The sequence below is a fragment of the Cyprinus carpio genome, chromosome A21, assembly GCF_018340385.1.
Source record: "Cyprinus carpio isolate SPL01 chromosome A21, ASM1834038v1, whole genome shotgun sequence".
In the NCBI taxonomy this organism is placed as follows: domain Eukaryota; kingdom Metazoa; phylum Chordata; class Actinopteri; order Cypriniformes; family Cyprinidae; genus Cyprinus; species Cyprinus carpio.
The window spans coordinates 11,806,899-11,937,340 of NC_056592.1; the positions used below are offsets into that span (position 1 = coordinate 11,806,899).

General features: G+C 37.8%; 1 protein-coding gene across 5 annotated transcripts; it reads right to left on the reverse strand.

Annotated features, from left to right (window-relative positions):
• Window positions 1–946: 946 nt before the first annotated feature.
• On the reverse strand, window positions 947–113,924 carry zbtb16a (zinc finger and BTB domain containing 16a). 5 transcript variants are annotated; one of them, XM_042710880.1, is made up of 7 exons: window positions 113,774–113,924; window positions 110,285–111,623; window positions 58,302–58,399; window positions 38,381–38,467; window positions 10,202–10,372; window positions 5,229–5,396; window positions 947–3,000 (listed from the first exon to the last, which is right to left on the reverse strand). In XM_042710880.1, the coding sequence occupies exons 2-7, from the start codon at window positions 111,532–111,534 to the stop codon at window positions 2,771–2,773; spliced, it is 2,004 nt and encodes a 667-aa protein (XP_042566814.1). In that variant the 5' UTR covers window positions 111,535–111,623; window positions 113,774–113,924; the 3' UTR covers window positions 947–2,770. The 5 variants fall into 5 exon arrangements, with proteins under 5 accessions (XP_042566814.1, XP_042566813.1, XP_042566810.1 ...); XM_042710879.1 differs by having other exon boundaries at window positions 5,229–5,399; XM_042710876.1 differs by having other exon boundaries at window positions 5,229–5,411.
• Between the last annotated feature and the right edge of the window lie 16,518 nt (window positions 113,925–130,442).

Sequence of the window (130,442 nt, forward strand, 5' to 3'; positions counted from 1 at the left end):
TTTAATCATGGTGAGAGAAAAGTGGCATAGAATATGACTTTTAGATTAGTGCATTCGACACTAACGTGCTCTCTCATGCGCGCGCACACTCGCTTTCAGCCTCAAACACACACTATGTGAAAACACTCAAAGCAAAGTACAAAATCAAAAAAAGTTACACTAACATGTGACTTAATATCTCGTATAGTTGCCACATATTGCAAAACTCTGTTTTACCCATTTAACATCAGTCAACATTATCCATTTACAGAACAAAATATATATTTCAGCCTTTTTTTTTTCATGGAGCTACTAGTTTTTAAATTCTCACAGGAGGCAAATATGCCTAAACTCACAGTGTTTTCCAGAAAACAACGGCAAGACAAACGACAATTACGCTTCATTTGACGCATCCTCCCATCCCTTCTTTTTTAGTCACTTCAAGTAAAAAACAAAACGTTGGCAACATTGATTGTTTTGTTTGAGATATAGTGTGCAATGGAATTGATCATTGGCATCACATCTTTTTTGTTTGTTTGTTTATTTTCACAAAGGAGAATGTGGCTGATTTAGTCCTTCACCTGCAATGTATTGACATCCAGAAAGCAACATTTACCACTATAGGATCACGCACTGTCCAACATTACCGAAGAGGAGCAAGGCAAACGATTCAAACAAGAGAACAATGATATAAAAAAATAACTACAAAGTTTTGCCCCGCTGCAACCTCAACAAATGGAAAAAAGGGACTGACACTTAATACAAAAATATCACAATTTTATATATCAAATGGCCTCTGTTGGCTCTTGCGCAGGACTACACTCATACAAAGAAAAAAAACAACTTAAACTAACATCATTTTTTTTTTTTTTTTTTTTTCTTCCTTTCATCTTTGATTACCACTTGCAGTCCCAATTGTCCAACGCACAATGCACTGCTGCATATGACCTGTTCTTGGTGGCTCACACTCCGTGAACCTTCTTTTTTTCACATTACAAAACTACAATTCTATTCACATATTGTCAAGTTTAACTTTTTATTTTATTTTATTTTTTTAGACTTTAAAGTACTACACTTCACTTGTTCCATACGCACCTCCCAGATCAACTCCAACCCCGAACTTAAGGCTTCAGAAATCTCTTTTCTGCTCTTAAGGTAACATTTACAGGGGTGGGGGTACTGATAGGGAAACTTATGACTATTTTTTTTAAAATCCACTTTTCCTATAAGCAAACCTTACCCTTTCATATTCGTCGCTTCCGACATACAACACTTGAAAGCGTGAGATGAAGTTGCGATAACGCAAAACACAACAATGTGCATTCGCAAACGAAAAACACAACAAAAAGAAACAAAACTTAGAGGTAGCTTACAAAAAAAAAATTACCAAACCCACAAGCTCTTCAACAAGCAGGGTTAGTAAAACAAAACAGACAAAACAAAAACATAATACCAAGTTTGGTAAGATTAATGCAAAGAAAAACTAAACAAACGTTGAACGAAAGACAAATAATCTCTCTTCACCATGGCACTTAATTTCTTAAGTACTTAAAAGCACGCGCTGCTTCAGATCTCCCCTGCTTCAAAGACAAACGCAAAGCAAACAATCAAATATACAAAGAAACAAAGGAAAAATTAAAACACTAGCACATGAGGTCACAAAAAAACGAGGTAATTCAAGTACAATGTGCTGAAGTAAATCAAGGTATAATAGGAAACACAAACAAAGCGAAAGGAACCAAACCAAAAGAGTTGATCTGCTCTGTTCATTCATCCCAGCGTTCCCGGCTGGACAGGCCAAGCCTCGTGACCACCTACGAAAACACGGATATGTGCGGACGAGCCCTGTACGTCACAGTGCCGCTCAGCCTGCAAGCCACTGACAAAAGCAGCTTTAGTCATCATTTTGGTCTCTATAACAACAGCATAAACAGTTGATTAGATGTCTAGTGTGTAATGGATGTTCTCTATGTATTTCAAAGCGATTTTCAGAACTGATAAGCGAAGGAGGAGATAACGCGAACATGTACAGTGTTCGCATAATACAGCTTAAAATAAACTCGAAATGTTGCACTTGAGAAATCAACATCAAACAAAAACTGTCGTCGTGAAGTCAGCTTGTAATACGTGCTACGAAGCTATGCTGAGAGAGAAAAAAAGTGAAATGACACTGATGAGCAGAGTACTGAGAGCTTAGCTGATTTGTACACTGGTTAAACCAATAAGCCCTTAATGAACGTGAATCATATGGGAGGGATCTACATGCTGACTGTCAACCGGGCATCGTGAGCATGTTTTGTAGGAAGCTTACGTTCCAGTTTGCAGTAATGACCCTGATGAACATGACTGTTTATATTTGCTGTGGAGTACCTGACTGGTACGTTACCACTGACGGATCTAAGTGCTTCTTGCACCGACATCTCTGCTGCCATCGAGCTGACACTCGTTCACACTACTATTTTTGTACCAGAAGAGGGCATCCTTATGAAGAGAAGGGATCATTGCTGATTGACTGATAAGACATATTTAACGTTTGGGACGTAAGCTGACATGTAGAAAGTGGACTTCCCATATGATCCATGCTGCGAAAGGATACACGGCTATAACATTATGCTTTTTTTTTTATGTTTTGCAATACTGACGGGGTAAGATTTCTGCCTTTTAAGTTCCTGTCCATTCCCATTCTGCCTTGCCCAGCCCCTCTGACAAATCTGTCCATTTCCTGACCGTGTTTCCAGGCGCTTTAACCCCTCGCCCTCCCGCTCCCCTCCCTCCCCACCGTCACCCTCCTTCAGACGTAGCAGAGGTACAGGTAAGTCTTCTCTATCCTCCAGTCCGGGGGGATGTCTTCAGGCTTGTGGCCCTTCATGTGCTTCTGCATGGCGGAGAGGCTGGGGCAGTATTCCAGGCAGATGGTGCACTGGTACGGTGAGGCTCCGTTGTGGGTACGCAGGTGTTTGATCATGGCTGAGTAGTCCCTGGAGCGCTGGTGGCAGAGCTTGCACTCAAAGGGCTTCTCACCTGCATGGAGAACAGAAGATGTCAAGATTTTGCACGACATGTCAGGAGATTTTGTACTCTGAATGTTCAATGCCTCCCCGCTTATAAAGTGCATTTGAAAATGCATCCCTAGTGAACACACAATAACACATCCATATGGAAAGCAGGAAAAAAACAAAAAAAATAACAAGTTAATTACTCTCCCATAAAAGCAAAAAAAAAAAAAAAATAAAAAAAAGTAAATATATACATAATAAAATAATAATAATATAATTCTAAACTTACAAAATAAAAATCACAAAAATTACATAAAAGTATAAAGAAATGTGTTCTAGGATTGAGTAACTGGTTACCATTTTTAATTTTTTTTTTGCATTAATTCAAATGTTGTGTGTGTGTGTTTGTGTCTGTGTGTGTGTATGAGAGAGAGAAAGATGGATTTACAAATCATCTAATTATATATCCAATATGAGTCCATACATATTTCAAGAAATAAATTAAATGAATTAAATCGTGACAGAAAAGACATTTACATTGTTACAAAAAATATTTAAAAAAATGCTGTTAAAAATAAATAATAATAATATAAAAAAAGAAAGAAAAGAAAAATCCTGAAAAACAAATCACAGCTCCCACAAAAATATTAAGCTGTTTTTAAAAACATTGATGATGATAAAAAATGTTTCTTGAGCATCAATCAACAATAATTTCTAATGAATCATGTGACACTGAATACTGGAGTAATGGCTGCCAATTACATCATTAAAAAAATAAAATAAATTAAAAACATTGTCAAATTTAATGATATTTCACAATATTACTGTTTTCACTTATATATATATATATATATATAAAACATTGTCAAATTTAATGATATTTAACAATATTACTGTTTTCACTGTATTTTGTTAAAATAAATGTAGGCTTGATGAGCATAATAGAAAAATCCCTAAGGAATTATGTGGCAAATGCTGGGAAAGTCGTCTATACAACTAGTTTTTCCTCTGTTGTCTCTTAACAGACAAATGTACAATTCTGCAGCATAGTGTAACTAAAAAAAACCATCATGATGGAACAGCAGTGTTGCATTTGTCAAGCTAGCTACATAGTTAAATAACACATTTGTTTCTTAGTTCAGAATGTTGTCAGAAACCTCTTAAAGAGACATTAAGGCAAAGCACAGCACATTTGTTCTGACGGTGAAAATAAGTCATCTAAATGTTGACCTTTAAAAATGTCTCAAGGGAAAGCATTGATAAGTTTAGGATTGAAGAACGCTCGTGTTGGGTAAAGGCATCCTGGGAATTCAAAGTCTCTGCATTGTTTGCTCAGGTCTTCTGTTTGTCTAACAGAGGGATTGAGGAACCTTGACCTCGGCGGTTCGAGCAATGTCACGTCCATCTGCGTTTGTGTATGCAAAGGCCCTAATGAGACAGTCATTAAACCGTCGAGATTCCAGTGATACATGCACGTGTGGTCAGTGTACTTTAACTGCACTGTAAACAGGGCAGCCTCAGATAACCAGGCAATAATGAATTGCAAATGGAGCCGAGTTATTGATTGGTCATCGACAGGAGCAGGGCTGCCAATGTCGATGCTTCATCAAGCAGCTCCATTTTTGCACTCTGCTCCCCTCCACTGCTATACTCCATCCCCACCCCACACAATGAGCGTTCTCTGCTCGCCGCCGGGGCTTTACTCCATCCCCACCCCACCCAAAGAAGCCAATTATTCGACAGGCTTTCTTGATAGTTTGGCTTAACAGCATCGCTTTTTGAGTGGCAGAGAGGAGGGGAATGTCTGGTGTCCGTCATGTGCGTCCGAGAGATCTGGTCTCTACAGTACCGCACTAATCCCCTTGTCAAAGAGCAAGCTGAAAGCACTGGAAATGGCTTGCACTTTGGTGTAGGCTTTACAGAGTACCAAGATGTAGGAATCAATCAGATATCACCTTAACAAGAGGAAATGGTCCCCTTCTCACAAGTAAAAAACAAAGCTGCTACATGCGACCCTAGCACCTAACTTAAAACCTAATATAATCCCCCCCTCCTACACAAATACAAAAAAAAAGCTACAAAATACCACCGTAGTGCTTAACATGATTTAAGTAGGGCATGTTACTGGATCAAAATCCTCACTGATGCTGGGAAAGTAGTACAATAAACCAATGAGGACTATAATACCAAAAAAAAAGCTATCTGTATTCCCATTCATCATGACTTGATAAAACAGGAAGAAGTGTACAGTACCTGTATGGACACGGTAGTGGGTCTCTAGCTGGTGTTTGAGGCTGAACTTCTTGCCGCAGCCGTTACATTCATAGGGTTTCTCTCCTGTGTGGATGCGCTTGTGTCCCTTCAGCGTGCTCTCGTCTCGGAAGCAGCTGCCGCAGAACTCACACTCAAATGGATGGTCACCTGCTGGACAGAAGTCCGGTCAGTACATGTAGTATATGCAAGTTAATGTTAATCATAAACATGATTATGTTATTAAATTACACTTAAAGGGATAGTTCACCCAAAAATGAAAATTCTAAAGTCATTATTTTTGTTTTATTTGCACACAGAAGTAATCTTGTAGATTCAAAAAATTATGGCATCACTGATGTCACATGGACTATTTTAACGAAGTCCTTACTACCTTTCTGGGCCTTGAATGTGGTAGTTCCCTTGCTGTCTATGCAGGGTCAGAAAGTTCTACTCATTTAAAGGTGTAATTTCTGTACCTTTAGTGACAGAAAATTACACTGTTGCAGTGTTGTGATAGTCAAACAAATAGAACTGTTTATAGTTGATAAGCATAGTTGACAGAGCCATGAAACAGTGACTTTATACACTGTTTTACACTGATACACATTGGAAAGCAATCTTCTAATGAATCATTTGCACAGAAATGACAATAAATAATTAAATGAAAAGTTGGTTTTCAAAGTGCATCACTGCAAAAAAAAAAAAAAAAACCTTTAATTTCAATAAACTGAATATACAAAGGCTGTAAAATGAAAAGATTTAAAAAAAAAATGTTACAAAAAACAAAGATAATAGGAGAAAAAATCATGAGGGAAGAAAAAAAAATGTGGACAATAACCCAAGTATTTCTTTTCACAAAGCATTAAACAGCTGGCCTATTTGAAATCAAGCCATTATAAGCTCTCAGTACAATATCATCAGTTATAGTCTGTTATAGGTCATTGTCATCTATATCTTCCTGTCTTCTTGCTCTGTAATGGATATTCAGAGGTCAGTAATCAGTGATATTATGATATGCGGGGGTGTTTCTTTTTCTGCTCTCTGCTCTAATTGCGTTTCTGTGTCTCACTATCAGCTAACCATATATCACTCTCTCTCTGTACAGATGCACGACTCCGCCAGGCGTGTAATGTTCCCCACATTTAATGCATTTCACTTCTGTGCGGAGGGTTTAAGTCATCGTCTATGACCTACGCGTTTCATTATCTGGCTGTCCGAGCGGCACCGTGCCTGGGAATAAATTGCATTTCTCGTTATGTACTGTCATGCTCAGACTCTCGCCGCCTCCAGTTAACAGACAATGTCAATTTCCTCAGGCACGTTTTGTGGCGAGATGCAGCTAAACGCCTCACATTTACACGGCTGCTCGGGCTCCCCCGTCTTCGCTTCACCAGTAATGGGAGAGAGGGAAAAAAAGCAGGAGATGACACAAAACAGAAAAAAAAACCATACATTTCAGAAATCAATAAAAGTGACAGTATTTATTTGTGTGCATGAAGTTATCAGTCGCTGTAAGAAATTTGGCGCTTCGAAATGCCTCCTCCGCAGAAGAGATCACAATCCATCACGCTCCCTGACTGCTCTCCGGCACGCGACGAGAATAGCAATCACGCCAAATTCACCTGACTTTAATTGAGCCTAAGCTGGCACTTCAATTGAAGACATCTGCATTAGCCTCCAGAAACCTGGCCATGAGTTAAATCCGCAGGCTTGTTTCTACCCTCGGTAAAAGCATCTTTAATCTTTATTTGACAAAATAATTTGTGACAGCTCTCTCCTGATACCACAAGGCACAAATTTATATCGTAATACTCGCCTGGTATTTTTTTTAGGCTACCTGTTATGTAAATGCAGAGTGTCGCTGCTATAAAGAGAAGGCAATTTGCTTATCAAATTCTGTTTGCCGGCTTTGCTTTGTTTGGAATACATTAAGCTTTGAGGCAGTAAAGATACAAGGTGATAGATCAAGATGCTGTCACCGACTGCATGTTCCTCGGTTCCTTTCTGTGTCTTTCTGTAAGTCTGGTGGCTGCGAGGCACAAAGAGGGCGGAAAAGACATTTGGGAAGCTCGGGGGCTGCCACCTGCGTCCCCCTGCCCCAGGGGACCGCTACGGTGGCGTACCTGGCCGGGGTCTGCGGGCACCGCCTGCCGCCTGGCAGGGCCGAGGCTTACGTTAAGGCAGGGGCCGAGTTCATTATGCGCTAAGCAGCGTAAATCAAGGATCCATCACTGCCAGGGTCTCGACTGGGCTGCACTATCAAACACAGCTGCGAACACAAAACACCCGCCGCAGATGGAAAATGGGCTCCGAATAAAACACAAGCACAGAACAACAACGGAATATTAACGAGGCACGGCCGGCAGCATGCGGAACGGAGGGGGGAACGAGGGGGCTGCCGTGATTATCAGCCCTAATGGATGCCAGCGTTCGCTCACACTGCGCGCGCCTGTAAAAGTACACGAGCAAGTACATTCAAGAACAGAAATTCCTCTCTAAAATCAGCGGAAACGCGTGTAATCATTCGCTGAAATCCTGTCAAAATTGGTTCTGCATTAGCATTTAGGCAGAGGTATGACTGAAATCAAATTTAAGCTTGGGCTTGAATTACTGAGTAATGACTGTGTGGGCCCATAATCACTCATTTAAGTTATTTTTGAGTGGGCACCACACACATGGAGCAAAAAAGGGATAGTTTAACTATTGCTTCAGTGTTTTTGCAGAGCAGTGATTTAGGAGTACATACTGCAAAGAATACCTGAAAATACTTTGATTTCACTGAATTTATTTTAATTAATTTAATACACAAATAAAAATAAACAAAAATTACAAGATAGAAAAATATGTCTTAAACAATAATTTAAGAATATTAAGAGAACTATAAAAATGAAATCGCCAACATCACCAAGACATCATTTATGATTGTAAGGTGTTATGTTTCTTAAAAGAAGTCTCTCATGTTCACCAAGACTGCATTTATTTGATCAAAAATACAGTTAAAACAGTATTACTGTGAAATATAATTTTCTATTTTAGTGTTATATGCTGATTTGGTGTTTAAAAACACTAACTATTTCTCTTATAATTTACATCTTTGGTATATGTAAAGTTCAATGGAAGAGCATTTATTTGTCAAAATCTTTTCTAACATTAAAAAATGTTTACTGTTACTTTTGGTCAGTTTGATGCATCCTTTAATGCAAAAAAGAGGAAAGAATGACAGATTCCAGAGTTTTGAAGTGTAATTCTTGTATATAAAGAAATCTTAAAGACAGAATTAAAAAAAATGAAATCAATAAAATGCTGAAAGGCACTATTAAAAAAACAACAACAACAACAACAAAAAAACAAAAAAAAAAACAATTGACCCCCATTTGTTTTGTTCATGATCTTAACTTTTTTTTACATTATGAATAATTTATAACCATTATAGATTCAAAGCAAAACAGTCCTGATGGATAAACATTTGTACAATAAACGTTTGTGAATGTATGTTTTGACAAACGTTTGTGAATGTATGTTTTGTTCATGGTTAATAATTTATAACCATTATAGATTCAATTATACTTAAATTCCACTATACAAAGTGCGCAAATGACTGAAATGTGTGCTAAACGTCAATCACAAAATGTATATTAAAATCTTTGAGACTAAGTCTTTGAGAAAATCTATGATTGAAAGGGAAAACAAAGTTTTTTTTAATATAAACCACCTGGTGAGTCAAACACAGTAGTGATTGTTTTAAAGTAAATCAATGTATATCAGCAATAAATTCAAGAAAGATATTTCTGGTGTGGTGTTGATAAAAGGCTACTTGAGGACTATTGACAGGGTTGTGGGAGTACATAAGATAAAAAAAGGTTGGGAAACACGGCTCTCTAGTAACATCCGAGTGCTTATCACATCAGCGACTAAGTTTCCAGCATTAAAAAAAACACTGTGAATGAGATTAAGAAGATCAAAGCAGAATTAAACGCAAGCAATGAGTCTTCTTTTTTTCCTCTTTAAGAAAAAATTTAGAGACTTATTTTTGGTGGTTTTTGCAAGTGCCAATATCAGTTTTTCCCTTTCAGCTCCTTGACAAAAGCCCCCACATCACATTAAACGGGTGCTTGCTAGCGCTCATTGTAATTTAATACACGCCTACAGAGAATTGGGTTCAAACTAGAGCGACACTGCGTCACAGCCTCTTTCTCTCCCTCTGCCATGTCTGCGGCATAGCAGACCGTTGACATTTATGCATGCAGGCGGGAGCGTCGGCTCCGATGTACGGTCCAGCGAGGACAAGCGAGTACAGTAAGCGTTTGGCCGCCTTGTACCGTCAGCCGCACAATAAAGGCCGGGCGGCCTATAAACAGGCAGGCTTTGCTCATCTCCCACTTTCGCTTCAAATATTCATCCCTGCCGCCGCCGAGTAAAGCAACTCTGACACGTCAGGCTGTTATTTAAGGTCAGAGACGATGGGGGGAAAAGGCTTTCTGGAGAAAATGGGATTCATTTCCAGCGTCTCATATTCGGAGACAGTAATGGAGACCGTTTCCCGAGACGCCGCATCTGCTCAGCCACGCATCTACCCACATGGGGATGGAACCGCAATATAGCAGGACTAGCCCGACTGGGGAGGGCGATATATGTGCACTGTCACAAGCCATCACAGTGCTTTGGTCTTTCACTAAATGACATGTCACTTCAGCCTGCTATCTTCATTCCATCCAGAAGGTGATAGAATGACGGGTAGGAAAAAAAAGCCAGCACAATGACTGTACCAGGATCCTGATTTAAACACCCTACAGTGTGAATCACATCTCAGCATGTTTAAAATAATCTTTCGGCTTGACGGATGTCCATAAAACATCAAAGCATCAAATTAGTATGTATTGCTGATTCATTCCAAAAATGTGGCTTATGAGGCCATCGGTTATGCACAACGTTAAGACACACAAACTTAAGTAGTAAAGAGCTGATTGCGAGACCTGTATGCGAACGGAGATGACGCTTGAGTGCGGTGTGGCTGGGAAATGTGCGGTTGCACTCGCTGCAGATGTAGCTGCGCACGCCTGCGTGGACCTCCATGTGCTGCTGCAGAGCGGTCTGAGTCTGGAAGCGCTTCCCGCACAGCAAACAGAAGATGGCCATATCGGAACCTGAGAACAGAAAAAGCGAGATGTTAGCACAAGTGTACGATTTCATTTATAGAATGTATGATAAAGTGTTCTGACAAACTAAAACACAGCAGCATTGGCTTTTGGAGCAGGACTATTATTTGCCTGACTCCTTATTGAAAAAAAATCGTTATTTTGGCAATTACGGGTTTTTGTGAATCACATGATCACTGTAGAAACTGGACAATCAAGCTGGAAAAGACAATGATTCATTTAGAAAATACACTCAGTCTCAGTGGATCAATGGGAGAATCTAATTCAGTACTACAGGGTGAGATGCACATATAATACGGTGACACAAAAGGTCAGCGAACAGTTACAGGAAATCACAAAACAACTGGAGTGGTAAGACGGCTGGAATTAATATTAGCAAATCATTGAAATCTCCAGACTCACACCTGGGTGTTTAAATAGATAAAGGCATAAAGTGAGCAATTTTTCCTTCTCTTTTGCTTTGCTCTCATACACAGACTCACACTTCACACTTTTTTCAATTATCAGGCTCTAGACAACTCTGGGGAAAGTGGGAGTGTTTTAAGCTCCGCTTCTATTTCATGAGTCGATAACACATCTTTGGGGCAAAGCTGCCACTAATTTAAAAATCTATGAGGAGCCCCAGTCTCATGTTCATAAAGCTCGATCAATCAGCATTTGCTGGTGAAAAAAACGGGAGCGATTGAGAGAATGAGAGGAGGAGTTTGAGGTGAGCGAGAGAAACGACTATTCCTGTTCTTAAATCTCAGGCAGTGCCGCTGAATTGCTGCTTCTCTGCAAATAAATACTGACAAGCCTTCCTTCTGGCTTTCTCTGGGCCTTGCCATCTCCCTCCCCCGCTCGCTGTCTCCATCTTTAATGACTCCTTGCATCTCTTGGTTATCGATAAAAAAGGAAGGGGGGCATTGATTATAGAAGCAAATCCCAAAGAAGTTTGGGGATTTGAAATGCAAGTTTGCTTCACGAAGGTTCATGGCAAAACTAAAGGCTGTAAAGAAACTTAAAAAGCTAAATTTAAGGGGGCGGGTGGAAGGAGATGAAAGACAGGGTCACGGGGGTAGGGAGGAAAGGCTCTGAGGAATGCAAGAGGTTAGGTGGACTCTGACCCAGGGAGCTCAAGAGTCTGGATGGGGCGGAGGGAAAGACTAAGCCACATCACCAGAGCTGCTCTGTGATTGCTCTTAAAATCCCACATTATTGGTGACTGAAAGATTTAACGATGATAATTTGCCCACTTTTCATTTCAAGTATTCCCTTCACAGAAAAACCCAATCAGTGACCCTGTAGTGTGGCCCATGTCTTTTTTTTTTTTAATTTGGAGATTTGTCCACATTTTGGATCAATTACATTACACTGTTAGCATACTACAAAGAGAATATTTTCCAGACAATATTTGAATAATTTCGAGCTTTGTTTTAAGGATTTTTTTACCAGTAATATAACACATCTTACAGTTCCTAATGCACTGTATTTTTCAGGTAGTAAGAACACTTCCATTGTAGAAAGAACACTATTTTGGGAACAGGAGAAGGGCAGGGGGGACAGTTGATAAAGCGGGAGCCATGAAGGGAAGTGCAGTGTCCATGTGATTGGTGTTAGCTGGAATTAAGTGTTCCTCTGTGTGAAGTAAAGAGCGTCACAAGTAAATGGCCTAGCTGGGAGAAACTCTTCTGTGAGGTACTGAAGGGTAAGGCAGAGAAAAAGAACTAGAGAGAGAGAGAAGTGGCTGACCCACTCGCCTCTATTACAGTGCAAAATTGAGTTGGACAAAGTGACACCTGGATAGAGGACTGGCTTTGGCTGCTGCTGCCTGAGTTTTGGCATAATTTACCTCCACTCCTGTGTCTATTTATAAGAGCCTCTTGGCTCCATCGCAGTGTTAAGTTAATGGCCCTGAAGAAGCATTGGCCGTTACTTAGCGGGTGCGCCACACTATGTAGGTATTGAGGGTGTTCCGCATGTGTTCACCACTGCAAAGACTTTCAAACTGCAGGATAGTTGTGCCCACACCATCCCTGGCTCAGAAGACAACTTCTGGCAATACCAGAAAACCATGTCTAGCATAGTATGCCACAAAACACCTAGACATAATCACCTAGAGACCCAATGAATTCACTTGACAAGCAGTTTTATGTCCTGTGTTGACATATTTGCTGTTGCAATAGGAAGTCTGAGGAGGACATACCGCAAGTCTTTGGTTACATTACAGCCATTAACAATTGGTTGCGGGGGAGGGACATTCTTATTCTAGGGATCATCTGATTGGACAAAAATCTGTGTAGTGCAGGATGAGCCATCAACATCTTTGAATCACCAAAATTTAATTTCCAAGAAGAGATAGACTGTACATTTTAAATGCATAAACATGCTAGAAGAGAATGAAGTACATTATGAATGCAATACTGTTTTTTACACAAACAAACTGAACAGGGCTGTGATTAAAACTTAATGTGAGAGTTAGACGAGGTAACTGCATTTTCCCACAGGGCCGATGCTTGAGCTGAGAAACCCCACATGGAGAGCACGTGTCGTTTTAAGCTGGTGAGACCAAAGTTAATTAGCTTGAATTTCAATTCGCCAGTGCTGATGGAATACAAACTCCTGCTGCTCTGTCTGTCACCACTGCCGTGAAGGAAATATGACACACCTGTCTCACAATAAACACCTAGAAAATATTACAAAACAGACTTAAAGATCCACTTGGAATGTGCTACATAGAGGTATACAGGATGTTGGTGTTTGAGCTGATGTATCTGATGTGATGTGTCACTATACCATGTTTTAGTTATATTAAAACTTCATTTTAGATTAGTAATATTTATGTTTTGAAAACAATAAAATTCAGAATCAAAACAAACTCAAACATCAATGGAAATCGATTCAGCTTTCAATTATAATCAAATTTTACAAAATACCAGAGTGTTGAGGGAAACAGATTTAACGAATCATGTATTTGCATGAAAATCAAAGGGGCTGTTTTTTTTAAATTCAAATCAGTTGAGGGATTTTAAAAAGTGGGGAAAAGATTTAATTAGAAAAAAAAATGCTGAAAAGTCATTATCAGCTCATATTATTTGATTTCAAAGATTTTCTGCCTCAAATTAATGGATCAATATTTTTAGTGTTGACTGAATGATATGTTGCTGTTAAGTTTATGAGAACGGGCCAGCCTTTAGCTTGAGTTAGTTTATATTTCAATAACTCAATAAAACAAAGTCACATACAAATAAAGTCAAAAACAAATCATTTAAAAAACAATTTTAATAATAAATAACATATTAATCATGTTCAAATCAGTGTTTTGAACAAATCAGTTTAATCATTTTTTTTAAAGACCCTCTTGTTTCATTTCTGAATGAATCAATGTTTTTGTATTAATTGTTTGAATAAATGATTCAGTCACTTAATCACTTGAAGCCACCTACTGGTGTAATGCTGTAACTTATGGAATAAGTCACCGAAAAAAATTCCTAATATACAGTAATATTTCAAATAATATTAATAAATGCAGTCCTCATGTAGTAAATATAGGCCTATATGTTTAACCACACCAAAAATTAATATCCTAAAAAATAAATCTATTAAAAAAGAGATAACTATGCACAAGCATAGAAGACATCCAGGCAGACTGACAGATTAGATGTGTCTGCAAAGCACATAGGCTTGTGTGTCACACGTGAGTACCAGGAAAGCCAGTGCCATGGAGTATATATACACTAAGACTGTATGGTAGGCGTGAAGCTTGTGAGAGAAGTTCATGTCTGACAATGGGAGGGGAGCGAGGGGTCATGGGGGCAGGTGTTTGGGCCAGTTGGGGGGCAGGGCTACCCAGGCGCTCCAGGGCAGAGGGGGTCCTTGGCAGCCCTGCTGAGCCTGGGGACAATGGGTGCTAGCAGGGGCTCAGGAGGGCAAGACAATATGGTCAAACTGGTGCCAAAACTCCTCTAACATACACAGGGGGGGTGTGGAGCCTCAAAAGAAAGCCCAAATATTTAGTCCCACAATTAGTATAATGTGCAAAACACAGAACTTTGGCTCAGTGTGAAACTGGGCCATCAAGAGAAATTTACAATTTCCTACTGCGCTTGCAAGCGAGCATATCTGTGTATAGCATGGCATACTGAGAACATTAGTCACGAGAACCCCCTAGAGCAGTGTAATGATTTTCATGGGGCTGCATCTTAATTATAATTGGGATGTATAAATGTAAGCATTATAGGAGTGCATTACCAAAAGGCTCTACTGTAGGTCTAAAAAGTAAAGCCACATCTAAAGGCATTCTGACGCATTCATTTCCACGGTAACATGATGCTGAATGAAATCCAAACAACAAGGGGTCTTGCACTCCGAGCGATTGGAGAGAAATGGTTCTCCCTTGCCTGGCTTCATAGCTCCCCTGTCTTTTTTCCAGCACGAATCAGATTTTTAGTCGGGAAGAGAGCAAGACAGATAGATAAAGAGATGTTACATGAGCGTTTTTATGACAGAATGCTACAGGCTGCTGGGAAGTCAACAGGTACAAGCTGTTCCAGCAGCCGTGTGTGCGTGTGATGCGATATGTCTGCAGCATCTCTCCGGCCAGGGTATTCACTCACTCGCTCGCTCTCACTCACTCCAGCTGACACCTAATGAGCCCAGACTACAGGAGCACTGCACATCCATGTAATCCGGGAGAGTGGCTGGGCATAATGTGGCATTAGAGGAGCCCAAGGCTTTCGGAGGGGGCTGCTGAGGGAGGGAGGGCAGCGACTGACAGCTTTGGTCTAGAATACAGAGCGTGTGACAGCACAGAGCGCTGCCTTAATGCATTCAAAACGCCTCTGTGCCTCTGACAAGAAAAGCAAAGAAAAGAGCTTCAATGAATTGTTTATTGATCTAACAGGAGGAGAGATGGTGAGACGGGAGACAGCGAGAAAGGGAGAGAGAGAGTGAGAAACAAAATAACATTTTGTGTGTTACTATCAAAGTGTCATTGGTCTCCGAAGGTCTGCCTTACAAATACATGACGCCCGACAGGGGGACGTGTAAAATACACTATTTGATTTAACAGGTTTTCATCTCAAGTGGTGGCTTTTTAAAAGGAGAATTACAATGGCATACTGCATTTAAAAGCCTTAAACTGATGCTTGGAAGGGAAAGAATGAGGACGGCGCAACATGCGTTAAACCGTCGAAAAGATTGCTTCTCATTCTGGGGCTGGTACCTTTCCAGACTTTGCACCAATAATAGTTACAGATAATTCACTTTCGTGTCAGGCGGCTGCGGTGAGATGCCGCGTTCTCAGATAGATTAATGCCACCAGATGTCATTGTAGAAGCCATATTAATTACCTCAAGATAATGTCATGGAACCATATGGTTTCTCCAGTGTCCATTTAGACAGAGAAAATGTCTTCATCACTCACAAACCCACATGGAAGAAATTGGCCCTATTGACTTTGACAGGTGTTAGAGGCAGATTCTTCATAAGTAAGCTTTCAACACTAGCCCGACGTGACTGCAAAGAGGATTCGGTAAAACCGATTCACTCTTGACAATTACAGGTTTGAGTTAGTAATCCTCAATTATTTTAAATCATCCTTAAGTTTTAAATGATTTCAAAAAGGCAAAAATCATTGTTACAATGAGATACTACAGGTTTTCATTACATGTTTATCATGGCCAAAAGATATCACAACAACTACATTATCAAGATATCTATAGAAACTATGAAATCAAATTCATCCTTAACTTGTTTATTTTATGTTCTCTCTCTCTTTGATTTCGCCAGTGAATCACACTCAGTCAAAGTGTGTCCAACACACTGTCAATTTAGCGGAAACCCAAAAAACTCCCACATTGCAAAGTGATCTACTCCAATATGATTTTTTTTTCCATTTTATGAAGGGTGCCAACCAGCATTAAGGAGCAATAATGATACTTATGTTGATGGATCAAACAAATAGTTACTGCTGCTAGATTGTTTATGATTTTTTTTTGTAATATCATAGTTATCATATACCAATATATTGCAACAATACTTTTTTAAATTGCAATTTATAAGCACAAAAATTAAACATTAAATATGTAACATGCAGCTGAAATCGCTTATTGACATTTTCAATTTTTCATCTTCACTGTCATAATGACAACATGTTTTGCATAACATGGACAGTAATATCATAAAAGGATGTTATGTCAATATTTTTAATAAAATCTTCTTAAAAAGGAAGAGACAAAATACTCAAAATTAATCATTATGAATTAATGTCAAAAAGGCTGCCTATTCTTTGAATGCGAGTTGATTTTTAATCATATTAAAAGTGAGATTTGCAACCTGCATAGTCTATACATCATGGCCCATATTCAAATCATCCTACTGTCCTGGTAGATGAAGTGATAAAAGATCATAAACACTGTAACGCCAGGGGGGAGGAATTTACAAGTGGACCCACCCCTGCGTTAGGTCTACAAAACACACGGTGTCCCTTTAAGAGAGCAAAATTTACAGTGCACGGCTGGCCCTCGCCTTGGATGAGGATCGTTTACAAAGCAGAGGACCGTGCTTGCTTTTCCCCCTATCCCACAAATCCGATTTAATCAGACAACCCTTGCAGTGCGGCTCCCAGTAAGAAAAAGGATAATTAGTAAACAGGCAGCCTCTCCTCTGCTTCATTGGCATTCGCGCGGGGTGAGTGTCGCATTTAAAATGCAGTCTGATGAAGTCTACAAAATCAAACCATTTGTTACTCCTATTGAGGAGGCTTCAGACCACTGGCAATTAAATTGGAATTAGTGCAGGGAATGAGATACGGACGATTCATACCAAGGAGGCAAGAGTGTCTGGAGGATGTCTGGAGCTCTCTCAAGTTTACAGTGCTGATGAGTCCCATAATAACTAAAGCTCATCTGCTCTCTGAAGCAGACGACACGCATGCAGAAATCTGGATTTGTCCTACTCTGGCGTGATCTCATGTTCACCGTGCACATAAATCTTATTTGATTCTCTTTAGTGTCCGTGCTGTCATAGTGCAACTGATGAAATCAGAGGTGTTTGTTCAGACAGTGCAGTCAATATCTGCTATATCCACACAGGGTTGCCATAGTAATGACTTAAGCGTCAGCAGGACGCCAACAGAAGAGAGTAGCTGTCAAACAGGACTGAAAACTGGAAATCATGCCTCTGCTGATGTCCATCATGACATCTCACCGGGGTGATCCACTCATCAAGGCACCTGACAGGATAAGCATTACTGTATTTACACATTCATGCATGTGTCATTTCCCAAATGGCTCACTCATTCGTCCGTTTACCATACGAACTAGACAGAGAAAACAACTAAGCTTTGTGTGCGACGTTACTATTGTAAATGACACTACTATATGACTGAAACACTTCTAAAAATCTCAGTTCCAAATTTCAAACCATGAATGCATTTGTAAAAATTTAATACAAACAAAAATAAATGTTCAGACTACAAATATATCTCTCATAACCTAAAAAAATGTAAAATGTAAATACTTCTTAAATGCATGAAATCTCTTTTACAGACAAAAATAAATTGTGACTATATATACATATACACACACACATATATATATATTTATATAAAATAATACAAAAATAATAATTCACAGAAATATAAATATATAAATAAGTTTGTCAACTTAAAATTGCAGACAAATAAACTATGCTTCACACACACACACACACACACACACACACACACACACACAAACCTCAAATCAAATATAAGACAAAAAATTTATTTATATATATATAATAAAATAACTACAAAAAAAATAAAATCAAAGACACATCAAAAAAAAAAAAAAAAAACTTCAGCTCTCAACAAAGATTTTGGCTTGGGGGCTCTTACATTTATTTCCTAAACTAAACAACAAATCATCTTACACACAACACACAAGTGTTTCCCTTACACATGCGTTCATCAAACACAGCTGCTCATTTTAAATATAACAATTGATATGGAACAGTCACCACATCAATGTGCAAGCAAAGCGACTGTCATACGCAGCTTTAGTAATGCATGTAATTTACTCACTGCAGGCTACATTTGACAATACTTTTTATTGACGTGCTTCGGTGGCAATTTTTATTGTATGTGTGTATACGAGCTAGTGTCTCTACATCTGTGGTTTTGTATGAAGGACGGCCGCGGCTATGCCGTGCCCATGTGTGAGTTATTTTGAATGAATAAAAGGGGGAGAGAGAGATGCCATTTACTTTCCACAGTTGATTGGGCACAATGGAGATGAGGTTACCAGTGGGAGCTTCTGTGTGTGTGTGTTGGCGAGGCTTGCGGAGATGGGAGATAAATGAACTGCAAATGAGAAGGAACAGCTCCTGCAGTACAGCTGGCTTCCGAATTGCTTGCTTGCTTGGCCGTGGCAACCGGGCGAACGGTTGCCAAGGGTGTCAGTTCAGTGTCCCTCATACACCACACATGAGAGCCGCACAGGATTGCAATACTTGCGCTACGGCCAGTAGGGGTCACTCTGTGCTACTAACCCACCACCCTTCAAAAAACTGTGCGCTCATACGACTACATTTGAATAATCTTTACACATACACAAATTCATCTAATGCATAAGATGCAGGATAAATATATCTAGCACAAAACTATTGAATTTTAATGACATTCTCAGCGCTTGGCACCTAATTTGTACTCTGGATATTAGATGCATGCACTGAATAAAGCTTCATGTTTACATGTTCCACATTTGAAATTCAGGCTATGTGGTGTTATTCGTTGTGAGTGAGTGAAGAACAGTAAGAGAGAGAGAGTTTGTACGTGCATGCATGTCTGTGAGCTTTTCCCCTCTGGGCATATGCAGAAACGGTCTCTATGCAAAGCCATTACTGGGAAACACATCAGGAGGATGAAAATAAATTATACTGTTCCACCAAATGACAAACTGCCACTATAAAGGAGATCTGCAGTGGGAAGGTAATTTGAGGGTCCTGTTTGCCCCCCCTCTTTCAAAATGGTAAAATGTTTGTTTACTGTTGTCGATTCCCTTTGATGCCTATCTATTTTTGCTTATAATGGAATGCCTGCTAATCTTTTAAGAAGGTTTAACACGATTTATTTAATCAATGTCAATGCTAAGATGAATTACTAATCTGTTCAACATATCAGATACACAAGCTTATTTGAATCTGCATGTATGAATAGAATACAGAATATTCAGTAATTGCTAAAAGTACATAATATTCATCAATAAAAAAAAAATATCAAATGTTTATATATAAAAGTAAACCATCAAAACTGATAAATCTCACAACTGGTGCTTTCTGCTCAGTCTCAAACCTGGTTGTGAAACAGTACCACGTGTTGCCTGTGGTCCAGAGCAGTGGCTGCAGTAAGCCACAGGTGATGGATTTACAGCAAGCAGCGGTCAGCTGCCGGGAGTCTGACCGCGAGCGTGACGATAAACGGACTCCAACGCTATTTCTACCAGGGTGCCGTACTGTCCTGCAGCTCAGCAGTACCAGCCCCTATCATCCTGTCTGCAAATCTTCCTGCCTTCTGACATATCACACCCTCCAGTAATAAAATATACAAAAACAACAAAGATAACTTCTAAACTTTATCAAACAAAAGTCAAAAGTCTGGACTAACTTTACTAAACAAAAGTCAAAAATCAAAATACAATACTTAAATGCTTGAAGTTAGATTTGCACACAAATATAAATTGTATATACACTACACTGTTCAAAAGGTTTGGGTCAGCAAAAAAATATAAATTTTACAGAAATTAATAAAAAGGTTGAGGTATGTAAGATTATTTTTGTTGTTTTAGGAAATTAATATTATGTTAACATTTTTTTATGGAAACTGTGATCCTAAAATCAAAAAACCTGGGGTAAGTAAGATTTATAATAATAATAATAATAATAATAATAATAATAACAGTTTCATTCAGCAAGAACACATTAAATGAGCATTAGAAAAGTCACATTTATAAAGTAACAAAAGATATCGATTTCAAATAAATGCTGTTGTTTTGAACTCTGAATAAAAAGTGTCAGTATTCAACAAAATTAAGCAGCACAACCGTTTTCAACATAAATTATAATAAGAAATCTTTTTGAGCATTAAACCAGCATATCAGTATGATTTCTGAAGAATCATGTGACTGAACTGGAGTAATGGCTGCTGGAAATGCAGCTTTGCCATCAAATAAAGAAATTATTTTTTTATATATATAAGATATTTTAAACTGTAAACATTTCACAATATTACTGTTCTTATCTTATTTTTTGATTAAATGCAGCATTGGTAAGCATGAAACTTTAAAAAGCTTACTTGCAAAAGCTTTTCATCAGCTATACCACAATTAAATATATATACACATACAGATAAATCAACCTAACCAACCAACTCATTCAATGAAACAAAAAAAAAAAAGCTTTTTCCCTTAAAACTCTGATCTAAAAATCATAAACTAAAAATCAAAAAATCAGAAAGGCAAATGACTTTCTTCACTACACGATAATCAGACAGGAAGTCAAGCCTAGCAATCCACTGATCTCCCTCTCTCGCTGTGATTTATTCCCAGTGACCATCTGGACAGTGGACAAACAATGTGGCAAGAGCTGTGAATGACCAGCCACATTAGTCATAGGCTTTTACCTCGACCCCTTACGTCCCTAATCTTTACACTTTTTTTCTTTTACTGTGGTCAGATGACCAGAGCCCCTTTTCTCACCGGCTGCTAACATGGTCTTTCCCACTGGACAAAAGGCTTTGAGCTGTTGCACCCCCACCACCCTTCACTGTTACAAATCCACCCCACCCCACCGCTGCCCCTATCTCCGACCCAACTGACAGGAACAGGAGTTTGTTTTGTTTTCTGAGACGACAGGAATGAGAATGGAACTCTAAAGCCGTGTGGCTACAAAAACATTACTGGGGGGGTTGCGGTGGGCCATGATCCGCTTGTGAATATAAAGAAGAGGGGGAAAAAAAGAAGAAGCGCCAGTGTTAAACATATTTAAATACTTCTGGAGAAGCATGGCCAAATAACATATATAGATAAAGGTATTAAGAATAATAGGACTGGCATGCCTCTTTCCAGCTTAATGTAGGCTTTTGTGTAGCTCTTAGAGGAAATGAGGGCCGATGAACAAGCCTGTTGCCCAGCAAAATCACATTCCAGATGACGCGCACAAGTTCGCTTTGTTGGGCTCCTTTACTGGATTGCATGCTTTAAATTCAGCATTAAGAATGAATGCTCAGCCGACCAACCGTGAAGGCACTCTCTGTCATACGGAGACTCAAATGAGAAAATGGAAGGCAATCAACATGCTCCATAAATTGGAGGCCAGTGGCGTTATAGTGCTACAGTGTCTTCTCCAACCCCCTGCACCGTAAACAAAACAACACAATGAAATGTAAAACGACGTTGTGACTAAACGTCTCAAGATCGCTGGGGAAAACAAGCGTATCAAGGTCACGCAGAACTCGCTGAGAGCATAAGCATTTCAGTTACTGGAAGAACCTGACTACTGTACCATAGTTTTTATCTGTTGGCAAAAATATGTACTGACAGTTTAATCGAAACAGGTGCTAAAGCCTTTATTCCCAACACAGATTTGTTGTTCTTTTATTAAGTCAGTGCAAATGAGAATGAGGAAGAAAAAAAAGAGATAGCAAGGCAAAACAGTAGGAAAAAGAATTCAGAGTTGCTTTCTTCAAACAGCTGACAGAAGCTGCCCATCTTTATTAGCACCAGGTTATTTTCCTAATGATCACTGGAACATGTCTTTTCAGAACAGCTTGACCCTGACCTTGAGGAAAAACGGTAAACCGCAAAGTCTTTGTGAAGAAAGAAAAGAGTTTATTTATAGATCAGTTGAGTGTCGATCAAGCGGCATCAGTGCTTGGGGAGGGAAAAAAAGAGGGGCCTCGGGGAAACGCTTTTGAAGCAACTAATATAGAGGTCTGCCTCGATCACTTCAACCCCCTTTTTAATTCCATTAGAAAGCAAATTGATTTGGCTTTGGAGCCGCCGAGCGTGGCAGGTGTGCGCTATACACTCCCAGGTAAAAATCCTTGGTGAAAACGGAGGGTTTAAAAAAACAGCAATAAACTAAGAGATGTTTTCATTGTGAGAGCACATTAGAGGATGCATTAGACAACTGGAGATGCTTAAAGGGTCCATGGGAAAAGAATCAGAAGCTTAGTGTGCTTCAAATGGCAAAAAAAAAAAGAAAAAAAAAGGAAAGGGAAGGGACACATTATCAGTTTGTAAAACTCAAGCCTACCAAATTTTTAAAAAGGCCCTGTCGCCCCATGATGATTTTGCGGCGTGTTTAATTTAGATAGAATCTAATTAATTTACATTTGGTACTGGAGGAGCTGCTTTCATCAGCCTGTCATTTATCCTGTCTGTTAACACCTGTTAATTCACTATCTCCCCAGTAATGAGCTTTTAAAAAGGAAAGAAGGCTCTGCATGCCCAAACACACTCGCAAAACACACAAACAACATCTTTCACAGATGTGAGGAATTACTCTGACAGATAGATTCACCAAGCACGGGTCACTCCCGATGAGATCCTGGCTGACCTCCAGTCCTGCCGCCTGATTATCATCAAAGCATTTGTCATGGGACGGAAGTGCAGAGAGCCGTCAAATAAGATCTTAAGGTAATATCTTATTATTCCAACCACATACAAGCCAACCAGCATCCCTTCTCTGCAGCAAAAAACCAAGCTTCCTGGCATCTCACTTGCTTCTAAACAAGACATATAGTTATATACAGTCTCTCCTTTTCAATCATAGAGAAGTCTAGCTCTATATTTATCTTTAACATTCAACTTCCTATATGTGAAGGGGATATGCACTGGAATCATATTAACTGGCCGTCAGTTACTAGAACAGCGATATTTTCAAAGAGCCCATGGTCACAAATGTCATTCTGTGAATTCACAATGCGCTGCATCCATGTGCCGCGGCCGACCTAAGAATGAATCAGCGAACGAGGAGAGAGAGAGAGATGAGAGATATAGAGAAACACAGCCAGAGTGACAAAATCAAATCAAATCAATGGCGCCGCACAACACATCTAGTGCGCACCTTTATCTGTCATATTTCAAGGTTGGCAACTTGGTTTCAATTATGTCTGCTTTGTTTGGAGCCGCGTGGGAAAAATATCAACGGGTGCATTTCATAAAAAACATAAACAAATAAGTATCATAAACAACAGACTTAAAAAATTATCTGAACGAAGTATCTGAAAGACTTTTCTATGTAGCTGAAGAGCACTGACATGACAATACAATACTGTATTGAAATAAAGTAATAACTTTTTTGCTGGACTTCATATATTAAAAACAGATTTTTAAATGCACAAACATGGGAAAGTTTGTGGATGAGATCTGAGAAGAAAAATGAGCGAATGATAAGAGCAGGTTAAGAGAGGTTTGAGTATGCTGTCAAGTGCACTACCTGTGAGACGTCCAGCAGGGGGCGCTCTACCTGCCCTCATAGGCAGTGGCCACACAAGCTTTGAGTTTGTGTTATTCTTCACATCAAAACAACTCTTAAAACATCGATAACATAACACAACTGTGCTATTCTACACATAAAAACCACTTGTTAAATGGCGAGTTTCTCACTCGTTTCACATTAATTTACCCTTTACATTCAATCAGATCCTGGAACATAGCTTCCCTTCTAAAAAAAGAAGAAAACCATGTATAATATTAAGCCAGTATTGGATTAATAAGAGCAGAGCATCCTTTATATAAACCAAGACCACAGAGTAGATTAAATAAATACACATCAGCTAGACATTTTTTTTTTCCCCACTCTCAATGTTTGTAGCCTAGTGCCTTCCCTCCGCCTGCCACAAATCAGACGCGCGCTTTGGGAGTCTCTGGCCTCTCTCAAAGCCTTAGTCCTAATACACATTGATCCCAGAAAAACACAACAAAAAAAGGATAAGACTCCTCATGTATGCCACACATTCTTCTGAAGGGTTAGTCTGAATCCCTAGTGCTCTCAGAGAGACATAATGGCACATATACATCACACACACACATAAAAAAATCTCAGAAGAAACGCCACCTCCTGCGAGAACGTCTAGAAACGGCGTCTGTATGAGGAATGTGCGCCACAATCTGTGTTACGACAGAGAGACATGGCAAACAAGACCTTGCGCCCAGGGTGCGACTCCTGAGGGTCTCAGGTGAATGTTTATCAGTGGTGAAATCCCTAACTGAGCTTATTGGGTGAGAAGATACTGCATTCCTGGGGAGAGAGAGGACTTTCTTTTTTCCCTCCAAACGAGGCCACTGGCCTTTCACCTCGCCTGGAGACCCTCCCTGGGGTTAAAGTGTAATCCAGGGCGTATGACCACAAAGACCTGAGCCTAAAGGCCAAGGACTGGCACATTTTCTGAATTACACTGTTCTTTTGAGCACTGACTGACCACATATCAAAACAGCAGGGTGTCCAACGGCAGCTTTCTCACTGCATTTTTCATTTAAAGCTTTATAGCTGGGAGTAAAGCAACCTAGATTTAGGATAATAGAGATTGATTGCAAAAATTTGATAGAAGGTCTCATAAATCTGACGTTGATGGGGAATTAGTTAAACAAGCTCAAAATACATTCAAAAAATTAGATTGCACAGTTAGATAATTTACATATTACAGCATAATTTTCTAATCTAGATTCCTGTTGCTGCCAGCTCTGTGAATATAAGCACACTTATTTGAATATATCGATTAAAATGCTTTAAATGCCACTACTTCTTCAATCCAGAATTTCTTCCATTTTCTGTCAAAGTGCTTTAAAAGAAACTGCTATGTGAATTTTCGGACTGAGTCCTTTAAAGAAAGCCATATGGGGAAAGAAACGGGGTAAAAGAATTGAGTCGTTTAATTGACATTCCCATCCCCCGTTTTCCCAGGGTAAAGAAGGGAGAAAAAGGTTTTGTGTGTCTCACTGTACAAAAGGAAGCAGATTTGCGGATGAGATGACCTTGTGACCCCTGGAGCCATTGAAAGGTTCTCAATGGCATAAACCTCACATAATCAATCACATTCTGGGGCTGTGGTCAGCACCGGGCCGCACAGGCAACCCTCTGAGCTGGACTGTAAACAGACACCCAGTCCTACAGGGTGACGGGGGATGAAAGACCCTAACGGCATTCCTTTATTCTTCTCTTTGTGTGTGTGTATGTGTAAAAAGCCCAAGTAAACAGAAACTTCCAAACATCGTATTATATCAGCAGGACACATAAAAAAATTAATGGAGAGCATTCTTCCACCCGCAGATGTGAATAAAGGAAAAATCCATTCATTTTCAACACAAACGCACCAAACTGAGGTGCTCAAGGCTGCATCTGAACCCAATGCTGCTCTCGGTCCCGTGTCTTAAGAACAGGAGGAAAGATTAGCTCGGAACACCACACACCCAACCTTTATGACTGAGCAATCAATGGTTGAGTATTTTCAGTGATAACTTATCTAGCCTAGCATTTCATTTCTTCAGCTTTGTGTGACTTGTGAGCAAGTGACCAGGTGTCATCTATCAAAACAATCCTAGTCTCTGGAAACCTGCTATTAACTGATAAGGACAAGCCTCCATGGCATAATGGCTCCCACCTGAGCTCACAACTCAACTCTGTTTGGGAACAGGCAGTAGTCAGGAGACTGGGCATAGGAGAACGAGAGAAATGGAAGGTGAAGAGCTTACATATAATTAGTGCTAAGGCAAGCAAACACTATTACTACTGCTCATACTTGGGTTAGGGATTTCAACAAACTCCTAAACCTCTATTAAACCTAGGTGCATAGGTGCTTTATCATGCATGCATGTATGAAATAAATAAAGTTGCTTAGAAAACAGACAGAAAATACTTTTAAAGACGACCAAAAAAGCCATATCTAGGATCGGCATCACTCCACTTACTTGTGCAACAACAAAAACAACAAACACAACGACCAAAAAAGCCATATCTAGGATCGGGTTGGCTCTTCTGACCTAGCAACCACCTAGCATCATTGCAGTTACTTGTGCATTAACAAACACCATTAATATAAAAGTTATTTCTGGCTAACATGGATGAAAACTAAAAATCAATGGAAAAAAATGGATCATATATGTGATCCTGGACCACAAAACCAGTCTGAAGTCGCTGGGGTATATTTGTAGCAATAGCCAAAAAAACATTTTATGTCAAAATTATCGATTTTTCTTTTAAGTATATTAAGGAAAGATCATGTTCCATGAAGATATTTTGTAAATATAAGAGTGAGATTCCTACAGAGAAACACAGCGAATTTTTGATTAGTAATATGCATTGCTAAGAATAGATTTATATTACACATAAATGTATAAAGGCTTGTCTTTTCTCAAATTTTTTTTTTACTGGTTTTGTGCTAAACAGTTGTATCTCGGCCATATATTGTTGTATCCTAACAAACCATACATCAATGGAATGCTTAAAAAATCACACCTAAGACGCTGTATAAATCTCACTCCAGGGTCAAAAAAATTACAGTTTTACCTAATAAATCAAAAGTTTATCAATTATATTATAGCTGAAAGAGATGAGAGATATACTGTAGGGAAACAGTGAGTGATAGAGATGATAATGAGTGATAGATTAAATATAGATGTAAATTACATTATAAATGTATGAGAGATATACTGTAGGGAAACAGTGAGTGATAGATTAAATATAGATGTAAATTACATTATAAATGTATAAATCTGCTTGTCTTTTCAAAAAGAAAATTGTAAAGAAAAAATGCAAAGAAAATATTTTAATGAATTTAAAATATGAAAAATATTTAGTATTGTATAATACATAAAATAAAATACGTCAAAAATATATTGCTAGAAATAAAAAACTGGGGTGGAGCATTGGGGTGGAGCCATGAAATTTTTATGGAGTGTAATAAAAACATAAATACCAGGAAACAGCCTTACTGGAAGAACCTTTTATAACTGCAGAGATATGAAGGTCTTTACTCTAGCCAGGTATATGAAGGCATACATAAATGGACCATAAAACAAAAAAAATATCTATAACTGCAGATATGAAGGTCCTTACTCTAGCCAGGTATATGAAGGCATTCAAATATGGACGCATTCATATCTGGCCCAGAAATGAAGATGAAGATCAAAAGCTGTTATGGAATCATTCACTCACTGCTCCATCAATTGCACAGGCACAGGTAGTGAGAACCAGCTCACTGTTTAAATTGGCCAGTGTGAAGACCGTGTCACTAGGCAACAAGACCTGATAGCTCCTTTGTTTGGGGTGAAAGGTTGGAAGTGTTCACACTAATCTCAGAGTTCACAATTAAGTAACAGAAGAGTGTCTTCCACCTCCCTTCACTCCCCCTCTCCTTTCAGGGGAATAAACAGCACCAAATCCCCCATCGCTAATGGAAAAGTATTTGCACTGTAAATTAAAGGGTACACTTTTTTTAATGCTTTGTACAGATCACTTTTGGGATGTCTGCAAACAGCTCAAATCTAATTACAGGGTTTGGGGGGTTGGATTTACTCGAAAAGCTGAAGGAACAAAATAAAACTGTCCCATCTTCAATTAACCCTTTTCCATCCACACCAAATCCTTGACTATTCAAACCAATCACAGGAATACTTCAATCCATTAAACACAAACACAAAGGTTCTAAACTCAACCATTTCTGACTTTTATCACACGTTTTTTTTTAGTTGTATCATAGCAGCAGATTTTTTCTGTACTTCAGTTTTTTTCCACCTCCTTTTCATATCTTACCTCCCCCTCAGCATTTAATTACCTATGGTTATTAGCACCTGAGATACAACACAATCAGAACCGAAGCGGATAATGCTTGTTCAACACAGGATGAGTCTTATTGTAGCGGGCAGGGGCGTCCCATCTCGGGCGAGTTTGGCGAACAAGATCGGGAGATTCCTGCTGGCTTCTTTACAGCATGTGAATCGCCGGGCCTACAGGAGTCTGTAATCTCCCCACAAAACTTTTATTTTCTTTTGGACATGTGCTGCTGTCTCTCCTCACAAAGGCTCTCTCTCGTCAAGATTCTTCCCTAACGCTGTGCCAGGCGGATTTAGACATTACTATTTGATGTCAAATCTCCGCTGAGAAACAATGCACGCTGCGGTCATCACGCAGAGATGACACAAAACCCTGTTCCCCCCACTGTACCTACTAAGCTGGGACGGTGACCCTCAGTGCAGCCCGTTGACTGCGGTGGGTCTTCGTCAAAGTTTCCAAGCGGACTGCTTACATTGACTCCGCACCGAGTCAGTTGATAAAAGTGGAGCTCATTGTGGGAATTTATACTTCGCCTAATGGCTAAACATTCTTGCCAACAGATGATTACTTTTTGGGTGTTGGCCGCACGTCTTCACATGGTATCTATCAGCCAACTGAGCATCTCACCCACTGGAAAACTCATTTAGATCCTATCTAGGGACAAAATTAGAAGAGAGAGGCCAGGCCGTTCTGCGCTTGATTTAATTTGGTCACTGATACAGAGTACAAGCACTTGTGCCCTCTGTATTTGGGGAAAGGAGAGGGAAAAAAAAATCAAAATAAAAAGCTTGTGTTCAATAGACCTGGCGTAAGGACACACACACACACACACACACACGCACCACTTCAAAGGATTTAAGAGTCAAACAGGGTCTAAGCTGCTGCCTCTGCTGGACCGGCAAAATCCCACAAAACACATTCAGATAATCATTTTCAGTCTTTTCGTTTAAATCTTACAGCCCTCTGAATAGAGCTTGAAAAGCTAAATTGACATGTGGGTCAAATGATTTTGGGTTTAAAGTCTGCCACAATTCACAGAGCTGTAACCCTAAAAACACAAACCATAACACACAGAGAAACATAAAAAACAAAAGAGGATATCATAAAGCACAAAATACAAAACAATTAAATAGTAAATAATAAGTCCTAGGGGAAGTCGGGGCCTAATGGTTAGAGAGTTTGACTCCTAACCCTAAGGTTGTGGCTTCGAGTCTCGGGCCGCACGACTAGGAACGGAAATGTGCCCGAATAACGAGGACCCGAACCCCCAACTGCTCCCCGGGTGCCGTTCACAGTGTGTGTGTGTTCACTGCTGTGTGTGTGCACTTTGGATGGGTTACATGCAGAGCACAAATTCTGAGTATGGGTCACCATACTTGGTTGTATGTCATGTCACTTTTCACTTTATGCTCATGGGAAGCTGCTCCTCAAGGAAATTGTAATTATGATGTGAATTAAGTTACAAATTAGTGCATTTTTTTATTTTATGTAAAAAAAAAAATATATATATATGAATAAAAAATATGCTTTATGTATCTTACCACTCTCATGCTGTCACTAAAAATAGTAGGAAATCAAGTTAGTTTGTACATCATTCAGACATGTCTCAAATGCAGCAATAATAGCAAGTGTTCGGCCAAACTGCAATGAGGATAATGAAGGCCTACAGTAACCAAGCTGGGTGCAGGCGGTCAGTGGGGCTCGGACAGATGGGTCCTCCGCTTGAGAGTGGGACAGCTTGCTCAGTAATGGATGTAGAATGAGATATGGGGATAGAGTCTGGCACAGCTAATAGTCATTTAATCAGCTGCAGCTGACCGGCACATGGACACCATTTCTGATGCCATGCTGTCTCAGAGCAATCCAACCCCATCAGCCTTTACCTACAAACACTGCCACAATACAAGAAAAAAGACATAAAAAATACACAAAAACAAATAGCGCTGAAAAACATATCACTGCCCCTAGAAGTATTTCTTGTAAGCGCCCTGTCCTGAAGGTGACTTTCAAGGAAAAAAAACGCAACTATGAAGGGACCATATTCATGTTTAAAAAAAAAAAAAAATATATATACCTCTAGAAATTATATAAATTATATTTACATAGTTATAAATAAAAAAGTATTATAAATGTATATTTCTTAAAATATATATTATATTATGTTATCTATATAATATATTTTAAAAAATCTATATATACTTTTAAATTGTAATAATACTTTACAATTATTTGAAAAAAAAAAAAAAAAAAAAAAAATTATTTTAAATTGTAATTATACTTTACAATTCTAACTGTATTTTTGTTGAAATTCTTTTTTTCTTTTTTAAATTAAGATAAGAGCAACATTGACATCATGATAATTTTTTAAATTAAGATAAGAGCAACATTGACATCATGATAATAGCTTCAGTCACACTTTGTTTTAAGGTCCAATTCTCGCTATTAACAAACATTAACTATGACTTTTCCCAAAAACCCATATTTCTACACATAAAAATAAAAATATATTTTAAGTTTAGGTATTGGGTATGATTCTGGATGTAGAATCATGCAGAGAGGGTCATGCAGAATATGCGATTTATAAGTAACATCAGCCAATATGTTAATAATAGGCATGCTAATAAGCAGCTAGTTAATAGTGAGAATTGGTTCCTATTTACATTTATGCATTTAACAGACGCTTTTATCCAATGCGACTTACAGTGCATTCAAGCTAACTTTTTTTTACCTAACATAAATACTCCCTATACTAAAGTGTTACCATAGATTATTTTGTGTTCCACAGGGGGTTTGTGAAATTCTCAAAGGCATGTGTTCCCTCTCGGGCATAATGCTTCTGGTCACCTCTGACACACTATAGTAAACAAAATTGCCTTTGTGTAAATTGAACAGGATGCCCAAACTAGCTCACATTCATATGAATTGGCTTGTGCAACTTTAATGCACTCTGACAGGTTAATTACGTCACAATTAACTAAATGCCTAACAGCTGTTCTACTAGTAGCGGTGTGATTGAGTTAATAGAGGGGTATGACATGACCCGTGTTTACCGGTGGCACAAACCCCATTTGCGAGAATGACAAGCTCGCGGAGGGGATGAGAAGTGGAAGCCTTTGGGCATATTATTCGGGGATATTTTCAGATGTGGGAGAGAAAGTGATGGGGGGGGGCGTTAGGGAACCCAAAAAAAGCACTCTTTTCTCTTTCTCGCTGTGCCAAAACAAAGCCGTGTTGCTCTATTCCTTTCTCTCGCTCTGTCAAAACTATTTCTGGCTTCAGAGAAGAAAGTGTTTACTCTGTGGCCTGGTTCATTGGAGTCACGCCGTGTTCCCACCAAGCAAATCCGCTGTTCTCTCTCCAAAATGGTTTGCATATTTTCCCTGTAACACAAGACTTAAAAAGGTACGAGAGGAAATCAAGATAAAAGCAGTAACCACCCCTACTATATCTGCATTTACAAACCGACACCACCTATAACGGTATAAATCAGCATTAAACCAATAATGGCTGTGATGATTCGAGGCGTATCGCTGAGCGGGGGAGTTCTGGAAGTCTAACTGATTCATCGATAGAGATCTGATTGCAGAGACCCGTTTTGGAATATTCTAACTGATTCGATTTAATTATAGAATATCTGATTAGGCAGAGACCCAAGGAGTGAACTGTGCCCGAGCGCGTTGACCCCCATAATAGTTTTGTCACTGTGTGGTAAAGCGCATCTCTCGGCTAGACATCATATCAGTGCTTCAGACGCTGTGTGTGGTAAAGCGCATCTCTCGGCTAGACATCAAAACATCATAACAGCCTATCAAAAATTAAAGAAACAAACAGAAAAGCCCTTTAATCAGTGCTTCAGACTGAAATGAGACATGCCGTTTCGCACACAATTGATCGTGAAGCTGAAGTCTCTTCAAATTGGGCTGCCCTTTAAAGTAGGCACAAAGTTAATGAAACGATGCATTGCAGTCCCTGTGCGATAAGTGAGATCGTCCTGCTGAAGTCCCTTCGTATTGGGTCGTGATTAAAGTAGGTCTAGCTGAGATTAAAATGATTTGGGCTTTGTTGAAAAAACAGCAAATGTATATTCCACTGGTTGATAACCATAAACATTTACCACCCATATATAACAAATTTCGACTCCTTATGTTGATTTCTCCAAAGTAAATAATGCCCTGACTCACAGTCGGCAAGATTTCGCCAAGGATGGTATAAACAGCTTGGAAGAGCCACACTGAAGTTTTTAATCGCAATAAAGCTTTTTGGCTTTCAGTTAACTTTTTATTATAACACAAAGCCTCAGAGGTCTATTTAAATGCTGAGATAAATGGACAATGTAAATAATTAGGTTTTTACGAACCCGATTTATCAGTAGTGAGATATTACAGCCTCCTTTCAAGCGCCCCTGTTCTTCAATTATATTTATAGACGAGCCTACAAAGTTAACAAAAGAACTTTCAACTAAAATAGCCCACAAAATCAAAAACTCAAACAAGTTAACAAAAGCTCTTTTAACTAAAATTTAATTTGAGTTTAAAAAACTCAAACTTAGATTTAAGATGCTTTAGAACATTAAAAATTCCCAGCAACACACAAAAACAAAAACAAAAAAACAACAACTTGCTTGCTACAGACACAACCATACATTGAAAAGTCTCAGCAAGTCTCAATTATTAGATCAAATATACAACAAGATTATGAAACTATCTTATTTATTTATTTATATATATATATATGTTATGTTAATATGCCATATATTATATATATGTATATTAATATTTTTTTTTTTTTTTTCATACAACCATCAGTGGCTTAACTATTTACTATAATACGTAATGAATTCCTGTGAATTTGATCATACAATGTTGTGAAAGCCACAAAAAAATCTTCCCTCTGTCTCATTTTATGGGTGTGTGTTTTTATTGGTGCAAATAAAAGTTGCTGAATAAAAACAGTAATTTTCTAAAATTTTCAACTTCTGCCGCAAAGTAATTTTCTAAAATTTTCAACTTCTGCCGCAAGCAACACCAGCGACGTGATGCAGACGGACCCAAAATTCAGTTCGGCAATGCATGGCGTCATTCATTCAAAGTAAATTAGAAGCATGCGAATGTACCGAAAAAATCAAAAAGTATCCTCACAAAAAAAGACATGTGCATCTCCGAGCAACACAGTGATGTTTAGTTTCTGAATGAATCCACATTTTGAATGAATCGTGTGAACCAATGATTCAGTAGCCTCAGACTCAAAGACATCAACCAACAAATACATAAATAAATAATAAAATATAAAAACATTAAAGGGATAGTTCACCCAAAAAATATAAATTCTGTCATTTACTCACCCTCATGTCCTTTCAAACCTTTCTTTTGTGGAACATAAAATAAAGTATTTTGAAGACAGTTGGTAACAAAGCTGTTTTAGTTAATGACTTTCTTTGTATGAACAAAAAATACTGAGATGTTTCTCAAAGTATCCCATAGTTTGTTTCCTCAGAGTTTGTTAGGCCGTTGAGCCTAAATGTTTGTGTTAATAAAACTTTCCATGTCTGAATCAAATAATTAAAATATTTCTTTCTAAAGCTGGAATTTGTATCAACTACTTGATACTTTCTCATTTGAACACCACACTGTAAAGCTTTAAATATTAAAGCTTTTTTGGGTATTTTCAGATAACCAAAATGCTATCTATATCCATATATATATGCTATAGAACTTTTATATATATAAATAAACAGATATATAAATAGGTAAAAGAACCTGATTTACAGTTGAAATACTTTCAAAATTTCTACCCTACATTTTTTAACAGTAAACTGTCAAGCATTTTGAAACATTTGACAGCAGGCAGGGTTAACGAGCCTACAAAGGACCTCAACACGGTGTTACTGTCAGACTTTCAAAATCCTTTTTGAAGATTATAATAATTTAAAGCACAGCCACCAACAAAATCTTCATTTTCTTTGCATGGTAAATATGTCAGGAAATAATTCCAAATAAAAAACAATTAATCTTAAAAAAAAAAAAATCAAAAAAAAATAAATCATAAAAAAAAAAAATAAACACATGAATCCAAATAGGAAATAAAACAATTATCAAATAACCATGTCCAGTTCTGTATCCTAAACTCCTGAAACATTGGTGTCTCAATATTAAAAAGTAATTTTATTTGGGGAAGAAATGGCAAAGCTGTATTTGTGTTAAAATATTCAGATGTAACCCCCTTTGTAATCATTAACATTATCAAAAAAAACTAATACAAACTTTTCACACAAACTTCAACGTAACAGAAAAAGACTAAATTTAACATTTAATTAAAAATTAAATTATGTAATTCCGTTACATGTAACTAGTTACTCCCCAACACTGTATACTGTACATTAACACACTTATTACTCATACTGTGTGTGAAGTGTCTCTGCTGCTTTAGAGAGAAGCAGAAAATAATCTGACAACCACAAACTGTATTCAGGTGGGGGAAAAAATGCTATTTTTCTCTTTAATAGAGAAAATTAAACAAATTCAATATCCTATTAGTCAGGACTCATTCCATCATGCCTAATTTTGTTGCCGTGTTATTCAATCATTGCGGCATCTTATTTTCCATGAACAGCTTTTGTTTTGTCATTCATACATGCAGGTCGACTTCATCTGCAGTCCTCCTGATAGCGTTACAGGAAATGACCGCTGCTCACTGCACTTCAGCCTTTTGCCAGTCGAGCTGCCAACTTGAAAAACGAGACCTGGATGTTTACAACGACAAGAAAACTTTGTCCATCGTAAACACCGCCACCATGCCAACAGCCGTTAACTATTTATAAAGAGGGTGCAACTGCGAGTTACACATCCACTAAGGCTGGTGTGGGGGCAGAGATTAGCATAACTTAATCATAACAAAATGTGTTACGTTAGCATAACGTAAGCATGAGCGGACGGCAGGGCAAAATCAGACTTGGCTTCGAATTGAAGTTTTGGACACAGGGTTTGTCACTCTGATCTGACTAACAGTGGGAGATAACAAGGTGAAATGTAAACATTTCCTGTTGTGGCCTTTACACCATTCTCTAAGAAGGATTCAAAAACCACCCTTGGTGCGTAGCAAAATGTGGACGTCTGCCTGTCATGGCTAGTGTTCAGGAATAAAAAAATCATGAAGCCACAGACATAAAAACCCCCAATAACCCACTTCAAGTCTATCTAGGCTGTGAAAATGAAGCATATGGGTGAGCATATTGAGGGACTGTGGAAAAAAAGCCAGCGTATCAAACTAGCCATGCGTTATAGCACATTTAAAATATAAGCCTGGTAGCCACAGGGGAGGCTGGCCTCACTGCTGTTCAGGTCCCTGGCAGGAAGACAAGTTTCACTGCCCATTTTTTTTGTACTCCAGACTCCAAATCTATATTTAGCCAGGCTTTTCCACTGGTATGCCTTTCTCTGATCGTTAGCCCTGTTTAACCCCTATTTACAATGGGCCCCATACTGGTCAAGGATCTCTGGAGGCCCGGTCAGCGAGGGTACAGCAAGCCTTTTACGTATGTCTGTCAAATAACACAAAGTGCAACCAACCAGCTTTAAGACTGGGAGAGAGCTGGGCTGAATATATGAAATATTCATGATTTATTCACGATGAATTTGCAAACTGTCAATATCAATAATTTCTTTGTGTTTATTTGCCAATTAAGTTTCCTAAAGGCTTGCAATTACTAGAGCAATAAAATAGCGTTTTAAAAGCAATTATTCAGTAGCCAAAAGCTAGTTAGGGCTAATCTTGTCAGTGAAATTACTAATGAAAATGGTCAATAAAATTTTCAATAACATATTCAATTATTCAATAAACAATAAAGATGAAAAAAATGCATCCACAAACAATATTTCAATCAAAAAATACAATCAATAAAAATATGAATATGAGTATAAAGAATGAGAGAGAAAAAAAAACAGCCATATAATAAAACTATGTCAAAACACTGATTTTAAGAAAGAATCATTAAATCAGTGTTTTATACTAAACAGATAAATATATACTTATATAACATATAGACTATATATATAAAATATATATAAATATATATATATAATAAGAAATAAAAATGAAAGTCAAACAACACTACTATGTGTGTGTGTTTTTTCTGTGTGTGTGTGTGTATACCTATATATAATAGCTAATATAGTATATCTTGTTATTGTATTTATATGTATTTATATATATATTATTACATAGTTGAAAAAAAAATAACTAAAAATTATAAAAAAAATTATAAATTTAACTACAAAATTTCATTTAAGTACTATAAAACATAAAAAATATTATAAATAAAAAAAATATTTATGCTATTTCTGATTTTCATTTACTTCAAGTACTATAAAATAAAATAATTACTATAAATATTGTAATAAATAAATAAAATAATTACTATAAATATTGTTATATTTTATAGTATTTGAAATAAAGGAAAATTAGAAATAACTGTTTTGAACTGATTCATTTTTTTCCTTATATTGACGGCCCTAGGTCAGGAACCAGAGTGTTTGCAGAAGTAATACTGAAGCCACAATGAACTACAGACAGACTGTTTGAAGCCTTCACACATTTTTAAACATATTCACCCAATCGCATTTGGTTTAAAATGACTGTCTGTATCACAACAGTACTGAGAGTTCTGAACACCAACCAATGCCACATCCACAAAAACAAAAACTCAATTCAATCCACTCAAATAACAAAACAAAAACCAAAACAAATAAACACAAAAACTTACATTACAATTAAATCAATCCAATCTCAAGCATCTAGTTCCTGAAGGTGGTTCAAGGCTACATGGGTGGGATGAATCTTTTCAGCAAGACAAAATGGGAACATGATCACAAATGTAATACATAAACGGTGCTTTCTATACCCGAAGTGATCTAAGCGAGTCAGACTGTTATGCTGTGGAGTGCTAGACATGTTTGTGCTAGAACATTCTCTCAAGGGCAGATAGCGAGGGCTGTCTGGAAAGTGAGGAGTCATAGCATGGCAGTGTACTGAGGGCCACATGCATCAGCACAGCACTTGTGTCCAGCGACCCAGCAGAGGTCATCATATCAGGGTCAAGTGCACAAGCGCATATCCCACTCGGGTTGCCACCAAGTACGTAAGCAGAAGCGGAAACTGGAGAGATCTTCCTCCCATGCCACAACATTGTTTTGAGGGCACCTAATAAACAAACAAACCCAACCAAGCCTGACCACAACTGCCCTGTTTCACACAACCAATAATTTGTCTGCCTAGAATGACAAGCAGGTATGCAAGTGCGTAATTGTTGCAGTTGGTCACCAGCTTTACCCCATACCTGCTAGAGTGGCTTGCCTTTCACCTCTTCCAGTAAACATTTGCCTGTCACCATGTGTTCCAAAGAAGTTTTTGGATGGAGGCAACTCTTCAAACATGATCATTGCTCAAGCTTTATTCGTTTATAAATAACCAAGGTGGCTGACTGTTTACCACTCTTTGCAAATAAACACACAGAGTGAACTTCTCTTCCTAGAATCCAAACGGATATGATTTGACTGGCATTCTGTATTTCATTGCTTGTTTTGTAAATTTTATATTGCATGGATACAAGTTTGAGGTCAAAACAGTCCTCAAAAGTTAGATTAAATAAGAAAAAACCCTCAATTATTTACTCATACTGTAAATAATTCATGTATAATTAATTTGCATAAAATCATTAAATAACAAAAGCAATATAACACTTTTTTTTACATTTAGAATGAATTTAAATTCATACTTAAATATAATTATAATTATCACAATTGTAATCAGCTTTCTATTTTCTTACATATTAAATATAAATCTGAACATTAGCATTTGTAACTGCATTAATAAACAACAGATGGAAGATATGTAAAGTAGAGATATTTATATTCCCTTTCTATACACACACACACACACACACACTTATATAAAACTAAAAAAAGAAAAGAAACAAAGAAAATAAAAAAAAAAATAGATTTTTCTAAAATGTGAAAAATGTGAGGAAAAAAGAAAAGAAATTTGGATAACTAAAAGAAAGCTTGTGCATGTTTTTTTCCTGAAAGAATAGAAGACACATATGGGCCCTCAAATCCAAGCTTGTACATACAGTGACATACTGCATATACCGAATGAAAAACATTTGAGTGTGTTTGATGTGTGCAGTCTGGGTTGGTGTTTGTGTCGCACCTGTATGGATCTGCCGGTGGGCCTCCAGAGCATCTTCCTTCTGAAACTGAGCTCCACACTGGTCACAAACGATGGCTTTCTCACCAGCTACAAGACAAAAACAAAAAAAGCAAAAGTTATTCAATCTCCATCATTTTGGTGGTCCTCGGGTGATGCATGGTTTCATATCTCTTATTCGAAGCCCCAGTAATACCTAAAATGATTTGGTGCCAACGAGAATCTGCTGGATTCACTTCAGTAAAACTTGCTGGCAAAAACACTGTTTACAATGTGTTTTGGAGGATATGCATGCCAGACGTTGATCTTGTGTGAACTGTGCAATGAAAGCAATGTATCATAAGAGGGATTTAACATTCAAGGCACACTTTCACTAAAAATCACACAAATGCTGTCAAACACAACCCTAAAAAGAAGATAAAAACTAGAAGCCACACATATGAAATCCACACAGCATGTTCAGATGTTGCAATGGGACACCAAGAGGAACTGTGAGACCACAGGATGCCAATATACAATCTGATCTATAAATCAGAATTAAGCAGAAACACTGTATTGCATTAACACTGTATTTATCTGCTCTATCAAAAGGGAGTTTTTAAAATTTCAAACAGAACTGTCAGCTCTCATCATCATGTCTTTATATCTTACTGCCTTCAAAAGCACAACAGGAAGTCATAGCTTAGATTAAAAAAAAAACAAACCAAAGTCCATTTCGCAACCACTGTAATGTTGCAAAATGTACTGTACTGTCAAGCAGTAGAAAAAAAGGTGTTTTTCTTTCTTTTCTTGCAGATGATGCCACTCAGCAATAAATATCAAACAAGTTCCTCTAAATGGCTCAAGAAATCAAAAATCATTATTAAAAAAACTGCACATAAAGAGGAACTACCACAGACCTCAGAACTGGTTAGTTCAGTGTATTCATACCCAATAATTGTTAACTATAAAACACTGTTTCTTCTGCAATGGGTGCTGTATTTAATGTGCAGAGAAACTGTTACCAAGCAATCCGAAGTTTAGCTTTCCAAACACTGTAAATACTGTCTCTATGGAAAATTCAAAATGACCATTAATGATAAATAAACAAATAATAGATTCTGGCTTGACCATTAGTATTATATTGGGGTGGACTGGACTACCTGTTTGAATTTAAATAAGCATAGAAGTGGCAAAAAGTATGCAGAATGATCAACTGATAGATAGATACACAGATATGACAGACAGACAAAACGATAGAATGATAAACCTATAGAACAAACAATAGAACAAATGGTAAAACAATGGCAGAACAATATACACTAGCTGCATTTCCTTTATCCTTCAAATTGTGCAAACTGAAATTGTGAATTTAAAATACGTTTACATTTACAGGTCACCTGGTGTACATAAAAGTCACATGATCATTCTTTAAATGTACTATAACCTCCAAGAAACACCTCATATGTTGCCGCTCTCATGTATTAGGGGCTTTCCTTGCCAATAACACTTGGCTTTCCTTGCCATTAATGCTCAGATAACACCTTATTTACACTGCACACGTCTGCGGAGCATTACGGCTCTGACTAAGCCACACTAGTCAATGCTTGTGTTTACATCAGCCACGCCACGGCATGTTTCAGAAGTGGCTCTTCGCACTGCTTCGCTAAAGATATACACCGCTTCACTAAAGATATTCTCATTCAATTAAAAAATAATGGCTAGTGTGGTGGCTGTGATATACATAAACCTACAAACATCTGTTGCCATGACTTATCGCAAGAGGAAAAAATTGTTTTAGTCGGATAAATTTGGTTAATGGAAACACTGACATTTCGCAATAGCTTTTTTTATCGATATATATAAAATTTCGATAAAAGTTAGATAAAAATACATAGACGTCTGTGTAAGATAGATTTTGCCCAATCCTAAGAAGATCTTGCATCTCGCCTTGGAGCAGAAAGGAACTAAAGTAGCTTGAGATGGAGGGCCAGCGGGACATTGATCACCACCTTAAGTGGCAGAGAGGGAAAAGCCAGACCCTTAAAACCCACCCCACAACATAAATGGCAGCTTATTGAAGTGGGTCATTATCTCACAGGGGGTGACAACATCCAGCCACCCAGCAGGAGTGTGCTTCCAGGCCCGGCAAAAGTCATGGAATTAAAGTGATAAATTCTTTCCACCAACATCGATCAACATCTAAATCACTGCAAAAAAACAAAAAAAACGAAAAAAAAAGCGTAATGGAAAAACAACCCCCTCACATCAAACACAAAAAATACCCCACTTTCAAACCCCTTCCCAACAAAGACAAAAACATATACCACTACAACAAAAAAATAAAACAACATCAAAAAAAAAAAAACAACATAAAAAAAAAAACGTGCCACTGGCTATAAAAGAATCTCTCTCTAGCATCTCCCACTTCCTCCCTACTTCACTCAGAGTTGCCACAGTGATGCCGACCTGACATAATGGGCACTTACACAACCGTGGCTCCCAACAAGTGGAGGAGAGGTGCCACGTGCCACAGGCCCGTTCCTTTTTCACTTCCCTCCTCTGATTCTCTTGCACAACCGAAACCCTGGGATTTACTGTTTCCGAAAGAGGATGCCTTGTCGATCTGTTTTGTTTGTATGGGCCGTGCGCATGATTAAAATGACACGAGTGAAACCGGAGCCTTTACAGGAGCGGTGGCAAACATCCAGAGTCAGATTACCCAGCAGTGGGGCCGCGCTGCCTTTGTTGATGAGTCCCTGAAGAGAGCGATACTAAAGCACAGCTGTAATGGAAAGACCTGTGAACAAGCACATTGTCTAATGCTATAAAGGTGTATTCTCATCACACACTCTGATCAGAGTCAGACGCCTCCCCCCTTGTCGTTCGGAAGCGGGAACATGAGTAGACAAATACGGCGCAAACAAAAACATACCCTTGTTGTTCGGTGAGCCTACACAAATGCGTTATATAAGACAGCACACTCAGTACCAAAAAAAAGAGGCAAAAAATCCATATAAAAAGGAAAAACAGTGCCTTCAGAACAATGAGTACAGACAGCATGCTCTCCCTTTTCCTTCAGCGGTAACGAACTGTGCTGTACAGTTTTATTTACACTATCCTCTTATCAGTCACAGAACAGTACGGAGACTGCCAATTGGAAAGGACAGCCAGGAACTGTGTGTTCCCTCTCTTGACTAGATGTGTACCGCAGGCAGAGCAATTTTTATTTTTTATCAACCAAGACAAAAATGCTGGGAGACTGCCAGATTCCCCTCGTAAAAATGTGCACGTTCACGTGAGCACGCCGGCGTGGATGAGTATATTTGTGGAGCGCTGTCAGGCTGATGTAGGGCTCCAGACTGAAACAATGACTAGGGAGCCACTGGCACCTCAAATGAAGCATTTGGGAGCCAAATGCCGTTTTTAGTTGGCAAATTAGAGAACCGCTCAATATGGGTGATTGTTCGGAAGCACTGTCGACCATGCATGTTCTATCATAATATATTACAGTCATTGAATATTTACAGGTATATGCACAAAATCCAAATTCATCTGGCATTTGGAAAAGAGCTGCAGGTAACTGGAGTACGAAGTCCGAGTGGTAAGGTAGCTGAATAAAAATTTTATTTTGTTTGAGAGCTTAAAATATTTACATCTTAAAAACAAATTAAAAATGTACTAATTAAAAACAAAATACACAAAACAACACATAACATATATTGCGGTACAAAAAATAAACACAACAAACAATGAGAAAAATAGAAAGCGCTCAAACATGAATAAAATGTTCTATTTCTGTGCGAATAGACAAATTGAATATAAAAGAATCACTCATGAATAAAATGACCCAAGTGGAAACTGCAGTGGCAATTGTTTTAATATATTGATTTTCTTAAATTCAATGATTTTTAAAGAATCAGCCCCGATTTAACCGGATGCTAAGTCTGAAGAATCTGAAGTAAACATCACAGTAACGGTTCTGTGTCCATTTTCCATTAGACAAAATAGAAAAATGATTCCCAGTTCAGTGAGGGAGTTTTAGTATTGGGAGTCTGTTTAATGAATCGTTTAAATTAAATCATTAAGGAGAACCATTCATAAGAGTCATTTGTTTACAAATAAGGCATCACAGCTTTGGTCCAACAAAACAGAAAGATCACAGTTTAAAATGATTAACTAAGGCCACTTCATGAGTTGGTATCTTGGCAAAATTGTATATAGATGCACGGACTTTCACTAATAGACTTAAATGTGACACTTTTCCTGCAACCGTATACAAAGACACAAAGCTAAAGAAACAAGCAACACAGATTAAATTTCCAGACACTATACAGTAGATTACTCTGTCCTATCAGAAAATGAAGAGAAGTCAGCTGGTTAATATTTATATAGCCTTCACAGAGAACAGAAAGAATAGCAAAGGAGATAAACACTGAGGACATCTAGGTTTCTTCTGATAGCTTCACGGTCTGGTGCGCAGACAGAGGACGTCTCGGGACAGACCAAAGCAGACAAATATTGACTTGCTAAACACACTTTCACATCAAAGACGCTTCTAAATTTATCTGCTCAAAATGAGCACAGTGTTGCACATTCATTCACTTGTTTTTTAGCTTGCTTTAAAGCTCTTAATCCATTTTGCCTGCAGACCGATTTATCTGGCCGGCAGGTCACACTCAGTCCTCCATTTTTCCTGCTCTTTCTCTCTCTTACTCTCACTGTACAACACCGTCATTTCAGCTGTCTAGCTCCAGATTTACTTGGGGCATTTCAGTTCACAAATATGCACATTCACATACAAGCTGGAGACCTATCGGTAATGTACAAACGGATGCCTCTGCATACAGTACACGCTGTCTAATCCGTATACAGAAACAATACAAATACAAGAAAAAGTATGTGTATTACCCATGACCCTGGCATGCGGCAAACTAACCCTTAAATTTCAAAAAAAAACTAAACATGTGTTTCCATCCTCCTTCCTCACCCCTCCTTTTCTCTCTCTACATGTTCTGTAAAGACATGGTGCCTTAAATAATGACTCTGAGCAGCTTTCCTGACGATATAGTGAGAGGACAAAGAGTTTTCAGAAACGGAGGAAACAGGAGCTGGGCTGGAGAGGAACTTGCAGGGTTAGCCTGGTGTGAAGTGGCAGGAAATGAGCAGCTTGGCTCTCACTGGCATCTCACCATGGTTTGAGCTCTGTTTAAGCCACCATCAAACTTGAGGTGGATTTTGTAAAATTGTTACCATAAAACAATAAAAAAAGATTATTTTGCGGAATATTATTACAATTTAAAATAACTTTTCTATTTTAAAACATTAATGTATTCCTTTGTAAACCATGAAAGCTTTTACATTATATAATAAACAAAAATACATCAAAAAAATGAAAAATTATATAAATGTGTTTACTGTCAATAAATACACTACACTGTTTGAGTTTAAGTGTCATGCTCATCAAAACTTGCTTTGAGGCAAAAACTGCAAACTTTTTGTGAATGGTAGTGCAATTTAATAACATATTTTATTTTAATACATTTCAATGTAATGTATGAACATGAAAGTATGTAAGATTATAAATTACAGTTTTTAGCATTTATTAAAAGTGTTTTTACCTAATTAATTTTGAAAAATGTGTTTATTGTTAGTTCATAATATCTTCTAAATCTAAATTTAAATTACCTAAACAAAATTAAAAAATAAGTAAATTTTTATATCATAAGTTAACAATATCTGATGCATTAATTCTAACAAATTAAACCTTATTGTAAAGATCTGTTTTTATTAGCTTGATATCGAATGCATGTACTATGACTAGCTGTAGAATATTTTCTTTGGTTTGAACTGTACTGTATGGGGGGATGATAGATGAATAACTGGCTGTGTTTTTTTTTTTTTTAAATCTCATGCCATGAGTGTTGCATGTTTAAAACCACATTACCTGATTATTGTTCATGACATTTACGTCTATTGTTCATGAAACCCAGTGACTACTCAAATTTGAAAATCTGTAATTGTGAACACCCCTAAGTAAACAATCAAAAGGTGCTTCTTTAAGTTAGTATGCACACCGAGAAAGAAACTGAAATAAATGATCTGCCTCTACTCTGCTCCCCAACCAACACATCCAAACCCCCAGCATACCTTTACTCCAGCCCTCTTTTATTTATCAATGGAGAACCTGAGAACCTGACCATGCGGTGAACCCTTTCCCAAAACGACCACCGAAACTTCAACCAACCACTGGATGCGACAATTGAGCCGTCTTTACAGTGCTGTAAATGCCTTTACTGCTGGGCGCAGAGCAGTGGGAGGCCGGTTCTGCTCTTTCCTTATTTGCCTTTCATGAGCAGCGTGGGTGAATCCAGGTCCTGAAATATAATTGGATGGGTCGACATCAATTTAAGAGTGGCTTTCAAACTGTGGTTCGTGGACCACTAGTAGTCCGTGAAGGATTCCAAATTAGTAGTTTGACTGACAAAATACAATTATTTATTATAAAATAAAATCAGAAAAAAAGTAATTGTGCTAATATTAATTTTAGGATGTCAGGTGAAGGCCAAAGTGAGACAAAGAATGAATGCGTCTCAAGGCAGATATTAAAATCAAATTTTGACAGTGATTTGAGAAATGCTAACCTTTAACTGACAAATGCAGCTAAGTGTTAGCATAGTCAAAAGAGCGGAACAGAAGTGCTAGGCTGTCAGTGTCAGGCTGCACATAGTTAACAGAGCCCATGTATGCTCCACAGGTCAATAACCTGTAAAGATTTAACATTTAGTGCCCATTATTTCCTGCTTTCAAGTCACACATTGTCAAAGCACTCTCTAGTTTATTAAGACCCGGGTCAGGAGTGTGGGGGAAGGGCCACAGGCTACACAACGATCTATGGGACAGCAGCTAGAACACACCCACACAGTACGGGTCATTATTAAACTGTTCCACACTTAACAAATTCAAGCAACTCCAACGGGGACCAACATCCAAAAATTCAAATTTCCAAAAGAACAGAGTTTAAGCCACTCCAATGGGAACCAACTGCTAAAAATAAACTCCAACAGAAAACAACAGGAAATACAAACACACCGAGTTTAACAGTTGTCAGTTTCAGCATTTTACATTTGATCATCACTCGTTTTGAAATGGTTCTTCCGCTACTAAAAGTTAATGCGCTTCAAATTCAAAACTGAAACGTAATCCAATTGGAAACTTTGTGACGTATTTTGATTTATGAATAAACAACCACTTGTAGAGGGTGCCAAATAACACCAACTGAACCCGATCTCTCTTTAAATTTCCACAAGATTTTTAATAATTTTAAGAGAGCAGGAACCTTCCTTGACTTAAAAAAAGAAAGGATGGGGAAGAGAAAGAAGGTGATGACAGAAGAAAAGAAGAAAAAGTTACTTCCATAAAGTTCTTTTCTTCACAAATGTTGGCTGTGCGACACTCCTTTTAACTTCCTCACTAAAACCTTTTATGACGTCCTCACACTTGTTCCAGATCCACTGACTTCCTCTTCATGTTCTTTTGCTCCGCAGATGCACGTAGAATTTCTGTACGATCAGTTACAATCCGCATTGACTAGACAGGATATTGATATATAGCTGCTAGATGTAATTTTTTTTTCTTACAAGCACCTATTGGCAGCACTTCTTCAGTCAGATATATAATCTGATTCACAACAACCCAACATATATTTTTTTTTTTTTTTTTACAATAGCCCCACAGTGTCTCAGAAGGTTTTGCCCTGTCAGTAGTTGCCCATTAAACATTAATTACTCGTGTCGCCACAGACGGTTTCAAAGTGCCTGAGATAGAGGTGTTTTTCTTCCACTCTGAAATTATTTGCACGGCCTGGTATTAGTATTCTGATCCACAGACGTGTTTGCAACAGTAATAACACAATATCCACGGCCGCTTTTCATGTTGAACCTCCCAGTGGAATGGAAAGCATAAAAGCAACCCTTGTATGTCCTGGCTACTTCCAGATGGGACTGCTTTTATCTTTTTTTTTTTTTTTACATGAAAGAGCCGTCGGCACATCTTTGCTTAGCATGTGATTCACTCTTCAGCCAAAATATGAAAGTTTCAAAGAGCATCCCAAAATGGAACTCATACAAAAATAATATTCACAAATAAATAAACCTAAAAAATAAACAAATCAAAAAGCTTACCAAACCAAACAACTAAAAAAAAACAACACTATGAGAGCTTAAAAAAAAAAAAAAAAGACGTGCCTTGGAGAGTATTTACTTTTATTGTTATTACGCAGAAAACAAATCATATTTCATCCAGCATATAGATACAATGATGCTCTTTATATTGTACTGACCCACAAATATACAAAGGGATAACAGGATTTTCTTGGGTGACTTAAACAGTTTGGCTTTTTTTGTTCGTGCTAAAGGGGCGCAGAGGATGTCATTAGACACTGACGCATTTAAAAATAAAAACCACACCACTGCCACATTTATTCAGAATGAAAACCTGGAAACATGCTGTACACGTCTATACATGGAGGATATAAGATGTAAAGGTCTCGAATAAGACGCCCCCCGGGGAGTGAGAGAGAAGAGCAGGCAGAAACAGATGCGTTTGAATGGGATAAGCAGAATTCAGGCATTTATCACACAAGAGCACACACACTGTCTTCATGGCCTCAGACGAGATGAAGGCCAGGTGAGGCTTCGGAGGGTGGCAACGCTGAAGGGTTTCAAAAGAACCGTGCGCGCACATGGCTTTGAATGTGCGTTTCACGCTAGAGGGCCCTTCTTAACATGCGGTGGTGTGCACGATGCCTCTGCCATAGAGGTGTGCCGCTTGCTTCACTCAAACTCAATTGGACTGGCGCAGAGGGTGCCAACAAATTCCACCATTTATTTCAACTCCGGCAGCAGATGACCCTCTTAATCTTAATCTAATAATCACCGTCCCGGAGGAGGTGCTGTTAATGTTCTCACATCTACGAGATTGTGCTCTTCAACGGCACTTCGTAAATAACTTTTTATCCGTGGCTACATCTAATTTAGAGACTTACAATCTAATATATGCCTACAGCTTCCACTCTTAAAGGGATACTTCACCCAAAATTTAACATTTTGTCATCATTTATTCATCCTCACGTTGTTCTAAACCTGTTCTAAAGTCTTATTTTTTGTACATACCAGTGTTATTTTAGTATTTAGTATAACACTGAATGAGCGATTACATGAAATTTCAGATAGTTGTACTGTAGGCCCTTACAAAATACCTTTTGGTGTCCATTCATGTTTATTTTGTACTATAGTAGTAAAGAGGAAGATATGATGGTTTCATATGCCGCTTGAACTGAGGAGCTAAAGCAATCACTCATGCCACATTAAAGAGCGCCAAAATGGTATTGTTTGAATTTTGTTATGAATTTGTCAGAATTTTAAAGCTTATACTTTGTTTATTAAAAGGTAAAAGAGCACAACGCTTATTGCCATTGGACAGCAAGTGGGCTACAAATAATATGAAGTTCATGCATTAACAGGACACAGCATATAGACTAAAGATCCTGATAACAAGAAGCCATATTAGTATCGATTATAAACGAGAACCATTTACAATATTGTTAAAGTCCACACAGCTGACAGCTTTACCTGTCGTAGTTTGTTCGAGTTGTGCAGGAAATAGACACTGCTTTTCTGCACTTTTACTTCGCAAGTCTCAGTCAGCTGGAGCTGCGTTAGCTACTGTTCGGCAGAGATGAGGACTGTTTTTCCACTAAAACTTTAATGCGCATCATCTCTGTTTATTACGTCAACATAACAAAAGATGTGATTGTAAATAGTAGGAAAAAAGGCATTACACAAATTTTTAAGTCATAACATGAAAATGTATATAGTTGCAAGTGGCGATCACAGCAAAAATATTACTTGCAAATTAATATTTTTGGACCGTTTTAGTCACAGTCTGGAGTTCTGGATATGATAAATCCAAAAAGGATGTCTGTCTGCTCAGTGGCCAATCATGCCTGGCATAGCGGGTCAGTCCTCAACTATGAAAGAAAAAAAAACAAAAACACAAATCCATACTGGCCACAGGCTCCTCTCCAATCTATTTTCTGCTCAGCTGGTTTTAAATGAAGTTATTATGACTCATTAAAATGCCCGCAAGCTTGTGGAAGTCGGCCAATTACAATTTAAATTTAGCCTCCCCTTACAACCCCCCCTACACCCCACCACCCCCTCCTCTCCAGCAGCACCCCCCACCACACACACACACTACCAGCAACAACACACCACACCGCTGCATTTCAACCACTGGCTCACAGCTGCAATCAGAGCCTTGATCTTTGAACACAAACAAAACCCAATAAACAAACAAATCATCATTTTTTCCAGGGACTGTGCCAGTGCCTGAAATCTGCTGATGGAACTGCACCTCTTTCACCAAACTGGTTTAAATCAGCATGACCTAAAATGCCTGCAAACCAGAGGCTTGAGTGATATGTGCGGTTAGATCTGCAGGGTGGTATCCCTCTGATGCTGATTAATTATCAGCCATTCTTGTGAATGAGTGATGAAACCTTGATTAGATCAAGCTATTCCCTCATATGTATGTCAGCAAAGTGAAGTTATCAGTGAGGTGAAAGCGATTGCGCCATAAAGATTTACCATGATATAAACTGAGATATGGCACAAAACAGCTTTCTAGACTGGATTGCATCCAATGTTTATTAGTGTTGTAAAACAATAAAAAGGCCTTTCGGTCAGACACCATCAAGAACCCTGTCCACAATTTGAACAGTTTTGCTTGCAATATTCTAAAAATAAAATAAAATAAAAATTAAATAAAACAGAATAAAATAAAATAAAACAGAATAAAAAAAATTTAATATTGGTTATATAAAGCTATATCTAATTTTACTCAAAGGTATCAAAAATAGTAATAAAACATTAATATTCATATAAAAAATAAAATAAACAAATATAGATAAATAAATATATACGCCAGTCAATTGATGTGTTGTCTTGTCACCGAGACCCTAAAATTCACCAATCATGAAATAGCAGCATCATTTCAATTCATAGCTGCCCATGCATTCTGACAGCAGCACGCAGGAACTAAATGCATTCCCTGCTGTAGTTGCGCCTCTGTGCATTTTGCCGTATTTTTCAGATTGCTTGTTGTGCACACGCATATTGCATGTTTGTGTGTGTGTTTTGCTGTACCGCTCTCATTTCCAGCAGAACAAATTAATCTGTGCCCTTCCAGCTACGCTCCCTTTTTGACAGAGGCTGCTCAGAGGAGAGAAATGATGAAGCAAATCCAAAATTCAATCGCCTGTGTTCTGTTTTAGAAGGCACATGGTGTACTGTACAGCCCATAAAACTCCCAAACAGCCTCCAGACGCTGCTGCAATCACCCTCCATCAAAACACTTTGTCTCGCATACAAAAATAAGACCCGGCATTGAGCTGAATACCAAATCAGCCCATTAGAGCACAGGGGCACTTGCTACTTAGCAACCAAAGAGATTTAAAGCTGCAATACCCGACAACAAAGGACTAAGATCAGGATCTTTAACAGGGTATTATAGCTGGTGTGAGCTTATTCCATGTTTTAATCGAAAAATGTTAACAAGATGATGGCTGCAATGAAAAGAGGCAGAGGAATGAAACAAATACCAAACATCCTTAAATGGAACCATCCTAAAGGGAAAAAACAGCATAGTGATGCCGCTTTTTTTCAGGAAGAGCAGCAGAAAGAATTGTGAAACATTCCAAATATGAGTAAAATTCTAAGCTAATGTGCATTTGAGTAATAACAAATGCAGTAACAGAATAAAACACTCTATATAGTAAAAAATTACAACAAACTGCAAAATGCACTGTAATATCAAAATCAATTTATATATATATTTATGTGTGTAAATGTGTGTGTGTGTGTGTGAATAGAAAAACAAAACAAAAACAATAATCTTGCAAAATGTTATTAAAATAGTGTGTGTGTGTGTGTCTAAATACACACACACACAATATAATTCACACATGCAAAGCTGAATTTCATCAGCCAATTACTCCAGTATAAAGTGTCACATGATCCTTCAGATCAGTAATACGCTTTTTTTTTTTAATATCAATTTCTTTTTTATATAAAGAAAACTGTCTCTTTCATGCTCATCAAGCGTGAAGAGCATTTAATTATAATCAAACAATACAGAAAAACACTTCTTAACAACAATAATCCTTGCATAAAAGTTTAATTTCTTAAAAAAAAAAGAAAGAATAAAAAATGTAATGGTTTTGATCTAGTTTTAAGATAATTCATTTTAAACAAATGCTTTATTTTTAACTGTGATGCATCAAAGAATCTGAATTTCCATCAGGTTCCAAAAAAATTTACTCCAGTATCCATTACTGATGTCACAGGCATGAAAGAGATCCTTGTGACAAATTATTGCTGAATAGCTTTGCATCACAGATTTTTTTTTAATGTAAATTAAAAATTATCGTAATGTTGTATTTTACATTTTTCCTGTATATAAAGTATTTGATGAGCATAAGAAAATCCTGGAAAAAACTCGCAAACTACTTTTTGTGTGTGTGGATTCTTTTATGCATCCAAAAAAAAAAATTAAAAGCCAGAATGAAAAAAACTTAGGAGCATTTTTTTTAGGTCAAAAGAATACACGTCTTTTTTTACGATAACAATACATTTCAACATCAATTGTCATGTGTTTATCTCACTTTTCTTAATTTAACACATCCTTGCTGAATAAAAGATTTAAATGTCTTTTCCAGCTTGAAATCTAAGTCAAAGAATAGAACAATTAAGCATCCACTTGATCCCCTACATGACCATTTCAGTAACTTGACTGTAGGCTCTCTTATAAAAAATAGTTAGAAAAGACTATGTACTCTATTAGTAAATAAATGGGTTCATGCTCTGAGGCGCTCTTTTTAACCATAACTGTTTTTTGCATTTCGTTATCAATTCAAAGAAAGCTGGTACTGAAAAAAGTGACAAAGCACAGGTTCCAAAAAAATATTGCACTTCAAATAATGAACAGTTTCCAGCCACTGTTAAGACATCAGCATATAATAGAAAGAGAATTGTTAAAGATATTGCCATGTGACACCTGAAGTTTGTTCAAGTTGTGCAAAATAGATGCTAAAAATTCAGCACTTTCCCCTTCTTCCGCTCCGTCATTTCAGGGAGCTATCAGACTTAATTTTAATGTAAAACTTAAAATAGAAAAACTTTAATGCGCATCTTCTCACTTTATCGTGACCTAACAAAACATTTTATCGCAATATTAGAAAAACATTTTCCTGTTTTTTAACATTAAATATATACCCACATAGCATAAATGGCTGAAATGCCTTGATTCAGAGCATCGGAAGAAGATGGGCCAGAGCCACGCCGACTCTACAAAAACATAAATTTTTCTGATCCGGCAAAGCTTTTGTACACGCGGCAGGTCCACACTCTGTGTAGTGTGTGTGTTCGTTTTATCACAGACGGGGGCGCTGTAGAATGAAGCAAAATCATCCGTGTGTTAAAATCCTGAGGCGCTGGCGGGTGTCGCCAGTGGCGACCTCAGCAAAAATGTCACTCGCAAATTAATATTTATGGTCGCAAATGCGACTGTTTTAGTTATATATATATATATAGGTATGTATGTATATATATATATATATATATATATATATATATATATATATATATATATATATATATATATATATATATATATATTATATATGTATAGTATATAATTTGTGTATAGTATATACACATACACATTTATGTATAGTATCTACATACATATTTAAACACACATGTACAGTATATAAGATGATGACCAAGGTTATATGACGATAATTTATAATTGTCTATATACACATTTATTTACATATAATTATATATCTAAATGTGATACATCCGTTTTGTGGTAAAATAGAATCGCTTCATTGTAGCTGTCAAATGACTTCTTTACAATGCTTAAGGAACTGTTTCTTCAGTTTGACACCAGGACTTGAGGTTTTATTCAGATGAAATCATATTATTTAGGGATGCACTCAAGTCTGGGAGTTTTTATAATTTCGTGTTCATGACTTAAAACATTAACCACAAACATTAAAGCAGACATTAATATTTATCATGCCATCCGAGGCTGAGAAAAATTGATGTGCAGCTCACCCCTAGGCATCATGGGAATAAACTCTTGTCAGCTTTTTGATGGGATGTAAACTTGTCAAACAATTACAGAGCCATTACCCGCGTGCGTAATCATTTCTCCTGGACCTTATAACGGAGGATTTATGTGGCACATAATTCAAACGCTGTTTTAAATGGGGATTTAATGTACATCAACAGGTCAGGGAAAGTATTACGGGTTTAAACCACCAGAGAGAACTTAGGGCACGCAGCCAAACAGAAGCTCAGGCCATTTATCCACGAGGCCCGTCATCCCCTGACTATTGCACATGAGGGAGGGACGGGAGGAGGAGGAGGGTGAGACGGGGGCTTTATCAGCTGCTGTGAAGAATTTACATGAGAGCGTTGAGCACCAGGGCATTCTCCCCCTTTGCCCCCACTCTTTATTTAGAGCCCTTTCTTCCATCCCACCCCTCCTCCTGTCCCATTTGCAGGCTCTCTATTTTGGAATATGTGGCTTGGAAAGCAGTCAAGTTTCATTAATTTCTAGTTTGGGTACAGTATGTTCCTGGACTCACATCTGCGAGCGATCATAAACGCTCTGGAATGTTGGCAGAACATCCAGACCTGCCGGCAGCTGATGATGTCATCACTGTGAGGGAAGAGCTGGCGAGGGGCCAGACTGTGGGAGCCTGGCGCTTTCTGACAGAGAGAGAGAGAAAGAAAGAGAGAGCAAAAAGAGGGAAATGCTCTCTCTGTCTTCTCTTTTCCTCTTCCTTCATGCCTCACATTTTTCAGTGTCTCTATTCAGCTGCCTATTGCAGTGATACTGACAGAGTCATGTACATGAGAGAAAGACCAAAGTTAAACGTAAATAATAAAATTTAAGAAAAAACAAATCTCCCCGTCACTTGATCCAAGCTAGCAGGAGCGAGTTGTGTGTAACCTTGAAAACCATGAACCAAATTATACAAAACAACAAAAACTTTTTTTGGAGCTGTTTGTTATAAAGATTGCTATAGAGATGATAAAAAAATTACTAAATGATCTAAATTTTACATGGGACATCAAATGCCGACCCAACACAGTACTGTTCTAAAATAATACTACTACTAATAATCATTATTATTATTACAATATTCACATATTACATTTTAAATTATTTATTTTTTGATATCTTGTTGCAAATTAAAAGCAAATTAATATTGATAGAATTAAAAAAACGTTTTACAACATTTGAAATAAAATTATTTTTATTGTTTTTACATAAAAATATATAATTAAAAAACATCATCATTATTTTTTTTTTGTTATTAATATTATTGATACAATACTTTGCTGGGTCAACCTGACGTCCAATCCTGACGGAAACATAGTTGAGAGCCACTTGCTCTCGATTATACACAAATCCACTAGCACAATTTTGGCTCACTGTGACTTCAGATTATGCTAGGGTGAGAAATGAAAGCAGTTCAGAAAAATAATTTTTCTTAACGTGAAGAACGAAGACACAGAACTGCTCCTGTGCTTAAACACAGTGTCAACACATGCAGCTGAGGACATGAACCAGGAAACCAATGTGAAATAGGCTGACAAAAGCGCCTACACAACGAAGAGAATAACTCGGCAACAATGGAGCTAAAGAACAGCCTGCGGGCCTAGTAACACAGCCATAATTGAAACTGCTAATTCGCTGTCATCAAAAGAAAGAAAAGCCCATGTGCTTGCAAGTCAACTTGAAAGCAACAGCAGATAGATAACAATAGCCAAGAAAACGATTCCCATTTCTTCTAAACGACTAGGTTACAGAAGAGTTTACAAAAACTTTACAAAAAATAACACAGCCACAGTTGCATATAAGAGTGATTGCAATGGCAAAGGCACATGCCAAGCTGCTGGATAGTGTACAAGGGGTCTTGCTGTGTTAGCCCTGTCTCAGTCTACTGAGCTAATGAAGTCAAGTGAGGTCCACTGGCTGGGCCCTCTGGAGAATAACACACAGACTTAATCAGCCTGGGCCAGGAACTTCGCCTTGCTAATGAGAGTGTTCACACAGTCCCCAAGAGTACATGTGCATGTATGTGGACAGTTCAATTCACCCAGCTTTGCAGGTAGGTAGAAAAAAAGAGCCTGCTTTTTATCCATTTTGCACCAGCCGCAAGTTACTTCACCTCAGGTCAGTGACTTTCTGTTTGTCCCGAGAATTGCAAAAGCTGCAGATTAAAATAAAAATTGTATGATATATGCAGAATAGCCTATACTGAAGACGGTAGACATGTGAGAAGCCAACATGGGCAAGTTGCATAACATCCTGGAAAACATTGAAAAAATTATCTAAGTAAAGGGATTATAATAATTATAATATAAAATACTTTTAGGAATATGTATATAAATATAAAGGGCATGAAATATATTTAAAAAATATTAAATTATTATTTTATTAAATATATATTAATAAAGTAGTAGTTTGGGCTACATACAAAACATCACAAAAAAAAAAAAAAAAAAAAAAAAACATAAAAAAAAGCTATGCAAAGAGATAATTATAATTATATAATATACATTTATAATTATATTTTAAATATATAAAAATACAAATACAAAAACAATTGAAAATTATATAATACTTTATACAGGACAATTATTACTATTATTATAAAATAAAATAATTAGAAAATAAAATGTAAAAAAAAATTTTATACTACAAAAAAAGTAGTATAGTAAGTATAGTCAGTTAAACTGCAGATTTAATATTATATATATATATATAAATCCCAGCAAAAAGCTTAGCCAATACTTCCAAAAACTAACCAAAACATAAAAGTTAAAAATACAGATGATATATGCAACAGCCAATGTTGATCTGTAATCCCACTGAAAAGCTTTGCCTCCCCTTTCAAAAAAGGATCAAAATATGTCCCTTGGCTAGCATACCCAGACCACGCTCTGCACTCTTTGAAGTCACAAGGGAAGCTCACATAACACTAATAGCCTAGTCGTGCTCCAAATGGCTGAGTCACTTTTTTTCCCTTTTTTGCTTCAGTGCTGTGCTGCCTCACTACCCAGCAGCTCCCAGACCATGCTGACCTTAAACCTGAGAAAAACACACACACGCGCACTTTTCTATTATCAGCCTCTCACTGCAATGCACTTCCACCCAAACTCCAGGACGTGAGGCCTCGAAAGCCCCAGAAGTAAAAAAAACAACAAAACAGCCACCACAACCGCTGCTGTCAGACAATAATTTGGAAAAAAAAAAGACAACACAGGAAAGAAAAAAAAAAAAAAAAAAAAACTGGCGCAATATTCACTGTACATACTGTACCCTGGGCTGTGGCAGGCAGCCCAGACTGGCGCTCTGCCAAGTCCACAATAAAACAAACAGAGACGGCGTGCACCAGCCGAGAGGAGCGAGGGGGGGTATGTGTGTGACTGAAATGGTACACCACAATACACACAACATACCTAATACCATTCTTCAGCACCTTCTCCTGAAGACGAGGGAGTGGAGGAGGTGGAGGGCAAAGCCACTTGCTTGGTGTCACTGATAAAAATCAAACCGCTCAGAACAGGAAGGATAAAAAAAAAACAGAAAGTTTGCAATGAAAGAACAAAGCAACAAAAAACAAAACAAAACAATCAAAGAGCCGCGCCATGTCTCTGCCTCTCTGCCACTGTCTGTGTCTATAAAAGTGTTTCCACTGAAAAGCTTCAGAATTACACAAGAGTGAAGCTCTCAAGAGCCAGACTGCTACAAACAAAAACCAGGTTAGCGCTGTGTGTCAAGCATCGAGCATATGAACGTTAAAACTGTTTTGTTCTAGGGTTTTTTTTTTTGTGTTCTGTTTTGATGCACTAAAAATAAGCCGCCTCGCAATCCTCGCTTATTCCGCCTGTTGAGGTAGGCTGTCTGGGGCTGATTCTTTTGGTAAAGATCTTAAGGAATTATGCTGTTTTAAATGCAAAACTATCATGATTACCGACATTTCTCATTTTTACAAGGGTGATGTAAATTTAGGGAAAAAACAGAAACTGTACGTGGGAGAGTGCTTAATGAACACGGCCACCTCATGTGCAGATCCCATCATCATGTCTACTAGTGTTTTCCATCAGGATTGTTTCAGATATCTGAGATCAGTTCAGAAGGATTGTGGAAGAAAAGTAGAAGAAAAGCAGGAAAAGAAGATAGAAACAGGTATGATGATGATGAAGGTGGTAGTGGTGAAGAAGAAATGCAAGGGAAGAAGCAGCAGCAAAAGAAGTGGAGGAAGAAGAGCAGGCGGAAGAATAAGTAGAAAAGCAACAAAAACAGCAGAGGAAGAAGCAACAGGTGAAGAAGCAGCAGGAGAAGCATCAGCAGCAGAGAAAGAAGAAGAAGCAGAAAAGAAGATGAGGGAGCGAAACATGAAGAGGAAAAACACCTTTTGATATAATAATCACAGGGTACATGGTCCAAAAACAACATTGCCGCATGAGAAGACAATATTAAAACAAAAAACACCCAAACCAAACCAGAAAATGTAAAGACTAAGGCAAACCAAACAATAAAAACACATAAAATGAAACGTGTGAGGCCCCGCAAACACTAACAACACATCAAATGGCACTCAGTCCTTCTGTTCGGAGAGTCACTGAGCAAGTCAGTGGCTTTACAAAGGCCTTTTTGAAGCGTTCTCTAGCCCACAGTCTCATGCAACCCAGCTTCTGAGCACAGGATTATCCGCAGTCATATTATCCAAACTGCACAAGCCAGTCTCCCATAAGGATTTCTGGATTACTATAATGACACGGAACATACTTTCGCACGAGTACAGGCGTCTCTGCGGGTCAATGCGGAATACCAAACAGAGGTATTCATCTGAGTTCAGACTCGGCCTCTTTGTCTCATCACAGAACAGCTCTCATAAATGTCACCATGCAGTACATGCTCCGTGGGCTGCCATTATGAGCGCACGAGTACTACAATATCTCCACAGAGTCTGTTATTGAACATGCATCTTGGGATTTGAACAGCCTCTAAAATAAACATTAGATATTTCCTTAGAGCAGCGTCTGCCATGCTGAGTCGTGCATGAATTGAATTGGGCGGCCCAGCGTGAGATGTCACTCATCTCTCCACTCCACATGTTTTTAAATGTCCCTGCAAAAAGTCAATCTCATCTCACTATATGAAGATATTGACATCGAAATATTCCACCGCTGCGAGGTGGAAAGTTGGAAAGGTTTGGTGGTGTAATCTGTGAGTTTTTCTTTTTTTTTTTTTAACTAATCTAATCTAAACCCCTAATTACTGTGGAATCAATTACCTCGGCACAGCACTTGCTCTTAATTATCATAAACCCAAGTGCGCTCGATAGGGGGGCAAAAAGTCTACAAAATTTGACCATTGTGCATATCTGCTGTGCGGTAAGGACTTTGGCTTCTCTGGGCTGTGAATTTGGCAATCGCAGAGGGAGGTGAAGGGAGATTCCTGTTGGTGGCCTGGGCTGAAAACCTAGAGTCCCAATGCTTTTATAGACACTATATAAACCAGATTCACTACAGACCACAAAAGAGCACTTCTCTATTAAAGAAAAGACAGAAAAAACAAAAACACATACAACCTCCGAAAATCAACTGGAATCAAATGTAGATTTTCCAGGATTCTACATATAGAATAGATAGATATATACTACTGTTCAAAAGATGATTGTAATTCAGTACCTATTCTTGTCATTCCAATTCAACTTTCAAATGCATGAACATAAAGTGAGAATTCAGAACTTCACCCAACCCTTAAAAACAAGCATCTGTGTTAGTGATGTTACCTGAGTGAGACAGCAAGTGCATCCTTAGGCGCAGACTGTCTAGGAAGCGTTTTCCACAAAGCTCGCATCCGTAGGTCTTCATTCCGCTGTGCAGCTTCCTGCGGGGAGAAACAGAACAAAATAACATCAGCCAACACCGTTTATGTCACTCGCACAAAAACGGGCTTTCGAAAGCACCTGGGTATACTATGAGATTCGATTAGCGTACTAAATGGCAAAGACAGAATGGCATAATTTTACTTCCCACCACACAAGTCCTACCGCTCCTCTTACACCAGATAACAAGACAGAGGGTATATTAAAACCAGCGCCATTGTTTTTGTGAAATATTAAAGTGAGATTTGTAAAACCGCTGTTTATTTTGAGACAGGAATAAACCAGTGTTTGCAACCACTTAAAGCTAAACTTGCACATCTCCCTGTCATCAAAAAATTTAGCTGCTTATTTCCATATTAGACGATCGTAAGTATATTTAAGATATTTAAGCATATATAAGTACATTTAAGCCTGTCACTAGATGTCATGAAATGCATTGAAAGTGAAAATTATCAATGGCAAATGCTATTTCAAAGTCCTATTGTTCATTCATTCAGTTCCCCAAGCGGAGATGAAGGAGCCCTTTATCTAAACAGGAACATATAGATGGCCATGAGTCCCCAGCTGAATTTAGCTGCAGGGTCCATTTCAAACAGGGGTCAACTTTTCATGAGGCTAAAAGAGAAACATTTGTTCTCTTAAATTATAACATCTCTGAGTATCGGGGAAAGATTAACCCAACAGAACAAAGTCACACAAAAGCATGTGGCCCCACTGAATTTTGAGTCAAGTGGATTTTCAAAGCAATTATCATAAGTTAAGCTGCTCAATTAATGTAGGTTAGTGTCTAAAACAATGTGGAAGAAATCTAAATTTGTCAAATCTAAATTTGCCCCCCCCCCCAAAAAAAAATTAATAAAAAATAAAAAGTGAAGAACAACAGCAACCACTAAGTTTTTTTTCTTCCTCCTTTTCCCCTTTGGTCATGTCTTATCTCTTGTCAGCACTGCCACATGGAGTCCCCATTGAGTACAGGAAGAGACAAAGATCTCCTTTTGTTTCACTGTCCCTTGAATTAAGCCTAAAACCTGGTGCAGACTGACTATGTTTAAGTGTATTTACCATTTCTACCAATAGCATACTGCTTCGGCCCTTAACCCATGTGTGGATTCAAATCAAACCGTGAATGCACATGTGCGACTTTCTCAGGCTTGAAAACAAAAGATCCCTAGCATCTGCATCTTTTCAACTGCACTAATCCTCAGATGCATTGCATCCGATTACTAATAAGTAGATACAATCAAAAGTCAACGCTAGTGAATTAACAAACTCAGGCTGGTCACAGCCACTCGTTAAGAATATGAAACTCAGTCAAAGCAGGTACAGTAAGTGGTTTTATGGGTAGCGGTGGAGTGACAAGCTGCTCAAAGTACGAGGTTTGTAAGAATGTTGCGAGAACACTGGCAACTTGCTGCAAGTAGTGAACTGAATTGGTTTTTATTAGCATGCTTACAGCATTTGGTAATTGTTTCCAGAGTGATAATTAGCTCATTGTTTGCACTTTAGTGCCAAATGTATACATCCTTAATGAGGAACAAAGATGTGTACTTTCTATTCATACTACATAGATAACGCACACTGTGAAAAAAGCTTAAGGCAGGTTTTTGTTTCTTTAAACTGAGTCATTTTCATGCTAGTGAAATCCATAATCTGTTTGGTTCAATTGATTCTTTGGTTGATTCTTCTATAAAGACACACTAACCAAAAAATATTTTTAACAAACAACCCCTCGTTACTGTTTGAAGTTGTGAGAATAAGTATCACATGCTGGGTCATAATGATTTAAGCTATTATTCTCTGTTCTTATAAACAAGAACTGGCAGAACATGGAAATAGTGGCAAGAATTATGAAGCAAGGAAGTGTGGTTTAACCTCAGCGAGAGACAGAGAGAGAAAGAAAAAAAAAAACACCAATGGAAAACCATTTGGGGGTTGTGAATTGCAAAAGAGATTTCAGAAAATAAACAAAAAAAGGGGGAAGGAGAGAGAAAACTTGCAACGCATCCAAAATCCTGATGGCTGTCTTCTAGATGGGGATTGTGGAGACCCAACAAACAAAGAGAAGAATGAAGCAGCAAAGCCCTTTGGCAAGCTGCAAGTAATTAAAAAGGCCTGTAAACGCCTTCCAGGATAAAGGGCACTTCAAAAGACGGGCGGGCGAGTGCGCGCGCAAGGGGGAGCTGGGAAAAGCCAGGGGTCTGTGCACCTTTGGGATCTGTGCTAATGCGGCACAATACAGAGATACTGTAGGGGGAACACTCAAAGGCCTTTGTGTGCCTTCAATCTAGCCATTGTCCCTCTCCTGAGGTCTGAGGAGTACGCGCTTCCACTGATTAGAGACTGACAGAGAGCACATACTGTCGGAGTGACCCTCCGAGCCCTGAGGGGACATTTGAGAGCCGATAGAAGGCAGACTGGCTACTTGAGGCAGGAAGGGTCGACTTTCACTATATACTGTACATTAGAATAAGAGACTTATGCAATCATCTAATGCCAAGTTCACTACTTGACAAAACTTTTACTGCCTTTACAAATGTCACTTTGAATAAGGGAAAAAAAAAAAAAAAAAAAAAAAAAATTGTATTATTTTAAATAACAACAAAAATAAACCATAAAAAAATTTTAAATAAAATAAAGAAAAACAACAGCAAGAAACCAAAAAAATTTTTATAAAATTCATTAAAAATAATTTAACATGCTAAAAAAAAAAAAAATTAAAAAAAAAAAAAACACTGAAATAAAATTAATAAAAACTACATAGACATACATAAAACAAATGAGAGAAAAAAAAACAAAACAGAAAATTAAAGAAACCAACTGAAATGAACAAAAATAAATAAATAAAAACTCATTCAAAATATGAATAAAAACGTATTGTGAAAATATCTCGATGTACTGTGGTGGATATTTAATCGTACATGCTTATATTAACAATGGGTAACCTACAAAAAAAAAAATTTCTAATTCAATAAAATATAATAATAATCTTTAACCCTCTGGAGTCTAAGGGTATTTTTGGGGCCTGGAGAAGTTTTGTCATGCCCTGACATTTGTGCTTTTTTCAGTTTCTTATAAATATCTAAATGGCTAAAGTCTAATCTCACTGTAATCAGCACAAACTGGGCTATAATAATATGTGAGCAGCATGTATGTACATGATTTTGTTCTTGAGAAAAAAAATGTTATGCGTGGTTAGTGAAAAACTAAAAATGTTAAATCACTTGAATAAGGCAATAAAACACATACAGAAAATTGGTTCCCAGATATTTTGAGAACTGGAGCATTGTAGCCTAGAATTTTTTTTTTCTAAATGATGTGAAAATCATCTTGTTTAATCACTTACAGAAAACAATATATTGATTTAAATTTTCTAAGACACTTTTTGTTTGTAAAAGTCATATGCGAGTAGGCGTCAACTATCATGAATTCACACCTGAGAAGACAAAGGCCTGCATAATGAGCTGCATAATGAGCCATTCAGTCACCTGTGTCACTGAGAGGGATGAGTTACAAGAAAGAATGTGAGGACAAAATAAATGTATATAATTTATGTTTGTAGTTTATTTAGAATATATTTAATTATCCCACAACATAATTTAATATTCACTTGTGAGTGCAGTTAAACAGTTTATTAGGAAAAATCAAAGCTGACTTTCAAACTGAATTTTTTGCATCATTACTCCAGTCACACAATCCTTCAGAAATCCTTTTAACAATCTTATTTTCTACAAAAAAAACATTTATTGTTATTATTATCATCATCATTATTATTATTATTATTATTATTAATGTTGAAAAGAGCTGAGAATATTTTTTTTTTAGGTTTTTTAGGGGGGATAAATTGAAAGAACAGCAATGATTGTTACATTTGTTACAGTTACATTTATTGGTACATTTATATTATTTACATCAAGCTTTTGAATGGTATAGTAGTGTATATTGTTATTGAAACTTCATAATATTTCACTTGATTATACATTTAGTCAGGAATTATAGTTTGGAAAAAGTCTTTGGAAAAAAGTCTAACTAATAAAATGTTTACACGTTATGTGAAAACTAGTACAAGTATATAAATCAATAAAAAGAGACTTACTCATGTTTATGATCTCTGCTGAATAAAGTGCTTCATTCTTTTTTCTGAGGAAATCCAAATCTCAAATCCTCAACCACATGACATCTTTTTGGGGTGATTATGTCTTATTCCTCTCATCGCGAAGCAAACAGTAAAATAATAAAAACTTGAAGAACAGTCTCGCTGCGTTGTCTTCTGTTGTGTGGGCGTATTCAAAAGCCGCGCGCTTCAGTGAAACATTTGAATCTCAAAAGCGCGCTCGGCGCGGGGGCGTGGTCGCATTAGAAGATAATGAAGGGAGACGTGAAAAAACGGACATCGCGTTGTTTTCATATGGATTACTTTATCACAGAATATTTGTTTTCAGCAGCACTTGTTTAGTTTAAAAGTAGACATGTCAGGCTTTCTATAGATATCTCTCTCATGTCTCTTCGTTGAGTATTCACTGAGTTACAGTTCATTTTAATGACGCATTTGTATCTGAAGATCAGCGCAGACAAAGGCTGCAGACAGCACTCCTTGTTTGTTATCTTTATTTTATAAGTGCAACAAGTTTTGTTGTTATTATGTCTGTATACAAAAAAAAAAAGTAGACCCTTTACAGATTCGATTGATGTCTTGCACTTATCTGTACGATCAAAAACTGAAAGTGTAATTTAAGTTCTTTTCGGAAAAACACTAATAATATAATAACAATGGGTAATCTTTAGCAAATCTCAAAATTGAATATCCATTAACACTAATAATATAATAACAATGGGTAATCTTTAGCAAATCTCAAAATTGAATATCCATTTTCATACTGTACTGTCATACTGTCATGTGATGCCTAAATTCATTTGCAGCATTTACATTTTAGTTATAGTGCTTAACTTTTAATTTAAAGACAAAACGGTGTCTGTCATTAAATTTTAATTTTAATTTTTGATTTAAAGAAAAAATAGTTTTGGTCATATACTGGTCATATATTGGTAGTCAATAGTATTGGTCATATATCGGTTGTTAGCTATGAAAATAAATATCAGCATATCAGTATATACCACTGTGCATCCCTATTTTTTTTTAATGAAGGGTAATTTTGCATTTGATTTTACCTTGAATAAAGCAGTCAGAAGTTTACATGCAATACCACTGTTTGCTTAAAATCAGAGGGAGCTAATTAGTTTTATCTGTGCTGCATTTTTACAGGTCCTTGGGGAGCAAGGGCGACCCTGAATATGACATGCTCAAACCTGCTTCCAGCGTGAAGCACGGCAGTCCTGTCGTAAAGGCAAAGTCGCCGGGGCACCTGCCCCTGCAATTACTACAACTTCTATTTTCTGGACAACCAGAAGTAAAGCCTCTGTAGATTTTATGGGACATATATGCCCCCCACATCACCTCTTCAAGACACACACACCTCGTATGTGTGAACTATGGCAGTTCCTTTCCCCCCAGGCCTTTCCAACCAGCTGTGCTTTGGGTATGCCACAGAAACTGTAGATGGTGTGTGTGTGAAAGCAGAACAGAAAGGGGAGGGGTGGCACTCTGTGTGCCTGAAACAGACTGACTGTAGTCATTAAAGAAGCAGGCATAAAACTCTCAAGCCATTTACTCAGTTAATAAGCGACTTTGTCTAACAGTCAGTTTTGACAACGGCAATAAATTTTAAATTTATGTCAACAAAACATATGCTGAACACCTCATTTCAATGCCGGAGTGGCATGCTGGCTCATAAATCAGCCCTGTGTTTGAAACCCGAGTAGATTACAGGACTGTGTTATTGAGCTGTTAGAGCCTGGCCCATATAAACCTGAACTTTCACACTCTTGAGTGGATCTCAGGCTGTACATCATAGCAAGGAGTTCCCCTGTCAGTGTGGCCCGCTCGGTGCCCCCCAGCAGGCCGGAAACCCCAAGAATACTATGTATAAAAGGCATGCGTGTAGCTAAATTTACAGATTTTCAACAATGACTGGTTGGATGCCTGAAATGACTACTTGTCTGATCAAAATCAAAATACTGTCATCATTTACTCACCCACATGTTGTTCCAAACCAGTATGACTTACTTTTTCTCTGAGAAACACAAAAGAAGATATTTTGAAGAATGCTGGTAACCAAACAGCTTTGGTGATCGTTGACATCCATTTTATGGCCAACAACAAAAAAAACCCCTGACATTTCTTACAAATTGCTTTGGTGTTCCACAGAAGAAAGAAAGTTAAACAGGTAAACAATGACAGAATTTTAATTTCTTTTGGTGAACTATGTCTTTGAATAAAAAAAAAACCTGTTTTAAAAAGAGAAGTCAAAGAATGTTAAAAAAATTAAAAAAATAAACACCGGCTAAACATAGCATTCAAATCTGCATGAAACGCACAATAACTTCGCTCAACAAGATGTCCATCTGAATGTGTTTGGCTTTTCAGAGAGGGTTTAACCATCTTAACACCTAAAGTGCCATCACATTGTCAACAAACTTACGTGGCAATATTGCACTTTAATGCTTAATCCAACTGTCAAAATATTAAAAACAAAAAAGATGACAAACGCAGTGTACCTACTACTGTTGAACAAATTCATGTCAATGGAGATGACAGAAGAAAGCGGGAAAGGTTAGCTCACCAGTGGGAGTTTTTTGGATTCTGCAAAAAAGACTGCAGCAAGTGCTGATCAACAGTTAACTCTTTTTGTGCAATCTTGTACAGCTATGGTTACTTTTTATCTCCCCCATCCTACACTCGTATTTTGAATGTCTATAGGCCAAAAAACACCAGAAAACACAAAAATTAAATGTACCTGATAGCATTTATTTTTTATTATTTCTGTAGATATTCCGATAATATTGTTAAACAAAAACATTCTAAAAACAACAAACAACTACATAAAAACTTACATTCAGGCAGCACCATAAAAAAAACAAAAACAATATAATTTTTATATTTGATAATTCAAAAACAAACAAACAAACAAACAAACAAACAAAAAAAAAACTAGTTGACCTCAACTAATTGACACGACTTTGTTGGACAATAAATAAATAAATACAAATAAATAAATAGCCCACTCAGATATATACCATTACCTGCAACAGAAGAGACCGAGGGAGTTTAACAAATGCATTTAAATTCCCTTCAATAAACTTCTTTTGATTTTTTAGCTATATTTAACTGAAGGAGCTGATTCAATGCTAAATGTTCATGTCTCTCATGACAATAAACTATGCTCTACTGTCTGTCGTCTACTGTCCTCCACTTTGTTCTTTTCATCCTAGAGTCTTTCATCTGTCTGGCCCTGCCCCACTGAAACAGGTTGGAGTACTGCTAGGCTTAAGAGCACCGTGCTTAACAACTGTGGTGGAGGGGCATGCGACACTAGCATTGGGAGAGGCTACGTATGCTAGGCCAAAGAAACGATAATGTTAAGAAAACCATGGGAGAGTGCAAGGCTGTTCCTGTGAACAGAAAAGCTGGCCAGCACTACAAACCAAAACACTCATTCATCCCCATTTACAAACTCACACTCAATCCCTAAACTCCCACTCAACCCCATACTGGCCCATGTGCACACTCAGATTAAGGTATTTGTAAAAGGGGGCCAACAACGCACAAGAGAGGGAAAGAGAAAGTGGGGTGGGGGGGCAATCTGTCAATCCACTGCTGCACTTGAGCTTAATAGAGATTTCAGTGAGGTGTTGACACCACGCTGCCACAACATTACCATAATGATGATTAATGTTAATTGACTTTTCAAAAGATCCTCTTTATTAAAGGACAGTTGACTGACCTCGGCTATAAAGTGTTTTAATATTACAAAGTACAAATAGAAAACTGAAGAATAGAACAACAATTTCTTATACTCAACAAAACATAGTGAGTATGAGACCTCACTCACTAATATAAACCTGTAAATAAACTGTTAAATTTAAACTGTTTTAAATAAAAAAAAAATAAACAAACACCTTTCTAAATAAATATTCAAACAAACAAAACATATATATAAAAGAACAGTGTTTACAGGTTTATATTAGTGTGTATGTGTGTATATATATATATATATATATATATATATATAAAAAATATATATAAATGTGTGTGTATATATATATATATATATATGTATATGTGTATATATATATCAGGGATAGGCAACTTCGGTCCTGGAGGGAAATTGTCCTGCAGAGTTTAGCTCCAACCCTAATTAAACACACCTGAACAAGGCAATCAGTGTTTTCGGGATTACTAGATAGATACAGGCAGGTGAGTTTTTATGAGGGCTGAAGCTGAAGGCTAGAGTAATGGCTGCTGAAAAATCAGGAATTGCCATCACAGGAATAAATTTACATTTTAAATTATATTAAAAATAGAAAACAGTTTAAATTGCATTTAAATTGATTTGTAATTATACCGTAATAATTTTTCACAAATATTTCAAATAAATGCAGCCTTGGTGAGCATAGGTGTCATTAAAGCTAACTTTCAAATGGTAGTGTATATATTAAACATATACATAACATAATAAAATATAATTTTTAATATTGATTTTAATTCAAACTTTCACAAACTGTTATGCTATGTTATAATTAAATTGAAAAAAAAAAAAGTAATAAAAGTGGTCTTCGACTTCAAACTCCACTGGATATGAAATAAAAAAAATTGAGTACTAAGTAAGATTGAATACTTGAAGACAAACATAAAAAAGAGACAAAAAAACTGGTTTTGTCTCGCTTCTGAGGGATGAGACATCCCTAAACTGACTGTTTGCGGTATATCAGCTTTATTTTAGCAATCTTCGGTGAGACTACCAGCATGTCTTTTCCCCAGTCTTTTCCAGTCCATTAAGAATGAATGAGGCAGACAATGGCGAATCAGACGGCGAAAAAACAAAAAAACAGAACGACAGCATCAACAACAAAAACCAACCAAATTTCAGCTGTTCGAGATAAGCCCACCCTTAACCCCTGCAACTGCATCCATGAAAAGCCATTACTGCGTTTATGAGCCGTGCGCCACTTCTCCCTCGCTCTCTTTATCTCTTTCTCTCACACACAATGTGGTTACGCTCTATAAGATACAATTGTGCTTGAATATATTATTTTAACAGACAGAAAATTACATAGTACTGCCAGTCTCTCTCACTGTTTACCAACCCTGTCTTTATGTCTATCCTTTGTTTCAAGATCTTTTTTCTCTGCCTTTTTTTCATGATCGGAATGTATCAAATGGCTGGGTAATTCTCAGTGGCGCAGGCTGTTTATCAGAAGTCCTCCTGTACATATCAATGACTCGGCCCTCTCTCCCTGCAGCGAGACATTCATATGAATTCCAGCCACACTCACACATACTGCAAACTCGTGCTAAGCATAGATGAGTAGCGGTTGAGGAGAGACACAGACAGAAAGCGAGACAGTGTGAGAGCTGAGGGTGGCTGCCTTTATTATGATCCAGAAAGGGCTTTACTCCCCACTATACGCACACCAACACACACTGATTTCACCTACGGCTTGACAGATAAGGACAGACAACATTTACAGCATATTGTGAGGATGAGACGAGGATGAGACAAAAATGGCAAGCAATCAAACCTTTAACGGGTCATTTTGCAAACAGCAGCCAAGAATTCGCTCTGTTCTAAAATGTAGCAAGCTGCCTACACAAGCGTTACGAGTACACTCCCTAAAGCGAAGGCTGTTAGTAAAGGTAGTTAGCATGATTATACTGCTTAAAGATATGGTCACATTGGTGAATTTTCAAAATTTTGCAAGCAAAAAAGGTGCATTGTAGCCATGTGCATGCACGAGCACGCAAAATTCCAGATCGCATGGATTCCTATTGAAATGAACAGATGTTAACCTTTGAAAATGTACAGGACAATATAAATATGATCACACCTTAAAACACTTGATTCTGGCCAAATTCTATGGTAGCATGAAAACAGAGAACGACAATTGCATAAAGAATTTGGGAAAAAAAACAACAACAACAAAAAAAACCTCATTCCATACCAAAATAAAAAAAATAAACATACAAACTAAAACAAACAAACAAACAAGCAAACCCTACATGCACAGGTAGGGCCCTATGAAATCAGTTTTATTTTTTCCTAAATTCCGTTTTATTTTTTTCCAAATTCCGTTTTTTCCGTTTTAATACTTTTGGATTCTGTTTTTTTTCCCCGTTTGAATTTTTCTCCACTCCTTTTTAATAGTTAAATTAAAATGAATTAATCAAAAAGCATGTCTAATTAATTAAAACCATCAAACTTATAAATTTTCACATCAATTTAATAAAAGTTTAACAAAAATTAAACGTTTAGGGCCCAATTAAATGTTTTTTTTTTTACCATATTTTTTGTTACCAAATTCTGTGTTTTAGCATGTCTAATTATTTGAATGCATAAAACAACCTAATTTATTATTTATTTTTCTTAAAGTAGCCTTACGATATTTTTTTCCTCCTCAGAAATTCTGTGTTGTGTATTTAACATTTTCTGGTTATCAAATTAAGGCATAATATAAATTAATTTAATTTATCTTTTAATTGCTGAAAATTAAGCAAATTTTTTTTTTGGCAAACAAAGGGGATTAACTATTCAAATTAAAACATGGAAGAAAGGTTGAGTGATTATTCCTTAAGAAATAATGTTTGTTTTATTTTAGTAGTAGCAGTAGTAGTAGTAGTAGTAGTAGTAAGCTATGTACATTCTACTGAAAATACAATATTATCCAGCTCCAAAAATAGACTTCAAATTAAACCGGACTTTTATTTTGACGGGTTGCCATGAATACCTTTACAGTTCTGTGTATGTGATATGATGCAAGTTTTACTCAAATCAAACGGTCAAATGCTCATGAAGTGACTCTCAGAGCAGTTCTGAGGATTTCGTTCATGTGTTTACGTCCTCATTTAGTGAGATGGCAGATGCTGAAATCACCGCGAGCGTCACGCGCGCTTTAGTGTGTTTCAGAGTGTGTGTGTGTAATCCACGCGTCTGCACCATTCATTAACAGAGACAGGCTGAACATGTATGATTCATATTTAAATCGACTTTTAAGGATTAATAGTTACAGATACTAGTCCATATCGCGATCTGATTGAAGTGTAATGACCTACTTTTGATTAATTCATTCAAAATTTGACAAATTCCTCGACATTCCGCGTTAAACTGTGAATTCTGTTTTTATGACTGGATTCCGTGATACTGTCCGCGTTTTCTGCATCACGGAAATCATAGGGCCAAATAAATTATTCAAAATATTTATTTATATTTATTTACTATTAAATGTATTTAATTTTTATTAACCAATTACATACTAAAAACTGAAATAACACTAATAACAACAACTATAAATAAATAAATAAAATAAGCTAAATACATCATTCTAAATATAAAAAAGTAAAAATAACAATAATAATACAATTCTTAATAAATAAATAACCTACACGTATTCAGGACAGTTCGATCAATCAACAGAATATGGACTATTTTTCACAATACTTCTTTATGTACACTATGTCTTTTTATGCTTGTTAAAGAATCATTAGCTTAGTGTTCAAAATAAATTGCATTTCAGTCAGTATGCCAACTAAGAAGATACCTGCTATAAGTAGGCAGGCCACAGACAGCAAAGCAGCTCACTAGGTTTCGAAACAGAGCTGCTGTATTTAAAAACCATAGCCCTGTTGCACAAAATTACCAAAGACGCCCTAAACATTCTTTTTACACGCCCGATGTCATCAATAAATCCCTGCCTTGTTTTGTGGATCAATCTTGTTTTTCGGCGAACATCCCACGCTGGGTGGCTGAACCACACCGTGGAGGCTAGGTTAAATAAGCAGCATGTAGTCCAGGCTCTTATATGAGAAGGGAGGGGGGTCTCTTCAAAAACAAGACAGTGAAGGTGTATTGGGATACTGGGGAGTTGAACAAAGCTCAATTATGTTGTCCGGGGGAACGACACAGCACTCCTTTCATTATCCTTTCGAAGCCTCTTTTCTGTGGAGTCAACAGGCAGAACTGTGGCGCATTAGCCGCACACAAGAGCTCTGTCAGGAAGTGGGCTTAAGCCGGCGCTCCTAATTGCGCTACCTGGGAAAAAGAGACCCCCCCCACATTCTAATCCACAATTTATACCTGCACCCTCAACAGCAGCTCAGGGCAAAGGATTCGCACCTAATGCCTCATTCACCAGCAGCCATTACGAGACAGCCTCTGTCATTAACCTAATGACACAAACTAGAGCGCTATGACCGGCGAATTTGCCAATAAAAGGGATACCGTGAGGTTTAAGGTTATTGATGGCGACAGAAGGAGGGGTGTCTTTTTTTTTTGAGGACACTCATGTTTGCAAATATATCAGGTCTGTGTTCAGTGATTAGCTCTGTGATTTGAAAGCCTGTGACACTTACAATAATAGCTGTGCCGGCTAATCAAGGGTTTGCGCTTCTTGGTAAAAATGAGACCGAGAATGGAGAAAAGGAGAGAGCGAGCGAGTGAGTGCGGAAAGAAGAAAACAAGAAAAGCGCTGGGTTAACTGACATCTTTAAGCCTAGCAGAGTGTGAGGTTAAATGGCAGCGCTAGCTCCCAAATCCTCTTTTTCTTCTCCTTTTATCACAACGCCAGCCTCTTTCTATCTCTGAATATAGCAATTCTTTCATTTCTCAACATTCCTTAGCAGTTTGTTATGTTCTTGTTTTCCTCCATTGCCATTTGTTGATCTTCAGATCTGTGAGGCTAGCGCACACAAGCGCGTCGTGGCTCTATAAAAAGCCCCAGACGAGAGTTCCCTCCGCCATGCATTATTCATGGGCATCACCTTCAATCAAGTGGCAGAAACCTCAAGGATGTCTAACTTTAGGTCTTCTCTTTTTGAAAAAGAAGACAGAAGCAGGCAAGAAACATTCCAGTGTGTCTTGTATAATTTATTCCCTGTTCAGATGACATCAAATACTTGTACCCTCTTGTGTGTTCCAGTTTATATCTGCCATGCTCCGGGAGAAATACATTTCTTCCTGTTCTAACAAGCCGGCACCTGTTACATTAATAAAGATGAAACTAAATAACAACTTGTACAAGGTGGAATGTGCAAAAACACGATGCTAAAATTTAAGAGGAACAGCCTGTGAAGCGGAGCACAGATGTATTATTATTACCATAAAAAAAGCCTTAACCTCAACTCATCTCATCATTATCAGCACCTGCTATGATGCTCTTTGTAAACAGACATGTTTGGTTATCTGGGAACGGGCACAAAAAGGACATTAAAGGCTTGCGCAGGCCAGTCGATGAGATTATTTGAGTTCTAGCTGTTGCTTTCAGAGTGTTACGCAACAACTTGAGGAGGAATACGATCCGCGGACAGTGACAGGTGGGGGCTCGCTGGTGGTCCATGGATTTATCGATTTCGTTTTGGTTTGATTTATGCTTTTATTTTGGTCACGCTCGGTCCAGACACTTCGACTCAACTTAACCTCACAAAAAAAACACGATAAACACCAAACACCTCCGCCCTGTGCTGTCGTGATACCACCCCGTGCCTCGCCCTGGGCCGCGGTGGGGGTTTCAGGTGTTCGCAAAGCCTACACACACACGTACCCTGCCAAAGACATGGTATCTGCACAGTCATGCCCCCACCCTCTGCCCTGCTCGAGAACAGTCTGAAATAGCCAGGCTGTAGCATCCCTCTGCCTGCGGTAAACAAGCCTCCTGTCTGGCACGGCCGAGCGGCATCTGAGCCCAGCTACGTGCAGAGTCACTGTCCCTGTTACTCACCCACAAACCAGCCTCTCACCGAGAAAGTGCCATCAACAGCTCGCATGCAGAGGAAGACAGAAGAAGAAGAGGAGGGGAGGAAATAAAGCCGTGAAGACATACTGAGATATTGAAAGAGAGACGCTGAGAAAGGGTCAGACAGAATAGAATGGAAGCACACAAAACACAGCAATGTCAAGAATGTGTGCCATATTAGATTTCTGCTGTACGCGGGACATTGATAATGGCTCTCATAGAGTTTTCGTGCCACTCCGTCTGGTGATTTGTGTCGCCTCTCCGCTATTTTATTAATTTTTTTCTACAGAATAGGCCAGTGTGTGAAGCTCAGCTGAGTGCAGTTATGAAGCGCATGGTGCTCTGGAAACATTGGAACATTAGAAAAATGTGAGGCAAATTTTGGCCACATAGCAAGAACCAATTCACTAACACCTGAAAAATCCGGATGGCTCTCTAGCTCAGACAATTACAATTCTGGAATACCGGTCAATAACAGCAAGGTTGCTTGAGTGAGGACTAAAATATTACACTATTGCAAAGTTGCAAATCCTAATGTTGTAAGTATTTAAAAAACATCAAATCGTCCAAATGAAATATTAAGTAATAATAAAAAAAAAATGTTCCTCAAAGTTTGGCTTCAAAATAAATTACTTTTTTTTTTAATAATTGAAATAATCTATTTATATATTTAATAAATATAAGTGCTGTCAATCGATTAAATATTTAATTGTGATTAATCGCATGATTGCTAACTCGTGATTAATTGCAACTTAAATCGCAAATTTATATCTGTTCTAAATGTACCTTAAATTAATCCTTTTCAAGTTTTTAATACTATAATATCAACCTGGGCATGAACAAATATGGATGCTAAATGCAAATGTATGTTTATAATTAGTGAAACCATAGTCAACATAGAGCATGAAGACTTGACGTGTTTTAGATGTTTTTCAAAGAACTTTTTCATGTCTATTAGACACATGAAAAAAGAACAAATACCAGGTTCCCATTACTTCTCTTTCTTTGAACTGAGCAATTTACTTACACAAGCCTGTTTACATTTTCGCAGGATAGGGCAGCTCACTTCTTCTGAAGATGCAAAATGTACTTTTATTATTTATTATTACATTTGTTTGCCTCTCTGTGCCCACATACTGTATTTTGATGCAGCTAAATTCTCAATAAAACTGTTTTCATTTATATATTTTACGGTTTCTGTTGTCAGACAACAGAATGAATATGAAATAGTGACTGAAACGCGAACCTTTAAGACTACATAGATCTCCCTTCCGAGATGTTAATCTGCACAAAAATCCTAATTTCTAATCGAGCTGTCATCTGACGTAATAAAATAGGCTACACATTAGAAAGACAACAGCTGTGATGTGATTTCAGCTATACTTGCATGTAAAATTAGAGAAGCAACATAATATCTGTTTTAACTGAAAGCACTGCTCCTCTCAGCCGCTCGCTGAACAGAGCAGACGCAGAAAGAGAGAAGTGTGCACATATATAAATATAAACACTAATATCTAGGCCAAGACACATATATATATAAAAATGTGGGCTGTGTTAATAGAAACTAAGGGCAAACTCGAAAGATTTGTCGCTAGGCGCTTATATATATATATATATATAAGGTTAGGCCACGGGTCAAACCGAAAATGTGGGCTGTGTTAATCATGCATTAATAAAATTAGTGGCATTAAAATGAATTTGCGTTATGCGTTAATTTTGACAGCCCTAATAATAAATAAATAAATAAAGAGAGAGAGAGAGAAAGAGAGAGATATAGTTATATATATATAGATAGTATTGTATATACATAGTCATCTTAAATATAACAATCTTTATACAATATGTATATATACACTACTATCTCTCTCTCTCTCTATATATATATACGTATATATATATATATATATATATATATATATATATATATATATATATACACACACACACACACACACACACACACACACACACACACACACACACACACACACACGCATAATCAGACAGATATATAGAAAATTATTTGTAATTACAAATTATAACAATAATTGTCTTTAATGTGCACCAAGACATCAATTTCCTTTCTGAAACTAATGACAAGACTTCTGATTTTTTTTAATTAGGTCTGGAGCTAAAAATAATCTAGATTTAGCAATAATTATAGCTAGTTACTCAATCAACTAATAAATTAACCAAAAGGAAGCTTAACTTTTTCTTTAAGAGTACCACATTAGCGCCATCCTTACTCTATAAAGAGTCCTCTATAAAGTCTATTCAGCTATATATATTTCGCTGAACTCAGAACAGAACAGTTTCCATCCTGACTGAAATGTAAGCCTTAACCACTGCTAGATAAGCTATCAGATGGGTCTCGGATCAAAGCCAAGGGGCAAACACCTCCATTGATGCTTATTTACAGTGCTGGGAGCAGGAGAAGCCATAGATTGGGACTGAAAGAGAATGGAGGAAGCAATGGCTGTATGATTCAGGTCCAACCCAGGCCTCATTACTGACCGCCCGCTGTCTGAGAACGAAAAAAGCAGGGTGAAGGAGCCTTAGCTCTGGAATGAGAGTGTAAAGAGAAATCAATACGGCTCCCATGACCCAGTCGCGCGCTGCCTCTCATTGTGAGGGGAAATCAAAACAGACTTCTGTACAAAACTAATAACTATCAGCAGCATGAATGCCTGGGAGGACTTGTCACTCCTGAGCTGGGTGCTTGGTGAGAGAGAAAGCAGAAGCGAGAAAGATAGAAATAGAGAGAGTGGTCTAGCCAGACACATCAGTCTGTCTTTCTCTCTCTTTCATCCTTCACATCTCAGCAGGGGCACAATAACAGCACACTCTGAGTGGCTGGATGCATGTACATAGAACACACAGATAAGCCTTTCTAAGGTCTTTTAATGTGCGCCTCCACCTGTCATGTTACCTCACTTTCATAACCGCTCAGAGTGATGCATGAACATTGCGAATATTATTTTCTTAATCAGTACGGTGTCTTGTTTTCCAGTAGATGTATCTAAACATCCTTAAAAAAAAGATATTTACTTGAGAAACTGATGAATAAAATCAAATCCTAAACAGCATTTTCAACCGGTAATACATCTGATAAGACTTTCCAAAAAAAAAAGAAAAAATCTTGAATTAAGCTTTTTTCTCAAAAAGTTTTACAAAAATTCTTCAAATTTAGTAGGCTTTACACTTAAAAAAAAAAAATAGCCAGTAGGTTAAAGAAAGAAAAATAAACATGAAAAGAATCCTGAAAACAATCTTACACAACATTGTTCCCAATAAATAACACTTAGGAAAAATCTTTAAGCTCTGCGCATGTCTAATATACTCTCATTCACGTGATTTAGCTGTAAAATTCTTGAAAGCGGCGGCGTCATCTGTTCCACGCATCTGAAGACCATGAATAATGCATTGAGGAGTGGTGAGCGCTGTAGTGGCTGCTCGGCTTCATCAAACACTCCGTCCTCAGTAAGGTGTCATGTCTTTCAACAGATGCATGCAACAAAAGAGTAATTAATAGCCCAGCGGCAAGTGTTAGAATCCCCCATGCCTCAATATGTCTTCATTTGCCATCCAGCGTGCGGCGGGATGGAGCTTTCTGCGGGCCATGTTTCTCCTCATTATGCCCATCAACAGCAGCCAGTCTCTGTGGGAGTACTCACGAGCTCATTCTGATTCACGCCCCACTAACAAACTCCACTGTCATAATGTATAGAATAAACAAGTCATGCTGTCTGCATATAAAAGGTCCTCAGAAGAACCTCTTCTTGTAGACAAAGTGTAGACCAGCAGACGCAAGTCTTGATAGAACAACTGCAGGGTGCACCGTTAAAAAAAAAGAGATGTGTAATAATTGGATATTAAATGGATCTGAAATGAAAGTAGGACTGTGGATAGCTGGGGCACTTAAAAATTATGTTTCTGAAACTTTTTTTTGTCTTTGATATGATATAAAAGAACTGAAGACCCATTACTCTAAACCAGGCTATATCATCTGAAAATTTCAATTGATCCCCAGAGGCGAAATCCTGAAATAAGCAGTTCCCCTTGGATATGTATGCCAAGATGCATCTCCAACATGACAGACAAAATGAGATTTTGGAGGGATCTTGTGAGCTTTCCTAAATATATTGCTGCATCTATCATCTCATCAACTGTACGACACCACATATGCCTTATTATCTGGCTTCAAAATGTATGCCTTGAGCTAAAAACATCCATTTCTGAAAATCATGGCATAAAATTCCAATTCCCAATACTAACAAAGTACAGAAGCTGCATCTGAAGCGGCATATCTATATGGAAAAAGTGCATTTACACAGATTCTGAATTTATACAGCAGCATATTAGATATGAATTTATACAGAATAGTCATGAAATAAACAAATAAAGCAAAAAATAAGCAACAAACAATGAACCAAAAAATACACCAAAAAATCAAAATAAACAAAAAATAATCACAAATCAATAAACACTGCAATATACAAAAATTTGTTACTACTACTTTTTTATAAATTTCAAAAACTGCAAAAAACCTTTTTTGGAAAAATAATTACGTGATTTTTTTTTCTGCAGGGAAAAACAAATCTAGCACATAACAGGTTAGTAATTAGTGCTGCATTCTCTATTGAGATGCTCAACAGGTTAGTACTTCTGTTATTCAGACCTCCATGCACTCTCTAGGGGCTTAAGGGTCAAATGGCACTTTTCACACAAGTGATATGTTGTTTTTTAAAGTCCACCGACTGATGCATTCAAATCAGCATTTTAACAAACGTCTCCACCATCCCTCACCAAAAGAAATCCCCCTTGTGTTACTCGAGACAAGCAATTTGCCTTTTTTGTTGTTTGCTTGACCTAGAGAAAACAATTTCAAAGGGTCTTCCTGTGGGTTTAACAGCTCAGTTGAACAGGTAGGCACCGGGCGGCTTTTTTTCCCCGGAAGATGAATTGGTGAGCTGTCGGTTCCAGACAGGGCGAGTAGTTGTGTTTCTGTAATAGGACACTGGAAGTGTCTTTGATTAATGAAAGTGTGATACTGAGCTGTTAGAGAGCCTTCCTACTGAAAGAGCGATTGAAGCGGGGATACATGGCGACAGATGCAGGAACACGGCTGGACCTGGAGGAGAGGACGGGTTTGGACATACTCCCTTCATAAAGCACATGAGGGGGTTCAAGGGATTGAGATTGGAAAGCGACTACGGGGGTGCAGAAACGTCCTGTGGACAGAAGGGGAGCCATTAGCGAACTGTTCTTTTGATGAGAAATGGCACACATTAACTGGCGGAGCAGTCACGGGGAATGATTATTTTAAGCGTCTTAAGTATGATCACACAAAAAAAAAAATTTACAACAAAACAATATATATTACACAAAATTAAGTTAAATCATAATGCGACTCGAGTTAAATTGTAATTATGAGCCAGACGTTACAGGATTAGATTTGTCTGTCTTTTAAGCTTTCATCAACAACAGACTCCTTTTCCTGTAAACCAAGTCATTTCATTCTAGTTTTGTCAAAATACATTTCTTCTGTCTTTTATTTAGAACTTCTTTCCCCTGGCTTCAATCTTAAAACCTCAAAAAAACACACTGCGCTCAAGCAAACACATCCTCTTCAAAACATGCTGGAAAAGTTTTTGTTTACCCGGTCTTAAAAATGCACAAAAATGCAAAGTTTGCGAAGCAAGAACACTCTGCTCGAGCTGCTGACAGGCCAAACTCTCTTCCAACGCCTGGAGATAACTTTAAATAAACAATTGTCTTCATACAAAATGTCTGACAATCTAGTCACGAATGTCGTTCTATTCCAAAACATGCTCTTGCATTCGATAATAGTTTGAATTAAACATCTTTTTTATTTGAAAATAAACCAAAATGAGGGAATCAGATCACTGCGGGATGATTGGCTGCTTGTTGTTTTACGTTTATTGAGCAATTGCATTATTACATTTCAAAGCAGAACATGTTTTAACAAGCTGATTAGTATCCTGAGATGACTGCATCGCCATCAAGGGCTTTCCCTCCGAGCGCTTGCTTTATAAGCCTTTTTTATAACACGTCACCCAAAATGGTTCAAGATGGGCAGAGCAATGGAGATAAAAAAAAAAGACCTTCAAAACAAGCACAACAAACATTTTCCCCGCCAAAAAAACTGTTTTCTCAGTTCCCAACCCCCCTTGTGCCAAAGACAGGATTATTTTGAACCATCTGGACAAAGCCACTTGCACGGAAGAAAGGATGTTTATGCTCGCCTCGTTTCTAGGCTGTGAGCTCTCCCATGGGAGTGCATTCCTCACCCAAAGCATGACTAAAGGTATGTGAACCATCTGGACAAAGCCACTGGCCACAATGGCCCTACACACCCAACCTAAAGAAGCCTTTCATTCACTGGCCAGGACCTTGATATCCATTCGGAGCAAACACACATCAAAAATTATTTACAGCAATAATAAAAATTAGAAAACTGTACTAAGACAAAAACACAACTCCAAAAAGAGAATAAAAATAATATAAAAAAACACGATGAAATGATAAAAGGATATCGATAAAAATACGATCTAAACAGAAAAAACCATAACAACACTTCAACAAACGTACTTATACACAAAAAATGTGGAACAAAAAAACAGCATGGCTCATTTGAACTTCATCACACGGACGAACGGACCGTTTTCCACAAGAAGAGCAGATGCGTCTGCTTCAGATCACTAACCAGTACTGACTTAAAAAGTTAAAAAAGAATGCAGCATGGACAAACTGTGCGCAATCTTGTCATATCTATTCAAAAATTTAAAAAAATAAAAAAATAAAAAAATAAAAAAACCAATACACCAACATTTCATAAATGGATACAAAATAACTCAATAATCAAACACCAATTTGTCTTCAGTGTATAAAGGGTTACTAAATAATTCAGTGTACGAGTGGCACACAAGCAGACATAACTGAAATCCATCACACACAAGGGAACTAAATTTAAATAGTCACATAAAAAATCTAAAACTTAACCATCCAATCCAAATATATAATTATGAAAATAACATGTAAATGAATAAGTAATAAAGATAACTAAAACAACTTCTCTTAAGTAAAAAAAATTTAAATAAAACAAACCATCTGAAGTACACAAAAGATAAATAAATTAAAAAAACACAATACAAATGGAAATGCACAAACTGATTCATAATCAACAACAAAATAAAAAAAAAAATAAATCCAACCTCAAAGCTCATCATATTCCTTTCCTCCCGTTGCTGGGCAGCCAGTATGCACCAGAAATCTCACCGCAAAGTTTATCGTATTCCTTTCCTCCCGTTGCCGGGCAGCTGCTACAGAGCGCTGCAGAGATGCTGGAGGGGGCAGCCGTCTGATTAAGGTAGACTGGAGAGGGCTACAGGAGCCGTTCCTCCACCTGGAGCCCCCTCCGTCCTCTAAAGACCGCTCTCTAGTTAGAGCATCAATACACACGCACAGGACCTCACGCACTCTCGCAGGGGAATCGCACCGCTGCTAATAAAGAAGCTGGATTTGATAATCAGCTCAGACAGTCAATTTGCAAATAACAGATTCTAATTAGTTAATCAATGTGCATTTTAACGACAGCATTGTCAAGAGCGTTCAAGTGCAGTTTCCTTGCACATGGGCATTTTTGCTCTATTTAAAACACAGGCATAATAATTTAGCCCTCCTTAGGCAACCTAAAAAAAAATTACTATTCCGGTGCAAGAAAGAAATAAAACCAAACCTTAAGCAGCTTAAATTGTCTTGCTAAAAATGACAAAAAAAGTGTCATGCTTAAACAATCTGACATATTTTACAATATAAACCTGCTACCAAACTAGAAAAAATAAAAATAAAAATGATTTCTTTAAGAAACACACAGTGTTGCCCCAACAAAAAGCCCACATCACTATGAATCAGCAGGGGAGCCGGGGTGTTTTCTTGTTAATTTGGGAGATTAAAGGTTAACCTCAGACAGACTGCCTCTATTCTCTGGTCTGTTTGGGTATTTAACATTAACCGTTGCTGCTTAGGCTCAGCAGTTAAAAACCGAAAAGAAATGATAGCCATGAGCTTTTTTTTTTTTTAAAATACACAAGCAAGACATCTCCTTTTCCTCTTGCAACTGTACAAATATCTAACATTTATGGCAATGTGCATTATTTACAATGAGGTTATTAGGGTGGAAGGGAGAGGAGGAGAGAAAAAACCTAAGCAAACAGAATGCGTTCATGGGGTCCTGTTTCCCAGAGCGGTGGGAGACTGCAAATGATCCAAACAGAAACAACTGCGCTCCAGACACTCTTAATGCAACGGCGGATTGTGAAGAATGGTAGGGAATCTAATTTGGTTGAGTTGCTCTATGCATAAAGTGTAATGAAAATCATCATCACATGCTGATCCCGACATAGTTTTGTGCAGTTTAGAAACAAGAACTTCAGCATCTGCTGTCTGAGCCATGCATTACTGTATAAAGCAATCAGAGTTGGCGATGACAGTGAAAGCTACAGGGAAAAAAAAATGGCAGGTTTTGAGGAAAGGAAAAAATAAAACTCAAGGATGTGGGCAATGTTGAAGGCAGTAGTGCCCTCTAGGCTGAAAATAAGCTGACCCCCAAACCGCCCAAAAGGAAGCCAATGTGTTAAAGAAAAAGAGAGGAAAGACAGCTCACCTGCAGAGGGGGCTATTATGAGCACAGACAAATAAATCTTTCAAAATCAACATCTTTAAGTTAAATTTGCATTTAAATGACCTTAAATACATATTTGAAAGAGAATACCAAGTATTCTCAGTTTGACAAAAGCATGTGCACATGATGAAACTGTTTCTATCACAGAGAGACAGTCTCAAGAATGATGCATGATGTTTGTGCACACAGCCCATTGTTAAAACCACCCCTTTTCGCCAAGCCCTGAAAAAACTTTCCACTGCTTTAGTTAAGAGGAAGGAATTTACGGAGGGGAAGGTTGGGGGGGGTCAAAGGTCAGCCCTAGCACTCAACAGTCAGCCTAAAAGGCCAGATAAGGACTGAAAGCATCCTGTGTGTGGCTGATACCAGCCTCTGGCCAAACAGATACTGTAAAGACTGAACGAACAGGATCCTGCCACCAGACGAGTAAAACCGGACTACGACAGTCATCACTCATTCATCGAGCTTAACAGATGGAGGCTTTTCAATTGTCAGAATAAACGATTTTTGTCAGTACACAACACCTGAGAAATGCGACAAACGCCAAATCCAGAAATATCAATTGAATCTCAATAAGAGCTCAGAGGATCCTCCGGCCACTCGACACGTCTATTTGTGTATCAACTCTGAGATTATAAAAAAACCAAAACACTTAATTAGAAGACCCAACCCTAAAAACAAGTCTGAGGTGCGGACAAGCCGACCCTCTGCAGTCTCCTATCTGATGTAATGTAAAAATACAGCCTCGTTTAATTAGGTGTTGCAGGCCTAAACACAAAATTACATCAAGTGGATAAAAGAAATTGGTATTCCGTAGAGTGAGCGTCTTGTTCTTATCTAGATCAGACGGAACAGTACGAGACGGAAAGGAGAACCTGACTGGAAAATCAAGTGACTAACGCAAGATCCCTCCGTCTGCGTATCATCTGTCCTTCTAGATAGTCCTTATCCCTTCAATTCAGGCAGAAACAACGAGTTGTTTCCTAAAACCCTCAGAAAGTGTCGAAAGCTCATGTGAGCATGCAAACATTTGTGCCATGTCGCTCTGTTTGCTATTTTTAAGAATGCACAAGCAAATTGAAGAAAAAAAAAACTAGAGGTCTTCCTTTCCTTTGGTAGCCCTTCCTTTTTTTCGTTCTCATGACACAAGTCTGTCAGCAAACCCGGCGCTGCTGTACAAACAGATGAAGTGGTTGCGCACACCGACATATGTTCACAAGACACAAGCATGTACACATGCAAACAGTAAAAAGGCAGTTATTTTTACAAGCCTTCTTATGAAATATGTTGCAAGTAGCTGATGTAGGTGAGAGAGAGCTATAAATAGCGTTCATCTGTCCCGACGTACTGGGGAATTGAGTATGCACATATTTCCAACTCATGAATTTCTTTAACAGCAGAAAAGTATTGTGGTCCGAAACACTCTGATTTGGCGTCAATATCCTCTTGTTTTATTAACAAAGGCAGCATAATTATTCAGACATCTTTAGTGTTTGAAAATGGGATTCTTTCAAGACTGCTGGCTTGCGTCCTGTTGGCACCATGTCGAACACCAAACAAAGGCATCCGCAGGCATAATTGCGGCTGGTATTTTAGAATTAAGACAATGGTGAAATTTAATAAGCCTCATTCTGAGAAAAGCCAGAAAAGGTAGCAATATCCCAGCACACAGCAAACTAAAGAAACCTGTCAAACTGATGAAATAATTGTGGCGTTTCAGTACTCGGACTAATTTTATGCACACAAAATCCTCCTGACCAAATCAGCAAGCTGTGCCTCATTCCAAAACATCTGTGGACAAACAACAATAACATTTCTTTATGAGCTAGCACTGTTAGAACTAAATGAAAGGCAGGGTCATTGCTCATTAGGAATGATCTGCCTGCATTGATCCCAGCAGCAGAGCAAAATGTCACCTTAATTAAAAAGTGACGGTGCTCTGCGAGAATGTGTGCAGGAATCAGAGCTCACAGTGGTGCATGCTGGGCTTTACCTTTAAGTCTGAAAATACAAGCACTCTACTGCACAGAACATCATCGTAATCTACACACTGAGGATGATATAAAACACTAAAAAAAAAAAATCAGAAAAACTCTTTTTTAAAAAAAAAACAAAAACATACAAAAAAAAAAAAACCCTTTCAAATTATGCAAAAAAACAAAACCATTCAATTAACAACATCAAAGTTATTAAAAAGCCAATAAAATAAAAGCCTTTGAAAAGATGTTTTGAAAGAAACACATCAAATAAACTAACTCAAAGTTAATTGTATGATGTTCTGCAGAATGATACTGTGGCTTTTAACCAAGTGAAATCTGAACATCTCTGCATCCATGTGGCTTTAAAGCCTCACCTTACTTCCTGAATGCTGCGCTCAGTATAGGTGCGGTCACACTAGACTTTAGACTGCAAAATTACTTCAGAGCCTGTGAAAGTGGGCAACAGGATTTGATGTGACACACTAGAACTTCTGTTTTTAATAAACTATAAATACTAAATAAATGCTAAGTTCCAAAAAAAACAAAAAAAAAAAAAAACAAAGATTGTAGGCCTTTTCTGCACAGCTGCATACCATTCAGCTTCAAAGATTGTATTCTTTGTATTGAGCCATGAGGTCAGTTTGTGATATCCTCTAGTGATCAAACATGTTTTCTATATATTAATTGAATAGTTAGGGGTCATTAAACTTGGAATGCATTAAAAGGGAAGACTTCCTTGAAGTGGATGGAAGTGAATGTAACACAAAGTCTAGTGCGACCGCATCTAAACAGGGACAGCCAGGGCTAACACAAATTGCTCCCAGGTTCACAACACCTGCCTATTTTAATTTCTCTAGACTTTGTTCTTTTCTCTATGTCTGTGGACAAATAAAAAAGAGAGAAAGTGCAGCTTTGGGAGGGGGAGTGGAGGTTGTTGTGGAAAGCTGAGAGCTTGCGAGAGACGTGTGAAAGTCAGGAATGTCCCGTCTATCACCTTCGTCAGTGTGAGGGGAGAGTGGAAAGAAAAAGTGACTCAAATTTGCACATGCTAGCCATTAAAAGGACAGAGAAGCAAGCTGTCTCCTTTGTGATTGGAAGAATTTCCAGAAGCCCTGAACTATTCTCAGATCTGGGTCTGACTGGATGATGTGAAAGCCCAATTATGGTATAATAACTTAATAATATCATCTTTTTTGTTTTGGTTTATATAATGAGCAAACGTCAATATAATTTGTGTCTCATACATTTTAAATCTATTTTTATTTCTTCCTTTGTTTTTTTATGTCTTACGAACCTGTTATGATTAGATTTAATTATTTTTTATGTAAACTCCTTTAAATTACCATTGCATTTGGATATATATATATAAAAACAGTTAGCCTATATAAATAAAACTGCTTTGCCTTTTAGATCAAATTAAGAGAGGAAAAAAATCAGATGAGATGTACAATTTTAACACTAAATCTAAAAATACAAATAAAAACACAAAATACAACATACCTATTAAATATCCAAACATCACCATTAAATTAATAATAAAAAAAGCATAATAAAAAAATATAATGATAATATTACTCAGAGCATAATAAAAGCTTATTAACATCTCCTAATCCAAAACCAAAAATCCAATACATTAAAAGAAAAAACATTAAAAAAAAAAAAAATGTTTAGTTCATAGTTCAGTAGACTTAAGAACAGGCTGGACCTCCAGGAGCCTGTGGGCCAAATAAAGATTTGAAACAATCCCATCGAAACATCAACAGCCACTGATCTAGATCTTCTCACTATTCAGGCCACCCTTACCTCAGGGCTGGGCAGAAGTAAAAATATTAGTGATCATATTAGGAGTAATGGGTAAAAACACAGCCCTATTCTCTGAGCACAGAGAGACTGACCTAGAAAAACACAGCCGCTCTCATCTGGAGAGTGAGGTAGGAGAAATTGGCCCGAGATAAGACGACCCACTCTGCTATGGCATTCATGCCCAGGTGCTATCAATTTCCCCCAGTGTGTGCCAGTTCAGAACTGGCACAATCTCACACCGCAAGAAAGATGCGACGATACGGGGCACAGTACAGCTCGGTCTGTAGCAGGATGGGACGCCGCTTATCTCGGAGTTCAGATTCGCCCATTACTCGAGATGGATTCTGCTTCCCGTCATGCAAAATCCATAGCTTCAACAAGAAAATGGCTGTTTTTCCTGTGTGCCTAATTGGCGTAATAAATAGCATTCAGAATTAATTACAAGCCTGTAAAATAAGTATATTTGGATAACTAAAGTCATATAAAAGTCTTACTGGCCTTTCCATTGCTGTTATTTAGTTTTATGAAGGATGTGTGAGTGATTTAAGCACCAGTGATTGCTCTAGTTCAAATGCTCCACCAAAAACACAATAAATTTGGCTGATATCAACAGTTCGGTATGTGCTCCTTGTTCCTACAGGAAATTTAACCTCATTTGGTTTGAATTCATAAATCATTTACAGAAAACAAGATTCACACGATTCTGAGAAATGGCAGTTATTATTGCATTGTCGGCATCTGTGTAAATTCAAACAAAATATGAACAGCCTGTTCTTTTACTGAATGACTGATGCTCTGCCTGATTAGACATGATATGATTGACAGTTGGTTTTGGCATAAAAAAAAAAATACCCATAGCTCAGATGTCATCAGATATAGAAAGAAATCAACTGCAACAGTGCTAACTGCAACAACTCAAGCCAATCTATGAGATGACTTATTCTCTGGGTTTAGTACCTTTCCTGTCCCTCCCTCCTTTATCTTTTGGTCAGCCGAGTGCCACAGACACAGACAGTTCCAGGAGTGACCCTTCAGGGAGAGAAAGAGCGGTCCACATGTGGCGTTTATTTTTAGTGCAGCCGACGAGCAGAAAGCCCTCTGGTTAGTTTCTCCAAATGTTTCGAGAGGTGATAAATCTAATATTGACCCTCCTTCTCTTCTTGGGCTCCGTCTACCTACTGCAAATTTTTAATTTGGCCCTGTGGGCACGTGAAACACGGAGCAGTGTCCTCACACCAGGATCAGTGATGCTGACAGAAAAAGCAATGCTTCCTTTGTACGTGTTCACACCGCTGAAGAAAGCTGCTGATTTCTTTGCGTTGACAAAACCCAACTGTCCAGGGCTAAAAATATGCAGACACATCTGTTTTCTCCATGTTGTTGAACATATGGTGGTCAAACATGTAATGATTGCAAACTTCATAATAATAATTTTAAAAAGATACAAACCAATCAAAACACTGAAGCACAAAAGCCCCAGTCTGACAAGGTCGGGTAAATTCGTTTTCCAGACCCTATTTTTAAAAATAACAAACATTTAGTTTTTGAAAGAAAGAACAAAAAAAAAAAAGTCTCTTACGCTCACCAAGGCTGCATTTTCTAAGTAAAATTACATTAAAACAGTATCATTTTAAAATAAAATATTACAAAATAAAATAACTGTTTTCTGTTTTGATATATATTTTTTAAAAATAATTTAGTCCAGTAATTCAGTCCATTACTCCAGTTTTCAGTGTCACATGACCCTATAGAAATCTTTGTAATATGCTGATGTGTGCCCAGGTATTATCATTTTTATTGGTGCTCAATTACTAATAATAGGTTCTATCATCAATGCTGACTACAGTTTTTGCTGCTTAATTTATGCTGTCTTTATTTCAAACCGAAATCTTTTGTAACATTATTATAAATATCTTTACTGTCACTTCAGTTCGATTCAATCAGTTTCAACTATTGTATCCTTGCTAAATTAATCTAAACTTAAATTAATAAAAAAAAGGACAAGAAACATTTTTGAGCCCATATTTTTTAACTGCGTGTATGTATACACATTTAAGAATGTTATAATGTGATTTTTCAAAACCCTTCATTCTAAACTTTGCTGAACACCATAACTACAGTTAAATTTCTTGTAGTGCTACTGGATTTAGAACATTTAGCACATCCAGAGCATGCAACATTGCTCCAATACAATCGTAAAAGCTTGCACTCGGTCACCCTTCTCTCTGTTTTAAATGGAGACGGGGAGGAAATCAAAGTGAAGGGGAAAAACAACAAGTTATCAACAGTTGTCTAAAATTACACCAATGCACCATATACCTGGACTGTGAAAGGTCTATTTCACATGGAAAAACAAACACTGATTCAAGAAACCACTTTTATCACTTATCTGGTTAGCACACTATGTAATGCACTCAATGTCCAAAATGATTTGTTTACACATGAAAGAAAACAAAAAAAATACTTCTCTCTTGCAAAACCTAATAAAAAAAAATGAACAACAGCCCTGCACAGCTGGTGATATAATGTGCATTAAATCAGTTCCACTGTCACTACTAACCTCTCAACAAGGCTGAGGATCCTTGCCTCTTACCGAGGAAAAGGGAACAGATCGAACAAAGGCAAGGGTCAGAACCTTAACACTATATAAAAGCTCTATCATCTCTTGGCTTTGGGCGATTTCGCAGTTCCACTGCAACTACTGGCCTTCAGCGGTGGATTGTGGCTCTCTTTATTTAATATAACCGACTAGGAAGAAAATGTGACCCTCTCCAGTCCACATAACAACAGCAGCCAGAGCACAACAGCTTTGAGAGGATCAGCCCTGACTATGTTTGCTCTCTTCCATCTAGCAAGGAGAAACTAAAAACATTTAAATTAAGGGTGCTCCGATCAGGATTTTTGAAGCTGATCACCGATTGTCAGTCACAGGAAGAAGTATCTGCCGAAATGATCACAGATACTGATGTTTTTTAGCCTTCTTTTTAGAATTATTTATAGTGATGCTCCAATCAGATTTTTTACAGACATGAAGAGTTTGGTTCCAAAACATAATAAATCCATTTTGATTCATTTGAGCAAAAATGTGTTTTCTTTACCAGGAAAGTGGCAAGTTGAAAACCACCATTTTCTGTTTAAAACTTTCACATAGCATCTTTAGGTTATAATAGTATTAAAAATTAAATTCCAGGTATTGATTTTCAAAGATTTATTATAAAATTGTATTATTTTATAAAATTGATACTTTTTTTTTCTCAAAATGCAGTAAATCCATTGAATCAATATTATTTTTCATATTGAAACTGATGAAAATACACAACATAGTAAGTTGATCCACATATGACAGCCTCTGAACTTGGTCAATACTAATTATATTATATCATAAACAATACTTATATACAGGCACTGGACTAAAAATACATCCCTTAGTCATCGCTTCCAAAATGAATTCAATTGGTCATCTTGTTGATGCTATAAATGAATTACAGCAATAAAAGAAAATTTCATAATTTCAAAACATTAACAATATCACATTAGACCACAGAAATTCCAAAATGACATTTCCCTTACATTCAACTTCCAAAAGAGCATTAATCTTTGCCATGTTACATTCATTTAGTTGACTATTCCTAATTAACAAAAAAACAAAAACAAAAAATAAAAAAACAAAAACCAACAACACACACAATATAACCAACATAACCTAAATAAACTAATTCTATACATCTAATGAATGCGATATAGCGCAGCTTGTCAGTGATGTACGGCTCTGTGTATTAAATGTCGCTCCATCTAAAAGCCCGTGATGGAGTTTTCCCGGTACTATTTATCACAGAACCGGCTTTACTGATGAGATGCGGATGACAATCACATGCGATTTATTGTGTAGCCCTTGTTTGTTGATCACAAAGTAGAAAGTAGAGGAGTAAAACTAAGATGCGGAGTGTATTCAAAGCGCCGCCATTACTGTCTAGAATGCGTGGAATGGTGCGCTGTGATTGGTTGTTACTGTTTACAGTGCGTGGAATGGTGCGCTGTGATTGGTTGAGCGGATATATCCCATTCTGCAAAAAAGGGAGAATGGCACTTGTCACGGTTTGGGAAAAAAGGGAGAAAACATGACCTAATAACATCACATTTTGCATAAAATTAAAGATGGATTTTCAATAACGAAAAACTATTTTTTATTTTTTTTAATGGCGTTTATCGCGTTTTGGAACCAAATTCTTCACATTTTTCAGGGCCTGAATTTCATTTTTGGAAATGGGGAAATTCCCCTCTTAGGTGACTCTTGTGAGGGGGATTTTTTTAATTTGAGGGGTTGGGGGGGGGGGCTTTTTTTTAGAAATTTTTCACCTAAATGTTTGATCATGCAGTGCATTTTTGTTTTTACAACGGGGCAGTTGTTGCATTGAGATAACATACAGTAAAAGGCTGATTTTGTGAGCTGTACACTCTAAAAAAATAATGCATTAGCTCAAAAAAAAATAAAAAAAATTATGTAACAGTTTGCAATCAATCAATGAGTTATGACAACTTCTTATGAAATTATGTTCAACCAACAAACTACATTGAGTTAGAAGAACTTAATGTGTAACATAAACATATGTTTAAGTTAATTACTCAAAAAATTAAGTTGCTCCAACTAATGGATTTTTCAGCCTGGAACCAATTTATATTCTCTTTTTTCGGTTCAAATCCACAGCTATCATAGCACACGCTAAATGCTACTTCAATGTAGTCAATGTACTGTAGTGTTTTCCTTCATGTGGTCTACTCTTCAGCACAATGGTAACCATAAAAACTTCAACATAATGGAAACACTTTTAAATGTCAAACATAACAGCATTAAACACTAATAGGTCTTTCCCTTCACTAAAAAAAACCCTCACAAAATAACACTTAATTTCAAAATTTACTCTCGTTATTTAGTCCTATGCAAAGCATTCTGTGAACTAGAAATCCACTAGCCAATTTCCAAAGTTAACAAGACAATTTTATTGAGTTACTACAAAAACAAGAAATTCAATTAACGCAGAAATTTGAGTTTATTTTTACACACAATATTAAGTTAATGTAATGATCAACATTGTTAACTGAACTTAAAATAACGTTTGCAACTTAAAAGGTTTAATTAAATTATATGAATTAGAATTTTTAACTTGCAAGCATGCATTTATTTAAGCTGTGGTAACAGGTCCCCAAAATCATTTTTTAGAGTGTATTTGAGGCGGCCATCTAGGAGAGCATGCGAGTGCTGAATGGTTTAAACAAGTCTTAAAGAAATGCAAATTATAAACTTAAGTGACGATGCAACACTACCTCAACTGTGCAAGTGACAATTCCTGTGTCAACTGTGCAGCTTGCTTATAGTGCAGACGCAGTGTGACCAGTTGAAGCCATTTGCACATTTTGAGAGGTAAAGAGAGAGAGAGCGTGCTGTGATTCACTCACTTTGTACCTCACATTCAGCATCATTATTACAGGTGCATCTCAATAAATTAGAATGTAATGGAAAAGTTAATTTATTTCAGTAATTCAACTCAAATTGTGAAACTTGTGTATTAAATAAATTCAATGCACACAGACGGAAGTAGTTTAAGTCTTTGGTTCTTTTAATTGTGATGATTTTGGCTCACATTTAACAAAACCCACCAGTTATTTCTTTCTTTCTTTCTTTCTTTCTTTTCTTTTAAACGCCATACCAGCTTCTAAGGCTATATAAACCCACCAATTCACCATCTCAAAAAATTAGAATACATCATAAGACCAATTAAATAAAAAAAAACTTTTTAGTGAATTGTTGGCCTTCTGGAAAGTATGTTCATTTACTGTACATGTACTCAATACTTGGTAGGGGCTTCCTTTTGCTTTAATTACTGCCTAAATTCGGCGAGGCATGGAGGTGATCAGTTTGTGGCACTGCTGAGGTGGTATGGAAGCCCAGGTTTCCTTGACGGTGGCCTTCAGCTCATCTGAATTTTTTGGTCTCTTGTTTCTCATTTTCCTCTTGACAATAAGATTCTCTATGGGGTTCAGGTCTGGTGAGTTTGCTGGCCAGTCTAGGACACCAACACCATGGTCATTTAACCAACTTTTGGTGCTTTTGGCAGTGTGGGCAGGTGCCAAATCCTGCTGGAAAATGAAATTAACATCTTCAAAAAGCTGTTCAGCATAAGGAAGCATGAAGTGCTCCAAAATTTCTTGGTAAACGGGTGCAGTGACTTTGGTTTTCAAGAAACACAATGGACCAACACCAGCAGATGACATTACATCCCAAATCATCACAGACTGTGGAAACTTAACACTGGACTTCAAGGGACTTGGGCTATGAGCTTCTCCACCCTTCCTTCAGACTCTAGGACCTTGGTATCCAAATTAAATACAAAACTTGCTCTCATCTGAAAAGAGGACTTTAGACCACTGGGCAACAGTCCAGCTCTTCTTCTCCTTAGCCCAGGTCTGTGGTTCAGGAGTGGCTTAACAAGAGGAATACGACAACTGTAACCAAATTCCTTGACACGTCTGTGTGTGGTGGCTCTTGGTGCCTTGACCCCAGCCTCAGTCCATTCCTTGTGAAGTTCACTCAAATTCTTGAATCGATTTTGCTTGACAATCCTCATAAGGCTGCGGTTCTCTCGGCTGGTTGTGCATCTTTTTCTTCCACACTTTTTACTTCCACTCAACTTTCTGTTAACATGCTTGGATACAGCACTCTGTGAACAACCAGCTTCTTTGGCAATGAATGTTTGTGGCTTACCCTCCTTGTGAAGGGTGTCAATGATTGTCTTCTGAACAACTGTCAGATCAGCAGTCTTCCCTATGATTGTGTAGCCTGGTGAACCAAACTGAGAGACCATTTTGAAGGCTCAGGAAAACTTTGCAGGTGTTTTGAGTTGATTAGCTGATTGGCATATCACCATATTCTAATTTGTTGAGATAGTGAATTGGTGGGTTTTTGTTAAATGTGAGCCAAAATCATCACAATTAAAAGAACCAAAGACTTAAACTACTTTAGTCTGTGTGCATTGAATTTATTTAATACACAAGTTTCACAATTTGAGTTGAATTACTGAAATAAATGAACTTTTCCACAACATTCTAATTTAATGAGATGCACCTGTATTTTACCCATGATGGACAGAGATTGAGACGGTGCCACTGCATGTCATACCGTACCTCTCACGGCATACAAGCACATCGTCAGCTTGAGATCGGTTTAAGTGAAATGTAGCAGAATAAATTCAGGGAACAGTAACAATTCAGCTGACCTGGAAAATGGACAAGGTGACCTTGTTTTAGTGTTCCTGGGCAAAGAAAATTTCAACCTTTTTAAAAATTCAAATGACAAAAAAAAAATTAAGCATTCTTTACCACTGGATGTTATTCAGTATTAAATTGAATGTGTGTGTAATAATTTTTTCATATATAATGAATGTTTTTACAAAAGCAATAGATGAAAAATAATACCAATAATTATAATATCACTATTATTAATCAAATCATTCACACTTATAGTTCTCACTGCATTCTGGAGTCATGACACCACATAAAAAAAACACATGCTACACTATATGTTCAGGATTTCCCATCTCCGCGTCTCTCTCTCATCTATAGGAAGCATATGGACTTCCCTGCCAAGAGACGATAATAGCTCAGTTAGAGGATAAAAAACTAAGCATAAAAACTCATACACCCAACCATTCCCCACACCCCCTCAACTAACTAAGTATAAAAAGGTTTATTTTTAACCATTCCACACATTATACAACAGAAATCAGCTAACAGGGGCAGAATGAGGGACCCATTACCTCATCACAATAATGGGAGCACAAGAAGCTGAGAGACAAAGGAAGGAGGGGGAGAAGAGTTGTGGGCCACTACACGGCACGCTCACAAATCAGCATTTCCACAGCACAACTCTATTTCAACTGCCGGACTGAAGCGAACTCTGTAAAGTGGATGGAGAGTGATGTGCTCCTAATGCAGGTGATTGGGTCTCTAGTGCAGTTTGAAGAACACTGCAACTAAGAAAACAATTCAGACAGACAGTGCTATACAAGAGGAACAGGTGTATTATATGTTGATTGTGAGCAATCATGAGAAAAGGGAAAGGGATTGTAAAATATATGCTATTTATACAATGTTTTATTTAAATAAACAATTTCAAAGTGGAGATATTGCTTACTTATTTAGCTTGAACCAAATCGCTTCACACAAAATACAAGGTTTGGCTTTTTATTAGCATTTTTTTTTCTGAGTTTGAACAAAAAGCTCTTTCACTGTTTGATTGCTCACTGTTGTGTCAACCAAATTCAAAGCCTCTGTCAAACTCAGCTTGAGGTAGGCCAAACTGGAGGATGACCATCCATTGTGCTCTTCAGGACAATGGTCCGAAAGGTTGAGGTCAACACTGGACCCCTGAGACCCTCCCATTCCTACCTCCCGCATGCAGACCTCTGCCCCATGAACTCTGACCCTGTCCGTATTGTGTGCCTAAAAATAATAAAATCTGTTCCTGCAGACTGTTCAGTTATGCGTATTGTATGGCATTCTTTCTTTGAACACTCTCACTCTCATTCTTAGCATTTAAGTCAAGATTACACCAAGATTATGTGGGATTCGACTGGCAGATGGTGCTTTTTTTTCTATAAAGCTGAGTGGAGCCAGGAGCTGGCTGGGCTACTTTCCCTTACTTAATGAAAGAAAACAAATACTACTGGTTTCAGAACGCTTTGGGTATTGAGTCCAACAAGATGGCATAAAATATTACAAAACGTGTCTGGTTTTTTCAAGAACGTGACTCAAAACAATATAAAACCATATGTGGAGCTGCATTTTTGCAGACATTGTGGTCCAATTATGATTAATTTCCCTTAGCAACTGCCAGTCACACAAAGCCACAAAAAAACAATAAAAAAAAATAAAAAAAAATTAAAAAAAAATAAAAAAACAAAAACAATAATAATAATAATAATAATAATAAAAATAAAGTATATATTTTAAATATAAATTAATAAAAAAATAAAAAACACTAAATAAAAATGTAAAAAAAAAGAAAGAAATTGAAATAAAGAAATTTAATCAATTAATTAATCAATTAAAATTATTAGAAATTTGGGAGAAGAAAGTCAACTGATGTAAAGCAGACATGAGAAATCTCATTGATCATTTTCCTCTTCTCAAAGCACATGCTGGTCCCACTTTGCCTGTGTGTCAGATTCTTTTCTGATCAAAAAAAAAGACCCTCTATGAAGGCCTAGAAGTCAGCTCACCCCACCCACAATGCTCTTTGACCTTTTTGAAGGCCTGACCGAGCAAAAACACTGCTCTTCCCATGAGGCCCCTGGAGGCTCCTGTTTCACTTGGCCAATGAAAGGGACTACTGTAAATAATGGGGGCCTGTTTGACCCCACCTTTGTCTGTGGACCCCCTGCATCCACTCTACTGTAACAGACTAACCTTTCATAATGGAAGCTCTTATGGCTCCAAGACCCCAACCCTCTCGGCACTACACCCAAGACAGGATTTAAAATAACGCAATCAGACCTCCTGACTGAGCCCTCTATATTCTATAAAACAGCTTTGAGAACCTGCACCACAGGAGTCTTATTTGTGAGAGTAGGAGGACAGATAGGGTGACCCTACCGTTGATGGAGAAACCCAGCTCAGGCTTGGTGAGCAACAAGGTGCAAGTGTGGAATGAGGTCAGAGGCTAAGTTATTGTGATGCATGTGAGAGGATGCAGGAAGCTGAGCCTCTGAGATAAGGTTTGATGTGTTGATAAGGACACCAACACCTGTTGAGGACTCCAGCTCTTCTATAGTTGCACAAAAAACAGACTTTTTTCGACTAGCAGAAAAAGTCTTCTCGTTATGGTCCTCATTACTCTGACCAAAAACCACCCACTTAAGAAGAGACCATCTGAATGACGTGTAAAGTGATCATGTTGCATAAAGCGAGCTAATCAGATTGATACTTACACACTAAACTGGCTAAAAATACCAAAATGGATCAGACAGTCAGGCTGACACAATAGTTTTTCTTGAGAAATCCCAGCCAAAATGCATTTTTGGCTCTTCAAAAGTAACTGCTGCCAACCCCAAAGACAGGATCAATGTGAATTTTCTTTCACAGGAAGGTCAAACAAAGAGCACAGGGTGTAAAATTGCTAGGCGAGACAGTGGTGGCTCATGTAGGGGAGAAGCAGAGAGCCCCCTTTCTGCTCTATGCTTAATGGTGTACAGCACGTCCTGACAGCATCATCAGTTTCCTTCTGCCATGGACACAAACAGCAGAAATGATGCCATGTGAGTCATGACGTGTCACAGTGGGCAGCCCTTGTGATCAGTCCAGTAAATGGAATGGCTTTTGGACTCCCAGACAGTGAGGGAACACAAAAACACTTCAGCCTGAACTAAAGGGAGAGAAAGCTTTCTGTGTAACGTGCCAATAAAACTCTAGTTCAATTTTGGTGACAGGTCAAAAATAGTCTGAGAGACACAGGGTAGAAAGCTAAATCAATTCATCTGAAGAAAAAAAAAAACCTTTCAGTTTCATGTCTGTCTCGAGCAGACGGAAAGAGAGATGAAGAAGTGCGTGTCACTGACAACATTGGCTGTTTGTAGCATGAGAAACAGACTTTGAGGTAATTAAAACGTTACAGGGCCATTTTAGTTTTATAAAATGTTTTCAGTCTCACATGACTCAGAGAGCACAACGGTCACGATGTATGCAAAGCAATGGTGATTTACCGATGGCCATCACTCAATCTGAGGCTAAATGAAGGTAGTGTGCTTAGTGAAATAATCTCTCTACTTAATTAAATATAACACATATTTATTTAATAAAATAACAGCACACCACCTCCTCCCAAAAAAACAACCCCTAATAACAACAAACCAATAATCAATCCTCACCCTCTACTGATAATGATCACCAAAGGCGTCTTCAGTCAGCAAATACATAAATCAATTATAGTTTGAGCTTTATTCCACCATTTATCCAACTGATCTCCCTGGATTACAACATAGTTTAAAACGTGCCGGTTGGCTTTCTGCATTCGCTCAGAGTTGCCATCCCATATCTCTCAAATGCCTCCAGCAGGAGATAATAGAGGAGAAAGAGAGGGAGGCTTCTTTAGGCCATGTCTAAACTAACTCAATTTCCACCCCTCACAGAAGGGGGAGAAAGAGAGGAAGTCACAGAGTGTAAGAAAAGAGATGGGGGCAGAAAGACAGAGAAAACACTGAGGGGGTGTTGGCACTAAATTCACTAAATTAGAGCACTTTCATGATGTGTATTGGAGCTAAAAAAACAACAAAAAAAACCAGCGTCATAAGGTGTGGTCACATTTACCGTTGTTCAAATGAAAATCCAGAATATCCAGTTATTTCAACAGGAATCCACACAATCAGGAAAATAGCATGACGTAAAAAAAAATTAGAATTTATTATTATTTTAAATATGTATACATATATAAAATACTACTACTACTACTACGATGTAATAACAACTACTGCTGTATATTCAACAATAATCCGACAACAATATAAAAAACAATACACATGTTTCAAAACAATACACATCGATACTTAAACCAACCAAAGCGATATATTGTGATATTTCTTAAATTAGGAATAGGATATATTTTTAGGAAAGCTATCATTAAGAACACACCACCATATGCAAACCTTAGTAATAAATAAATAAATAAATAAAAATTATTTAACCAGAACACAGTGGGATCTGCATTTGCAATAATCAGTACCTGTAACATTCAATGTTACTGAACCACTTTTTGTTCCGTACAAGTAAAGGGGAAAAATGAAAGGATCCTTTAGTTAAATGTATATGTATAAAATGTATTTTATAAAAAGACCATATATATTTTTAGACCCTGCTTTAAAAGGTTCACAGTTTAAGTTTACAATTGTAACATACAATGTCATTATCAATTTGATCTGAATGAAAATATATTAGTCATCTGCTTAACTATCACTGAAAAATAAGCAGTGCTTGCAGCAAAAACAAAACAATTTTAAAACAATTTAAAATACAATCCAGAAATTCCTGAGGGTTCTCAGAACCCTTACAAATGAAAGCTGCAGCCGCCCAGCGCGAAGGCCCCCTACAAAACAAAAATCCCAAAAAAACAGCGACAGCACAACAAGACACCACCACTACAAAAAGCAAAGCTGCAGCCGCCCAGCGCGAAGGCTCTTTACAAAGGACGCGCCAAGCAGCGGAACCGAAGTGCCACCCATGCCACGGTATATGGGGGTGGATGTTAAAAGCCCAAATGACGCCACACTTCAGCTTTGTACACCGAAATGGGAACTGGAACAATTCTTTCTTCCTCCATTACTAGCAGCGAACTATATTAACGCTAACATCAGTGGCGTGCCCTAATGCTAGTATTTCCTGTCACTGTTTAAGTTCAGAGATAAAGACTGATATCTAGTGGGTGGGATATAAACTCTAAACAAAACAACTGCCATGATTCTTGTATGTTTTTTTGTTTCGTTTTTTAAATATCGATATTCCGTTTTTTAGAATCAATACAGTATTGCCAAACAAAATATCGCAATACTCACGTGCATCGATATTTTCTTACACCCAACCCAAAAATGAAAATCTTAATCTCTAGCTTCTTAACCCAAAAATTAAAATATAAATCTCCATACACCGTAAGACAATTAGTAATACAAAGTTCACGAGAGAGTGGCGTACAGCGGAAGATGTAGGACGTAGGCAAATGCGGTGACAAATGCGGAAGTGATGAACATGGAAGTGCAGAGGAGAGAGCAAAGCAAAACACTGGTCACGAATTAGTAATACAAAACAAGGTTTTTGTACAGAAAAATATTGGAGGATTTTGATATAAACCAAGAGGACACTGGTTTTAAACAAAACTTGTTTCTCAAGAGACTAGCATATTCTCACTGGCTTATGCTACGCCTACATCCTACGTCGTCCGCTGGACACCACTCTCTCATGAACGCACGTACGACAGTTAGCGGAAGCTAGAGATTACAGTTTAAAAGTTGTAAATATGGATATTTTATATACAAATGCATCGCTTCGCTTCAGAAGGCTTTTATTAACCCCCCGGAGCCGTGTGGACTTCTTTTATAATGGATGTGTAGAATTTTTTGGACTTTAAATTTTGGGCTACCATCCACTCCCATTATAAAGCATGGATTAGCCTGGACATTATTTAATATAACTCCGATTGTATTTGTCAGAAAAGAAGAATGTTATATACACCTGGGATGGATTGAGGGTGAGTAAATCATGGGGTAATTTTCATTTTTGGGTGAACTATCCCTAAAGGCAACAACTGAGGTTAAGTTGAAGCAAAAAGACTTAAAATTATAATTTTTATCTTTATTGATTTATCTCTGAGCAGTTAAACAACTAAGAACTACCATGCTTGGCATTTCAAGCCCAGGTTTTTCCCATAAACAAATCCTCCAACATGCAGCTTGGCCGCTTCCTACCTGGTCCAACATCACACAGATCTAATGTGATGGGTATTTTATGACCCCCTCCATAGCACACTTGTATCACTCTATCGGGGGCCCCTTGCCAATCTCTGGCACCCCATTCAACAGGCAACAAAGGAGCTAATTAGAGCCCCTCTCGGTGGAAGCCCGAGGAAGGTTCTGATTTGATACTTCCAGGGGATTCCGGAGCCCCAGCAGTGCATTCACACAGCCCTCGTGCACGCTTGGCTTGGCCCTTTGCTCCAGACCTTCATTGTACGCAAAGCTCAGCAGCGCCTTAGAACTAGCGAGGGGGAACCGACACGTCTTCTTTCATGTCGCGGGAGCAAGAAACCAGATGCTAATGGGATATTGATGGGATTAAAACACTGTACTTACTGAAAAGAGGAACCTGTGATATATTAACGTGGCTGAAATAAAATTGGATGATGACTTTTTATGAGCATACAAGAAGTGTAATGTATATATGTATATTTTACTTAAGATATTTAAAATACCATTACATTTAGTCATTTAGCTGATGTTTTTATCCAAAGCGACTTACAAATGAGGACAATAGAATCAATCAAAACCAACAAAAGAACAACATGTAAGTGCAAAAGTCTCGGTTAGCCTAACGCAGTACACGTAGCAGGTTTATATATATATATATATATATATATATATATATATAGGCAACATATAGCTATATATATATATATATATATATATATATATATATATATATATATATATATATATATATATATATATATATATATATATATATATAATACACACACAAAGAAAAACAAGTAGATAGAATAGAAAAATAGAAAGCTAGTGTTTTTTAATAAAAAAGAAGATAAATAGATAAAGTAGAATTCAAATAGAATAGAAAGTGCTAGAGTTAGAGGGTCAAATAAAGATGGAACAGATGTGTTTTTAGTCTTTCTTGAAGATGGCTAAGGACTCAGATCATTCCACCAGGAGGGAACAGTTAATGAAAAAGTCAGTGAAAGTGATACGATGGCACAATAATGCATCATATCCTATTAAAAGGATAGTTCACCCAAAAATGAAAAATTTGTCATCATTTACCCACCCTCAGGTTTTTCCAAACCTCTATAAGTTTCTTTCTTATGTTGAGCAGAAAAGAAAGTATTTTGAATAATGTTGGTAAGCAAACAGGTGACGGTGGCAACTGACTTCAACAGTATGAAAAAAAAGTGTTTGGTTACCAACATATTTCAAAATTTCTTCTTTTTATGTTCAACAGAGAAAAGAAACTGCATATTTGGAACAACTTGACTGAGTAAATGATGAGATAATTTTTATTTTTGGGTGAACTTTCCTATTAAGTCAAATAAAGTGAATACAAATCTAAAAGGTCAAATAGTTACTAAATGACAGAGTTCATTTTATAGGGCAAATGGAAAGAATCAGAAGTTACAAGGGAACTCTGAAACCAATAAAATCTTTCATTTTCTGTTAAGTTGTAAGTACAGCAGCTATAGATTTTTCCCATCAAATTCAGCCCAATGAACTAATTCAGACCAGCAGTGAATCTGATTTCTGACCAGTCACACGAGTGAGAAAGAACCAGAATAGAGCCAAAAAGACAAGACCACCTTCTATGAAACACCAGCGTCTTATCTCGACCAGCCTGCTTTCACTTCATCTACATCGCCACGGCCACTGTTTAAATCTGATTTTGATGCATGTATACGCACATCTACATGTGTGGCGGAGCAGAATGGCTTCAGATATATTCGCAGACGGTTAGTGTGCCACCTGGCACCACAGTGGGCTTGCAGCACCCTGCTCTGTCTGTAATCCTTCCATCTCCAGTTGCAGAAAGCAGATAAGAAAGCGGCCAGTGAAAAGCACCTTAGTGAAAAAAAGCCCTGTGAGCAACCGTCCTGTCTTTTTACTGGGCATGCCAGATGCCTATCGCTTTAATATTATGGGGCAGCGCTGTCTGCCTGTCTGCGTTTACTTTTATTCCTTATTCATGTTCGAATCAAAAAGTCTCTTATTTTCTACATGTGAGTGCCGAACCTGAGCCCTCTATAGGTGATGCCTCAGATATGAGTAGACAGAAGCGAATCAAATAAGAGTTAGGTGGTGAAATTCACCTGATGGACTGCTCTGATACACAAATAAACAAACTTGTTTTCGTCAGCGAGGCTCTGAAGATACAGACTTGCATTCAAGGTGCGCAAGTCCAATACAAATGATGCAACCTAGTGTTAAGTCTTTAATCGATACATCTCTTGTCTTGACAGTGAGGACAGAAGGCAGATTCCAGATCAGAGGGGTGGTGGTGTAAATCTTTACAGTTCAAGCAGGGCTTTTAAAGCCTGTCCATAATTGGGTGCCTGCCAACTGCTGCCGTATGTGGGCTGCATAGACAAATACAAGCATCTAAATGAAAAAGCACAAATAATACACACATATTTTAAAGGCATTAAATATATAGGGTTCACTTATTGATAAATATAAAATATAAATGTTTGTGATAGCATATTCTATTATAATATGCAACTATAAATTAAAACCTGTGAATTCACACTACTTGGTTGATAAACTATGATTTCCTCATTCTACGCTGTCTTGCTTGCCACAGAATATCTTGAGAAAGAGAGTAGCTTTAATTAGGCAATGACTCAATTTCATCCTCAAAACACTAACAAAACTGATCTCCAACATAAAATAGGCATTTCAGATTTTAAGACAACTAGACATGAGAATCCTAAATTTCACAAAAGAAAATTTCTTGTCCCAGAAATGTATTGAAAGGTCAAAATCATTTTTGGGAGGCATTATTTCCATTTTCAGAGCAGCCATGAGGAGTTTCAGAAACTTAATTGGCTAACTTGACAAAGTGAAAGGTCCACTTGTTTAAAGTCTCGTTGGCTTAATTGCAATCATTCTTAATTACCATAAGGCTTTAGAGTTAAACACCACACTATCAAATCAACTGGCACAGAGGACACTTCACTTTTAAGACTATCTAAATGGATAAATTGTCCAAGTTCAAAAATAACTTTATTTATAACTTTAAATAACTTTAAACAGACATTATGCCTGTATATTATGAATGTGATGTGTATGTTTTTCATTCAGATGCTTATTTTTTTTTTTTCCACTCACAGCCTTGCTTAATTTAGGATTAAAAATATGGCATATAACCTGTCTGAAAACCCGTAGAGCTAAAAACAAAAATCCTAGATAATATAAGGTGGTGGAGATGGACCACTCATGGCAAAATGAATGGGAGAAAGTCCTGCATTTCAGTTAAAAGAGCCATATTGATAGTGTTTGTTTAATCTAGTAAACATAGGCAGATTGTTTGCAGATTTATAAATACAATTCTATCTTAAAAAGTAAATAACGATGCACTTTTTGTCAGATTGTATTACCAATTTGAAATCTTAATAAAATGTTTTAAATTACACACATAAATAGGAGCTGTATTTGTATGCGTATTACACATATAGAAAACTGCTGGACAGGGGAGTTACCAAGATGGCTGTGGGTAAAGGGACAGTTCACCCAGATAGATATTGTGGAAATATATCTTGAAGAATGTTGGTAACCAAACCATTTTGATGACCATTGCCTATCTTTGAATGGACCAGAAAAAGACCAAGACATTTCTCAAAATATCTTTTTTTCTGTTGCACAGAAGAAAGAAATTCATGCAGGGTTTAAAAAAAATAACTTTAGAGTGAATGAATGATGACAACTTTCATTTTGGGATGAACTCTCCCCTTTAAAATGGCCTACGTCCTAAGTAATACGTTGGAATACCACTCTCTCATGAAAGCACATACGACAGTTAGAAGAAGCTAGAGATTGTGGTTTATAAAGTTTTAAACATGGATATTTTTCTTACACAAATGCATTGCTTCACTTCAGAAGGCCCGGGCTTCAAAATGTCATACCCCATTCACTGCCATTATAAAGATTGGAAGGGCCAGGACATTTTTTTATATAACTCTGATTGTTTTCATCTGAAAGAAGAAAGTGATATACACCTAGGATGACTTGAGGGTGAGTAAATAATGAGGTAATTTTCATTTTTGGGTGAACTATCCCTTTAAAGAGGCTTTCATAACATCAAAAATGATTTACTGAATTTCATGGGCAAAACGACAAAATACACATATTATAGCAGCTCACTGCTTACTGTTGCAGCAGCAGAACACAAACCGAACACAAAGTACATGTTGTGTGTCAAATATCCAGGGGACAGCTGTTATAGGGGCGTTACAGCTCTGTGGTAAGGTACAGCTGCACTTGTGAGCATACAAGGAAAGCTGTGAGGTGCCTCTCACCTCACTGCAGCCTGGTGTTATCTCATTCTGCAGCACAACGAGGACTTATCATCCCCATCTGCTCTTGGTATAGTGGAAAGGAGAGCAAAGGGTTATCGCTGTCTCTGATATGCACAGATAAGTCCCTGCCTCCTGTTTAAACACCATATCTAGCTCTACAGTTAGCACTACCTATACTAACTCGACTACGCTCAACCTTCTTCCACCTGTCTGCCATGAAGAACAACCTAAAAACCAGACATCTATTGCTTTTTAAAGGGGTCATATGATGCATTTTCAGACAAGACAAAACCATAAAACCCAGCATCACACACCGCGGCCTTGAGTGAGCGGTGGCCAGCTTGAGTGAGCAAAGGTGGCCAGCTTGAGAACGGTGCGGCAGGCGGATTCTACGAAGGAGCGTACCTTGGGCTTGCAGCAACCACGACCCCAGGCTGGACGTCGCTTCGTCCACAGTGAAAGCAGATTCAGTGATCCACAGTGCAAACTTGATGTACTTCTAGGCCTGTCGCGATAGTCGATAAATCAATTAATCGCACGATAAAAAAAAAATTAGCTCGATAATTTTTCCAGCCGCGATAATTTCTTTTTTCAATTTTTATTTAAAAAATGTAACATGTCATGATGTGGGGTTAGTCTGGAGCGCAGCCTGTGGACAGCCCGCGGCAGAAAACACCCTCTCCGGTGGCACAGATGTCCCGGGAATAAAGAAATAACGTCTCGCTAGAGTGGCCAGCTTTGGGAAGCACCTTTCAATTGCTTGTGGATGTTTGCCTCACAAGTTGCACTGTACTTGCACTACTGCTTTATTTTAATACCGTGTAGCATATTTTGCAAGTAACTTCGTTGCCATTTCTGTCGAAATGGTCCCACATAGTAGCCTACGTTTCTCTCGCTTCATTTGGCTTGCTCAGCTAAATATGTCTGTAGGCGTGTGGTTGCAACGCACTCAGTGAGTTAACACACACATTATTTATTTATATATATATATATATATATATATATATATATATATATATATATATATATATATATATATATATATATATATATATAATTACCATGCAGCCAAAAAAAAAAAAAAAAAGTTTAACTGATAATATTAGGGGCCGTTCACATGTCGCGCCTAAAAACGCGTGGAAAACGCTAGGCTCGTCGCTTTATCCTCCTTCCCGAAGCGCTCAGGCAGTTGCGCTCCTGAGGCGTCTGTCGTTGCTAAGCATCCATCAGCTGCGATCTCCGTTATGAGGAAATTTCAGCAATGGATTTCCACCACCGAAGAACCCTTGCTGTAACTCTGCTACAAGATTTATTTACGAAGAAAAGTAAAAAGCTCTGCAGTGTTTGGGTGCACCCCATTTTTCAAAAACAACTGGGAATTTCACACCGAAGGAAGCTGATTGAGTTGGTTCTGGTGCTCTTGCATCATTCTGAAAAGTTGAGATGTTTTTAACTAGATTCGGTGTGGACGCGCCTGGAAAAAACAAGCGTGTTGCTTCCACTATGAGCGCGCATACTGCGCGTCTACATTTCAAATAATGAACTTGAGCGCTCAAAAGACACGATATGTGAACGGCCCCTTAATCGGTCAAAATGTTTACTTTCGGTTAACGGTTAAACGGTCAATATGAGCATCCATAACTGGCATCTACGCATAATATAACATACAAACATACAAAATTAGTTAATTTTAAGCCACACAAAGTAAACGTGTTGGTATTTCTTGCTCGGAATCTGCCATAAAATCTCTCTCTCTCTCATCCTTGGTGGACATAGACGGCAATTCACTTTTGCTTTATTTGAACAAAGCTTTATGCTGGAGAAATTATTTTTCAAAAGTTTTTTGCATATGGCCTGTTGAGGCTTTGTTTGTTTGTTTACAAAGGTCATAACTGGCACTATTTATGTCTGAGCCTAATGTTTAATATTTTTTGAAGTGCAATTTTGTTTACATCCATTTTATTTATTGATTTTGGTTGCTTTTGGTATTTATTCAAGTGCATTGTTTTAACAGAGACTGACAGTCCATTGCTTTTATTGTTTTTTTTTTGGTTGTTTTGTTCATTTATTGTGGATATTTCAAATGTTTTCCGTTTTCAGTGTTAAATATTCTTTAGAAATAAAAGTTTATTGATCTTTGAAAAGGTGTACCTGCATTAATATTCCATTATCATTATATTAGTTGAAACTTTTCTTAGAACGACAATATTATCGTTTATCGCAATAATTTCTTGGACAATTTATCGTCCAGCAAAATTTGTTATCGTGACAGGCCTATGTATTTCCTAAGTGACTAGCACGGATCAGCCCCAGGCATGACGAAGAAGTGAACAAAGAAGTTTCGCTTTCACAGTGAAACACATAGCGTCTATACGACATGGTGGCAGCGGCAACAACAATACTACAACGAGAATAAAAGGTACGCCTTCTTTCTTTGCATGAACATCTGGGCGGCGTTATGCAAATATTCCCACATACTGACGTAGATATTGTGGGGGCGTGTTAGAACGAGCCATTTCAGGGGGGCGAGGATGAGTATTAACTTTTAGAGTATCTCTTTGCATTTGAGACTTTAGTCTTTGCAACTTTACAGATCTTCTTTATTCACCAAGAGCTTGTAACACTCCAAAGAAAAAGGAAAATTTGAAATCGCATCACCCCTTTAACATTTATTTACAGCACTGTCCCAGAATAGTACAACCCAATTTACAGAGGAAAGTTTCCTGAACCTGGGAGAGTACATGGCCGGCTGTGCTGAAAGGATGTTTCTACAAAAAAAATGGGGCAATTCCAACTTAGCTAGGACAATCTGGCACTTCTGAATCAGAACCCCTAAGTATCTTTTATAATTTGCTATTTCTATTCTCTGTTCTATGCTTATACCTGGCGGCAAAAAGACAAAAAACATGATTCACTACGTGTTCTGCTTCACACAGTGCTTTTCGAAGGAGGGGCTTTGTAGAAATCAACGCACTTTAGAAATTACTGTGCATAGAGGATCTGCAATAATAAACCTTACGTGAAAAATAATGCATTTTTTGAACATTAAAGCATGCTAACATATCTATTACACCCAATACACAAAATAATAAGCTTTGAAAATAGCATCATTTGACCCCTTAAAAAAAATCGACTCGATTCCTTTCACAAAGATGACAGTCCAAACAAAAAGAGTGTGGATAAAATGCAGCGCCTTTTTTCCTTCTTTCTTTGTGAGATATTTCAGTGCAGTGCATGTTGATTATTTTCTTTTTGCCAGGTTGCTGAAATATTTCTGTAATCATTTTCCATGAGTCAAAGGGCCACAAACTGTTTTCCTTGGCAATAAATAAAAATAAAAAATTCCTCCAGTTTGTGTCAAAAAAAAAAAAGTTGCTACAATACTTCAAATTAGTTCCTGTAGGGAACTCTGGGTGATTGAAAAACAAATAAACTCCTTCATTTAGGCAACCCTCAGACATACATCTACCACAGATATTACAAGATTACTCCAGTGGTCTAGTTAATAGGATAGTCTTGACACTCGCACGGTTTTGGAAGTGATGCACACATCATTCAGAGCTTTATGACATAACCCAGGGCAATGGGGAATGAATGCATCAAGCTAAATTTATACAGGAAGCAAGCACTTACTGATGCATTCACTCTCAAATGCATGCACAGACACACAGAAAGGCTCGTGCCAATCTGGGAATAATTTCAGACAGTTAACTTGACCTGTTTGCCCTAAATGAACTCTCAAACAGAAATATTTTTCACGTAGAGTGCTAGAGATGGTTGGGACCCTGGCACAAGATGTTGCAAAATAATCTGTAATTAGTAACAAGAGCTGCCGCCCCGTCTGCTGCAAGCCTTCAGGAGCTGTGATAAAAAAAATAAAAAAAAACTTTAAAAAGGAACGAAACCTCATGGAAAATGAGACACTGTCACTCCTTTAATAAAAAGAAATCATTGATCATTGAAATTTCAAAAGAAAGTAACATAGATAAGTACAATGATATCTCTGCCATAAAATAAGAGTGGGAAAGGAACAAAAATCATCTGCATTTTTATGATTTGAAATTACATTCTAATATCACTATAATGCATCTTTTAGATTTTAATTTTTTTTAAGCATTTAAATAAATACTGTGACATATGATGCACATTTAAACTGACAAACGTGCCCATCTTTAGAACCCTTAACGTTCCAAATCAAACAATATGGCTCTCAGTCTCAATGGTGTTGCTAAAAATCACTGCAATCCTTTTCAGTCAAATTCAGAAAATCTGGCATGCCAGCGCAATTACTTCGATGATTCACACAAGCACAGACAACTTTTAAATTAACACGGCTTGTCAATTATTCTGTTCAAAGATAAACACCAACCTTAAAGTTCACAAGGTTGAAAGAGCATTTTTCACTCAGTGAATAATGAAAGTAATTAAGAGGGATTTATTAATGCCATCTTGAGAACTTCCAAAGACACATGAATATTTGGACTGAAACTGAATCCTCAGATGAACTTTCACCATTGTGCATTCCAACAGATTAAGGACAAACGCTCAAACCAGTTTACTCTCAATCCTGGGCCTGTCATTAAGAAACCCACAGAAAGCAGATCTACTGAAATCCTGTAAACAACTGGCACTAAAACTCACACAGCTATGGCAAGATGTACATAATCAGTTTCTCCGAAGAGACACCTATGTGTGGCGTTTTCCCTCAGTGCCTTTTTATACAGTTGCTGCTTTATAATCTCATTGCATCTCACTGCAATTGACTCCAAGATGTGCATGACTGGATCACTTTAACTTTATCTTTTATCCAATCAAAACTCTCTCCGCTGGATAGCCCAAGAATAAACACACCCAACACAAGAATAAACACACTCACCCCCTCATAAAAGTCATTGCAGTAAAAGGAGCTGTATGTAAGAAATCTATTTCAATTAATCATAAAATGGCCCTGATGTGTCACTAGACATTAAGAAATCATGTTCATTTCAAATACTTATATCACTGACAACAGTAGACCGGCCAGGATATTGTCATTTAAAAAGTGGACTTGCAGCCCTCAACTAATCCTCACTCCACCATTTTGTGTTTTCGCCTGACGCGCCTCCCTCCACCTATCTACCAATCACGAAGTCAGTAGTGTTTCGGGATCCGTGTTGCCAGCTTTGCTGTAACCTACCCTAACTCCAGTCGGATAAAAATGTCTAATGTTACTAAATCAAAAAGACCTCGTTATAATTCAGAAATTCGTCATGACAAAGTCCGAAATAAAACCAGAATTTGTATTGGAGATGTTTTTGAAAGATGGAGACGGCTGAAAACGGAGAAGAATTTGAACACAGACGACAACGTTGCTAATTTTCTCCTGGACAGGTAAGATTCATCTATGCTTGGCTAACTTGTACTTGATGTCAATGGACATTTCATATATTCATGACAGTCAGTAGCCTAATGTTACCTCAGTAAAAATGATTCGTCATTTGTTCTTCAAGTATATCGTGGACTAAGTTACACATGCTGCAAGTTGACCTGTATGACCATTGCTAATGTAATTTAGTTACTCTAACAATATTTTCTGATGGAACTGAAAACAACTCCATTGGTGATATTGAATTTGTCCCGCGTTATAATTGCTGTGGCAAATGTTTTGGTTATTTGTTAGCCTACTTATGACAAAAACTTTAGTACTTGTAAATCGATTTTTTTTTCGTAATAATTCCTTATCAAAATATCTCTCATAAAGCATAAACATAATTAACAGAAAAAAAAACTTACTGTGTACGTCTGTTCGTCACCTGCCATTGGAAGCTCATTGAAGCAGCCTACGTTTCTGCTGAATCCTGCAGCTCATATGGCAACCTCGAGTCAGGGGGTAGGGGAGGGGATACACCGCTCTACAGTATTTTTATAGTGATTGCAGTACCAGTTTAGGCCACAATCCTACATACGGCTCCTTTAAGTGCATTAAATGTGAATCTAAAAGAAACCCCTAAAGGTTTTGAATGACCTGTACATTTTTATGAGTTCTGTAACAATGATCATTGCATTTTTTACTATTAATATTGTTGGCTCTATAACAAATTGCTCATGTTCCTCAGTCGCCTTGGATAAAAGTGTCTGCTAAATGAATTAATGTAAACATAAAAAATAGTTTTGTCCAATTCTACAATATTGTACAAATAAGTTCAACATGTTAATCCTGCAATCTTTGTCTAGTCGACAGCAACAAGGGTGTGGCTTCAAAAGCTGATAACGTCTGGCGTGGATTTCCTCGCCTCGTCCCAGCTCCTTGCAACACCTCACAAGTCACACTGACAAGAACCAGAGGCCAGCCAAGTGACCAAAAGGTTACACTGTGTAGGTCAGCACAGGTCCTCCACACGTAGACCCTCATTTCCTGGGCTGGACAGTCTGCTATACTCATAAAGCTAATAAGGCCCTCCCTGTCCCGGGTGGCTGGGGCCCAGGCTGGCCTACTCATCACTGGCCACACCATAGGGGTCAGGGGGGCTGCTTCCCATTAGCCTGCCCCCTCTCCAGGTGCAGCTAATGGGCTCAGCCAGAGCCTCTCCAGGACCACTCGGCAGCCACCAGCACAGGCCTGGAAGTGATCAGCACCCAACGCCTGGGAGCCGCGACAAACAGACAGCCCACTTAAAGGAACTAAGTTAAAAATAATAATTTTTCTTCACTAGCCTGGGAATACCTCATCTTGCTGTGTGCAATTGCAGCAATATATTTGAAATGAACATCTTACAGTATGCAAAATAATTTATGCACATATATTTAAGTATTGATGATGCCAAAAATGTATTTTTTTTTTTTTATAAAAACAACAGATAAAACAATGTTTTTATTATAACTTATATCCAACTACTGGCAAATTGGCATTTAATTACTACAGCATTTTCTGTTTATTGAATGCATTAATTTTCCTGATGAATTAACTGTACAAATATTATTTTATGCAATATTTCAAACTGTTTCAAATAGTTATCCACCTTTTTCCTGATGTAAAATTGGGCGCCACCATTTGTAAATTCTATGGGTCTAGCTTCTGGTCTCATTTGCATCCAGCTATTTTAAGCTGTACAAAACAATTCATTTACTGCTTGATATTGACAATTGATGTGTCCTATCATATTATTTTAATCTGTTATCTTAATTAAGAACACACTGATTTGTACTGCAAACAGTTTTACCATTTACTGCACATTGTTATTCTCCTCGTTATTTACCTATAGCGGCTAATGAAACGGAGGTCTCACCCATAGGCTTACTTCCGCGTTGAGGAAAAAGGTGGATAACAAGATCTTGTATTGCAACTTGATTGACCTATTTTTCCTTACTCCTTTCAAAAGATATTTTAGCTGAAGAGCAATTTTTCTTGATAAGGGGAAAGCAAGAGGAAAACATATACGGGTGTAAATCAGCCCTGCAATCATTCTCTCTCATATCCACCACAGGCAGAGTGTTAAGCAAATTGACCTCCAGCATGAAAAAAGATAAGCAATCAACAGTTAACCATCATGACTCATCTTCCACTAACATTTCTCTGCAACTAAGTTCTTTAATAAAAAGAATTGCTAAATATGGGCACCTTGCGGTCCTTTGTTTCACAGAGTGCAATAAACTAATTGAATTAGGGACCTGCCTTTGCACCAGGGGAGGAAAAAAAAAACACTTTGGAAGAGCATGCATTTGTGGCAACCGAAAAACAAAAACAGGAGCTTACCTGTGTTGCTCTACGGCCTCATTATCAGGCAGTTCGGCGCCACACACGTTGCAGCGCTCGTTCGGGCTGCGGCCGTCGGGCTTCATCCCAGCAGCTAACTCGCCGAGCTTGTTGAAGAACTCCCTCTGGATGAAACTCTGAGGCAGCAAGCCCCCATAGGCACTGAAGTCCATGGACATGGCCAAGGCTGGGGACATGTGCAAGGATGAGGCCATGGAGACGGGCATAGAGAGCATCGCTTCGTTCTTGTGGTTGGGAGGAATGCCGTAGAGCGACGCCAAGTGTTTTTCGGTCATCCCCGCCATGGCCTCCAGCCCCATCTGGCTGACCTCGGGCTGCTGGTCACCCACACCTTCCTCCCTGACATAGTGCAGTTCACGGGCACTGGTGATCACGCTGCTCCTGGTAGGGGTGCCGGGCCCATCGCGGTTCTTGTCAGGTTCTCCGCTGCGCTCGCCGTTGCTGGAGGCGCTGGATTCCATGGCTTTAGAGCTCTCATGTTCTCCGCTCTCATCTACTTGCATCATCTCCATCTTGATCTCTCCCATCATGGGGTGGGAGTTGCCGTGCAGGGGCTGATCAGCACCCGCGCCGGGGTGCATGGTGCTCTGCAGGAGGGACTGGCCAATGCTCATCAGGCTGTCCACCGCTGCTTTGGTTGGGCTCATGGTGGAGAGTCCAAAGGAGGTGGAGACAGAAGGACTCTGATCCACCATTCCTGGAAGCATCAGTGCTTGCTGGGCAGCCGACAAGTAGCCACCCTCCTCCACGGAATGCTTTTTCGGGTTCCTGACATGCCGTCCTTTGCGCTCCTCCTCATCTTCTGCGCCTCCATCGTTCATGTTGACCTCTGTGTCATTTTCATCAGAGGACTGGATGGTCTCCAGTATCTTCAGGCATTGCTCCTCCAAGTACTCTATTTCTAAGATCTCTGCTGCGTACAGCAGGTCATCCAGATCCTCCACTTTAGCTTGGAGCGTGGCAGTGTAGGCATACTCCAGAATCTGCTGGAAGGTCTTTGGTGAGAGAAAGTCGAGAGTGTAATGTTGGCTGTTCCGGTGAAAGAGGATCTCGAACATCTTACTGGTGCAGGCCAACACAGTCCGGTGAGCGTGGAACTCCTGGCTGTCCACCATGATGACCACGTCGCATAGCGTGCCGGCCAGGCGCATCTGATTAGCCTTGTGCAGCAGGGCATTGGGGTGATTGGGGTTCTGGAGCTGGATCATACCCATTTTAGTCAAATCCATAACGTCTCAAATCCACACGGCCAACTCATGAGTCTTTCTTTCCACGTAGCAGTCTGTTCAGTTATCTTTGTAAACAAGATAAGGTCAATCTAGAAAGAGATGAAAGAGAGTCCCACAGTTAGCTGCAGCAAAGTCGCAATGTTTTTTCCCCCCCCTTGGTTGTTGATTTTCTTTGTTCTTTAAATTAACAGCCATCATTCTAATTATTTCAGTATAAAGAAAAATAAAGATGTCATTAAAAAAATTATAATAATATCAGTACATAAGATTTCAAATGTACCCTGTACTGTACTAAACACAAATCTATCATTATTTAACAGCTAAAAACATTTTTAGCAAAGGATCCCTAAAAAACAAACAAAAAAATCCATCAAAATGCACAAAATAAAACACAAAACGGTGAGTTGCCCACATGAGAAATGTGCAAACTTGGCTTTAGTGCTAGTAAAGGCTGGCAGTAATCAAGCCTTTGTTTCTATCTGTTCGAGCTCGCCTCACAAAGCCCATCAACAGCCTCCTGAAATGAAATGGCATCTTATTCAGTATTCTCATCACAGACAGGGATACTGAGCGGAGCATGGAGAGTGAGGCAAGCTGTTGCCAGGAATAGTTGGAACAGAAGATGACAGAGCTCCTAAAACACACCAAAATGCAATTTTTACTTTTAAATACACTTCCATATATCATATGTAAATTATATGATGTCATTTTTTTCCTGCTATATCAGATATATACTACAAAAATAAAGCATCAATGCACTTACAATGTAATCTTAAAAAAAAAAAAACGTGCAATTTTTAAATGGACAAAAATGTTAAAGGGCTGGGTTTTTTCATTATATGCGAAATATATACCTTCATAATCAATTTAATTACTTAATAAAATACATTCTAGCTATAATTTAACGTTTAAAATCTGCTTTGTACAAGACCCTAACACTATATTACAACAAAAACATCACAGTCACTTTTGAGTGAACAATCAGAAGAAGATCCACCACAAATATTTAGTAACAGCAGCGAGAGGCAGCCTTTCCTTTAATAACATTATCACATATATTAAAAATAGTACATGTACAGACTAGTAAATAGTCTTTATATCAAACAACACTAAGATCTCAGCGGTGAATGACGGGCTTTTTCACTGTGAATACCGTTTCAGACAGCAAATAAGCGAAAGTTAGGCTAAAGGACGACAGAAGATAAATATATTCGAGGGATTTCACGCTGTTTAAATTCTACAAAGTACCGGAAGGCGAGTAATAAGTGAGAAATGAATACGTTGTCTTTGAAGTGCAGTTAACTGATGAGACGTTTGCAATAACGACGCCAGTTCACGCACGCGAACTGTACAACTCAAACAAAAGTCAAGAAAATATCAGTACATTCGTATTAGCCAACTACTGCTGTGATGAGCGTTATCTACCTCATATATGATAAAAAAGACCGATGAAAAGTCCAGTCAGAGCTCATTTGACTGATCAATACATGATTATTCTACTGTTCACACGTGAATCAATTGAATTTAAAGAACCCGATTGTTATTTTATTACATGCACAAACACATCGGGCGAAAAAGCAAAATAGCGTTCATGTTAAATTAATCTATTTCAGTATTTTTATAAAATAAACAAAAAAATAAAAATAAACCAAAGGTTATTTCACTTTAAAAAAAACACAACCAATACAGTTCGGTTCATTTTGAAAGACAGTACCTCCACGGTAGCCCTGATTAAATGACCAGACCTACTGACAACCAAAATAATAATCATCAAAACCCCGACATTTGTTTGTTTCTACGACATACTTTTTCAGTTAGGACATATTTAAACTCTCCGGGGGTTTTGAAGCAGTCAAGCTGAGAATAAAGCACATGGAAGCACGTCACTGTCTGGTGCGCGAGCAGACTTCACGTCCCCCGAATACTAAAACACACGCTTACGTCAACATAACATCTCCACATGTGTAAAGATGAACATTAACAGCCATATCCATCAGGTGCCCTGAGCCTGCGCCACACTGACAGCCACACTTGTACTTTTTCGGTGCATTCTCCCAATTCACCTTCTCTTGAAGCAACAGTAGAAACACAGTAACTTGACGTGATGCTGAGCGCAAACACATCTGATCAACACAAGGCGGATCATCTCCTAATGTGAACACTTCCCAAACTGAAAACACGCAGACAGATGGGTCTGTCAGGAGCCGTGGGTGTTTTAAAGGTGCGCGCCTGTACTCACCTGTCTTGCACGTTTGGCTTCCGAGCGTGCGGTTATTAGGACTGTGGCATAGTAACGCGGTTCACAGTCCCCGCTCTCTCTCTCTCTCGCTCTCTCTCTCTTTCACGCGCACTAACTCTTCTCCGCCCGCCGCTTAGCAAATCATCACGGCGGTGACGTCAGCACACATCCTCGCCGGAGTCCTGACAAACACTGCTAAAGTGAGACACCTAGGGGGCTGTCGAATATAGGCCAGCGTGTCTGGGACACTATCTATCACAGCGTTTGGACTTTAATCATTAACCTTCAAGCACCATCACCTTTGCTACTACTTCTACAACCAGGTGACTTCTCACTGAGGTCTGCAGCGAGCGCGATGCGTAAATTCGTATTTAGATCCCATGAGTGCCACATCCACTATTTTTACACATTCTTGAAACCTATTTGCTCGTAAACGTAAATATGATATTTTTCTGTAATTCTTGTCTGGTTGTGAGTAGCTGGAGCTTTTGTTACTATGCCAAATTCCTTGTGTGCTTGACCCAAATAAACTAATTCAGACAAACAAAGCATGACGATCATGATCTAACACAAGTTCATTATATTAAGTGTCATGTTCCATAAAGGCAGGCTATTTTAATCCGTTTTCAGAATTTTATTTATCATCAGAGAATTTATTCACACTAATTAGTTACTGAATGACAGACACGTAAGATTTCAAGAGCCAGATGAAAAAAAAGTACACTTCCATAATATACTTAAAGTGCTCTATTTTCGCGCACTAATTTTGTGCTTAATATACTAAAAATGATTATTTAGTACTTCTAAGATAAACTTAAGGTCATCTAAGTGTATACTCAACTGTGCTATTTATTTTGGGACACCATGAATACAAACTAAAATGTGACCCTGGACCACAAAACCGGGTCAATTTTTTTGAAAATTATATTTGTACAAGAAGGACAATATTTGGCAGAGATACAACTGTTTCAAAATCTGAAATCTGAGGGTGCAAATAAAAAAGCAAAAAAAAACAAATCGCCTTTAAAATAGTCCAAATGAAGTTCTTAGCATATTACTAATCAAAAATGAAGTTTTGATATATTTACCGTAGGAAATTTACAAAATATCTTCATGGAACATGATCTTTACTTAATATCCTAATGATTTTTGGCATAAAAGAATAATTGATCATTTTGACCCATGCAATTGTTGGCTATTGCTACAAATATAGCTGTGTATGACTGCTTTTGTGGTCCAGGGTCACAAATGCGCTTTTAACATACTGTTCTCTCTTTGAATTTAAAATAAAATGTATGAATGTATGTACTTGAATGTTTTAGTGTATGGAAGATGGTTCAAGTTTACTACAAGTGGTAACTAAATAAATATTTTGAATACAGAGATAGAATGTAAAAAGTGCATTTTAGTTCATATTCATGGTGTCCTAAAATAGCACAGTTGAGTAGGCTACTAATATAATGATATATGCTTAATTTAACTAGAATTATACTTAATTAGTATTAGGTAAAACAAATCATCCAGGCTACATTTCATTAAATTGTTTTGACAAACTGAACATTGTCATACTACAAATTCTATTCCGTTGCTGTCAGCTACATTTGTCACTTGTATTTTCAGTGCAATGACAGCCTGAAAATGGAGGGAAACGGTGTAAAATCTGCACTAGACCCTGTAAAGCTAGAGATGGGAGATCATAGAGTGCCATCACCTTTGAGCTGCATGCTGTGCTGGCTTACTTGGGGATAAAGACAAAGGCACTGCCCTAATCTCCATCTAATCCACATTTTACTGGAGAGGGCTCTGATAAAACCCAAATTATACACTGATTTTTATTTATTTATTTATTTTTTATAATCAAAAGGACAAGCTAGCACAGTTTCAAAAAAACATGAAATTACATATGTAAATTATGTATAAACAATATATGTTTACATTAAAAATGTTCTTTGAAATCTAACTCTAAAACTTAAGCTCTTGGTAAAGTCATACATGTACATTCATGCATTATAAACATAAGTGAGATGATGTTCTTTAAGGAAAGTCGCATTTGTGTGCAATTCATCGGCCTTGGCTCTGCAGGAGTGCAGGAGACCCTTATTATTGGATTTGTGTAATTATTATAATTACACATACATATTTTGATGCATAACACCATGAAATAGGTTCTGAATGCACTAAGAGTATGTTTGCTACCTATTTATCCACATAGTACATATTCACATATATAAACCATCATTAGCGATGTACTGAGGTAGGTAATGACATACCCTGGAGGTTTTGCTCATGAGCTAACAGTGGATCTTTGTGAATTTCGCTCAAAGCTTTGACTGAATAGGCTCTTTTTACACTTGTATAGTCCTCAGGGTGTCTTATGCATTGGGGCCCTGCCCCCATGACCTGTGACCCCTACTTCTGACATTGGCTGGATTTTCTCCTGTACAAAATGCCCCTCCTTGTGCATGGTTAAAAATTCCTTTTGAGAATTTCATCATGTAGGTATCTATTCTATCATGCAATTTCATCCATAAAGACTATCATATCTGACTTAATTACTTAATTACTTAAGACACAGTAATTCCTAAATATAATAAGAAACTTCAATAATAACACAGTCTAATAAGTAGCACATGGGACAGTTTACAGAGCAACTTTAATTTTGTGTTAAATTTTTGGTACAATAAATCTTAAATCTAATTATAAATGTCTACACTCTTAAAAATAAAGGTGCTTCAAAAGGTTCTTCAAGCGATGCCACAGAAGAACTATTTTTGGTTCCACAAAGAACCATTTAGTCAAAGGTTCTTTAAACAACCATCTCTTTCTTACCTTTTCATAATCTGAAGAATCTTCTTTCACCACAAAGAACTTTTGTGAAACAGATGCTAAAGGTTTTTTATGGAACCATTTAGACAAAAAGGTTCTTCTATGGCATCGTGAAGCACCTTTTTTTTAAGAGTGTAACATCACACTTTTGGCTGCATTTACAGCATTAAGTTTTCTTTTCATTAAGAAGAATGGGTGACATTCTCTTTGTTAATGGATTGAAATAGTCATGTTGACAGACGTGTTTGCCCTACTGAGTGCATATTTGCCTTCACTCTCCCTCCAGCCTTATACCTGTTTGGTTAGATGACAAGGTGATCCCTTGATCAATACTGATGTGGTATCAGCAGGCCGAACAATAGAACTGTGCTGGTAAACCTTTGCTGGTTTCAAGTGACAAGAATCTCATCCTCAGAGGTCACAGATCTCACAATCTCTGACTGCACTCTGTGTATTAGGACAGGCACATTCCAGTCACTGATTACTATTTTGTATTTGCAAAATGAGATGCAGACTTAGAGGCGAGCATGAATAACTGTAACACTCAATAAATGTAATATCAGTGATTAATTATATCAGTAAGCATGTATGCGATAACATTTTCTATCTCCCAGACTATTAGAAAGTTTCAGCAATAGTTGACATAAATGTTTTTAAAAACACCTGATTTGAGTTGAGTTAAACTTTTATGTAAATTTTTGTTAGTTTTAAATTTTAACATGTACATATGAAATCTATACATTTACATTACATAGATTGTTTTTATTTAAAAAAATATATATAATTTTTGAGAAAACAAAAATATAAATCTCACCCCAGCCATTATTTAGTTTACATTATACATTTAATTGGCAAACTGAAATTAATACATTTTATGAATAACTTAGAAAATAATGTATAATTATCCTTGCTCTCCATCTGAAGATTTAGTTACTGTCATCCTCTCACATCATAAGTTGATCCACTTTCCTCGTATCCATCTCTCCATTACTGACCTCTGCCTCACACCTAATCTTCTTTTCTTCCTCATAACCCACCCAACCCAAACTAATGACAATAAAAAACAAACTAAATCAACAAGTTACTACCTGTGGGGGTCACCTCAATATTTCATACACTGTGTCGTCATTAATCACAAGAGCTTTAAATAGAACAACTTCTCTTGATTACTGTATTTTTAAAAATGGTAGTCAAACTTTGATTAAATTTAGCATGGGGCAGGGCATCATCACTAAAATGAATGGAAAGAAGGTGCCAAATCACCTACACAACCCACAAAATATACACGATGTCGATGTCCATCATAGGTGCACTTTTCCATCAGGGTAGTGGGTGGTGTGCTTCCTGTTATGAGAGCAGCCCAGGCCCTCAACCAGAGTGTTCTAATGAATACTAACCCCTTTTAAAAGGAGCTTCCCTGCAGTTTCAATTGGGTGGAAATTTTATAAACTTTCTTTCAGGTCTGAAGCAGCTTAGAGAGACTATTGTCCCCCTGTTGAACAAGACCTGGACATTCAAAACAGTTTAAACAATGCCAATGATGATTAATGACAGGCCTGTCAAACAAACAGCGCTGACTAAGGCTAGCGCTCACAGCAATCCTGTGACTGAAGAAAATAAAATAAAAAACACACACTCCATCGTTCAAATCCTCCAATTAGATGGTAAATATATGCTAGTATGAAAGAGCTCTAACCAGTATAGACCAGTGCCCGATTTTTGAACTACTACATTCGGTTACTGCCTCAGTGTACCTTGAGTTTACTTTGTGCTTACACTCACTAATTGGAATGAAATGAAACACATGTGATGAAATTCGACAGTATTTATTTTTTGCAAACAACACGTCCTGGAGCTTTTCAAAAGAGCAACGACTAAAACTGTTTGTTAGTTGTACAGATAAACATTTGCAATGACGTCTGTCGGAGAATGCCTTTCCTCTGTGTAACAGTAGGGATGCAGGAGGGGAGCCCGGGGCCTCTGTAGAGTTCCAAAGAGCCCTGCTGACCCTGCCTGGTGCACCTCTGCAGAACGCAGTGGTACAGAGCACCATACATGCCTTTCATTCAGCCAAAGAAAAGGCTACTTTTTTCTCCTTCTCTCCTCTCTAAGTGTGAGACCCCAGCTGTCCTCAGTCAAGCAGAATTCCAACTTTCCCTCCAAAAAAATTCTCTCATTGTCCATCCTGGAGGTGTCCAAACCCTCCTCTCCATAGTGCTTAACCACTGGACCGGGCGCAAACAACAGAGTAATCATATTACAGTGTCCCTGGGAAAAAAGGGACAGCTATCCACAGGGAATCTCCTGTGGCTAATCCCTGCGAGGCCGCAGCTTTTCTTCTCCAGCGCCGAGTCCACCTTTCACAGCGGTTTCGGAGGCACACAGGCCTTTAACCGCTCAAGGATATCGGCTTCACGTCTCTCCTCTTGCATTCCGCTCGAATCTACGGCAAATAGTGAGAAACCACCGCACCACCGCCTCTTCGTTTCTCATTCGTGCAATTTTATTTTGGTACCTTCATTACCTCACCTTCTTTATTCTACGGATCCTCATTTTCTTTGCCCCTATGACTGCAGACATGATTGCCGTTATTGTAAATAATTAATAAGCTGTAATATATCACCTCTAATTAAACATATTAGTCAGTGGAGTCTTGTAGATTTACTACCTTGAGTCCGTGTCCAGTGATATTCAAATGAGCCTCATTCCCATCAATAATGCAAATAGATGCATTATAAACATTTCTCACTGTACAGTAACTGCTGCAGCCCATGGGGCATTTGAACATAATTTAGAATTAACATCATTAGTATTCACTTTTATTCACACTGTAGGTCTGCAAAGAAAATCATTATCTGCACAGCTGAAAAATAAAAACCGTAAATCTTGTTATGCAACAGTTACTTCCAGTCCTCATTTTTTTGGCTGAGTGGTGTTCCAAGAGCATTGATGTAGTCCAACAGTGCTGGGACTTTCTACTGAAATAAACAAACAAATTACTAGTTTTATAAAAGCACCAACATAATAACAGTCCCTGTAATAAGGGCAGAAATGACACCATAAAAAACAAAAGAAATTAAATTAATAGAAGCAGCATGCTCATAAGTGACCCTGTAATGAGGGGAGCAATGCCAGGCTCAAACACAAGAGGTGGCCATCGGGGAGGCCAGATGAAAGGCCTAATCCAACTGGTATGGTTGCCTCACAGAGCTTCCGAGATGAGAGGGGGACTCAGACCTCAGACAGAGTACTCAATAATAGGCCTTCAGGAAGAAGGGAATACCATCACACTCATACCTCGGGGAAAATGGTATACTCAAAAAGGATCTCAAAGAGATGGGAGTTCACCAGTTCAGCTGTTAGGGCAGTATAACAGGGAGGCACACTGTGGGCTTGACGACCTGTCATATCTGCAGACTGGAATTTCAAGAGTGGAGTTACTCGGCAACTCAACGAAAGAGGAGAACTCAAGCTCAGTACATGTGCAGCATGGCTACAGGGAGCTTAAATCTCAAGGAGTCCTTCAAGGTGAAAAATTAATTAGCTCACCTCATGAGTGGCCTGGCCAGGGTGTCTTCTCGAAGCCAAAACACCTGGTTAAGGTATTTAGGGAGTAGGGTACGCAATATCAGTTGGGAGAGGAGAGGAGTACCACTGTGCTCAACCTGGAAGCTACCACCTCAAGGAGACCCTGAAGGACCTAACAACTTGAGGTTGCACTGCTAATCTGCTAACAAGGGAACCAGGATTCCAGGATACCAGAGATGTACCCACGAGCAGCCCTCGGGAGCACAAGGGAGGTACAGTCTGGCTCTTGCTCAGCTACACCTACTCATACTGTAGGTGAGGAGCATCAGCTCAACCAGGGGGTGCAAGAGGACCAAGGGTGCCATGCAAGGACTACACCTTGGGCTAAGGAGAACCTAATAGGCCTAATAGACCACAGGAGAGGCCTAATAGACCACAAAAGCCAAGAGGTCACCAGATTGAGCAAGAGAGGTCCCAAATAGGGCCCTCATCTCCTGACTTTCGACAGGGGAGGCCCATGGGGGGCCCTACTACTCAGTATTGAGAGTCCGTGGTACAAAATGAAGAGGTAGCTAGAGTTAGCACACATACAAAATTTGCAAGAACACTAACGATAACAATATAGTTGTGAATCAAATAATGAAAGTGAAAATTGTGAAATGAAAATAATGAAGTAATGAAATGGATCTTACTCACCCAACTTAGCTCACATGCACAGTCCTCTGGAGACATGGTTGAAAGAGAACCACACTTGGGGTCACCTAGACCCAGACCATAAGTAGGCAGTCCTATGGGGCGGAAGGGACAACTTGATGTTACTACATCACTGTATAATACCAAAGTTAGGGAACCAGCTTCTGCACTGTTGCCGTACTCACAGGTGGCCTTCAGGAGAACAAGGGGAGTACAGTCAAGCTCCTACCCCCAGAGAGCAAGGTACACTACCACACCCCCTCATGGGTAAAGGAGCATTACCTCAGTTCTGGGCCAAGCATCAAGAAGGCTTTCAAGCCTACATTTGGGAAAGAGGATGAGCCTAATTGAGGAGGCCTAGTAGGAGAACATACAACCCAAAAGGTCCCCAGGGCGGGGGGAGGTCCCAACGTAAGGGGCCTACAACCCCTGACTCTCAGACAGAGAAGGCTCACAGAGAGCCATACAACCCTGAAATGAAAGTAAAGGTGCTGTCGCCTGGCAATGTTATTTTCGTGTTTAGACATGTGCTTCAGATACTGGTCAGGCCAAAGGTGTTCCCCAGAGTAACTGCTAGAGGACGCAGTTCAAATTCCCTTGAAAGGGAATCAAGGCATTCTTATTTTTACGTTAACTTCAGCGATAAGAAATAATGACCCTTTTCCTTGTGAAGTGGCTATTTGGTAAAATTTTCAGGAGTCTATTCTTATGTAAAAATTATCTTCCAATGATAATGTTATGTTAATTATGTTAATTGTTTCATCTTTCATAAACACATCACTAAATATAGAACACATTTTTCTTTTAGAAATAGAAAAGATGGTCCTTATAAGTAGATCATTTGAATCATTCACTGATTCATTCACATTCTTGATTAATTCAGGAACAAAACAGTGACATGGCAAAAACAGACAAAGTAACTTGCAATATTGTATGTACAACATAAGTGACAATGTTAACTTCTTGTTTACAGAACTGTTGTCTAAAATCAATGTGACAGTCATGCTGTTAGTCTGAATCGTGCAGCACGGCTGTGACTACATGCGGCCATATTTGGGAAGAATGGATATATCTTGCTCTGTGAAACTGTTTAGTTTATCCAAGCCAGAATATCCTCTTTGGATGCAAGACAGCACTGATCCAAGGCCGTTACAGATGGCGCCACGACCAAGTCTTGCGCAAGCTTGCTGGAGTCCTGGAGACATGCAGACTGGAAGCAAACAGGACCCAGTCAGTAACGTCTCAGCAGCGGATCCACTTTGTCAGGCAAGGGGAAGAGAGCCAAAGCAGCAGTCTGATAGAGAGGTCTTTCCTGTCACCAGGAGGGGAGTGGAGCATGGCAGCTGATCTTGACCGCCAGCTAAGGTTCCCGGCGGAGATCACCTTAACTTCTTTACAGCCTTACATTGTCCTCTGGTCCATCCTTACTCAGACAGCCATTATGGTCGAACTGAACATCCCATGGGAGCAGGGGCTGGAGGCACCCTTTGAGTGGAAGAAGGAGAGATACATGGAGCTGGAAGCTGCATGCTCTCAAGCCGGGTGGAGGGCTCTTACCTTCCTGGTAGAAATCGTCTGCAGAGGCTACATCGGAGCATTTACCCAACGGCTCTTGAAGTCTCTGGGCACCACCGGCTGTGAGCAAAAGAGGGCACTCAGAAATCTGGCAGAGGAGGCAGAAAGAGGGAGTTTCGTAGAAGGGATAGGACATGTGGCAAACAGGGATCCTAGGACTGCCTGCGACGGGCGGCAGGGAGACGTCCCTGTCGCTGCTCCACCACCCTGAGATGTTCTGGGATTCCCTAGGACTTTGAAAAATTAGATTTCATTTAAAAACACTTTTTTTTAAGTCTCACCTAAAGAGAGATAAAAGAAGCTCACAAATCCAGCTGGGCTCGTGTAAAGAGAACAGAGGCTAATTTAAACAAAACCCCTGCTTGGTATTTTTTTCCTGGGTACCAGCTGGTCTTCTAACAGATGTTGAACACAAGATTTAACAGAGATGCTATATATCAAAGTATACTGGACTGTCTCTCGTTTCCATTTGAGTTACGACTTCTGCAGTGCTGTCAATGAATTGCAAGCTGTAATGATTGACCGCCTATATGCTACGCTGATTTATAATAGCAAATTTGTCAAACCGGACTTTTAAATTCTGAATAACAAGAGTTTTTTTCCAGACCGACATGTATTTCCAACCCTAGATTGCAGTCTCTGTGGTTACAGGAGCAATTCTTTGGGTTAAAAGGTGATGACTGTTCTCAGTTTCCTCTGAGAGCTAGAGCATGACTTTGAGGCCCATTGACGTGGATGAGCTGGAATGAAAAATTGAAGAAAATTATTTTGAACACTATGACAGGAGAATGATTTAGGACATGGAGGATACGAAGCAGAATGTTCTCAACTGGAATGCACATTGGCTTTCACAGCATGGGCCTGGGCAGGCAGACAAAACCAAACAGAAAACTCCAAAGCAACTAGCAGAGTACTTCCAACACACAGGTCGAACTAAAATATGTCATTTAAAAATGTTATTCAATCCTGTCTAATCCGTTTAAACAAGGCCCGGTATCCCCAACATCCACAAACAAAAATAAAATGAGTGGTAACCGTCCAAATGTTGATTTGATCAACCATCAGATTTATCCTTTCCAGGCACAAACAACAAGTGTTTACAGTATAATTCCAGTAACAGGAATCATCTTGCACAGACCGAGGCTCTGTGTGAGATCCACCCAGGACCGGACCAGCTGTATGGCCCCAGTTAACACCATTGTTAAGTGCCGGGGGTTAGGAAGACTATAGGGGCCTCTAATCTGCTGGTACTGTATGTGTTGGCTGTTATTAAAGAATAAAGAGAGAGTGAGATAAAAGTGATGCCAAAGTGGCCCTGGTCCAGAAGAAAACCATGTTAAACCATATGGCTGCGGCTTCAACCAAAATAAATATTTGAAAGCCAATTTCTGTTTCATTGCATCAACATCTTGAGAAGTTTAGAGTGAGTGCATCTAAACAGGAAATATTAAAATCAGACTTTTGATAGAACATATGCTATGTGTTTGGCAATCGCCGCACGGTTTAAGGGACCAGCATTACATAATCTTGTCTGCCGACTGCCAGAGAGGGACGGGACGGGCCACGACTGTGGCTCATGCTACTATGCCGTTTCTCTTCTGCTTAATCTGATGGGACAACAACATTCTTCTGCAAGAACAAGAAGGACTTGTATGCCAGGTAGAAGAATAAAGCAAGAGGAACATTGCAAGATTTAGGCATTTATTTCCCAGTAAAGCATGTGACTAACAGGAAAGTTGTGGGGTAATAACTAAAGTAAGAACAGAAAAAAATTGAATGTGGTATGTAACTAAAATAAAATGAATAAATAATAATAAAAATAAATAAATAAAATAAGCTGGTATAGTCTTAGTTAACTATAATAACACTGACACTGATAAAAATAACTAATACACTATAACTGATTATGCTAATACATTATCATTAATATAAAATAAAAATAACAAGCTGCCTGATTACACTATAATATAAAGATACATAGCATTAAAATATAATTAAAATATTATTCAATTTAAATACTACTGAAAAGAATAAAAACTGCAGTAACCAAATTAATTTGAGACATTACAGGGCAGATGCCTCCAATGATGAACTAAATATGCTTAAACCATAAATAAACTAATATGATCCATGTGCTTGATTTAGCAAAGGCAGTAGCACAGTAATGTGGAAAGCAGAGCTCATTTAAGCTGATGCAAATGATGGATAAATGTGAAATGTTTGTACATGTTTATGTAGGATGGCAAAAAGCATCAAGCTGGTATATTGATTTATAAGCAGCTCAGGGGTTTCAGCTGCAGTAAAGCACATTCATTGTATAGTTTTCTTTGTGCAATCATTTGTAAAGCTCTGTTAAATCATTTAGAATTTGTCAAATCAATTTGCAAATCAAAGGCTGCGTTTACACTGCATAGTTCAAGTGACCCAATTCCAATTTTTTTCCTCCCATGTGGCACGGATCGGAAATGGCCCACGAACGTAGACTATAAGCAGGAAAAAAGCACATGGATTCCGATATTCTCAGGTCGGTTTCTGGCCTCATTTACTGTACATGTGGAAATAAATCTGATATGAATCGGATGCGTATATATATATATATATATATACCACATGAAACATCTCTAGTTGACTAGAGTAGGCTACTTATTTCGTTCGTTTGTGGTAAATAAGAGGCGATCTGGCGCTGAAATGTGTTGCTTTTAAAATAATGCCAAGTGCTCGTTGTCGCTGTTATCAGTGACGGCGGCTCGTGAGTCGTGCACAGACAAGAGCTTCAATCAAGAGCTTAATCTGTTGCTAATATTGTGAAGGCGCTCTATTAGAAAACACACAGAAATGCACACAGACATGTCCCTGCTCTTGACATACATTCACTGATGAACACGTTTGGTTTAAATGAGGAAAAAAAAAAAATATCATTATTATTTGGGCGGAGATCTGTAAAGCCACACACTTCCATTGCAAATACCCAAATACTCAATGGCTATTATAACAATGGTGATTTAGGTAGTGACAACCTACGCAGGTTTCAGACACACAGATCAGTACCTGATCGATGGGGTCTCTGCTCCCTGTGGAGTCTGTTTCAGTGGAACCTGCCAGGAGCATTTACATAAGTTAATGGTAATTAACCTGGCTTTATGAGATTAATAAAATCAAACAGACTCAGATGAGGGTCATTCTCAAAATATATTGACTTTTAGACTGACAGAATAACAAAAAGTTTTAAATTGAATTATTAATCAGTATAACTGGACTTTCTATTTTATTTTACTTTAATCATATCAGAAACAATGGTCATTTATGAACAAATTCTCAAAATTTTCCAGGAACAATTTAAAACACTGATTAGACTAAAATCAGTATCATTACACTTAAATAATATATATGGGTTTCTTGAATAGGCTATTTCAAATCACTGAAAAGTAAGGGGACAAAATATGTCACCATATTTTAAGAAGGACCCATTTGTGGTGTTGATCAAACCGTAGTATACAGTATTTCCAACGTCTTCTCCAGATGTTTTGTCCATGATGACAAGGCCTTCAGGAACTCAGAAGCTCATGAGTCACAGAGGATCTGTGAGCCCATGTCCTAATCTAAAAAAAAAAAAAACCCTTGGAGTACTTAGAGATACTAGAAATGAGAATGGATTAACTACAGAGGTTACATCCAGTGCCTTTCATTCTGTTGTCATACTTTCTCTGGCTACAAAGTGAAACAGATCTGTCATTCCAATATGGTAAAACACACACACCCACACACACACACACACACACACACACACACACACACACACACACACACACACACACACACACACACACACACACACACATATATCTATCAAAACACTGCCTTTGTATGTTTTTAATCACATGGCCTCTTGTGATCATCCGCTGACAGGGACACGTCATTTGGAACGGTGCTTTACTGCCACCCAGTGGACGACAACCTGCAAGTGCAGCTGTTCAAAGCGAACACTTTCAACAGATGTGAACTTTTGACGGGAATTCATTCATTTTACAGCCATTTCACAACAGTAAAACATAAAAAAGCATTGTACCTCACGAAATTTTTTTTTTTTTTTAGTCACCTGATTATCAGAAAATCATAATCTCGAAATACATCTTTGTTCTATCACCGTCATAACTGAGAAATCCGGCACATTTAATTTGGTTTTCGAAATGCACATGAGTTATTTTGACAGCAGTTTATTCACAGTTGAATTACAGTTATCACGCCAAAAACCAATTTGTAGCGTTTCTAAAATTAGCAAAACTCTAAGGTATGTGGTCTTGTGCGCCATCTGGTGGTGATGATGCGCACACGCTACACGCTCTTGTCTTGTGTTTTCACAAAAAGAATGGTGAAAGAAATTATGAAAACATCATCTAAAATATTCATAACTTATTTTATAGCTTATTTTTATGTCATACCTAAATACTACAACAGTAATATTTCGGTCTATCCCAAGGCCATTTACAGATGGTCTATATGTGTACAGACACTATATACTGTGTGTATATATATATATATATATATATATATATATATATATATATATATATATATATAGTATATATTATATACAGACCAAAAGTTTGGAAACATTACTATTTTTAATTTATTTGAAAGAAGTTTCTTCTGCTCATCAAGCCTGCATTTATTTGATCAAAAATACAGAAAAACAGTAATATTGTGAAATATTATTACAACTTAAAATAATAGTTTTCTATTTGAATATACTTTTAAAAAATAATTTATTCCTGTGACGCAAAGCTGAATTTTCAGCATCATTACTCCAGCCTTCAGTGTCACATGTAACATCCAGTCTATCACATGATCATTTAGAAATCATTCTAATATTCTGATTTATTATGAGTGTTGGAAACAGTTCTGCTGTCTAATATATTTGATGAATAAAAATCAAAAAAAGAACTGCATTTATTCAAAATAAAAAAAAATCAAATAATATATATTCTAATAATATATTTTCTTTACTATCACTTTTTATCAATTTAACACATCCTTGCTGAATAAAAGTATTGATTTTATTTAAAAAAAAAGAAAGAAAAAAAAATTACTGACCCCAAATTACTGACCAGTAGTGTATATTGTTATTACAAAATATTAATATTTTAAAAACATAGCTTCTTCTTTTTATTCATCAAAGTATCCTAAAAAAGTATCACATGTTCTGAAAAAAATATTAAGCAGCAGAACTGTTTCCAACTTTAATAATGAATCATCATATTAGAATGATTTCTAAAGGATCATGTGGTAATGATCCAAAAAATTCAGCTTTGCATCACAGAAATAAATTATAATTTAAAGTATAATACATTTAAAAACAATTATTTTAAATTGTAATAATATATCACAATATAAATTTTTTTTTCTGTATTTTTGATCAAATAAATGCAGGCTTTATGAGCAGAAGAAACTTTTTTCAAAAACATTAAAAATAGTAATGTTTCCAAACTTTTGGTCTGTACTCTCTCTCTATATATATATATATATATATATATATATATATAAATAACACAATATATATATATATATTTATATACACACACACACACACACACATAAACTAATGAACATTTCCACTGTTGCGTTGCCCAGGACAAAGATATAGTTCAAAGATATAGTGACAACATAACCCAATAAAGTCACACTATTTGGGATAAGCAGTTAAATGAAACCCATCAATAAACAGCCTAAGTTTCTAGGGTTTTTGAAGTTTTCTGAAGTACTGAAATAAATAGAAAAAAAAAAACTAAAAACTGATGCAAGCACATACAATTACAAAAACTACTAAAACATAATTATATATACTAAAATAATACCGATGCATGACTAAAGTGTTCATATAAATTTCAAATTATAAGTGCCTCTTCTGCCAAGTTGCAAGTTATTATGAAAATGGTTTATGAAAAACAAGCTTATGTGAAAACAGTGTGGATAGTGTCTCAGTATGTCTAAAAGTTTCAACGGCCAAGATCTTGTGCAGAACAGATGTGCATGTGAAAGTATAAAGTGCAGACAAAATATTTTTTTTCTCATTTTATTGAACACAAGAATTGTTTGACAGAATGAAGTCAGATGTTGTTGTAGGTTAGTATTTACAGCAGTGGCAGTTTGGGGTGACATTTGATTTGTAAAAATCTGTATAAGGTGTGAGAAGGGCCTCCTAGTATGGTATGAAGTGACAGATGTCTTATAAAGGTCTGAGATGAGAATGAAATAATGAGAGAAACCAATAAACACCAAACAGGCTTAATCTGCTCAGATGATGAGCCTTATATACTTTGGAAACAATCGTTTGAACAGACTTTTGTCTTTAAAGTGGCATGATGGCACAGTTGCGGTGGAAAACTTTGTAAACTTACAAACAAATTGGTCCCACATTAAATGCCAGTATAAATCAAAAGCTTGTTTTTCAGAGAAATCACAAGAAAGAGCTTGTATGCCTCCTGGTACAGTTTCTACAAGCCTCTCAGATGCTTATTAGACCAGAATCCTGCTGGAAACACTTTCAAAATATCTTTCATTATTAATATTACTACATTACAAATTCATAACAGAACACAAACGTACATTCAAGTAGCATAATGTTTAAAGACCTAATAATGAAAGTTATCTCCATGAAAGCACTTCATGTTTGTCTTGTAAAAGCAGACAACAGTGAACGTATGAATGACAAAAGTTCACTGACATTCAGATAAATGTACAAGTCTTTGACATTTTCAGTTATTTAGCAATTCAATTCGTAACCTTAACACCAATGACATCTAGTTCAGAATACACCGCATGCTTATTTCAGGTTTAAAAATAGATGTCACTGACAAGGCATTTGACCAACTGGGATGAACAAGAGATTTTGTAATTAAATGGCGGGTGAGCAGGCAACCCTCGGGCACCTATGAGACGAAATGCATCGAGACAGTTTTCTGTGTGAATATATTTATATATGTATATCCTAATACCCAAAAGACAAACATACACATGTTCTCGAGATCTTAAGAAAACACGTTTTAAGAACACCCTCAGACCCAAAAGACCAAGTGACGACACATTTGATCAAGAAACAAAACTATTATTTTCACAGTTTACAGATCTGGACCATCTGACGGCGTTGGGGTATGTTGTCACACTGCGGCCCATCCAGACCGCAGGCCTGCATACAAGAGGATGTTTATATTGAAGGCACCAACTCCTTTTGTGTCCGTATTTCACTTCTGCTGCCGTCATCGTTTTTTACAATTTTTTATCATGATCAACATCATTGAAACTAACAGCTACGGCTTTCACAACCTATGGAAACTCTTTTTTTAATTCTAGTACAAAGAACACACTGTATTCACACTAGGGTTTTCACGCATTCACAGTGCACAAGCTTGCAGCCTAAAGAATGAGAAACACTGTACAAAAAAAAAAGTCAGGCTGAATATTCTTTATGCTACGATCCACACCGGAGTACTATGGCTTAAATAAAAAGTAAAACAATAATTTGGCCATTGAAGACATGAAAAACCGACAAACATTTGCATTTTTATCAGTACCAAAGAGGCAGGGCTTCATTTTAATGCAACATCTATCAATTATATGGGTAAAGGCCGGTGGAGCAACAGGCAGACATCATATGGGACGTCCCACGAGCGTTTTTGTTAGGCCACAACAGCGATGCTTGAACTGTATTCTCTCAACGAGGATTTGCGGGATGTTTTTTTAAAGAAGGTTGAAGGGAAATGGGATTTGACTCTAAATAAAATAAAAAATAAGGTTGAAGGGAAATGGGATGTGTTGAAATGTAAAAGAAAATATAAAACGGGAAAAAGTAGTAGTGGTGTTTTTTATAGTATAACCCTAACCGCTAGTTCAGACCTCTACCCTGCGTGATCGTTTGTGTCGGGCTTGCAAGAGAAGCAAACGGCGTGTTAATGAGGGATATCCTTGCTGTAAACACTTAGGGCTGGGATAAAACAAAAACAAAAATTAGACATAGAAAAATAAATAAAAAGAAAAAATCAATAAAATAAAA

Excerpts from the sequence above, each read along its gene's own strand:
- zbtb16a (XM_042710876.1), bottom strand. The coding sequence starts at position 111,534 with ATGGATTTGACTAAAATGGGTATGATCCAGCTCCAGAACCCCAATCAC. Across the intron at positions 38,468-58,301 it reads GCACTTGCTGTCTCACTCAG|CTGGTGAGAAAGCCATCGTT; the intron begins GTAACATCACTA and ends TTTGTCTTGTAG. Across the intron at positions 10,373-38,380 it reads CCACCGGCAGATCCATACAG|GTTCCGATATGGCCATCTTC; the intron begins GTGCGACACAAA and ends TTCTGTTCTCAG.